The sequence below is a fragment of the Natrix helvetica genome, assembly GCF_964273705.1.
Source record: "Natrix helvetica genome assembly, chromosome: 4".
Classification (NCBI taxonomy): domain Eukaryota; kingdom Metazoa; phylum Chordata; class Lepidosauria; order Squamata; family Natricidae; genus Natrix; species Natrix helvetica.
The window spans coordinates 141,115,429-141,259,607 of record NC_138550.1 but is presented as its reverse complement, the minus strand read 5'-3'; the positions used below and the strand labels follow the sequence as shown (position 1 = coordinate 141,259,607).

General features: G+C 38.3%; 3 protein-coding genes across 5 annotated transcripts; 2 read left to right on the top strand and 1 right to left on the bottom strand.

Moving 5' to 3' along the window:
- Positions 1-51,893: 51,893 nt before the first annotated feature.
- On the top strand, positions 51,894-105,158 carry CALB1 (calbindin 1). 2 transcript variants are annotated; one of them, XR_014175203.1, is made up of 12 exons: positions 51,894-52,063; positions 52,682-52,758; positions 63,461-63,535; positions 66,910-66,993; positions 67,099-67,155; positions 70,791-70,868; positions 72,369-72,424; positions 73,531-73,570; positions 73,660-73,713; positions 73,849-73,920; positions 75,863-76,920; positions 105,149-105,158. XR_014175203.1 is itself a non-coding variant. In XM_081950833.1 (11 exons), the coding sequence occupies exons 1-11, from the start codon at positions 51,982-51,984 to the stop codon at positions 75,974-75,976; spliced, it is 789 nt and encodes a 262-aa protein (XP_081806959.1). In that variant the 5' UTR covers positions 51,894-51,981; the 3' UTR covers positions 75,977-78,945. The 2 variants fall into 2 exon arrangements, 1 of the variants encoding a protein (XP_081806959.1); XM_081950833.1 differs by lacking the exon at positions 105,149-105,158 and having other exon boundaries at positions 75,863-78,945.
- Positions 81,206-99,281, bottom strand: DECR1 (2,4-dienoyl-CoA reductase 1). Of its 2 annotated transcripts, none has more exons than XM_081950330.1 (10): positions 99,115-99,281; positions 89,449-89,648; positions 88,497-88,554; positions 88,285-88,371; positions 85,697-85,844; positions 83,848-83,947; positions 83,225-83,297; positions 82,661-82,807; positions 82,185-82,247; positions 81,206-81,347 (listed from the first exon to the last, which is right to left on the bottom strand). In XM_081950330.1, the coding sequence occupies exons 1-10, from the start codon at positions 99,187-99,189 to the stop codon at positions 81,288-81,290; spliced, it is 1,011 nt and encodes a 336-aa protein (XP_081806456.1). In that variant the 5' UTR covers positions 99,190-99,281; the 3' UTR covers positions 81,206-81,287. The 2 variants fall into 2 exon arrangements, with proteins under 2 accessions (XP_081806456.1, XP_081806455.1); XM_081950329.1 differs by having other exon boundaries at positions 85,697-85,840; positions 88,281-88,371; positions 99,115-99,279.
- Positions 100,044-136,026, top strand: NBN (nibrin). The gene is made up of 16 exons (XM_081950832.1): positions 100,044-100,181; positions 102,699-102,832; positions 104,328-104,476; positions 105,802-105,961; positions 107,184-107,287; positions 113,189-113,306; positions 115,696-115,886; positions 116,903-117,000; positions 119,515-119,656; positions 121,456-121,710; positions 122,119-122,581; positions 124,795-124,863; positions 125,947-126,099; positions 128,286-128,399; positions 132,936-132,985; positions 135,014-136,026. Exons 1-16 carry the CDS (start codon positions 100,145-100,147, stop codon positions 135,039-135,041), a joined length of 2,265 nt encoding a protein of 754 aa, XP_081806958.1. The 5' UTR covers positions 100,044-100,144; the 3' UTR covers positions 135,042-136,026.
- The last annotated feature ends 8,153 nt before the right edge of the window (positions 136,027-144,179 follow it).

Sequence of the window (144,179 nt, the reverse complement as noted above, 5' to 3'; positions counted from 1 at the left end):
TGGGCAGTCTGGATTTTATTAAAAATCTTTGTCTTCCTTTGATTGTTACACTTGGCAACTGGGCTGTGTGGGCAGGGGTAGTCCCAACCCGTTCTTTCTCCAGTACACATTCAACAGGATAGATTCTGAGCTCATTTAGGAAATCTCCTATTTTGCTATAAACAATCTGGGTTTACCTCCTTGAAAGAAATGGAAAGGGTAGCTTGAAAAATGGAAAATTAATGTATAACGTGAATACAGGCACAAAATAGGAGGAACAACTGAAAGAATGTCAGCTATATATTAAAACTGTCCAATTGTCCATGTGAGTTTAATGCATTTTTGTTCTCCATAAAAATAAGTAGTACCGCATTTACTGCAAAAGTAGAGTACAGGTACTCCCCAACTTATGACCAGTCGCTAGCAATCATTTGAAGTTATGACAGCCCCCACCTCCCAAGATACAACCTGGTTCTAAAAAATGGCCTATAGCACTTCACTTTACGATTGCTGTGTGTTCACTTTATGGGAAAGTTCCATTATAGTTGTAAGTCAAGGACTACTGCTATGCCACGCCACTAGTTATGGAGGAGCTGATTGGGGCACTAGATGCCAGGTCTCAACCAACTTGCAAAATTTCCACAAATGTAACAATTGGCTCTCACATCTCACAAGCCAGTGAGATGTGGCTCCAGTGCACAACTGGTTAGAAATAGTGATCTATCTGCAAATTTAGATCTGAAAAAAGAATCCAAAATGGGTCCTTTATTCATTTAAAGTCAAACCTTGCCGTAATTTCTCAAAGGGATTATCATATCCTGTGGTTCATAATACACACAATATAAATGCATTATTAGTATTTACATGAACTTTAATCTGTTCCAGTGGTTGCATATTTAGTTCTGTTAATTTATGGCTGCTTCTCATTTCTGAAACCAGAGAGACAAATGCCACAGTTAAAGTTGCTGCTACCTTCTTTTCTTCTCACATGAATTTTTTTTTTTAATGAAGCCCTTCAGGATGGAAAGATATATGTGCTTGCTGTATCTTTGAAGTGGAGAAAAGGTCAAAATTGGCTCTTAATCCCTTTCCTTCAGTCAGCATGTGTCAGATCTTCTTGAATTTCTGCAGCAAACAATCTCAGTTCAAACACTAAGCCAAACCAACTAGCAGGCAGGTGAGTTATACGCTGTGAAATAACTCCCATTATTCAGGCAAGCATTGCAGGATTGGTTTCATTCCCTGGATAAAGACCGATGCCACAGGAAGCATGGTTAGGAATTTGCCAAGGCCTATATCCCAAGAGGGCTCCTTGTTAAATCCCAGAATTTAACTCTTTGGATTCTTAATTTTTCTCACTCTGGCTACTTGCTCACTTCCAACCCTCATTTGTCCCCTGCACAGCTGACCTCAAAATGCTTGGAGCACTAAATAAGCCACTCCAGCTGATAAACAGAGAGCCGTTATGAGAACAAGGAAAAAGAAATTTACTGTATGTTATTTTTTTCCTTTTCTCCTTATGGGTAGATTATGCCTAGAGCAAGAGGATAAGTAAATGATCAGCCATTATAATGGCATGGAGGTGGATCAATTAAGCTATTCATATCAAAATATACCTATTCGCCCAAATTTTGGAACTATCTTTACATTCTAGGTAAAGGTAAAGGTTTCCCTTGCACATATGTGCTAGTCGTTCCTGACTCTAGACGGGAGTGCTCATCTCCGTTTCAAAGTCAAAAAGCCAGCGCTCTCCGAAGACATCTCCGTGGTCATGTGGCCAGCATGACTAAACGCCGAAGGCATACAGAACACTGTTACCTTCCCACCAAAGGTGATTCCTATTTTTCTATTTGCATTTTTTACGTGCTTTCGAACTGCTAGGTTGGCAGAAGCTGGGACAAGTAACGGGAGCTCACTCCATTACACTGTGCTAGGGATTCGAACCATCAAACTGTCGACCTTTCCGATTGACAAGCTTAGCATCTTAGCCACTGAGCCACCACGGCCCTACATTCTAAGATAGGCATTTATTAGGACTTCACTGTCCAGAAGCTCCTATGATACTGATAATCCATTATTCTGAAAGAACAGACTGTAATCAGCAAATAGCATGTCCTTATCATTTCCATGATCTTTCCCAGAAGCAGAACTGGATTCCTGCAGATAGATTATAAAACAGGTAGTCCTCAATTTACAATCATTCATTTATCAACCGTTCAAAGTTGTGATGGCATGGAAAAAAGTGACTGATGACCAGTCCATGCACTTGTGACTCTTGCAGTGTCCCTGTAGTCAAGGGATCAAAATAAAATGAAAACAAAAGCATGAAGCAACCTGAAAAGCAACCTTTCCAGAACAGGGGAAAGTTCAGAAGGCAAGTGAATTATGCCACAGAGAGATAGATTTACTGTACATACTGTAGATAGATAGCGAGATACTTCTTAGGAACCCAGATGGCTGCCAAAAGCTTAATTCCGTAGTCAGTATGTGTTGCAATAAAATACATACATACATTCATGCATATTCCCTGTTAAATGGTTTAAATTCACAACTCTTTTGCATCTTGCATTAAACTGTAGTGTTCAAGTAGATGAACACTACAAGTAGATGATGTCCCAAATCCTTCTATACAATACAATACAATACAATACAATACAATACAATACAATACAATACAATACAATACAATACAATACAATAGCAGAGTTGGAAGGGAGCTTGGAGGTCTTCTAGTCCAACGCCCTGCCTAAGCAGGAAACCCTACACCTTAAGGGCTTCCAGTGTTGGAGCATTCACCACTTCTGGAGGCAAGCTGTTCCACTGATTAATTATTCTGTCAGGGAAGTTCTCCTTAGTTCTAAGTTGCTTCTCTCCTTGATTAGTTTCCACCCATTGCTTCTTGTTCTACCCTCAGGTGCCTTGGAGAATAGCTTGACTCCCTCTTCTTTGTGGCAACCCCTGAGATATTGCAACAGTGCTATCATGTCTCCCCTAGTCCTTCTTTCTCTTAAGCTAGACATACCTAGTTCCTGCAACCGTTCTTCATATGTTTTAGTCTCCAGTCCCCTAATCATCTTTGTTGCTCTTCTCTGCACTCTTTCTAGAGTCTCCACATCTTTTCTACATCATGGTGACAAAAACTGAATGCATTATTCCAAGTGTGGCCTTACTGATTCTAATTCCATAAATCTATTATTCTATTTTATTACAACCAGAGATGGTATTCTGCTGCATCAGACCGGTTCGCCTGAACCAGTAGTGGAAATCGTGGGTGGACCTGTCCATCTGCCCTAGCTGTATTGTGTCCTATTAAGGGACGTTTTTAGAGCAAAGTGCATGCGCAGAAGGCTGGGCGCTTGTGTGGTTGGGGTGCAGGCGAGCAAAGCAAGTATGCACATGCACACACATACATTTGTGAACCAAGGGAGTTAAGTGAAAACCATCCCTGATTACAACATTTACTCCTACTGTTAAAAGAACACACACACTTACCCTCTTCCAAGAATTTAAACTTTATTAATGTTACAATGTTCTTTTCAATCAAAGATAACATCTTTCTATCAATACTTCTGAAAGCTTGGCAAAAAACATACGAGCCTCCTTACTTTTTCACTTTGCCTTATAATAAGTAGAACCTGTGGGCAGGGATAAGAACAGGGCCTTCTGGAAGTGGGCTTTTAAGAGGTAAAGGACTTTGAGATTCCTCTGAGCTATTTTATGAAAACACGTTTTTGAGTCTAAAAGTTTGCTTTTATAATTAGAAGTTAGATAGCATAGTCCAAGGTAGAGTAGTATTTGATCCTTGAATTTTAGTTTAAAATTTTACTCACACTTTTATCAGACCTCGGTTTCCCTACTGGAAGAGTACCGTGATGGACAGCATTTATAATTACATAATATCTACAAAAGACAAAGAACTCTCTAAAACAGCGATGGCAAACCTTTTTTGGCTCGTGTGCCACAAGTGGGGGGAGCGCAGGGGGGTTGTGTGCGGGTGTGCCACACCCATAATGCAACACGCGACCCTCCCAGTGCGCATGCGTACACAATGCATGACCCCCCCCATTTTATATGCTTTTTTCGCCCTCCCCAGGCTCCAGAGGCTTTATAGGAACCTGGGGAGGGTGAAAAGAGCCTCCCCGCCCCCCGGAAGCCCCCCGGAGGCTTCAGGGACCGTCTGGAGGCTTCCCCTGAAGCCTTCGGAATGCTTAAAACAACCCTCCGAGCAAACCGGAAGTGACTTCCAGTTTGCTCGGAGGGTCGTTTTAAGTGCTCCGAAGGCGTCAGGGAAGCCTCCGGACGGTCCCTGAAGCCTTCGGAACGCTTAAAATGACCCTCCAAGCAACCCGGAAGTCACTTCCGGTTTGCTGGGAGGGTGGTTTTAAGCGTTCCGAAGGCTTCAGGGAAGCCTCCAGATGGTCCCTGAAGCCTCCAGAGGGCCTCCGGGGGGGGGGGGCAGGGGAGGCTCTTTTCACCCTCCCCAGGCACCTATAAAGCCTCTGGAGCCTGGGGAGGACGAAAAATGGCTTTTAAAAAGGTGAAATCAGCTGGCCAGCGCGCATGCGCGCTGGCCAGCTGACAGGGCAACGCCTTGCGTGCCCTGACAAATGGCTCCACGTGCCACTTGTGGCATGCGTGCCATAGGTTCGCCATCACTGCTCTAAAAGATAGTGGCCTACCTACTAGATTTAATCATGGGGTGGGTGGGTGGAGGGCAGAGGTGAATTCCTACTGGTTCGGCCCAGTTCAGCTGAGTAGGTAGTAACTCGGTCGGTTATGCATCCGAACTGGTTCTATCAGCAATGCTGTAGGCGCCACCATCTTGTTTTTTACTTCTGAGCATGCACGCATAGCGCACATCAAGTGAGCGCACCTGAAGCACATTCCTCAGTGAACCGGCAGTAATAGAAGCTAGAACCCATCCCTGGTGGAGGGAAGAGATAGAGTCAGGGTGAGAGGATATTAAATGTTGACAACTCAACTGCTTTAATGCTTGCCTTTATTCTTCCTTTTGTGAAGTTTCCAGCTGTGACTGCAAAAAGTCTTGTTGCTGAAGGGATCCAATTCTGAACAATTCACAGTTTGTGGCTGCAAAGTCCAAGCTGACTGCAGAGAATTCTCTGCAGAACTATTGTGCTTTAGGTATCTTTGAGAAGGGGCTGATTCAGGATTGCCCTTAAAGGTCTTGGGTTTCAAACTGAGCGAGGACAGTGCATGCAACGTAGCCAAAGTTACTAAAATAGATAAAAATCACCTTTAAATATCACCACACTTCATCAGACCAAATGATTGTGCTCAGGGAGCTGGGCATTGGGGGATTTAAAAAAAAAACCAATTACTTCTCCCCCTAAAATTAATCCAAATGAAAAACTAAAATTTAACAGCTGTTCCTGGTGATAAAAGGCAACCCTTGGCTCCATATATGAGACTTTGAAGAAATGATTTCATAAAGTGATTGTACACCTGATGATTTCCAGGGGCAGGGTTAATTTAGAACCAGAAAAGATTTTGGCAGTCTGTGACACAATAATGAAACCGGCTGATGTATAATGGTACCTAGGAATACTTTCAGAAAGCTTCCAGGCCCATTCCCAATCTTGAGCTGGGTTTCAGTTATTCCAACTCCAATATTGTTTTTTTATTTTTTATATTAATCTATCGTCCATCCATCCATCCATCCATCCATCCATCCATCCATCCATCCATCCATCCATCTATCTATCTATCTATCTATCTATCTATCTATCTATCTATCTATCTATCTATCTATCTATCAAATTGCTTTGCTGTCCATCTCTGGGTGGTTTACAGAGTTAAAAGCAATTAACAATATGAATATATACAATATATATATATATATATATATATATATATATATATATATATATATATATATATATATATATATATATATATATATATATATATATATATATATATATATATATATATATATATATATATATATATATATATATATATATATATATATATATATATATATATATATATATTTGTTTTCGTAGATTTTCACGGGTGTAGGTATGCTGGTTTTGTTGTATTCGGGTCTTTTCCCGTGTAAGATTGAGTTTGTCTTTGCAACGTTTCGGCAGGATCTCACCTGCCATCTTCAAGCTTGGGCTTAAAATGGGAACGGAGCTGCTGTCTTTCTGTAAATCTTGGTGGGAGGGGATGGGGTGCTGGCTTTGTTTCAGTAAGTGGAGTGATTGGTTGTGTGGTTGTATCATGATTGGTAGATTGGTGCTGATTGGTGCTGGCTGTGTGTGCATTGTTGTTTGGTATTGTAATGGCCTGGATGGTGGGTGGTGTTCATTTGTTGACTAGGGCTGGTTTCCAGATGTCTGGTAGGCCGGAGGTATCATCATGTTTATTCATGTTGTGGGGGTGTTTCTCTATTTTGATGGCTTCCATAATTATTCTCTTGTTGAGATGTTCTGTTTTGGAGATTAACCTGGCTCCTTCAAAACTGATTTCATGTCCTGTAGCTTTAAGGTGCTGGAAAAGGGAGGAATTTTTTTCTTTTTTTCTTACTGCATTCTTGTGTTCTGTGATGCGTGCATTTATTCTCCTGTTTGTTTGTCCTATATATGTTGCCGGGCAGATTTTGCATGGTATTTTGTAGACTCCTTGGTTTTCTAGCTGGATTTTGTCTTTGGGGTTTCTTAAGATGTTGGCTATTTTTTGGTCAGAGGTAAAGGCTGTCTTGATATTGTGCTTATGGAGAATTTTGCTGATTTTATCTGTGGTGCCTTTGATGTAAGGGAGGAGGGCTATGCCATTGTCTCGTTCTGTGTCTTGGTTTTTGGGGGAGTCTCCTTTTGGATTAGGGTGGTGATTGTTTTTCTTTGGAATCCGTTGGAGATTAATACATTTGTGAATTTGTGTAATTCAGTTTTCAGGTGGTCTTTGTCGGCTAGGCGTTTGGTTCTGGAGATGAGGGTCTTGGCTACAGAGTTGATCTGTGCAGGGTGGTGATGAGATTGTGCATTTAAGTAGCGGTTGGTGTGTGTTTTTTTCTGTGGTGTGTCCAAGGGAGCCATTGGGTTTTTTGTAGATTAGGACATCCAGAAAGGGAAGTTGGTTGTTTCTACTAGGGCTGGTTTCCAGATGTCTGGAATAATTATGGAAGCTATCAAAATAGAGAAACAGCCCCACAACATGAATAAACGTGATGATACCTCCCGCCTACCAGACATCTGGAAACCAGCCGTAATCAACAAACGAGCCCCACCCACCACCCAGGCTGTTACAACACGAAACAACAATAGACACATAGCCAGCACCAATCAGCACCAATCTACCAATCATGATACAACCACACAACCAATCATTCCACTTACTGAACAAAGCCAGCACTTCACCCCCCCCCCCAGATTTCTAGAAAGACGGCAGCTCCGATCACACTTTAAGCCCAAAACCCAGCCTGAAGATGGCGAGTGAGACCTCGTTGAAACATTGCCAAGACAATCTCAATCTTACACGAGAAAAGACTCGAATGCAACAAGACCAGTTATAGTTAGTTACAGTTACAGTTACAGTTACAGTTATAGTTATAGCTTTTAAAAGGGGGTGGGAATGAATAAGGTGTTCCGGAGGTGAGGTGGAATCTGAGTAACTGAATAACAGAGTTGGAAGAGACCTTGGAGATGTTCTAATCCAACCCTCTGCTCAGGCAGGAAACCTCATACAATTTCAGACAAATGGCTGTCCAATCTCTTCTTAAAAACATCCAGTGTTGGAGCACCCATAATTTGAGAGGCAAGTTGTTCCATTGATTAATTTTCTGAACTGTGAAGAAATTTCTCCTTGGTTCTAGATTGGTTCTCTCCTCAATTAGTTACCATCCATTGCTTCTTGTCCTGTCTTCAGGTGCTTTGGAGAATAGGTTGACCCTATTGCCCCTCAGTATAACCAAACAACAGAGTTGGAAGAGACCTTGGGAGTTGTTCTAGTCCAACCTCTTGCTCAAGCAGGAGACCATTTTAGACAAATGGCTGCTCCGTGTCTTCTTAAAAGCCTCCAGTGATGGAGCACCCACAACTTCTGAAGTCAAGCTGTTCCACTGGTTAATTGTTTTCACTATCAGGAAACTTCTCCTGAAAATCTGCTAATAGTCCATCAACTATCTCCAGCTCCTATTGGAGCCCCAAGCCAAGTGGCAAAGCCAGGTTTTCAGGCCCTAATGGAAGATCAGGAGGGTGGGAACAGATTTCACCCCACAGAACAAGATGTTCCAAAAGGATAGGAGCCACAACAGAGAATACTCTTCTCCTGGACCCCAACCAGCCAAAATTCCTTGACTGACAGGATCTACAGCATGCCTCCTCTGCTGGTGTGGGTGGGACAGCATTCTTTTCATTCTGGAAATCCAGTTTAAGACACTTTTTGTTTCAAAAATAGTTAAAACCTTATCTGTTCACAGTTATGAAGCATTCAAACTGGAGGGACTTATTCAGGGAGTTGCCAAGAGTTGCCAAGAGAGCAGAATTGCCTGACTCAAAAGTGTCATACAATAATATCTATAAATTAATGGAAATGCCCTCACATTGATAAATCATATCACCGTCACAATTCTTACTTTCACAAAAAAGCTAGAATATGAAAGATAGGATGTGATTTTTCCAGTCATTCTTATAAATGTGTCAGTTTTTGTGTGGAATACCTTTATGTTACTTTGATGAACTGATATCATTGTTACCTCTTACCTGCCCAAACATGACAATTATCAGATATGTAGGCACGTATGACCAATATTCTGCCACAGGTTTAGTTACAGTGCAAAATTTTCATCAAACATCTCCAAAGATTTAAATATGAAATTGAAATATATCTGATTCAAAATAATCAAAAAAAATTCTATCGGCTGATTGGTAATATAATAGAAAGTGAATTAATTACATCCAAGTAATTTATTTAAAAAAATTAAATCTGTGATCCTTCAGATGAATATTCTGGTGTATTTTTGCTGAACGGTGTCTTGATAAAAAATTAGTAAGTGCTTTCCTCAAGTATGTCCACTTGGGGTTAGTGATAAAATGTTCTGAGAAATTGAAATATTTCTTCACTGGATTGCGGATGGAATCAGTGTGGTTCCTACTCCTGTATCATTGTGGTATTGTCAGTTCTTGCTGCTTAGTAGCTATTTGAGGCTAGGTGTCTAACAGCAAATGTGGGCCAACATTTAATTTGATTTGATTTCTAGACCGCCCCCTCTCCCCGAAGGGACTCGGGGCGGTGTACAGGTACCAAATTAAAAACCTTACAAATAATCATAAATATACTTAAAATCGAATTAAGCTTTAAACCCTGTACAAATTTATAAAAATTAAAAACTTAGCCTAAGACCAAAATTTTAAAAATGAGGTGGGAGAGCTGGAATTAGGCCAAGCCGGCTAGATTAAATAGGTGGGTTTTGAGCTTCTTACGGAAGGAGCGGAGGTCCGTGGTTGTTCTAATATCAGGGGGAAGGTCATTCCAGAGGGTCGGGCCCATCACAGAGAAGGCCCTTCCCCTGGGCGTCACCCGCTGGCACAGCCTAGTGGACGGCACCCGGAGGAGTCCCTCTCTGTGTGAGCGAATCGGCTGAAGGGATGTGTGGGACAGGATACAATCCCGCAAATAATTAGGCCCTGTGCCATGGAGCGCTTTAAAGATGATAATCAACACCTTGAAACGCACCCGAAAAGCTACAGGTAGCCAGTGCAGTCCGCGCAGGAGAGGTGTTACGTGGGAGTATCTAGCGACTCCCGAGACTACCCGCGCGGCCGCATTCTGAACCAACTGCAGTCTTCGGGTGCATCTTAAGGGGAGCCCCATGTAGAGAGTGTTACAGTTATTGTGAATAAACTGCAGATTATTGATGCCATATTTGATGCTCACATACTGTGGTGATGTGTGAACACCCATGACTGTGCCATTGACTCGATGTGTTTTTCAACATTAAAGTAATTGTGGATAAGTACTTTAATCAGAGGGTCCTAATGTGCTGTAACTGTGGGTTGCTATTGGTACAAATTTTCAGGAGATTACAGATAGTCTGCAGATTTGAAGAAGTCTCTATGAAACTTGGAGAGTTGGTGACATATGAGTGAGAAAAACAGTCACATAAAACATGGTTCTATCTCATTGTTGATGAAGATCTGAACATTGGATGTCTCACTGGAATCATTAGGTAAGAGTTTTTAATATAACTGTTCAAAGATAATTTAAAAATCTGAATAATGTAGATTATTCAGATGTTTCAACCAAAACCGATGCACCTTCCCCTAGTGCTGACCAATTCTTGATCATCCTTTCTCCATCCTTTCTGCTTTTATTACAAGTTCTTTCAGCTCAGCTTTTTTTTTTTTTTGCATTCTTAGACATTTCCTTTTTGCAAACTTCATGTTTATTGTATTTCTTTGGGATGTCCCATAGCTGCAGACAGAACTGCAACATTTTTTTGTTTGTCAAGCATTGACACTGCAGTCTCTCCATTGATGGATTAGTAGAAACATTTCTGATTCTATGGAAATTGAAGATCCTGCCTATAGTATGCAATTTGAGCTATCTGCTGATCTTCTTGGCTATAGCTGTTATTTGCTGCTTAATTATTTACAGTACTTTCTTGGTCTTCCTTTTTTTCTAGGTGATATTACTTAATCAGGTATTCATTGGTCTTCTCGTTGTCCAGCTTCTTTTCTTTCATCTGTTCCAGGTTCCTTGCATCTGACCTTAGCAGGCTGATCTTATTTTCCAGGCTGATCTTCCATTTTGGTGGCATGCTGTTTGACTTTTTTTCTCTTCTTTTTAGATTTTTCATCCAAGCCTTGCAGTCATGCTGTACATTAATTGGCTTGTTTCTTGCACTGAGCTGGTGGTTATATTTGATATTACAATATTGGCATCTTTTAATATGTATGCTAGCTGTTTCTTTAAGGCAAGCTTCAATGCAAGCAACCTTATTCTGAGTTTTTTTTGTGCTGTTCTAATACTTAATTCCTCCCCCTCCCCTCCCCCTTCCCCCTTAACAAGTATTCCAAAATCAAGTGAATGTTTGCAGCTTGATGCTATATTCGGAAGTGTGCTTATTGCCCTTTACAATGACAAACTATCATGAGGGGGTGGGTGAGTGGCATAGGACAACCTGCTTATGGTACAGAGTGCTTTCTGTTTTGTGTTAGGTCATGTTCATCATGGTAGTTGTTGGTTAAAATGTTCTTAACATGAGCTCAAAAATCAAATGTACCTACTGGATTAAAAGAAGTTACCCATCTGTGATATCTTTTGTCCATAGTCCTTATAGATCTCCAAATTTACTAATATATTTATTACGCTAAGTTATAAACTTATATTTAGCTAGTAGGGCACCCTAACAAGATTTACTTAAGAGCATTTACTTATTTCTGATTCTTTTGTGGTGAAGGTCCTTTGTGGTGAGGGTCTCCTCCATGTCTTCTCACCAAGTTATGCAATTCCCTTCTTTGATGGGCTTGACTGCAGGAAGATCATTTTAGCATCAGTCTTTCTGTTTCCCAAGGTTTTTAAATTGGGATATTATTGCATTTTAATTGCACTTTAATTTATTTTATTTTAGTCTATAAATGACCTCCTTTCAGTTGCCTGGCTTATTTTGCATTTTTTGCATATGTTTTTATTCAGCCTGTATTTTTCAGAGAGTTTTCTTGTAAACCTTCAAGAGAGCTTCAGCTATTGGGCAGTTTTCAACAATTTAATGAAACAAATAAACAACATGGCTGTGTATACCATTTTGAAGAAAACAAATATAAAAATGCAATAAAAATATTCCTGGGGTGCATCCAATATTTTAACATTTGCACTGTTTCTGCAATTAAATACTAGAACCCAAAATTTGGCAGTTGTTACTTCTCCTCTTCCCCTCCTCCTGCTTTATTTTTTTATTTTTTTTGGCTGTTGTTAAATCTAAAGTAGAAGATTATGTCATTCAGCAAATGAATAGCCATGTCTCCTCACGATGTGTAAAGCACACAGTGGAAAAAGAAAAAAGGCTGAGTAAAGAATACTTGTCACTTATCTCAGAGACAATGTGTGTGTTTTGGCCCTTGAGTAGTTTGCTCTTTAACATGATAGTATAAAGTGTCTGGGCAGGGCTATTAAAGCTAATCATTTCCTAGTGTCCCTGCTAAAGTCAGCAGGATTCTCTCTGCTGTTTGTGGTTTTATGGGGCTGAGAAGCCATAAACACTGCTACAGGTTTCAGCTCTGTAACCATTTAGCATAATAGCCGTAAGACAGGAGAAAGCAGGGATGACTCATGTCCAGGACACTCATGCTATGAAGGGCTCTGCTCTTTGCTCCCAGACTCCACAAGACCCGCCTACTTGCCATGAACATACTCTGGCTTTGTGTGTAAGGAAAGCTGCTAGATTTGCGCTCCCTGTATTGGTGGATGGTTTTGCAAAAACCTGTGAAAACCACAGCCCCATGCAGGCATTTCTACGCACATGCTTTCTGATGGAGGAACTCTCTCAGTGTGTTTAACCAAAGAGATTAACATAATCTGGAGCAGATGATGGGGGTAAATGCATGATGGCATCTCATTGAAAGTATACATCTGGATCTCCTCCCCATGTCATCTCCTTTTGGGTACAGGCAAAAAGTGTGCCTTGAATGAACTAGGATTTGTCCTGTCAGGAGAAAATGGGAATGCCCTTGATATTTTTTTTGTCCAAAGCTCTTGCTTTCTTTGTTAAATACAAATCTGTACAAATTTACATTCTTATTAAAAAAAATTCTACTAATTGGATTCTAGTTGTCTTCTAAAGTTGTCTGTGTATATTCAGACGTGATGTCTCAGTGGCTAAGATGCTAAGCTTGTCGATCAGAAAGGTTGGCAGTTCGGCAATTCGAATCCCTAGTGCCTCATAACGGAGTAAGCTCCTGTTACTTGTCCCAGCTTCTGCCAACCTAGCAGTTCGAAAGCACGTAAAAAACGCAAGTAGAAAAATAGGGACCACCTTGGTGGGAAGGTAACAGCGTTTTGTGCGCCTTCGGCATTTAGTTATGCCAGCTACATGACCGTCTTCTGAGACATCTTCGGACAGCGCTGGGTCTTCGGCTTTGAAACGGAGATAGGCACTGCTGCCTAGAGTTGGAATGACTAGCACATATGTGCAAGGGCCCTTTTTGGGAGAGGGGCGGTCTAAAAATCTAAGAAATAAATAAATAAATAAGGGGAACCTGAACCTTTACCTTTACCTTATTCCAAATAGAGGTAGTCCTTGACTTACAACGGTTCATTTAGTGACTGTTCAAAGTTACAATGGCACTGAAGAAAGTGAATTATGTCCATTTTTCGCATTTACCACCATTGCAGTATCCCCATGATCATGTGATAAAAATTCAGACGCTTGGCAACTGGTTCATACTTATGACCATTGCAGTGTCCCAGGGTCATATGGTCCACCTTTTGCAACCTTTTGACAAGCAAAATCAATGGGGAAGCCAGATTTATTTCTCAACCAGATTATTAACTTAGTTGCAGTGATTCACTTAGCAACTGTGGCAATAAATGTCGTAAAAAGGGGCAAAACTCACTTAACAATTTCTCACTTAATAACAGAAATGTTGGACTTAATTGTGATTGTAAATCGAGGACTACCTGTATGTAATTTAATCTCAGGAGAAATACAGATATTGTTTTCTGTATAATAACAAACTCGCATAGTCTTTATTTGAAAGTACATACTATGGTCACAAGGGCACATTTCTTGAATTGCTTTTGGACTTTAATTTCAATAGAGTAAATGAGTATAAATGTTTGCAATTCCTTTTCCTTCCCCCCTTTGCCAACAAAATTAAACTTGTTATCTGGGACAAAAACATGTAGAAGCGCAAACGTCAGAAGCTGTATCTTCTGTAAGAGAATGAAAAAAGTTAAGTCTTACAGGAATAACATGAAAAGTATTGTTTCGGTTACAATTGTTTCTAAAAACTAGGGTACTTGTTCTAAATACATGCTGATAGAAAATAAACTATTTGCAAGGCAGGTAGGCAGATGAGAGAAAGAGAAAGAATCTGTGTAGTATGTGTGTGGGAGATTAAAACCAGTCTCATCTTCCACCTGGCATTCATTATGTTAAGAAAATTTGAGGAAATAATTTTTTACAATTATATTTATTGGGACTACAAGCCCCCAAATTTCCAATCAACATAATCAATTTGCATTATATATTTACACTCCAGACCTGTCCTATTGCCTTAAATGTGGATACACAACTATGGATAAAACAGAACAGCCTGAAACTAAATCTTACATTATGGAGCTTGGTAAATATCGCCTGAGGTAACGGCACAGAGACGAGTTGAATGCAACAACCTTTATTAACACAAACTGACAACGAACAAACATTTGTAGTCTGACAGCTCTTTTATAAGCGAGCTGTCAGAACGTTAACCAATAGGAAGCCTGTCTTGCTCCCACCAGACTGCAGCCGCGCCGGAGCCAATAGACATGCATGTCCCGTTTGATTGACACTTGTGGTCAGAGGCGCCACATCCTACTGCTTAGGATGTTCTACCCTCCCTATTTTGTCTGGATGGAATTATTTTGCCTTTGAAGGAGCAGGTCTGTGAGTTGGGAGTCTTCCTGGATTTTCAACTGCTTCTAAACCAACAGGTGGAAGCTGTGCCCATGACAGCCTTTACCCAGCTGCAGCTAGTACACCAGTTGCAGCCTTTCTTGCATCTAGAGTACAATAGCTCATGCCCTTACATGGCCCATTTAGACTCCTGCAACGTGCTTTCATGAGACTACCTTTAAAGCTGATGCAAAATAGCTTGGGTACTGAGGGAAGTTGTGAACATATTACACCTGTTTATGGACCTTGAACTCTGGGGAGGAAAGGAGCATTTTTCCTACTTTATTCCAGCTCCATGGAGGCTACTTGTAGGCATCCCTATCGACCTACAAGAACATAACCAAACTTGTTGCTAGCATTATCATTCTCTTGCAACACTACTTAAGGATGGACCTCACTCATTACTGAAACTCCCTTCTGCATCCCTCCTCTATGCCTGAAAACTGTCAACCAGACTAGTTCTGGAGACAGGTCTATGATTTTAGAAGATCCTACACTTTTTTGAGGAACAGCCCAGATGACATAGCATAGTACTAGAGCGCCTCCATGCAAATGACCCTCAGATGGCTTGACATGTGATGAAACATGCCATTCTAGTGACCCACTATATTCCCCTCTTCTGTTCCACTCCACATAAAAGGCAAACATGGTGGGAAGGAAACAAAGTGAGGAGAATTCACAAATTGCTTTTCTTAACCTGTTAACTGCATTCAAATTGTAATGTGAGCGCCAGGCACCAGCCTCATTACTTCAACTGATTATGGCTCAGGAATCAGCAATCTTTATTCCCAAAAGTTATATCAAGGACGAGCCACTTTAACATGGTTCTCTGGGAGTGCTTATAAATTGGCTCAGAATCAACCAGTACATTTCTACAAATTAAAATAGCCTTTATTTGACAAGGGATGTCAAACTTGGTTTCATTGAGGGCCACATCAAGGTTTTGATGGATTTTTTGGGGGGGGGCGCTGATTGGATGTGGCCAAGGCGGGCGTGGCCAGATTGACATACTGCAGCCCACACGCAGCCCTCCAGCCCTCCTGAACTCAGTTTTCACTGGCAGAGGCCGGTCCTTCACTGTTTCCAGGACAGCCCCATGGGTCAGATCTAAGCACCCTGTAGGCTGGATCCGGCCAATGGGTCTTCAGTTTGACACCCCTGGTATAGAGTTTTCTGCTTGAGCAGGGGATTGGATTAGAAGTCCTCCAAGGTCCCTTCCAACACTGTTATTCACCTTTCCCATGAAATGATATTCACTCTCTCAAAATATAAGAATTACTTTTGCTATTTTATTTTAACTGATTTGATTTACTGCCTCAAATAAACACTACCTATACAGCTTCTCGTTTAATGACCACACTTTGAATGAAGAGCCTTTCATCTCTGGTAAGCCAGGACAACGCCTCATCTCCACCTTAAAAAAGTCCCTGGACTCTTCTCTTTAAATGGCACTTGAGACAAGTGGTTTAATTGATGCTAATCTGGGAGGAAATTCAGCTGAGCAGAATGAACATTTCTAAGCATTTTCCTAACATTGTACCACTGAGGTGTGAAGGTGGCTTTGGGGGGGGGGGACAATGTGGCTTTGGGACATGGCATGGGAACTGTCCAACATGAAGTGTTAACAGAAGCATTCACAGGTCCTTGTAATAATAAACAAACAAACAGAAGTAATCAAAGTTAGCATTTTCATCTGGAGTTGCTCCTGTTGTTATTTTCCTCCCTAACTCCCACCAAAGTCACCAGGGCATTTCTTGACATTAAGTGGAAATTAGCAATCTTATTACAATTTATGACAAAAGATAGGCGTCCTTGGATTGTGCTAAGATGACCCCACTTAACTTCATCATAAGTACTTGTGATAATTACATCAGTATTAAATGCAAAAACGTGAAACATTTTTTGAATTTAGTGCATAGTAGATAATCTCCCCGCCTCCCCCCATTCTGAGCCCACATCCAGAGACTTTCAAAACTGACAATTCACACACCAATTTTAAATAATGCACTTTCATTTCTCGACCATTTCTCCTGCAGTCGACAAGGCATGAGTTGAAATTTGCTCTTACTTAGAGGGAGAATTGGCTGCTGAATATAAATTGGAATATCAACTGCCTATCCTGAATAAATACTTCGCCAATTAAAATAATTGCCCTTAGTTACATCTTCAAAAGCAACAACTATGTATCAAAGCTGGAACAGTTTGAGCAAACTCTGGTGAGAAAAAAAAAAGTATAGAAACATGTTTAGATGTTTGGATGGGCAGATACACATTCCCAGGTTGAATGATTGGAAAGTCAAATTGTGCTAAAAATAGGTACAGAGCACTCATTTTGAAAAGTGAAATTTCACTACTTAGGAAATACTGTATTATTGCAGCTGTTCATCTTTTCTGTTCCAGATAATATATTCAGTTTACAAATTCTATAACAGAGCATGATACTGGCATCTTTGCCAGGCTCCCTTCTCTAAGATTAATTATTTAATATTCTATCATCATCATCAACATCATCAAGATGGCATGTTACAAGGCTTCAGTTGGTAGCATCACTGTATTTACTAGAGTGCTCTAATCCCATGGATATTCTTTAATTAAAATGGTTAATGGCTGCTATCCAGCAGTGCAGCTGTATGAAAGCATATCTACCTATGAAGAAAAAATGAAAATAATAAGCTGCGAAGATATCAAAATAGAATGAATTATAGAAGCAATATTTTGCAATTAGTCACACCCACCAGAACAATTGTTTTGTGAAAAACAACCCGGACTCTGTGACAGACATTTTGTGAGAATGCCACTAATAAACTGTCAAAATTCCAAATATGGCCATCATCCCAAAGAGAACTTGAAGATATTCCTACTTGATCAGATTTAAGTCCATCTAGCCAGTATTCTGTCTGACACAGTAACCTACCAGATTCATGTAAGAAGTCCACAAATAGGAATTTGAAGCAGCAATGTTTCTGTGCACCTAGTATATAATTACAAACTGCTTTGGTGCCTGGAGGCAGCACCTAGCCATCAAGACTAGTAAGCACTGATAGAACAGTCCTCCAGGAATTGGTCTAGTCCATTTTGAAGTCACGTAAGATAGAAGACAACAACACAACTTGTAACAGCATATTTCAGATTGTTTACACACTAAATAAATTAGCATTCCTTCTTGTATTACTAATCAGCCAGTACTTCTGTATTATGAGAAATGAATTTTTAAAACTCCTCTGTTCACCCTTAATTTAGCATGCATAATGCTCCTTATATGTATTTTTTCTTTTAGCTAAACAGCCTCAACCACTGAATCCTGTCCTCATACAGAAAGTATTCCATGTACCCAGCCATCTTGGTTACCTTTTGTCCATGTTTTCCAGGTTCACAATATCTCTCTTGAGATATGGAAGCCAGAATGGTGTAGAATATTCTAGACCACACCATAAAATTGTAAAGTGGAGTTATAATAAGAGCTGTCTTATGGTATATTTGTTTTTTAATGATCCTTATCTTCTTTATGGTTACTGTACACTATGCAGATGATTTCTTTGAACTATCTACACTAGAAGCTCTTCCTTGATTGGCAGTTAAAGTGACTACCTGTCATTACCATTTTATAAGCTATGGATTCCTAGTTCCAATGTGCAACTTTTTATACTTCCTGAAGAGGTTGTCAGCACCTGCTATGTTCACAAGGAATAAGTTCTGTACACTACATTCTATCTACTAAAAATTAGTCCTATCATTAGACAATATGAGATGATTCCTCAGGCAGTTAATTTTTGGTTGTTATGGAAAGCATCAAATTATTGGTTATTTATTATTGGTTATTTATATTGTAGTGATGTCAATTTATGAGTTTATGCAGGGGTGGGATTCAGTTGGTTCAGATTGGTTCAAGTGAACCGGTAGCTCGGATGATCAGCTGAGAGAGAACTGGTTCTCTCCAAGGATCAGGTGGGCCCGCCCACTTGCCCTTGTGCTTTATTTACCTATATCATCTCAGCTGATTAGTGAGGCAGAGCAGATTGCCATGCCTCAGCTGTGTTACTCCCCAAGCACCAACGTTGAAGGTAAGTTTTGGTAAAACGATGCACATGCATGCCTGAAACACGCGATCATCGAACCGGTTGTTAAACTGGCAAGATCCCACGACTGAGTTTATGACATATCAAAATAACTTGGCTCCCGAAAATAACTTCCCCTCGCAGCAGCCAATGTACTTGCCTGCAGAGAGCCTCATTTCCTACTTTGTCTCTGGCAGTAAAATACCTTGAGCTGGCCTGCATCAAATTGATCAATATGACAATAATGTGTCGGATTACCAGATAAGAGATAATAGAGAAAACTTTACAATTCCATATCTATGTTGTTGTGCCCTGTTAGCTTCCAGCAGAGCTAGCTGCAGAGGAAGAAGAGGAAGAGGGGGAGGGGGAGACTGGGCCAGCTTTCGGTGCCTTTGGAAGGCTCTGATGAGGAAGCAGAAGCAGAGACAAAGGCAGAGCTGGGGCCTTCCATCCTCCCTTAGGTGGGGAGGCAGCTGTCTTTGGGGCCTGAGTGAGTGAGAGGAGGAACAGATGGGGCTCATCCCAGATGCGTATATGCACAGAGAGGACAAGAGAGGAGAGCAAAGGAAAACAATAAGCCGGCTCTCAAGGAATAACAAACGTGGATGCCAGCCAGCCCCACCCTGGCTGGGAAATAAACACGAGGGGTGTGGGAGTGGCTGGTTGTCTCAGACAATCATTCCCTTTTAGAATATAGTAAACAATTCTGATTTCTTGGCCAGGTCTGTTGTGACTAATTAAGTTTGATTTTTGTTTATCCATGTGAATAAAAGACTGTTTCTACCCTATTTGAAAAGGGATTTGTTTTTACTTGCAAGTAAGTGGCTTATCATTGATAGGCTAAGGCTGGGTCAAAACATGTATAGGAAGACGTCCTATGTATTCTTTAGATTAATGCCTCAAATCAGAAAAGGTATTTCCATCAGGCCTCTACCTTCAGTTATATTCCCAGGACAAGGTTGCTGTAGAATAAAAATCAGAATATATCCAGAAACTCTCTCCCAAATATGAAAGCTTGATAATGCAGCTAATGATACACATCACTTGGATAAGGATTTGCAAATGGCATGCAACTTGTCAGCTATTTTTTTTCTCCTTGAATCTATTAGTTAAAAGTCAAGTTGATTACCCTTCAGGATTAAAATTAAATTATTAGCTAGCCAATCTATCCATGATACTTTATATGTTTCAATAAGTGGCATACTTAACTCTTTGGAGCTGAAGAATTCTTACAAGTATGCAGCAGAAGGAGCTTCAAATTTTCTTCCCCAACGTATTTCTTCAATTATGTTCCCATAGACAAAACTTTGACTCATAAAGGGGTAAGGAATATTTACACAACTTTAAAATCAACACAAGAATGTTTGATTAATCTGCTCTTCATTAATTTGCAGGGAAATCAGAACATCAGACCCAGCTGCGTTTTCTTGAATTGAGAGTTGTGACAACATTTAATTATCCTCTTACAAATGCTCCTTGTTTGTTTATATTTACCCACCTACTTCAGACCAAACATGATAATTGCTGTACATATGTGCAGTCCTTGGAGAATGTGCAACTTGATGAAAAGAGCCTGCCAGGCTAAAGCCAAGATTAATAGTTTTTGGATGGAAGTTGAAAGTTTGACCAACTTCACAATATAAAACAACCATCTGACTTTATGGATGCCACTCTATTTTAATAGAGATGCAGAAAGTTGGAATTGGCCCCATCTTCACAAGCAATGTAGAATGTTCAGAATGAAATCAAAGATAGATATAACTGAGTCTTGATGACTAAGAGTCACTGAAACCCCTGAAGAATTCAGACTGTAGAATGTGTGCTGACTAATTTTTAAAAGAGGAATTTATTATTTTAAATCTCACGTCCATTTGATTTACTTCTCAACACTTCTGGATAATTAATTAGTTTATATTATAAACTATTATAATAGTTTATGACATCTAGAATTTAATAATAAAATTTTTTAGAAATTTCTCCGGCAGTAGAAAATTCTTTTGATTCACCTCTAACGAGAATTCCTGCTTTGCTTTCTCTCACTTGAAGTATTAACAGTTCATTTATCACGAGCTAGAACCAGCTTTTTCTATAGTTTATGACAGCTGTCCCAAATTTGAAGTTCATTGGATTTGTGGACTACAGTTCCGAGAATTTCTAGAGGGTAGAAGCAAGTTGAGAGTAGTGATCCAGTACATCTAAAAGGAAACAGATTGGGAAAGGCTGCTTTATGTACTATGGACAAATACATACAAACAGTACATACACATCTATATTTAATTATACATACATACCTACACACACACACGCGCACACACACACACAGTATATGTGTATGTATGTATCAGATTGGATATAAATAATTTAGTTTTTTGAATCAAATTGTTAAATAAATGTTGAACTGCATCGGGGAAAAACTCTTTCTAAAGATGTATGTTTGCAAAAGATGATTCAATCATCAGCTTGATTTATAAGCTAATTCAATCTGTCTGAACCAATTATATGCTTAAGAAAGTCAACTAATTTTGGAGATTCCCGCACCCTCCTTTTGAATCAAATGTACTAGTAACTATCATCAAGCTATTACAGCAAAAGCAAAAAAGAGACTCGTGGCTCCTTAAATATACACAAAAAATATTCCTCAAGTGGATAAACTTGGTAGAACTTGATAGCTCTGAATTTTTTCCACTAAGGCAGGGGTGTCAAACTCAAGGCTGATGGGTTGGATTCAGCCCATGGTGTACTTAGACCTTTCCTGCGGGACCACCCTGGAAACAGCGGACTGGTCCGCAGTGCCTCTGAAGAAAAAAGGAGAATGAAGAGGGAAGGAAAAAGAGGGAGGGAGGGAGAGAGGAAGGAAAGAAGGAGACAATGGATCCCCCAGCCCTGCCCAGGCCACCACAGGTGCCCCCAACACAAGTGATGTCAAGCTGGCCATGCCCCTGGCCACACACACCCTGCCCCCCAAGGTCAAACACAACCATATGCGTCCCTCAAAGAATTGGAATTTGACACCCTTGTTCTAAGGAGTCTATTACAAAAGTATCCCTGTATTTCACACATATTTCATCGTATAATAAATGCAAAGTCAGTTCGTTATTTACTTCTTTGTATGCGCCTATAAATGAGTTTATATGTGTGATATGCTCAAAGATAAACTTATTTGATGTAGGTTCCAGTTAATTCATAAGAACTATGAAACTATTCCTATGGATTATAAATATTCATATTACACAGGTTATATGGATCACACAATCCTACTAAAACTGAGCATTTTAGAGTACAGCAATAGTGATAATGTTGTCAGTCTAATACTTAAGTTCTCTCAGAGCTCAAAATATAAAATACAAAATGACACAATATACAAATATCTATCTTTTGTATATACAGCATATGATACAGGTAAAGAATTTGCTGTTGGGGTTCTGGTAGTATTTAGAAAGAAAGAGACCTCACGTGTTCACTTTTACATTTTGAGCTCATATTCTAGGCAGATTCATTCTGCATCCAACCTGTTCTGGATCTGTTCTGCTGTTTCCATTGTTCGACTGCAAAACTTGTTTTACTTCTGAATACAATGAAGCCAGGAAAGTTCTGAACAACCAAGGTGAAATTTAATCATTCAGAAACATCCAGATGCCACTGAATTAAAAGAAAAATGTTTCATCAGTTGCACTTAAAGTTTGTGACATTAATAAGCCCATACCCATGCTTTATGCAAACTTTACTTCTGAGACTAATTAAGAATGAGCTATGTGCACACACAGGCACTCAAATTATTCTGTTCAGAGCTGCTATACCTGCTATGAGACCAACATGGCTCTGCGATGTCTTAAGAGAGAAGGAAGCTTATGAGTTTATGAGGAAGACCGAAATTGGTGGATTGAGTCGGTAGCTTATATGTAAAATGCAATTCTAGCATCCCATACACAGCCATTTCATGGAGCAGGCAGCAACAGTTTCTCATGTGATGTAGCTCAGAAACATGCACAAATGAAGAGTTTCCATAGCAATGCCCTGCAGAGTGTGGCACTAAGCTCCATATGCCAATCATGTTTATTACTGGCAAGCCAAATGTTGTAAACGCAGGGCTCTTGCACAAATGGCAGAAATAATGTTTTGATATATTATCCTACTGAGGCTACGTCCTAAATTGCAGGTGAAATAATATAAAACCAGAGGATACTATACTGCTACCACTGTGAATACCTGCAACAAGTAAATAAAAATGGATGAATTTTGTACCGGTCTACATATGCACCCTCACACATAGCATGCACAGATGCATACATTTGCTTAAGGCAGCTCAATGATGTGCTTTAGTTATCATCTAATCCAGTGGTGGGATTCAAATAATTTAACAACCGGTTCTTTGTCCTAATGACCAGCTGGGTAGGCAGGGCTCGGTGATCATGTGACTGGGAGGGCATGGCGAACTCAATGTCACTCATGTCGATGGGCGCTTTGCCTTAGCTGCTATAATGTAATAAAGGTTAATCAGGGAGGAAGTTTCTGTAAGCAGGGCAATAAAGATGAGGCTAGGAACAACACCAGAATGTTTCCTTCCTGCCTTCCTTACAGGATTAGCCCTGTAAAGTGGGGAAAAACAAAGGGAGATTTCTTCCAACAACCGTTTCTCCCGAATAGGTGCGAACTGGCTGAATCCCACCACTGATCTAATCTTTCACAGCTAGGCAGCTTTATTGTAGACACTACTTCTCCAGGACCATAGCAGTAAAATTGGGTTACTCCCATGGTATGGTTAGAGATTCTACTGAGCATTTTAACAAAATAAAATAATACAAAAGGGCTGCTTCCCAATATAAAGTAAATGTAAAGGTTCCCCTCGCACATATATGCTAGTCGTTTCCGACTCTAGGGGGCGGTGCTCATCTCTGTTTCAAAGCTGAAGAGCCAGTGCTGTCCGAAGACGTCTCCGTGGTCATACTCTTATATGCTTCCCAATATACCAAGAGGGAAAATTTGGTTAAGAAATATTAAGAAATTTGCACTTTTCCCCTTCTTTACTCCCAATTATTTTTGGGGGGCAGTGCCAGGATGCATGGATTACCATGTTGGAATAAAAACATTGGATGAGTCCATAAATATTGCCATAATATGATTTGTTGGATTTTTTAACATTATATATATGAATCAACCATTGTGGGTTTGTAAACTGTGGCTCTTGGCTTGGTGTGATGCAGAACTAGGCCACAATGCCTTTCCCCATAAATTAGGATTAACAGAAGTATGAATTAAGGTAGCGGTGAGAACTGTTTTAGTTACTAGAAGGCACATCCATCTGTACAATCTAGAAGGATCTCTGAAGGCTGCTAAATTCAAAATGGAACTAGAGACCATATTTGCCTCATGGCTTGCAAGTTGCCCATCTCTTCAAAAGTGTGGTATCCAAACTGCTTTTAACCAAACCTTCCACTTAGTCCAAGGACAAAAAAGTCAAACAAAGCAGCAATCTAATACATTCAAGCTATCTATCTGAAAAATACTACCCTGTTTTCCCCAAAGTAAGACCTCCCTGGATAATAAGCCCAATCAGGCTTTTGAGCACATGCACTAAAATAAGCCCTCCCTCGAAAATAAGCCCTCCCCAAAAATATTGCAACACAGCAGCAGCCATGAGGTGACCACACTCACTGCCTCCTGCACCTCAAAAATAATAAGACCTCTCCGAAAATAAGGCTGAGAGCTTATTTCGCTTTTGTCCCTGTCTTATTTTTGGGGTAACACGGGACAATTAACTTATTTAATGTATTTTATTTTATATCTTGTTTATTATAAGGACAAGATCCTTACATATATTCCGAGGAAAGCCTATGTCTCTTTTGTAACATATATCATATTATAATGAGGAGTATCTCTTTTTAAGATCCTGTGAAGGAGAAAAGTTTATCCACAGTGAATTTTAAAACTGTGTCACATGGAAACTGATCCTTCAAGATCCTTATCAGCAAATGATGGGATATTTTTCCATTGTACGTCATAAGGATAAAAGCAGTCTAAAGTCTCAAGTTACCCATTGGCATAGGATAAAACCTATAAAGTTTAGGAAAGAGTTTATTGGGTCATAAAAAAATAAACAAAACTGCTGTTCCCTGCTAGTTAGAGCAGCAAAATTCTTTTAAATGAAAACTGATAGACAGGTTAAAATATACCTAATGTACTTTAGTTCTTTTAACATAAGCATTACTTGCTATCAGGCACTTGTGCATTATGTTTCATCAACATTCACATTATATATATTAAAAAGCATTTCAACTAAATTCAGTTTGCTTTAACTCTGGAAGGTACATAAGTTAATTTTATTTAATTTTAATTAAACATTAATGTAAGTGAAATAGTAAAACATTTTGAAGCTACATATTTATTCTCATGCTTCACTCACAAGAACAGTTATGGTTCAACTCAGAAAGATTAAAGTTCTCCCAAACATGCTAATAGTTGGTCTATAAAGACTGAATCAGGTGAGAAATGTAATTGGACCTGTGTTATCAGTGGTGGGATTCAAACATTTTACTACCGGTTTGCTGGCTTGGTGGACATGGCTTGGTGTGTGTGGCAGGGGAAGGATACGGTAAAATCCCCATTCCCTCCCCAACCCGCTAACCTGCTTTCCAGCTCTGTTCTCCTGTGCAGGGCAACAGAAGAAGACCCAGCCGATCAGCTGGCACTTGGGAGGCAGCAAATAGATGGGGCGGAGTCATCCAGAGGTGGCATTTTCCGGTTCTCCGAACTACTCAAAATTTCCGCTACCGGTTCAGTAGAACCGGTAAGAACTGGCTGAATACCACCTCTGAGTGTTACCATATGCATACATTCTTGATCACAAAGGCATCAAAATAACAAAATGTACATCGTGACATCTCATTGCAAACTCCACCCTTTCATACCTACATGAGAATGTCACATGTAAGGTGAAATGTTTGTGTTGCCTCCATTTCATTACTTCCTCCATCCCATGGCTACAAACTTTCCACACCCATTGGTTGATTGTTCTCACTGCCAGAACCTCCCCCCTTCCCCAGTGAGGTCAACCTACTTCGTAGAAGGTTTGATGCTGGTTACTAAAATGACTAAGAAAGTAAAGAGTCCTGGTCCCCCTGAACTTTCAGACTCCAGCTGCAGAGATAGAACAGCCAAAGATACAGGCACCCAAAACAGTGCAGAAAAATTCCATCTTCCTGTGGTTTTGTGGTCTCCATTTTAAAACAAAATGGGGCCTCAGCAAACACCAATCACACTGCCACCCAGTAGAGGTGAATTCTGAGCGTGTAGCTGCCCTATCCATGGAGCGCCTGGCATGGATCCTCGAGAAAACGAGGCCCTGCGACAGCATGCCGACAGGCTCTTGGATGACAAAGAGATCACTTTTCACCCTCCTTACCCCCCACTTCCCAGGCCGTTCACAGGAAGCCATCAGAAAGCACTTCCATCTAATGCAGGGATGAGCAACCCATGGCTCTGGAGTCACATGTAGCTCTTTCATCCCTCTACTGTGGCTCCCTGTTGCCCCTACAATTTTGAAAGGAGCCTCCAGTAAGGGGGGAGGAGCATGGCACACCAGGAGGCAAAGGGAGGGCTTTCCAGTCGGCTCCACAATTGATAGTGCTTTCAGTTAGGACAGCACTATCAGTTAAGAAAACATATGCCGCACTAGGAGGAGGCTGTATGGTGTGGGTACTGGACTTCCAGTTGGCTCCAAAATTGAATGGGGGGATTCTGGTTAGGACCTTTGTGGCTCTTTGTGTGTTTAAGGTTGCCGATCCCTGACCTAATCAAATGGGTTCCACCAACACCCTTAAAGGACAATCTGAATTCCATTCATCAGAATTTATAAGAATGTCACAACTGGGGTAAAACTAGGCTCATAAACTAAATTTGACCCATAGCCAGAAATGATGAGATTGTTACCATGAATCAATAACCCAGGCTCTGGTGCAGACCTAAGGAAGATAAGGCATGATCCAGAGGGCATCCATGGACTATATTAACTATTCTATTACAACCTGCAATTCAATATTCATTTGATAATTTAGCTGCAGACCTAAAGCAATATTCAGCCTTGCCAGTGAATTATGATTGGCTCTCAGAATAAAATTAATTCTCCCTGTATTGACAGGGGAGAATTAATTTTGCCTTACAAAGGAAAGAGACAAGGTGTAGCAGTATGGATCACCACCAGTGCTCTCTGTGACAATTAGGTTTTTGCTTTAAGAGTTCAGAATTATAATGAGAGCGGGTGTTTTTTTTTTGTTCCTTCTGTTCAATCGTGTCCATTTCTTGGAGTCTGTCTAGACAAGTTCCTGCAGTTTTCTTGGCAAAATTTTCAGAAGTGGTTTGTCATTGCCTGTTTCCTGGGGCTGAGAGAAAGTGACTGACCCAAGGTCATCCAGCTAGGATGCACCTAAGGCAGGACTAGAATTCACAGTCTCGCAGTGTCTATCTTGGTGCTTTAAACAACTATATCTAACTGGCTGTCTATAATGAAAATAAGCATGTATACATTTTGTACATTTAATACGAGCTGTCAGCTGTGATAATATGTTATACCACAATGATTTACAGTGAAACAGATTCACTTACAAAACATCGCTAAGAGGGCAACAGGTTGAAATTTTGCTTGATGGGGATAACCCTAATCATAATAGGAATGCATATTTAGATTTCATGCTTGGTTAATTTGTAGGCAGCGAAGAGCAATTGGTGTTAACCAGCCTGCTGGTAGATTGCCTACAGTGCTACTAACTTGTTAATCAAGAGTTAAAAATAGATCACAGTAAGTGAAGTGAACTCTATCTGATCTGGCTAACTAGATCCATTTCTTTTTGCTTTTAATACAAAATAGCACAGAAAGCTGCAGATGGTCTCAGTTTGATTAAACAGGAATAATTTCATGCAGATATGGAAAGAAAGATAGAAAACACAGAACACATGTATTTTACTTATTTATACTTCTCTCCTGCTCCAGGCCAATAGAATTATACCTGAAACTGATTCTGGAGATAATCCTGCCTGTCCCAAACTTTTTCAGATCAAATAATTTATCAGTTCAAATTAAAAATAAAAATCTCAGAACCTTGATCAAGAGGCTGTCTTCAAATGAACTTTTAAAAAATTATTTAATGATAATATTCTCCAATGGAACTCATCCGGCTCTTGCGAAACACTAGGTTTTTATGGAATACAATTTAAAAACTCATGACCTAGATTACAGATGGTGATTTTTTTTCAATGTACAAGTTATAAATGGTCATGATTTTTTAATTTTTTTACTCCTGCATGATTTCTATTTTCATGCTTTGCAGAGGTGAAACCCTACACATATTTATAAATTGTAACTCAGGAATCATTGATACAGTGGTGGGTTTCTGCCGGTTCGCACCGGCTCAGGAGAACCAGATGGTGAAAGTTACCGATCCGGTGAGAGGAGGTTCGACCTGTGGACCCGGAAGTAACTTCCGGAATGCCTGCCCCGGCCCTGTTGCTTGCTCGCTCCCCCCTGCCCATCTCCCAAAGTTCTTTCCCCAGCGTGCGACAGCTTTCTACTGGATTCCCCTGTGTCTTGCCGCCTCCGATCTCCCAGGGTTCTTTCCCCAGTGTGCAATAGCTTTCTACTGGATTCCCTTCTGTCTTGCTGCCTCTGATCTCCCAGGGTTCTTTCCCCAGCATGTGATAGCTTTCTACTGGATTCCCCTCTGTCTTGCTTCCTCCAATCTCCCAAGGTTCTTTCCGCAGCGTGCAATAGCTTTCTACTGGATACCTCTCTGCCCTGCCTTCTCCAATCTCCCTAATTTCGGCCCTTAATCCTCCAGTTGTCTAGTTTTGGGAGGTTTTTCCCCTTTCTCCCCTCCCCCCTTCATAGGAGTCCCCAAAAATTTGCCAGATGGCTTGGGGATGGTGGTGTGGTCATGTGACTGAGTGTGCATGAGTGATGTCAAGTTGGCCATACCCGCCTGGTCACATGGCTGCCAAGACACACCCACAAAATAGGCCACACCCACAGAATAGGTTCTAAAAAATTTGAAACCCACCACTGCATTGATGTCATTGTAATCAGGAACTACATGGAAATATTCGATAGAAGACCAGAGGTGTAATGGTCGAGAACCAGTAGTGGTAATTTTGAGTAGTTTGGAGAACCGGCAAATAGACTGGCCCCACAGCTGTCTCCCAGCCTCCCAGCTGATCTTCTTTTGTTGCTCTGAACAGGAGAACGGAGCTGGAAAGCAGGTTAATGGGGTGGGGAAGGAATGGGGATTTTGCAGTATCCTTCCACTGGCACGCCCACCAAGCCACACCCACAGAACTGGTAGTAAAAAAAAATTGAATCCCACCACTGGAGAAGACTATTAAGTGTATAAATATTTACTGTTTCCTCTTATATTGGCTTGATTATAAACCAGTTTAAGAAAATCCTGTGGAAAGTGAGACGTTTTAGCAACAGTTTGCAAGGTTTTCAGTCTGTCCAGAAGGCTTCAGTATCCTTTCAGAGAACAACCTCCTTGGTTCTGTGGACTCCCACTTTTTATTCTATTTTTATGGAAAGTGATAAAATACAACATCAGTGGATTTAAATATGCATACAAGCATGCACGTAAGGAAAAGTGAAAATCTCAGGGAAAGAAAAATAGTATTTTTTTTAAAAAAACGGTCAAGTTTCAAAAGAACAATACTTATTTGCAAAGGAAGTGTTATTGGGACATTGGGAATCATACCAAAAAGTCTTGGACAGTACTTATAAAACGTGAACATTAATAAAATATCCATTTGTTGATTACAAAACTGCTTGGATTTACATATATACTACACCAACACTTTATGACAACCTAGGGCCGTGATGGTGAACCAATGGCATATGTGCCGTAGGTGGCACACATGGAGCCATATTTGCTGGCACAGGTGCCCTCAGCTAATTTTCGGCCTTCCAGAGGGCTGAAGGAAGCTGTTTTCACCCTCCCCGGGCTTCAGGGAAGCCTCCAGATCCTGGGGAGGGTGAAAACTCTCCTCCCTCATGAGGGAGCACACGTGCATGTGCAGGTGGAGGGGTCATGCACACATGTGCAGGTGGGCAGGCATGTGTGCCCGTGCGATAGCGCGCGCACACACAAATCTTTAGAAAAAGGTTAGCCATCATTGACCCAGTAGGCCTTGGGAGGAACCTGTTGCGCATGAAAGCCGACACCAACTAAAAAACTGGCAACTGGGATTTCATATTGCTGTATATAATAATAATAATAATAACTTGATAGGTGGATAGAAATTCCATATCTAGACTAAATATCTGGTTGACTGCAACAACAACAATCCAGATGCCAAAGAGACAAAAGTGGCCTACCAAAAAGGCAAAATGAAGAATGGAAATGAGACATGGTAAGGCAAAGTATTACAGGGCTGGTATATTTTTTCAAAAAATAGCAAGCAAAGCAGGTAAGGACAGGGCTTGGCAACGGTTAAGAGCAGAAAAGTTGATAAATAAACAGAGGGACTAATTTTGACTGCACAAAACCCAGCCTTAAGAACAAATGTATACAGAACCAGAACTGGAAAAGCCGTAGCAGACAGCAAATGCAAGAAATTCCATTTGCCTCCAAGCATGAAGTGGTAAGTAATAGAAAATGAAGAAACTAAAGTGCCCTGTACTTTGGAATTCAAGCAGGCAAGCAGTTGTCAGACTTAACAATTGTTGATAAGAAAGACAAAATAATCTGGATAGTGGATGTTGCAGTACCTAGAGACAACAGAAGAGAAGAGAAAGAACTGAAGAAAATCACAAAGCACAAAGACCTGCAAATCGAAGTAGAACGCTTGTGGCAAAAGAAAACAAAGGTAGTACCAATAGTAATAGGCACCTTTGGTACAATCATGAAACGTCTGGGGCAGAGGTGGTATTCAGCAGGTTCTGACCAGTTCTTGAGAACCGGTAGTGGAAATTTTGAGTAGTTTGGAGCATCTTTGATTGACCCTGCCTCCCTCTATTCTCTCCCTCCCGAATCCCAGCTGATCAGGAGGCAATGGGGATTTTGCAGTAACCTTCCTCTGGAGTGGGGTGGGAATGGAGATTTTATAGTATCCTTCCCCTGCCACGCCCACCAAGCCACACCACGCCCACAGAACTGGTTGTAAAAAAATTGAATCCCACCACTTGGAGCACCATTTGAACACTACCGTTGGTTGGCACTGACAAAATCCCCATCAGTTAATTGCGAAATGCAGCTTTACCTGGAACAACTTTGCTCCAGTGATGATTTCAAACAACAACATCGACTTTTCCCAGGAAGGATTGGATAGGTGGATAAAGATGTCAAATATATTCTAAACATCTGGCTGACTGTGCAACGAAGCAGAATGATAATAATAATGTACTTTGGAAGTGGAGCAGAAAAATGTATCCTGAGATCTGGGGTTTCGTAGTGACAGGGGGATTAAAAGAGGGTCACACCATCTGTTTCTATTCTGCAGAAATGGTTGCCTGCCTGTTCTACTGATGGGACAACACTGCAGTGAAGATAAGCTCTAAGAAAAGTCTAGTTGGAAGTTCATTACCTGGGAAATGATATAAAATAGCAGATCATTTCTGTTTATATCTCATGCTTAGTATTACCGCTTGTTTTATAACACCTATTGGGATGGCAGTTTCGTACACTTTCTAATATTTTTCCTAATGCTAATTACTGTTTATTTTATTGATGTTAGGATCTTCTAATTAATTTAAGTTGTAATCCACCCAGATAACTGTTTATTGGGTGGATTAAAACTACAATAAATAAATAAATCGTAGAGTCATTCGAGTACATCTTCATTTAATTAAAACTTAATACATGAATCAAAGTCGATAACTTGTGAATATCAGCTGCTGGAGTATCAACAACAAATTAAGTTTCTGTAGAAGAGTTCCTGTAGTTTTTTAAGAGTGGAACAGAACTATTTGTTAATTATAGCACTGATCCCCTTTCTGACATGATGGATTGGCAGCGGGGACAGGGGATGGTTTGGGGTGACCACAGAGGTGGACTTCAAAAATTTCAGCAATCTGTTCTCATCCTGGTTGCTGGGTGGGCATGGCCATGGTGAGTGTTGCCTAGTCAGCCTCCTGCACCATGGGGGGCATTTTCACACTCCCCAGGCTCCAGAGGCTTTCCTTAAGCCTCTGGAGGGCGAAAACTGCTTCCCCCAGGCTCCAGAGGGCAGAATCTAGGAACTTCCAGGAGGCTCGTTTTCCCCCACCTCTCTGAGTCTCCGTGCAGGCCCTGCACTTACCTCACATCCAAAATGGGCCATGTGGAGACTCCTGCGAGAGGTAGGGTGTCTGGGGCCAGCCAGGGGTGGGATTTGGAGATTTTTCAAGCCAACCATAATGTTAGCTATGGGTTCTCCCAATCCTGGGCGAACCCCTAGGAGCCTATCCCTGGGTGACCAGCAGTGCATGCATGAGCATGCACAACTCCATTTGTGCAATTGGGGGGCACATGCGGTGTTTCCGACTGGGCCACGGCCCAATAATGGGTTACAGCCTGTGGGTTGGGGACCCCTGATTTATAGATTGTATTTTTGTAGTTATTTTCAACTATAGGCTGGATGATTATCTAAATGTCTACAGAGATTATGTAGCTGAGGCTACATTATAATGATTCTTTCATGTCGCTGAAAGAATAGCTGAGAAGCCTTCCAGAACTGTGATCGTTTTACAGGTAGCCCTTGATTTGCAATAGTTCTTTTAGTGACCATTCAAAATTAAAATAGCACTGAAAAAAGCGGCTTATGCTCATTTTTAACACTTACACTGTTGCAACATTCCCCTGGTCACATGATCAAAATTCAGATTGTTGGCAACTGACTCATTTATGACGGTTGCAGTGTCCCAGGGTCATGTGATCACCTTTTGCAACCTTCTGACAAGCAAAGTCAATGGGGAAGCCAGACTCACTTAATAACTGTGATATTAACTGTCAAGCCGGCCTCCCTCAGTAACCAAGAAAGAAACCACTTAACTCCATTTTGCAGAATTAAGAGTACTTTTACTGGTTATGAAAAGATAGCAGCTAAGCAAAGCAAGATCTGAAGCAAAAGCGCGTGAAATCATACATATCAATATGTGATCAACCCCCTCCCCCTGGTAACCCTCATCCCACTGTCCAATCTGTAAATCCCTTAGGTGTCATGTGAGTTCCATCTTCAAGGAGCATCATCAGGTAGGTATGCGGAGGGTTGGCCTTGACCGACACCAAGCGCTAATCTCCAGCATGTGCAGTAACAGTGAGACCAAAACTCCCACTTTATAATCTTTCCTGTACTAAAGCTTCCCCTCCCAAATACCACCCCACCTCCCCGTTTCAATGGCAGCCAAAAGCAAACAGAGAAACAGAGGCTGACACTAACATTGCAGTGATTCACTTCACATAAATTTGGGGGTCAGTTATGGTTGTGAGACAAGGACTTTCTGAATTTGTTTGGATTCCTAGCATTGAAAATAAAACAACATTTGTTGTTCCATTTTCTTAGAAACTTTCTCTATAATTTTGAATGTTGTTCCAGAAGTCTGGAAACTGTTTCCAGCCTCTGGAGGATCTCCGGGGCTCGGGGGAAGCAAATTTTGCCCTCCCAGAGGCTCAAAGAAAGCCTGGGAAAGGCAAAAAATCCCTCCCCCCGGCTGTGGTGCAGGAGGCTGACTAGGGCAGTGAACTCATTGCTGGAACTTTTGAAGCCCACCCCTGTGTATTTAGATAGAACCATGCTAGAAATATTCCCAGCCATAACTCAAAATACTGTACCAATAAGTGCAGGGCAATTAATTCTGAGCCATGATGAGTGTGAGGACTTTAAATGCTGCACTCTATCTACCCTGATAATAATGAATAATAAAGATAACTTTCTTTATGACTCCTGAATATTGAGTCTAAGATACTACAGCAGGATACAGATAATAACTAGCCACTGTAATGTTGAAAAAAAAAACCTAGATTCTTTTGTTTTAACATGTTTACATTTTCTGTGCCAATAATGTTTGTACTGGATGCATCTTGATATTTGCCTGCAAAGAGTTCATTTCTGCCATTCATTTCCTCCCCCCATTTCATGTACATATTGGGATGGGGGACTTCATTTATTTACTGCAAGAAACACACTGAACTTTGGAAATCAGCACCAGCAAAGCATGAAAAGATTAACCAGTTCAGATTAGAAAAATGAAATCAATATGTTGTAATATTTACGGTGCTGTTGTACAGCTATATCTATGAAGAAATAACTTCTTTGGAATAAAATTGTCCTTTTTCCTGGTATAATGTAATAATGTAAACAACCACTGCATGAGACTACCAGAAAAGCAAATCTTTTTATATGATAAATGCAATAGAATATAAGTAACCTTTTTGTGGGGGGAAAAATCAATTAGTTGCATTCAAGTCCTATCTATTTGTCTTAATAATGGTAAATAGAATCACAATCAGGTTAATAGTAGAATCATTATTTGCTGTTGATGTCATATCCTGGTGCCTTGAGGCTGTGAGGGTCTGGATGGAGAACAACATGCTTCTCCTGAACCTGGCAAGACTGATTGACTTTGGTTTTTAGGATGTCCCAAATCTGGGGCTTTACCATCTTTGGTACTGGTTGGAGTGGCACTGCCCCAAACAGACCTATTGCACAACTTGAGGGTCTTCCTGGAGTAAACAGCTCCTGCTTAAGGAGTAGAATGGCCACGAGGGCCTTTGCATAACTTTGTATTGTGCAATAGTTGAATCCGCTCCTGGATTGGGAGGCTTTACTTACAGTCACTCACGCCAAGATCATCTCCCCGATGGACTACAATGCACTCTACATGGGGCTGCCCTTGAAGAACATCTAGACATTCCAGCTGGTACAAAATACAGTGGCCTAGGCAATAATCTGTACCTCTTGAAGAGCACATGTAACATTTCTGTTCCAGGACCTGCATTGGTTACCATTTGCTTCCATGTCTAATTCGAGATGCTAGTTTAAAGCACTGCATGGCATGGAGCCAGGTGATCTTCCAATTACACCTGTTTAACCCACCAGGCCTTGGAAGATAGGCATGTTGCAGGTCTCAACCACTCTGACACGACCCAGGAGACAACACTTTTTTATTGCAGCACTTTAGAACATTATTCCCCCCCCCCCACCTGAGATGAGGTTATTCCAAGCCTTATTATCTTCTAGAAAGCTCTCAAAACATGGTGTTTTTTTAAAATCAGGTCTGGGGATCACCTGATAGCAAGGAGCTGTACAGTGGTTGCATTGTGCTTAACATTCTAATTTTGCCCACCTTGTCATCTTGGTTTTAATAATTAATTTAACTGGTTTTATAATAGGTGTAAATTTTGGTTTTGTGATATGCCACCCATAAGCACCTTATCTGAGATGGGTGGTTGATTTGATTAAATAAATAAATACTTTATATCAAGTCATGTTTTTCTTATCCGCAAGTTACTAAATTAATCAGTTGATTAGTTTGTAGAATATACTAAGCCATTAACTATGTTTTACAAGCCCCAATATCTTGATTCACATAATTTAAAACTAAATAGCAACATAATAATTTAACAGAATGTGCAAACCCAGCCTGGATGAAACATCTTTTTGTGGCAGCTGATCCAGAGTAGCCTATTAATATTTTATGCAAAAATTAGCATCGTCAACGGATCACAAAACAAAGAAATGTGTCATTAATAATGCTGTAAGATTTGGGAAGAGATCAAACAGCACGATAAGTTATCTTTCAGTTGTGTGATTCTGTGGGGGTAGTACTAGAGGTTAGATTGCAAATGATAAATCTTAATTTCACACAAGATGTATCAATACATCATCCAAAATGATAATGGCCAGAAAGTATTTTACAAAGAAAAAGACATTTTAGAGAACAAGCCAAATCTTTCTCTCCATTTCCCTCTTTTGGAATCACCATGTTATGTTTATAACAGTGTTTTTCACATTTGGCCACTTTAAGATGTGTGAACTTCAACTCTTAGACATAAATTGAATCATTATGAAGGATACAAAATCTATGTAGATCTAACTGCTTCATACAGATTACTTCAGATGATTGTCTGACTGTTCATTGAATCAAGTTTTCACCTTATTTGTAATGCGAATATAATAAGTGGAATGCACAGGTATAGTATAGGTGATACCTTGCTCAGTAGTAGTAACTGTGAAAGGGATCTTGGAGTCCTAGTGGACAATCATTTAAATATGAGCCAGCAGTGTGCAGCAGCTGCCAAAAAAGCCAACACAGTTCTAGGCTGCATCAACAGAGGGATAGAATCAAGATCACGTGAAGTGTTAATACCACTTTATAATGCCTTGGTAAGGCCACACTTGGAATACTGCATTCAGTTCTGGTCGCCACGATGTAAAAAAGATGTGGAGACTCTAGAAAGAGTGCAGAGAAGAGCAACTAAGATGATTAGGGGGCTGGAGACTAAAACATATGAACAACGGTTGCAGGAACTGGGTATGTTTAGCTTAAGAGAAAGAAGGACTAGGGGAAACATGATAGCATTGTTCCAATATCTCAGAGGTTGCCACAAAGAGGAGGGAGTCAAACAATTCTTCAAAGCACCTGAGGGTAGAACAAGAAGCAATGGGTGGAAACTAATCAAGGAGAGAAGCAACTTAGAACTGAGGAGAAACTTCCTGACAGTTAGAACAATTAATCAGTGGAACAGCTTGCCTCCAGAAGTTGTGAATGCCCCAACACTGGAAGTCTTTAAGAAGATGTTGGATAGCTATTTGTCTGAAACGGTATAGGGTTTCCTGCCTAGGCAGGGGGTTGGACTAGAAGACCTCCAAGGTCCCTTCCAACTCTACTATTGTATTGTATTATTATTGTATTGTATTGTAAGTAATGCTCAGCCTACAGAAAATTGCTGATCTTTGGAGCAAAGGAGTATGCACTGCATAACAGAAGTAATAATGTCTCATATTGAAGAGTCTGCATCATTTGTAGCAAACTCAGATTCTTTGCTTGCAGAGATTGTTGGTACTGATGATCACATAACAGCAGTAGCAGAGAATATCAGTTCCCTGGGTTTCTTCCATCAGCACTTTGTGGTAGCAGCTAATCAGATGGTGGATGGAAGAGAGCAAATAAAGTCCAGTGAGAATAGATCAAGATGCCCAGACCTAGCCCATAAATATGAATAAGCAGGTCTTCTGCTTCTCTGACATGAGTCGTCCCCCCCCACCCCCAAATGCCCTGTGAAATGAAATAGTTACTCTCTCTTTTAAAAACAAAGCTATCTGTAGGATTGGGAGACAAGAGTAGGAAATTATGAAACTTGGTCTTTAATAACCAACTCATATTGAGAGAAATTGAACATCTTTCTCTCTGTGTTGATACCGGTACAATTTTTTTTTTTTGTAGGAGACCATACAGTTGAAAATACATCTAAAATAGAATTCTGCAATAACATAATTCTAAGGCAGTGCACAATTGATAAAAAGGAGTAAAACCTAAGACCAACAAATTGCTGCTTTCCAGAAATATTAGATTGAAATTTCCATCATATCCTGGCTGATTGGCTGAAGGCATCTCCTTAGTTACCATCAGGATAATGTCAGGAGGGAGCTGAAGATCTTGATCCATGTCAAAGCACAGACTTTCATGTACCTGGACCAGAGTGGCACAGAGGGATTTAAAACAAGCCTTGCAGGGGATTTATGCTTTGAAATGGAGTATCAGCTTTTGCAACCATTTCAAATCCGGGAAGATGAAGCATTCTTTAAAGTATTTATATGTTTTCTGTTCTAATATTCCAAGACGACCGAAAATGAAATTTAAAACTAAACACATCAGAACACAAGAAACAAATGATAGATACCACATGATGCCATTAACACAGAGTTAAAAACGTCTATTCTATTCTTTGAAAACAGAGCATTCAGCCAATGAGCTTTAAAATACCAGCATCTAAAACACCAAATATCGGGGCGGCGGAGGGGAGCCTGAACGTGATGCCTGAAAATTCAATTTCCTTAAGTTATTAACTGAGCAACTATTTTCTGAACTGATTGAAGTGTTTGAAAATCTTCAAAAGCAATGTCATATAGCAGATGGTATTAATCTAATCTGTAGGATAGCAAGGCAGATATCAAAGTGACCAAATCATTTCTGCCTAACAAGAAGGGTATATTCAGCCGTGGTACCTTTCCAGAAATATACAGGTAGTCCTCGACTTACGATCACGATTGAGCCCAAAGTGAGACATTTGTTAAGTGAGTTTTGCCCCATTTTATGACCTTTCTTGCCACAATTGTTAAGTGAATCATTGCAGTTGTTCAGTTGGTAACACAGTTGTTAAGTGAATCTGGCTTCCCCATTGACTTTGCTTGTTAGAACGTCGGAAAAACTGATGACGTAACTCTGGGACACTGCAATCGTCATAAATATGAACCAGTTGCCAAGGTTCTGAAAGTTGATCACGTAACCAAGGGGATGTTGCAACAGTTGTAAGTGTGAAAAAGGGTCATAAGTCCTTTTTTTCAGTGCCATTGTAACGAAATGAACTGATGTAAGTCGAGGACTATCTCTACTTTGGATTTTGAGTCAAAAGAAAAAAGATGATTGGATTTAGGGAACTCATCATGTTCTTCTTATCGTCACTTCGGATGCAAATTGGTTTCTTGCTCTCAAGTTAAATCACTGGTGCTTTCACCTTGATTGTTAGGAATAGGGAAAAAGAAGATGATTAAATTTCACCCACCATTTGCAAGACATTAGGAGCCATGGTGGCACAGTGCTTAGAATGCAGTATTGTAGGCTAATTCAGCTCACTGCCAGGAGTTCGATCCTGACCAGCTCAAGGTTGACTTAGCCTTCCATCTTTCTGAGGTCAGTAAAATGAGGATCCAGATTGTTGGGGGCAATATGCTAATCCTGTAAACCGATTAGAGAGGGCTGTAAAGCACTATGAAGTGGTATATAAGTTTAAGTGCTATTGCTATTGCTACTATTGAAGAGACAACGATTGCCTTTTGAGGGCTTTCAGGCCTTAAGAAGTATTGCTCCAGGACAATTTACAGAAATTTGAGAATCAAGAATTCAGGTCAAGGTTGTGGAAACATCTTCGCCAGCCAGCCCCTGAACCTATAACTATGTCAATGCCTCGAAGCTGAGTTTTCCAAATATAGTTTTAAACATCCAAATAAAAAAGTACCTTATCCCTGTAAATCTTTGCCCCACCGACTGCTTAAATGCCTGAGGACTTTATAAAGGGTGCTTTAAAGCAGTCATATAAGTTTCCATCTCTACAAGTCATCCAGTTTTGTTGAGAATTAGCACTTTGTCTAACAAGAGACTTTTATTATACCAGCACTTACGACATTGTGCTGAATAAGAGTTAGGTTCAGCAAGTGTTGTAAAACGAACCTATTCACCCATGGAGTCTGTTTGCTATAGTTATTGGTTTTTCCATATTATGCTTTATTCAGACTTTAGTCAGGTAATTATGCTGTTTTTATGTCACACACAGGTTGACCTGTAATAAAAGTATTTGGCTGAGGTAATCCACTTTTTCCATTATTCTACTGAAGGTGGGGAATATCTATTAAAACATCTCACCATACTCTATAATTCTGTTTGAATGTATGACTTCTCAGTCAATAATTATGCAGTAATAAAGTAGATTCTTACAATGTAGAGATTGTCCTGGACTGTACTGGCAGGAGTACAAAAAAAAGAGGATAAAATTCAATAGGTTACAACTGTTATAATGGAAACATATTTATAAGGTAATAAATTTTATTTTATTACTCTGTAGGCAAGAGTCTTACGTTATTGATAAATTGTATTCCTGGGAAGTGATAATAATTAGTATTAGCAAAGACAATTCAATACGTATTTCCTAAGTCTAGTTCTGATCAGTCCGGTACCTAGAATTCTCTGTGTAGGCTACACATTCTTCTCTGCAGTTAAGTCTCACCGTGATCAATGGGTTTTATGCTTTGGTAAGTGAGCTTAGAAGTGGTGGCTCAGTGGATAAGATGCTAAGCTTGTGGATCAGAAAGGTTGACAGTTCGGCAGTTCAAATCTCTAGCGCCATGTAACAGAGTGAGCTCCCATTACTTGTCCCAGCTTCTGCCACCCTAGCAGTTTGAAAGCATGTAAAAACGCAAGTAGAAAAATAGAGACCACCTTTGGTGGGAAGATAACAGCATTCTGTTTGCCTTCGGTGTTTAGTCATGCCGGCCACATGACCATGGAGACCTCTTCAGACAGCGCTGGCTCTTCGGCTTTGAAACAGAGATGAGCACTGCCTTCTAGAGTTGGGAACAACTAGCACATATGTGCGAGGGGAACCTGTGCCTTTATCTTTTAAGTGAGTTTAGTAGTTTCACTATGATATGGATATGCATATGTTCCATTGCCATATAAAAATCAACAGTTTCCAGGGGTTAGCATATACCACGGGTGTCAAACCCGTATCATGACATATAGTGACTTTTTTGCCTTTGCGGAGCTAGGGCGGGCATGGCCTACATGTGACATATCTGGCCTGCAAGCTGCCAGTATGACATGCCTAGCATATACCACAGCTTAATTTTCTTAGAATCTGGAGCTGTATGTCTATTTCTTCAAACACGCAGGTTTTATATAAGGGAGGCCCAGATTGACACTTGAGGGGCTGCTATAAACTGTTGAAAAGAATTTCAGAAAGGAGTTTCTGAATTTCAGCCAACCTCCAATACCTCATGGTGTGTGTGTGTGTGTGTGTGTGTAATCATGGTTAGATATTTGTGTATTACTCACTCAAATGCTATTGATTCCTGAGCAGCTTTGGCTTTAGCTTTTGGTAGACGCTCCCCTGGTTACAAATATGTTATTCTTAAACTGGTCTTAGGTTGCATATCTCTGTTTGGAGCTCTGAACATCCCTCACCTGCAAATGAAGCTCATTTACAGTAGATGTTTTACAATGAAAGAATGGGGGACACCCTTATATAATAGGATATGTTAGAAGATGTTTGTAAAAGGGTGAGGAAGCAGATTGGCGCATCTGCATTTTGAAATTTTCTTTCACACTGAGTACGTTAATCTAATATAGCTGTTCAGTAGAATTAACTGTGCCCCTTCAGGTTTGTGCTGTCTGAAAAATAACATTAAGACAATCAATACACCCTAGAAGTCTTTATTTGTTTATTAATTTATAGGACTCATAAATCACCTTTCTGCCCTATCCCCCGGATAAGGAACGCTCCAATGTCCACATATACAAAACAATTATAACTCATTATGGTAGGTAGGATTCAGATTTTTGAAACCTTGGCAGATTTTCACCTGCAGAATACTATTCCTAATTTTGTCCTGTGATTCTGCATTCAGAAAAGGTGCTTTAAACTTCAGGTATAATTATGTATGTACTGATACTTAGTCTGTTAGCAAATATACCTTCAGTTCAGTTTGGCCTCTGAACACAGGGAAATTACTCCTTAGTTCTAGGTTGCATCTCTCCTTGATTAGTTTGCATCTGATACTTCTTATCAACCCTTTCTTCAGCCCCTCAAATATTGGAAGATTGCTATCATGCCATCCCTAGTCTGTCTCTTTTTTAGACTAGACCTATTCAGTTTCTGCAACTGTCCATCATATGTACATGTATTAGCCTCCAGCCTTCTAATTATCTTTGTTGCCCAGCAAGCCGCTCTGAGCACTGTAGTCCAAGTAAATCTGAACGCTGCCTCCCCACCTAGCAGTTCAAAAGCATGCAAATGCAAGTAGATAAATAGGTACCACTTTGACGGGAAGGTAACAGTTCCATGTTCCGTGCACCTTGACATATATTCATACATGATCACGGAAATGTCTTCAGACAACTCTGGCTCCCTCAACTAAGAAACAGAGATAAGCACCTCCCCATAGAGATGTACACAACTGGATTATTGTTACCTTTACTTTTAGGTTGGACTATACTGGCATACTGTATAGTAAATCATTCGGCTTGCTTCCTTTATACGTCTTGTTAACCAAAACATATACAAGTAGTCCTCGACTTACAACAGTTGTTCAGTGACCATTTGAAGTTACAATGGCACTGAATCCCCAAGGTCATGTGATTTATAGACAGATGTTTGACAACTGGTTCATATTTATGATGGTTGCAGTGTCCCAGGCTCACGGGATCAACTTTTCTGACCTTCTGACAAGCAAAGTCAATGGGAAAGCCCAGTTCACTTAACAACCATGTTACTAATTTAACAACTGCAGTGATTCACTTAACAACTTTGACAAGCAAAGACATAAAATGGGGCAAAACTCACTTAACAAATTTCTCAGTGACATAAATGTTGGGCTCAGTTGTGGACGTGAGTTGAGGACTACCTGTAAATATGCTTACGCAGAAAAACATTGCTCAAATAAAAGGAAACTTGAATCAGAAATAATGAATAGCTTATTTTTCTTTATGCATTCCACATAGAAATGTTGGCTGTATTCATGAATCAAAGGAACCTTGAAGTTAACCACGGAGGAAATAAAAATGCAGATTCCAAATGCATCTATTATTTCTGCCTTCAGTAGATTAGTGTCAGGGCAGAGTTGTCTGAAAAGAAGAGCTTGTATGGAGCACTTTGATGGATTTTTGCCTGAGTTGGGACTGGCATTTTGGGATTCTTAATATTTGCAAAAGCATTTTATAGTTATGCTTGCCAGATCTCTACTGTACTAAAGCAGAATGATCAACATTCCTTCTTCTTCTTTCCCCTTTCTTATATATAACTGATAATATATAATCTGAATTTATGGAAACAATCTGTGTGTCAATTTTCTAGTACATGAGGTTAAAAAGGAAAGTGACTGCAGAGACTGAATTTATAAAGCCAGGTGAAATATATGTCCATCTAGAGCAGTTTTCTTGCTGGGGAATTCTAGGAGTTAAAGTCCACACATCTTAATGGAGCAAAGTTTGAGAAACATTGCTCTAGAGCAGGAGTGTCCAAACTTGGGAACTTTAAGACTTCTGGACTTCAACTCCCAGAATTCCCCAGCCAGCGGCTGGCTGCGGAATTCTGTGAGTTGAAGTCCACAAGTCTTAAAGTCCACAAGTTTGGACACCCCTGCTCTAGAGATTGCTGAACTATATTTCCCAGACATTCCAATTGCTATAATCACTGATAAGGAATGCTGGGAAATGGAGTTCAGTAATAGCATGAACCCCACAGGAGTACCTTATTTGATGAAGGTTTTTTTCTCTGTTTTCAAATCATAGGCTGATATGACAGACATATATCCTCCATGACACTCCTGAGATAAAATTAGGCTAAATAATTCTGTATGCCCCCTAGTCATCCAGCAACGCTGATGGCTCGCCATGTTTTGTAGTTTGGGTCTCTAAAATCTGTGCTTCGTATATTTTAAACCTAATGCCGCACACTCTTCATTTTATTTTAACAACAGAACAAACTCAAAGATGGAACGGAAAGATAATACAATTTCCCCAGAAGGGATCTGTCTGAACTGTTACTGTTGTCTTAAAAGGAAATGCATTGTTCCAACTGCAATGCAAAACTAACAAGAGACCTGCAGAATCATGGAAGTGGGTTAATCGAGCCCCTATCTTGTTTCACAGAGGGCCATTTAGCTGCTTTTTGGAAAGTTCACTTGTAGGGCACTGTGCTCTCCAGCAACTGAGATTGCAGGGCTTTTATTCCTGGATACAACAATAGTCATCCTTTCATATCCAACATCTTAAACAAAAAGCATTTTAATCCAAGTTAGGACAAGAAATAGCAACTGTGTAAAAAGAGAACTGTGCATATTGAGGATCCAGACTTTTGACACAGGCTGGACTTGACATCTGTTACTGCTGTAAGATGTTTTTTTTTCCTAGATAAACATTCATATCCCATTTACAACGAAAGAATAGATGTGCATGCTAATATTGGAAAAGAAATGAAAATAAGTACCAGGTCAGTCAATAGCTTTATATCAGGTAGACATATTCCTGATATACTTCAAGTCCAGTCTGCCCTACTCTCTATCCCCAGAAGAAAAAGCCAGTTGCCTGGCAACCACAGGGTAGATTCCTGTTCATTTATTAGAAACTTTATTGTAAACATCAGATGCTTTCTCCCCAAAAATACAAAACACAATCTTTTTATCAAAAATTTATTGTAGCTCCCCTTCATTTGATATTCCCCAAATGGGTTCGACCAAAGAGTAAAGTTAATGATGTCCTGTTGATTTCTGGGACAAATTATATGCATATGATTTTCTTAGCAACAATAGAAGAGAATTGTTATTGTCTTCTAAAATGTTTTTAGGATATTTCTTGTGTAGCTTATAGCCCATACAACCCCTGATCAAACTGAACCATGTTTCGCTTTTTGAGATCAGTCATGATCAGCCAAGATCTGCTATGGCTACTACTTCCATAAATTTTGACCATGGATTATACAAGTTGTAATTCAACATTTCAGGAAGACATCACATTTAACAAGGATAATTTGGGAACATTGGTATGTTGCATTTAGTGATGTTAACGGAGTGTGTGCTAATTGAATTGAAAAACAGAAAAATGTAAATAGTTGTAATGTATAATACACTTCTCCACTGAAAACAATCACAGTGTTATATAAATTTTGCATATACACATGCTAGTATGGGCTGAAATTATTTCAAGAAAACCAACTTTTTCCCAAAATCAGATGATGATATTTCTCTATGCATTTCTAAACTTCTTATTTCAAGATTTATTGGAAAACTTGTACCACAAGTAATTTATTTATTCCAGAGAGTTTATTCTGGAAGATTTATTCCCAATGGTAGCTTTGAAACCAAACCAAGTTCTACAGATGTTTTATGTACATGTTCAACTTCAATTTCTTTTTTAAAAACCTAGAATAAAATCAATAAAGCTATTCAAAGAAAATTTCAAGCTTTGATGAAAATTAGGGCCTTTCTCCTCATTCCCTTGAAATTTACTACCCAATTTAAAGAGATAAAAAATACCTGAATAACTTCTGAAATATTTTCTATAATGAATTCTATGCCTCCCTATGTATATTTATATGATCCCTATACTAAGAAATTGGAACCAATGATATATATTTATTTTAAATAAAGATAACCTGCTATTTTAATGTTGCATAATATGTTTCCCTACAGAGGTTAAGGGTACAATTCACTGCACATGGAAATTTGCCTCTAGTATATGGAAAAAAGAATATAGAATAACCCATAACTGAACCATTACTATTTCTGCAAAAATTTGGTGTATGTTAATTGTTTTCTAAAAATAGATTGACTGCTTTCTGATAATCCTTGCTCTCAGGGACTCGTGTTTTTCTCATGTTTTTAGATGCCAAAAGAGATAATTTTTTACATGAATTCTAATTGCTTTTTCCATTGTGAAAGGTAGGTATGATTACTTAGAAATATCTATATCTTTATCCATATCTATATACTGTATATATTAAATTGCTGAGTTTAATTAGTTATTTGCTAAACCTGGCAAAATGACAGACATCTCAAAATAAGGAAATTCCATTTGTTAGTAAAATGTTTAAGGAATGATTTTCACTCTTCAAAGGTTTCCTTTGCAGGAAAGGTAATTAAATTTATATAAACCTTGCTGAATGCTCCAAACTAAGAGGGGGCATTTTTCTACCCCATGTTTAAAAAGTCCAGTTTCTAATAGCATGGGCAATGGCAGAGGGAGAAGGATCCGTGATCTAGAACTTCTAAAGGATTTCAGAGTGCCAAGCCTCGCCCTGAGTTTACATTAATAATGAAATTCTAAAGCTTATTATGTGTTGTGCAAAGATATACCTGTCACCTGCTCTCCTTATCTTATTAGTACTTATTTTTGTTGGATGATACCTTGTCCCAAGTTGTAAAATTATCTAATGTAAGCCTATGCAGACATTAGATAATAGCCCTAATGTTGCCTTTCTATCAGCTTCACTGCGTATTTATAAACCACCAGCAGACTGTGAAAAATATGACAGAATTTGTGGTTTCATTTTATTTGCTATTGATTTATCAATTATGATTTTATAGATATCCAGTCTTTAATGTTTTAGTCTTTGCTACTGAAATATTATTATTATTATTATTTGCCTGGGGAATTTTATTTTGAAGGGTAGAGTGAAGTGTGGATACAATTTAAAAAATGCCCCACAACTGACCTCAAAGTATGATAAATTGGTTGCACAATTAATTTATAGAAACAAAGTAGCATAACAGGGTTTTCCAATCTGTATTGAATAATAGCTGTTTTTTGGCTCTATGTGCAAAGTTTTCAATATTGATGTGTTTTGTTAAAAACAAAAGAATATGAAAGTTCATTCCTATGAACATAGAAGCATCAGCTGTGAATTATTAGGATGAGATATTCATGGGCATCTCCATGTGAGAACTTCGTTTGACTGACTCTTTCTGATAATATTATATTATTTTGCCTTTGTAAAATAAAGAGATATAACTACTGTTATAACTAAGATTTGTGGGAAGGCAGCTTGCATATTTCTTTGTTTTTTTTAATTTGAGGATGGACAGGGTTGAAGTGTGGCGTGCTATTGTTGAAATTTTGTCTTATTGGTCAACTGGAAGGACTAAAGATTGCTGACTATGAAGAACTATGTTCTTAATGCTTTGAGATTGGCAGGAGTAAAAACCATAATGGATCATTGCCAGTTATTTTGGAGAGACTGGGAAATAGAAGTCATAGTAATAGGAAGTGCCACTGATACTAATGGAACTACCATTGCCCATGTATATGCATTAAACTCTCTATAGCCAGCTTTCCCTCAAAGTGGAACATAGCTGCGAAATCCAAAAATGAGTTGGAATTGGAAGTAGTTTAATGGATGGCACAAACATGAAGGATATCTATGTGAAGACAATAGGAAATATAATGTTATAGATTATTTCTGCCCACTGCCATTGTTCTAAAGCAGTGATGACAAACTTTTTAGACACTGAATGCCCAAACTGCGAGCATGCATGCCTAAACTAAAAGGTGTGTGCATGCATGAACGCATGCATGCATGGACATGCATGAATGTGCAAATGCATGGACATGCACGCATGCACAGCAGAGACCCAAAGACCAGCTGGCCAGTGGGGGACACAGCTTCCCAACACTTGTAGTGCTGCAAGAGATAAGATCTTTTTCTTTTGTGAGCTTCTGTTCTGTCATTTGCAGAGAAACAAAAGCTCATGAAAGAAATGCTACAGAGATCTAACCTCGGGCAATGGCGCATGTGCCAGCAGAGAGGGCTCTGTGTGCCACCTCTGGCATACATGCCATAGGTTCGCCATCACAGTTCTAAAGTGTTCATGCTCCTTCTCTCAATCCATCACATTTTTTGAGGGATTTTTGAAGAACACTTCTATCAAGTGCTTGCAAATTTCTCGTGGATAGTTTGGATACCTGAATGTTCAGTGGTCATAATGAAAGTGGAACCATTCTCCATGGAAACATGACTATAGATTAGCTTAGTCCATGGAAACAGATAACACTGAGCTTTTGCTATTTGTAGAAGATAATTATTTCTCTGTCTGGTACTTTGCTCTCTGTCTTGCTAGCTAGGAAAATGAATGAAAGATTGTTACTGAAAAGTGGAATAAAGAAACTCAAGAAGGTACACTGCTCAATTAAAGATCATACACAAAGAAATCTACCACCCCTGTGCTATTTATTCTAGATTCAATGATGAAGAATAATTGCTCTATCCACATTCCACATTTATGATTCTTAATGAAACTTAAAGTAACACAATGCAACTATAATTTTTCCTATAAAATAGTAATGGTGTAATAATGGTGAAATAATAACCAATGGTACTGGTTTATGTTTCTGTTTGTCCTCTATTGCCCATAAATCTTTAATACCTAATGTAATTTATTTTGGGAAAGTAGTACATAGGAAAATGTTTAACCATGTCTTAATCCTGTTCCATACCGGAGCTTACATTTTGCTCCTTTTCCTCACTCTGTATGCATCAATTGTGTTTAAGCATTAAGGTTTACTTTGTTCTCTGAATCTTTGAAACCAATAGTTTGGGGTCTGCTCAGTATGGGGTCTGCCCATGTATGTTTGGATTTATCTTTCATATTTGCTTAATGTGCTTACTCCTAAAATACAGTGCAAGTTAAATTTGCAGCCTTCCAAACATTATGATTTCTCTCTAAGGATATTAAAAGTTATTTCAATGGAGATTTGGAACTCAATTATTTCTCCCATGTAAATTCCTGGTTCCTTTATGTCCATGAGCAAAATTAGTTTCAATCGACCAACATGCCCAGGTTCATCTCTTTATATGGCTCTATAAGGAACATAAACTTGATTTCTTTACTCATCAATCAGAGTGTGCCCTGCATGGAAGAGTTCAAGAGTTGTGGTTCCCACAATATAAGAGAACTAGTACAGATTCATTTTCATATGCATGAATGCAGACATTCACCTTTCCTGCATCATTATCCTTGATGTATGCCAGTGAGACTTGGACTGTATACAGGAGGCATGCTAGGCAATTGAACCACTTCCACATGACCTGCCTCCGTAGAATTCTGAAGATCCAGTGGCAGGATAAGGTGCCAGACACAGAATTCCTCTCTAGAGCAGGTCTGCCATCAGTTCACACCCTGCGGATGAAAGCCCAGACATGCTGGGCAGGCCATGTTGCAAAGACGCCAGACCATCGCATCCCCAAACATTTCCTCTATGGTGAGCTGTCTCAAGGAAAGCGATTGCATGGTGGGGTGGGGTGGGGGACAAATGAAGCAATACAAAGACACATTGAACAATACAAAGAGACATTAGGGGACTGGAGACTAAAACATATGAAGAACGGTTGCAGGAACTGGTTATGTTTAGCTTAAGAGAAAGAAGGACTAGGGGAGACATGATAGCAGTGTTCCACTATCTCAGGGGTTGCCACAAAGAAGAAGGAGTCAAACTATTCTCCAAGGCACCTGAGGGTAGAACAAGAAGCAATGGGTGGAAACTAATCAAGGAGAACTGAGGATAAATTTCCTGACAGTTAGAACAATTAATCAGTGGAACAGCTTGCCTCCAGAAGTTGTGAATGCCCCAACACTGGAAGTCTTTAAGAAGATGTTGGATAGCCATTTGTCTGAAATGGTATAGGGTTTCCTGCCTAGGCAGGGGGTTGGACTAGAAGACCTCCAAGGTCCCTTCCAACTCTATTATTGTATTGTATTGTATTGAAAGCCTCCTTTAAGTCCCTGGAAATTGACACCACCTCCTGGGAAACCCTGGGACAAGATTGTTCAACATGACACACGCTGATCCACCAAGGCTGCCAGACATCTGAGGACAGAAGAACAACTATAGCACAAGATAAGCGAGCACTCCGCAAAGCCAGAGCTGCAAATGCTCCAACAATGGTGCCCACACATGTCTGCCCAACATGTGGCAGAACATTTCATGCCCATATAGGTCTTACCAGCCACCTGCGGACACATCGTGGAGAGCCCACAACTATTAGATGTCAAGGTCCTCTTCAAACATGATGGACAAACATCATCATCATACAGTTTGATTTTCATAGTTGCAACACTTCTGTTTTAATTTATTACACAGGACATTCCATAAATGAATATGTATATTTTTGTAGAAAATATCCAATTGTTTTAAACTGTTAATGCTGAACTGTTAATACAAATTTAATTCAGGGATTATTAATATTCTCTGCAATGCTGTTTTAATATACTATTATTTTCCATTTCTTTCTGTACTTTCACAATAGAAATAAAAGTTTTTAAAAAATAAACAAAAGCCTAAATCCATTAGCATTTACCAATAAACATTGGACTCCACAGGTTAATTGACTATAATTTGGGCTGATTAATGTAACAATTAAACTAATAGTTCTACTGCAGATCAATCAAGTACATAAAATGTAAAATTGCATTTTGTTCACCCATGAAAAGAAAAAACACACACTAAAATCCGTGAATTCTGTAGGAAACACTATCACAGTTCGTTATTGCCTATAAAAAAATATCTCATTCTGGAAAAGGTTCACTGTTCAGTATAGGTATAATTAAGAATAATTGATCTGAACTCATCCAGCTTTCTCTGAATAAAGGATCAGAGAGACCAATGGAAGACAATGCATGCCCTCTGTTCAACATACACTGCCGGCAGCTACTACCAATATCAACAAAGGAAGATGACAATGGAAACTGATTCAACCTTGAATTTCTACTAAGATTGCTGCTACAAGATGAAAGTTTGCACTGGGCTGAGAAGTTTAACTTACTTGACAGATATAAAAGGTCATCATACTGAAAATGTCCTCATAATACAGTACCATCTCTTAGCCTTCTAACTTTCTCTCTTTTAGGCACATTGATTGGTCTCAGAAAGCCTTCTGACAAACACAATTTCATTATCCATCGAGAGTACTTCTCTCTTAGGCATTGCTGGCACAACTGACAACTAACTCCCTGCCATTTCTGTGCCTCTGTGGGAACCAAGATGCCTTTTAATCAGCAAAATATGTTGCAAAGTTCCTTAAGGCGTCTATGGATTTAAACACTTTTGACCATCATTTTTCTTTGCTTTTTCTTAATCAAGTGTCAGAAATTCCCCTGGGAATGTTTCTATGTTGGGAAAAGTTTTGGGCTGTATGAAAATATCTATTTAATAGCACTCTGCATGGCTGGGATGATTGTTATATGTAAAACAAGCAAATCTACTACTTGATGGGTTTCAAAGATTATGACTCAGAATGATTTCCAATCACTTCTTTTAACCATACGTGGCAAATGTTGTGAATACATATGTAATAGCCTTAAATTCCTATGGTTCATAAATTATTTGAGACTGCACAAATATCTTCATGCTATTGATTCTGAATTCATCACTGTGGAATAATTATGCCTTCTTGCTTTCTCACAATGAATTGGTGTTTTACAAGTAATGATTTGGGAGGACAAGATCAGAAAGAGGGTTTGTTTGTTTTTAAAGAGCTACAGTATAAGTAATCCTTATTAACCATTTGTTTAGTGTCCATTTGAAGTTTGAACTGTACTGGAAAAAAATGATTTGTGATCTGTCCTCCCATTTCTTCTGACTGTCACAGCATCAGCAAACTCTTGAGATGTTGATTCAGGTGCTTGGCAACCATCATGCATTTATGATGGTCACAGCATCCTGCAGTTATGTGATCACCATTTGCAACAAGCAAAATCAATGGGGAAGCTGGAAGGATATGAACAAGGCCAGCAAGGACACTGTGATGGCCAAGGATAAGGGCAGCTGAAATCCAACTCATTTGGATAACACCTGATTGGGGAGAAGATAAATGACGTAACTCATAGAGAGAACTATATCAACAGTTATTATCTGGTGGGAATTTTACATTCTTGGCTCACTGGAGCTGGAATAACCAAGGTTTATATTTTCTTATTGCCAGACAAACACATTGTCACGTGTTTCATTCGGTTTACAGGAAGAGAATTTGCTTTAGATTGTATTTCAAAGAAACAGAAAATTTTGGGGGGAAAATCCCCAAAAGGTAGAGTACTTTGTGTGGCCAACCCGTGCATGTATGATATTAGAAATTAAATACTGAGGAATAATGTCCTGAAGGAACTTCTCTCAGAGTCTTTTTCAGTTATAATGCTGTTATCCCCTTTAGTGGGAAATTCTGCAATCAAGACAATTTGCTAGAGAAATTATTTTACTCTTGGTGGAAAATACTCAGATAAATTGCCTGCTGAATTCCTCTATCCGCTCAATTCCTCTTCCCCTGCCTGGGTGGCAAACTTTAACAGGCCTTTTATTCCTGTTATTCCAGAAGTCCCGGATCAATGGGTGCATTTAAATACATCCCAACCTGGCCCACAGATGTGGAGATCACATTCTCTCATATCTGCACCAAGTTGAAGAAATGTTGGGCCACATGGACCTTTGGATTGTTTTCATTTATTTAAGGTGGAAAATGTGGTCCTGTAGGAGAGGAAGGTGGGAAGTTTCCGGAATTGGAAGGTCTTCATTACTTTTTAAAATAGCATTAAAGATGTAAAAGGTTGAGCCCTTTGGATTCGGTGGGGAGGGGAATTGGCTTTATGGAGACCATCCCGTTTTGCAAGAGAGGAAGATCAATGGGGGGGGGAGGAGAGAGAGGGGAGGAGGGAGGGAGGGAGCGCTCCAAGGGCGGAGCTCGGAGGCAAAGAAGTGAATAAATAGGGAGTCCTCGGCTGAGAACGAGGAGAACTTCTCCGGGCAGAGAGCCGGTCAGCACCGCGGACAGAGGCACCCAGCAACCGCGCCATTGACCTCCCTGCTTCGCTTGCGCCCGCCGGTTGCCCAAGACTCGCGCCATGACCGCGGAGGCTTACCTGCAAGAGGCGACGGTGTCGGCAAGCCAGTTTTTCGCGATCTGGCGCCATTACGACGCTGATGGTGATTGATTACAGCATTGTTCCATTCTCCTAACCCCGTCAGGCTCGGAACTAAAGGGGAAGGGAGGGAGGGGGGGAAAGAAGGAAGGAAGGGGGTTGAGAATGCTCAACTGTAAGACTAGGCGAGGGACTCGGCGTCCTCCTCCTCCTCCTCCTCCTCCCCCTTGCTCTACTGTAAGCAGGAAACTTTGTGGAGCGCAAAGTTACAACTTTTACCTCTTTACCTCTGAAACGAGGGGGACGTTTGAGAAAACCGACGTTCTCGGAAGGACGAGGGCGGACCAGCCTCCGAGCGGCCGGTCGCTCTGGTGGCGTTGGGACTTCTAGCTATTTACCCTCCGTTCGGCAGCTGAAAGCCTCTAAAAGTCCGAAGCGCCTCCCGTAAAACACACGGTCGCGTAATCTAGAAGGAAACGGGGCATCCTTCTCAGGGAGGCTGAAACCAAGACTGGCAACCCTTATAAGTATTGCCCGAAGTCTGGTTGCATACAGTGGGATTTTTGATCTAAGCATAGGATTGCTCTGTTAATTTGCAAGTATGGTTATATGCCGGCAGGGGGAAAAGAGAGACACCACTTAAGAGCTTTAACCATTGTGTTTCTCTCTCTTGGTGTTACAGGCAATGGATACATGGATGGAAACGAACTGCAGGGTTTTATCCAAGAACTGCAGCAGGCACGACAGAAAGCTGGCTTGGTAGGTTAAGATGGGCATTTTTCTTCTTCTTTTGTAAATATAATAAGAATAGGAAAATGCCCAGAGTAGCTGGGAGTTAGGTGGCATATAAATTTAACAACAACAACAACAACAATAATCTCCAGTAACCATGCTCCAGTAATGGAGGTCAATAAGACTATTTACATGTTTGGTTGTGCACATATCATCTTAAATGCAAATGGATAAAACTGGAGAAATGGAAAAGTTGTGGCTGGAAAACATGGAATCCAGATAAAAAGCAAAATCTTGTGAATCATCCCTCAACTAGATCATTACAACTCTGGGTTGATATTAAACAGCTTACTGCATTTGAAAACGAAGTCAAAAAGACTTTATTCCAGTCGTTGCCAATAAAAATACAATCAATGAAATGATTGCTATCTCCTAACAGCAAAAACTATTAACAACCTTACACGTATTTTTCCAACTTTTAGAGAAATAAGTTTATCTGTGTTATTTAACATAAATGCAGATAAAAGCTATCAGAGTGCCTTGCAATCTGAATAAAACAGCTGTGATCAACTTTTTGTGAAGGTCCCTGTAGAACTGGCAATACAAAAGAACATGGGCTGTGGTTTCTATAGCACCCATATCACAGGGGCACTATTGGGTTTCATATGGGGTTTTCCTATACTTCTCTCGCAGGATAGCTGTGGGGAAAATATTAAATGGAGCTAAGGATAAAACTCTCCTAAATTGGGGTGCTGTGATATGATATAAATATGAAACTGGTTTAGACTAATATTTGAATTTCCAGTTATGTTGTGAGGAAAAAGCAGCAACTTCTATATTTGACCTTCTATATCCTTTGCCTTAGTATTGATCTGGCTTGATTTAACTTTCGGATGACATCACTAGAGAACTATAAAGGCTCACCCAAAGGTGCTTTTTTCAGGAAGCAACTGGACTTTCTTGTTTTTTCTTTTGAAGACGTTTCATTTCTCATCCAAGAAGCTTCTTCAGCTCTCACAGGGTAGTGGGGAATGGAAGGATTTATATTCCTTGCAGATAGCTGGTCATTTGCATCTTTTTAGGGGGTTGTTGAAGCACTTGGAGGTTTATCTTAGTTTCCTTTGGATTGCTATTTCTCAGAAATATATGTAATTGTCAATGTTAAATGGGCCAGTATGCTAGAATGGTGAAGTATTTTCAATCAGTAGTAAGATGTTTATCCAGATATTAGTTTTGAATTTGCTTCCTGTTGAAGTACTGCATTTGGAACACGGCGAGTCACCTGGAAGCTTAGAAATTCTATTTGAATCTTTCCTAAGATGATCATACTGTTCTATGGTCTTAATTGAGCCCCATATAACAATTGCTCTTGGGCTTTAGCTTCAAAAAAACTTAATTGCAGCAGAAATAAACTGTGATCCTCTGGAAAAGTAATATGTTTATGTAATTAGTGCAGATCTCTGTGCATTGTGGAAACATAATCCAGGTGTTCATTTCTGCTACCTGAGGCTTGAAAAGTTATTCCTAGATATCTAAAAATCTTAACCTGTTCAATGGACTGCCCACCTAAATTCCAGCTTCTCTATTTTGGGCGTTTAGAGAAAGTAAGGATCTTGGTCTTAGCATAATTTATTATTAGTTCCTCTTCAGTGCAGTGATGATAAGTGATCCAAGAGCTCTTTTAAGGCCAGTGGAGGTTAATAACAGGATTATTGCCTCATTGGCATACAGAAGTAAACTGATATGTCTTTGGGCTATTTAGGGGGATGGAAGGCAGGGCTACTTAGGTGAAGAATTAACGAGTTTACATAATAGTTGAATAAATCTGGAAACAATACACAGTACAGTCTACCTCCCTTCCTTACAGGTATTTCTTTGTGACATGTCCTGGACTACTGCACCTAATCATCAGTCTTAATCAGTTTTCTCATGCATTTTGATGAGCAGCAGGAGTAGACATTTGTCATTTGTGGTCTTTTTAAATTTATGCCAATTAAATTAATTTATGCCTTAATTTATGACAGTTAATTAATCTATGCCAATTAATTTAATTTAATTCTAGATATTGTGTCAAAAACTGATCTGAAATTGATAAATGCAGCATAAAAGAATTGTACTGAATTGTATTAGGTATCGCAGTACCAACTCTTTGATCGTCTTGTTCTAAACCCAGCCTAAAGATATCTAAAGGATATCTAAAGATATCCTTAGATTCAAGCCCGTCAATTAGTTTTGCCTCCTGCAGATATTTGGCATACATTTTGCTAATCTGTCTTAGCAAACTGATTGGGCGGTAGTTAGCTGGATCATCCCTTTTGCCCTTCTTGGTATGCTAATAGTCAAGCCCCAATCCTTTGGTATCATGGCTGAATGACCTTCTGCTGTGAAAAGTGAAGCTAGCACTGAGATCCAACATTTCAAAAAAAAAAAATATTATCATACATTATAAATTTTGAATATGGGGCTTTTACCTAGTTTATACTGTTGAGTTATATTTCTGATCTCTGAACATATGACAGGCTCAATGGGGAAGAAATTACACCCAAGTCGTCAGGGAATTCTCTGTTTGCCCACGTAGGGCCACAAAACGGTATGCAATGAAGAGCTACTAGCATTATTGGGAAAGGATGGAATTACTATTACCTAAAAGATGGCAGGATTTTTTGCACTGATAACCACAATCAAGAGTTACCAAATAACCCCATTGCATCCCCCCCCTTTTTTTTATAGATTAACTGTACTATTTTTTTAAATTCACTAGGTCAGAAACTGAACAAAATTTCAATTTTGTTTGTTTCAAAATAATTTTAGGGGACAATTTAGAGAATTGCAAGCTTCACATGACATGTTCTTGAATCATGCCTAACTATAATAGGTTGGGGGGCAGTTAATAATGATTGAAATAATTTGTTAGGCTATTGAAACTAGCCAGAACTATTACAATTATCTTGCTATCCACTATGGCTGAGTACAGATTTGGTTGGCCCCTTCAAAGTTGGTGATTGTTGCTGCATCCTGAGAGGTCCATTTATCATGAATAGAGCAAAGGTCATGGGCCACAGTTGCAATATGGTAAAAGTGTAAAAACAACCTTTCAAAAATTTTCAGGTGCAAAGTAACAAAGTTAGGTAGATAGGGAATTAAGATCTGGGAGATCCTAGCATAGATTAATAGGAAGTATTGCTATTAGACAGGTGGGTAAACTTCACTGGATAATCATCACTGGTGGTCCCATTTAATACTACCAGTTAGTTTTGTAAAAGTTTAAACAATACAAAATCCTTTACCATCATTGAATACAGTACATCCTTAGATTGGCAAGTAAAATAGATGTTATTACAGGAAACAATGACTGACAATGGAGTTTAGCAAAGAGTGATTTATTGTTTGCTCCAGTTCTTGAGTTAAAGTCACCACTAATATTAAATATGCTACTGGGAAGGCAACCCTTAAATCTCCCACATAGGTATATATTTTATTCCTTGTTTCATATGTAATCATATTTGCAGGGGTGGAATATACTCATTAATCACGAGGAGTTGGCTCTTCCTGAATTGCAGGAGAGCTGCCAATGCATACCAGTCTCATAGTTGCAAACTAGTTATTTGAGCTTGTAATGAGGCAGATGTTAGAATGCCTAAGCCCCCACAAAGCCTTCCATGTCCTATGTTAGGCACAGCTTCCAATGTAATTGTCTTAAGCCCTTTCACTAGCACTTTAGCAACACAAAATGTTTCCTGGAAAAAAATTATGTCATAGCTAGAGATATATGCCGGAAAAGATGGGTCTCTACTCTGGATTTCCATTCTATGATGTTCCAGGAAATAAAAGACAAGGAAGAAAATATTGGTTGAATGGCATTCAGTTGGGCTGGGCAAAGTTATTGCTGTAGCCCAGATGTGTCAAACTCAAGGCCCGGGGGCAAACCCTGGAAACCGTGAAGGGCTGGACTCCAGTGCCTCTGCCAGTGAAAACAGAGCTCATGGGGGCCATGCACAGCCCTTCCAAGCTCCTTTTTGCTGTCAGAGGGTTTCAGGAGTCCATCGCAGCCAAAAACAGAGCTCGGGAACCTGTTTTTTGCTGACAGAGAGCTCGAGCCACCACAGATGCCCTCAACATGAGTGATGTCACACTGGCCATGCCCAGCCTGTGGGAGGAGGCAAAATTGAGCAAAAAATCACCAGTTTTTTTGTTCATTTCTGCCTTCCCCAGACCCCAGGAGCTCTCTGAAAGCCTCGTACAAGCTATGCACGGCCATTTTGGTGAAGAGGGTGGAGTTTCAGGAGGCAAAAATTGCTGTATTCAGTGGATAAGATGCACCCAGATTTTCATCCTCTTTTTTGAGGAAAAACGATGTGTCTTATACTCCGAAAAATATGGTATATCAGACATCCAGGTGTCCTTTAATGAGGCTGAGATGGAATCCTTAAGTGCAGATCTGCAAACTCAGTTTTTTGTGGGGCTATGTGGGCAGCTCTTGGTGGTAAGTTGGGGTTCTTCAATAACACAAGCTAGTTGTTTGTCTGATTGCCTGTCTTTGATGAACGTTGAAGACAAGCTCATATTAATAGCCCTTTTGAACCTTCTGCATGGGGCACGGAAACCAAATCAATGGGGCAGTTGTCTTGTGACAGTGGATTAAGTTTGTATAAGGTCCTCTAACTTCTTTACTAAGTCCTCCTGTTTGCAACCTGGCAAGGTTCCAAAGATTTCATTTTTTTCCGCTTCCAGCAGATCATCTTAAATTTGTCCTTTTCTCTCTGCCTGAAGTTGCTTATCTAAATAAGCTTCTCCTAAGAAGAGTTTGTTATCTTCGCAACTGGGGCAGCAGCCTCCATTCCTGATTTCTCAAAATTAAAGTATAGTAGTATCTTGATGTAATCTCTGAATGAGTGGGGAGATATGTGCCTCAAAAAATGCACAGTGGAAATATGAGAAAAGTGGTCAGTATGGACTTAATTTTGAAAAGCATATTTGGGATTATAGATTGCTTGAATGTCACCAAAATTAGTGTACAGTTCATCTTGCTAGGCAGCCATTTTGCCCAAGTCAATTGCACAGTAATGACATAGAAGTAGCTGACTTAGGGAATAATGTATTGCTTTCTTGAACCTCACCATCTACTGCTGAGTCTATTAAAGCTGATTTGTAAGTAAATCTGATTAGTTTGCAACACATGGTTGCTTTGATCTTGATTTTCAGCCCTTCTGTGCCTCAAAGTTTGGAGGGCAGATTTATTAGGAGTTTGTTCCCTTTTCTCCATCACTATAAAGATTGTGTTTCGGGTTACAGTAGCTTGAGCATTTTTGGATCACGGTTTCCTATTTCAACAAGGTGAGTTATTGTGGAAGGATTGAGTAAATGCATCAAGGGAGTCTTTCAGGAAGTCCACGTTCAATTTTGTTTCTGTTAAATAGTCAAAAATTAGTAATGCAGTCCATGCAATCCATGAGCTTTGCTTAGATGCAAGTTCTGTAGTCTCATTTTTGAAAATCTCTTCCTGGAAGTTTTTTTTTTTTTAATAGGAGATGTTGCAGTTGACCATGCAGCTGCCTCAGGAGACTGTTATATCTAAAAGTGCCTAGGGAATTTGGTTCCTCGGTGTTAGAAGTCTGCACTATCATCTTGTATCTTATTAAGTCCCAATTCATATCTGTTCGAGGGATGTCCAGGAGTTTAGTTATAATGCTGATGTAGGTGCTGTCATTACTTACATTTTTGTTTTCAGACACCTGCTTTTTAAATTCCATTATGTCATCTGTTTTGTTGCTTAGATGATTTGAGAAATATCTGTATGATAGAATTCATTCTTTGTCATTTCTTCCTCCTTCCCATGCGTTAATCTCTTGGCGGTAATGTGTACAGAGTTCTTCTCAGCTAGTTGTTTGGAGATTAGTCAAATACAGCTAAGCACTGGAACCAGTAATTTAAAAAGTGGATTAGTCTGATAATATAAGATAAAAATAGAAAATTACCGTGCACTCTGATCGCTAGAGCTTTCACTTCACCATCTTGGTTCTTCCTCTATTGAAATGTTTACTTGCCCTGTGCTTTTTTTTAAAAAAATGTGGATAAAGGAATTTCTTTTAGAGTAAGGATACAACCTTACTATATAGGCTGCAATATGTTTCTGCCGCTTTGTGGCCAAGAAACAGATCTGCACACAATATACACAGACACACAGATTCAAAAATGCACACTCTCACACACTTGCATCTCTACTGAATGGTGAACAGTTGGAATAATTAGGAATCCACGTGTCTAACATAGATGTTGGAAAATGCTTTATTGAAAGAAAAATAAAATAGAAATAAATTGATGTGTGACTTGATATGTTTAAAAGTGGTTGACATTGTTGACACTCGTAGCATATAATACATAGTTTTCTGAATATTACTGAGAATTATTTTTCACTGGTTTGGGAGCCACATTTATCTGCAACAGCTGTCCTCATACTGAAGCATCCTAGAGTTGATTTAGGACTAGAATTTGTAGGATGAATATCTTAGCTGGGATTTTTTTTATTTTGTTTGTTTGTTCACTAGCATAATCTAGTTAGATGATGTTAATTTAAGGAAGGTGGCTTATTGAGAATTTGCTTTCTGTTGAAGTTTATATCTAATTAATAAGTATTTAGTAAAATTATCACAGTATGAACATAGCTTGGTACTAACATTTAATCATTAACTAGATGCACAGCTACATTTAGTCGCAGAGTCAATTTCATTCATTCCACAGTTAATTGCCCTGAGTTCTGGATGTCTTTGTCCCATTTCAGATTTGCTTTAATTATAAGGAGAATGGAAAAAATCTCCCTTCACCTCTCCTTTTTGTTTGACTTTCCAATATAAGATTTACATAAAAAACAAGTCACTATAACCCCAAGTTCTCACGGTTGCATTGATAAATAATTATAAGTGATTTTACTATTTTTACACCTTCCAATAGTTTCTTTTCAGAATCTATGAGAACCCTGTGTCATTATTCTGCATTTCATATTGAAACCATTATGCTTTAGTTGTAAAGAATATAGATTGTTGATGAAAAGTTAATATTTGCATTATTTCTATTTATTTTGCTGCCTTGTGTGTTTCTGCATAGGACTATAAACAGTTTACACATAAGAAGCACAATAAAAAGAGTGGCATAATATGGTAACATACACCAAACAGTATAAAATAATAATAATAGATTTAACAATTGTTAGTAAGAAAAACCCAAAAAAATCTGGATATAGGACATTGAAGAACCTGAAGACAGCAGAATAGAAGAGAATGAACTGGAGAAAATCACAAAATAAAAGATGTGCAACTAGGAATAAAATAACTATGGCAAAAGAAAGCAAAGATTGTACCAATCATAATAGGTGCCTTGTTGGATATGATGCCAAAAGAACTGAAGCATCACGTGACACCATGGGCATTGACAAAATCCCCATCAATCAATTGCAAAAGGTAGCTATTTGAAACAACTTACATCCTGTGACAATACCATTAAACATCATTTGCATATCCCAGTTGGCCATATGCCTAACCCTTAGAAGGACAAATCCAGACTAAACATCTGATTGTAAGATCAAGTATAATATGGTAATAATAATGTTAGAAGTGAAGGCATCATTTCACTGAAAAAGATCATAAAGTCCAAATAATGCTATCAAGGTAATTAACACTTTGCAGCTCCAGTCATTAGATACCAGTGCCGTGCAGTCAGGGGAGGCAGGGGAGGCAGAGCCTCACCACTCTCATCATGAAAATAAAAAAAAATACTCTGGGAAGCCGCGAAAGTGGCTGGGAGAGGCGTGCGACTTGATTTAGCCTCCCTGGACATTGCAGCAGCAGCCCCAAGTGAGCCGATCTCGCCATTTTTTGTATCGGGTGAGCCTGGGATCCTTGCAAGGGGAATGGGACCACATGTGCAGGAAGCTCCTCAACGCCAGCCTCAGATCAGCGCAGCCGCGGTCCCCTTAATGTTGGCTCAGGAAGGAGGGGAATGGGACCATGTGTGCAGGGGAAGGGGACCACGGCTCCCACTGATCTGAGGCTGGCGCTGAGGAGCCTCCTGCACATGTAATCCCATTCCCCTTGCAAGGATCCGGGCTCGCCCGATGCAAAAAATGCCTAGGTAACATCATCAGTGCTAGAAGGGAGGGGGGGAGGAGAAAGAAGAAGTTTCTCTTCTCAGAAATGTCTTCTCAGTGGAGCTGTGGCAGCCTGCCTGTCCCTTTCTGACATTTCTGAGAAGAGAAACTTCTCCGGTCGGGCTGTGCCCATGCGATCGGAGCAACCACGTGGTTTGATGACATCACCAGCCTCACCAGTCATAAACCTCACTGCATGTCACTGTTAGATACACAACTGGAATAGGGGTATGGCCTCAAGCAAAGCTAAAAGTTCCTGGATAGGAAGCCCAGAAAGATAATGACATTGAATCATGTCTATCATCCAAGCATCAATATTGACAGGCTCTACTTACCAACTAGCATAGGAGGGCATCAATGTTGCAAGTACCCCAGACAGTTAAAGAAGAATCTCTGAAAGATTATGAATAAGATGCACTGAAACTGGTACACCATAAAGGCTTAATGGATATCAGAGAAACCAAACTGTCCTACAAGAAAAACCAAATGAAGAATAGAAGAGAGAGATGGCAAGACAAAGTATTTCATGGCCAGAACATTTAAAAAAACAACAACCAGCAGGCAAGGCAGATAACAAGACATGGCACTGGCTATGTAGTAGAAGTAGTACAAGTATGGCAAAAGAAAGCAAAGATAGTACCAACAGTAATGGGCACCTTAGATGCACTCCCAAAACATCTGGAGCCCCACTTGAACATTAACAGCATTGACAAATTAGTCAATTGCAAAAGGCAGCTTTAATTGAAACAGATTTCATTGTAAAGTGATACTCTTAATACCATCGTGCAACAACATCTGGTTATCTGCATTCATATATTTTCAGTATTCACTACTGTGTAGCTGAATTCTCTTTGTCTGAGAATTGTCAGCATTCACATGCAACATAAGGTGCTCATTGGTAATAACGTATACTGTAACTACATGTCAGATCCAAACATAGTTACGCCTAGAGCAAACTCACTAAAAATCATAGGGAACACTAACTAGCTTAATGGAGCATAGCTTAATACAGATTCACCCCAAGGCAGAAAATGAGCTTTTACAGTGTACCAGCCAAACTGAGTGCCGATTAAACCTTCCCACTGACCCCATTCTGAACAGAAAGGAAATAAATGTTTTCCCAAGAAACTGGACAATCACTTCTGATTATGTTCTGCTGTGCTGATGGTTTCATGGCTTTCTTGTGCCAGTCTTTAGTCATATGCATGATTAGTTTATGTTTTTAAAAAAAGAGTTATTTGGCAGTGGGCTGACCCTCTCTGCCTGGATTACTATGTTGCTATGTGCATTTAAAAGTACATCTGAATGGATATTGTGACCCATCTTCTGCATACACCTGGTTGAGTACATATGACTGAAGGAGTAGATCATCAGTATAGGTGGTACCTTGCTCAACAGTAGTAACTGTGAAAGGGATCTTGGAGTCCTAGTGGACAACCATTTAAATATGATCCAGCAGTGTGCAGCAGCTGCCAAAAAAGCCAACACAGTTCTAGGCTGCATCAACAGAGGGATAGAATCAAGATCACGTGAAGTGTTAATACCACTTTATAATGCCTTGGTAAGGTCACACTTGGAATACTGCATTCAGTTTTGATCACCACGATGTAGAAAAGATGTGGAGACTCTAGAAAGAGTAAAGAGAAGAGCAACAAAGATGATTAGGGGACTGGAGACTAAAACATATGAAGAACGGTTGCAGGAACTGGGTATGTCGAGTTTAGTAGAAAGAAGGACTAGGGGAGACATGATAGCAGTGTTCCAATATCTCAGGGGTTGCCACAAAGAAGAGGGAGTCAAACTATTGTCCAAGGCACCTGAGGGCAGAACAAGAAGCAATGGGTGGAAACTAATCAAGGAGAGAAGCAACTTAGAACAGGAGAAATTTCCTGGCAGTTAGAACAATTAATCAGTGGAACAGCTTGCCTCCAGAAGTTGTGAATGCCCCAATACTGGAAGTCTTTAAGAAGATGTTGGATAGCCATTTGTCTGAAATGGTATAGGGTTTCCTGCCTAGGCAGGGGGTTGGACTAGAAGACCTCCAAGTTCCTTTCCAACTCTGCTATTGCATTATTGTATTATTGTATCATTTTTCTTGAACACAGTGTAAAGAGTATATCTCCCTTTATGGAACACTTGTCACATACTTTGTCAAGAGGCAAAAATAGTTCTTTAAAAGGGAACATGTGAAAATATCAGAAATACAGAGTAGTGATTAATATTCACTATAGCTAGATAGAACAAGAATCCTGATTTTAACTCATAGATTTCTTTGTGTATTTAAATCTTAATCTGAAATTTAATCAAAATCAAACAGAAATTTTTCACTTTATAAATTAATTTTTCAGCCATTCATAAACTTAATTCTTTTTTTTATACCCAGGCATCTCTTAATGTTAATATCTTAATGAATTAGGTTATACCTTTTCTTGTTTAACGAGGTTGGCCTCTGTCTACTCTGCATTGCAATAATTCATTGCTTTGGAATTTGGGCAAAATTTCTGGATGAATTGTGATCTTGCTACGTTTTTGTCTTTACCTAATAATAATAATAATAATAATAATAATCAACATACTCTATATTTACAGGGCTTAACCCCAGAAATGAAAACTTTTGTAGACCATTTTTCAAAGACTTCTGATGGAAAAATAGGAATTGTAGAGGTAAGATTGCTTCTTATTCTGCCTTAATTTACATGCTGTGTAGTCATAACTGTGCAGAGACACAAAATATGATATTTATTTATATTTCATATTTCTAAACCACCCATCTCCCTGAAAGAGGGTAGTACTGTACAATATAATATGACCAATAAATAATGTATGACAATTAACATTAGAAATTAAAATTTTAATTAGGGTTAAAATTTTCAAAATTATAGAATAATGCAATTAAACATCAAAAGGAGGGGAGGAATCCTAAAATGGCCACTTAGCATTGGATTATTACAGGCAGGGAGAAGCTATCAAAGGATGAGCTAGCCCCATGGTTGTTGAAGGCCAAGAGATTGGGGGACTTGCCTCACCTCCGGGAACAAGAGGTTCCACAAAGCAGGAGGCAGCGGCATAGAAGTCTCTGCTCCTACACCAGGGGTCGGCAACCTGCGGCTCTGAAGCTGCATTTGGCTCTTTCAACCTTCTGCTGCGGCTCCCTGTCACCAGTTGGCTCCACAATTTATAAGGTTTCGGTTAGGACAGGTAGAGAAAAAGGACGCTACGCTAGGAGGAGACTCTATGGTGGGGGAATCAGACTTCTGGTCAGCTCCAGAATTGAAGAGGGGGCTTCCAGTTAGGACCTTTGGGGCTCTTTGAATGTTTAAGGTTGGTGACTCCTGTCCTAGACCCTACCAGTCAAAGTTCTTTGATTGACATGATCAGTAGCATATCTTCCATGCCTGATCAAGTGAGACTGGCTCTTGAGATTGAACAAAGCCAGTTCGGGAGGTAACCTGGTCTTGTGCCATGTAGGGATTTACAGGTGATAACCAACACCTTGAATTGGACCTGGAAACAAATGGGACCCAGGGCAGTTTGTGGAGTAAGGGTGTTATATGTGACATGCATATACTGTAATACATGTATATTTTACAGTGGTTTCTAATAATAAGGTACAAGATTATACAGCCATCTTTTGTATTGTGGCCCGGTCAGATTATAGTTCTCTAGCCTGAAGAAAGGAAGGAGTACCATTTACAGTATATCATCTATTTTTCTCCCATGTGGATGTTATCATTCTGAAGTGAACTCATTTGTTACTTGCATGTCATCTTGAGATGATTTTATAAAATAGTAGTGAGGTGGCGGTAGATTGAAGTTGTCCTGATATATATTCAATCAATACCTCTGAGCAAACTGTGATCTCTTAGTTGTGCTGTCTCTACTTACCATTCATGCAACTTAGCAAGGGCATTACTAATATTTCATCATAAACTAAAAGGATATATTGATACCATCTACTCCTTTTCAAAGCAAATATTAGTGCAACTGAAGCTTTTATCATATCTTGATCAACCTAAATTTAAATCTGTGCTCCTCAATAAAGTATAACAGCTTGCTTTGGGATTTGCTTTGTTCAAGCAAACACAAAAAATGTGTCCCTTAAAGAAATCCAGAGGAGAATATTTAAGAAGATTAGAATTATTTTCTGATAAACCATAGAAAGTTGCAAAATCATTTTTGCTAGACGTGTATCCAGGTTGCAGCAATGATCATGACATTCAATATTCTCAAGACCATAAGATGGTTTGAAACAAACCATCTTACAGAGTTTGTGTCCCTTCTTAGGGATCTGTTTCAGATGGTGCAGTTTCATCTTTTGGTCATTGCTGCACGACAAAGTAAGGGATCTACAGTCCTTCATCAGATGTTGCACCACAGAAACTGTTGGCATAGTAGTTCGATTGTTGGGAATTGGAGTCTTAAAACATCTGATGGAAAAATAAGCTTCTGGATCCTGCCATACAATAGTAACCAAGAGCTGACCAAGTATTCTGTAACATTTCTGGAAATCAACTCCTGAAAATAATCCAGATTCACTATGGGAGGCATTTTCCAGTCACTCTCAAAAAAGACATTTGTTACAGAAAATATTCACAATGTTAAAATAGTGTCACTGGATGATTTGATCTTGACTTGAAGCCAACAGTTCTCAAGGCAGGGATTGTAACTGCTTGATTTCAAGGCCACCAAGAATCATGTCAAGAATCTGTTACTTCACGGGAAGTGCAGGAGGAAGAAGGGAATTGAAGCCACAGTATGTAAAAGAGTCATTTGCACATTCTTGCTGCCATACTGTTTCATGATAAATCTACAATGCAATATTTCTCTAACCTAATTGACTTTGAGTCTTCTACCAGATGTAGCATAGCAGTTGACCTAAATCATAAAATATCAAAAGATTGGTGATCTCCTGCTAAGTCCTGGAGATGGGCAAAGATTTTTAAGATGCCAAGATGTGCATTAGCAGAATGTTCGTTCCTTCTGTTCCTTTCTTCTCATTATATCTTATGTTAGTGTAATTTTCCCCCCAGGAAGGACTATTATTTTTGTCCACTGAGGTCAGTGGCTTAGGACCTCCAATATTGGAGAAAGCTCAAAATATTAACATTACTCTTCAAATTTCATTTTGACTTTGTTTTCTATATTGAATTGAGATAATTGATCGTTTTGAAATTAGAACACTTTCTTGGATAGTAGTAGAAGAAAATAAGCCAAAGGCAAATACTCCTCTGAAAAGATCTTGAATGCACTACTTCTTTCTTCTCAGACACCTGTTACTGATTTTTCTAGATGATCTTCACTTCATCCATCCTTTCTTCATTTTCCCACTTTTTCCCACTGTTAAAAAGTCAATTTCTTGTTTCTTCCTCCCACTGTTTTTTTTTAATGAAACTGTACTTCACTCCTCAAATGGTATATTCTAAAGGAAATTGTGGAATATAATGTAGAACCTATCATTCTTCCTTCCTTCTTTATCTGAAGCTTATTGAAATTTGAAAATATTAGTGGAAACTTTTAAAAACAAAATTTATCTGTGTAGTTGGAAGATCCTTTTCTTATCTCCAAATCCATATTAAAAGTTATTTTGCTTCTCTTAACAATGAAACATCCTTACTACTTTAAGATTTGTGATAATCAGGCATTTGAAAATTGGAGAAATTTAGTAAGGCGGAATACTGATTTAAATGTCTTATAGAAATGTGCAGATTGGATCAACAAGCTGAAGATTCCTGGCTAGCTTACATATCACTGCTAGCCACTTATACAATGTAAAAGCTAAATACACATATTGCAACAAACTAAAACAAAATCAATCACATTAGGACTCCTAACATTTTATACTTCCAGTTTAGTGATGTGATAGTTCAGTGTACTGGATACAGAATCAATTATTCATGGATTGTTCCTGTTATTTATAAGCTACTAAACAGTTGTGCGAAAATGTTTCTTATTTCCTTATTGAAACATAGTGCAGTAATTTATACTTAATTCTACTTAGAAGAATAATTCTAAATCAAAGTTAATTTTTTTCCCTCCAGCTTGCTCAGGTACTGCCAACAGAAGAAAACTTCCTATTATTCTTTAGATGCCAGCAGCTGAAATCTAGTGAAGATTTCATGCAGGTAATCCACATACATTTTGTCTTGTGAAAAATTGCATTGACAAGGTGTAAAACTTTACATATGGATGTATGCAATTTTTTTCAGTTGCTATTTTCTTAATTCCAGACATGGCGAAAGTATGATAGTGACCATAGTGGATATATTGATGCTGAAGAGCTTAAGGTAAGGACATCTCTATAATCATTTCTTAAATATTTGGAGCATTCTACATCAAAAGAATTTGCAGAAAGCAGTTGTGAAAAAAAGTCTTTAAAAGTAGAGGCAGTACAGCAGAGCTGTACCAATCTAAGAATTTATTTTACGGTGGTATTTCTGTCCTAAGTATATGATACCAGTAGCATTTAAAAATTATAATTCCAAAGTGGAAAACCTACAGAATGCAACTATCAATTGCTTTAATGTTTGCTAACATAACCTCTCTGAAACCAGCTTTGCAACACATAAATGCCTACAGACTATTGTTTCTGGATTGTACCATTGTTCTGACGGGATTGCAGGAATAAACATTGTCTGGGAAAACAGAAAGCTAAAGATCCGAGAGATAGGCCCTAGCTTAAAGTTCTTTAAAAATATTTCTTTCTCTGTGAAGGTAAGGTTTTCATCTATGCAGTTACATCTTCCAAGAGCATGAAGCAGTACAGCCTAGGAATTGATTTATTTTTACTAAAGGTATTTTGCCCTTCAGCCAAATCTAAAGCAACAAATATATAATAAAATATTGATAAAGATATAAAATTAACAAATAAAACCAGATATAACTACATACAGCATAGAACTTCTTAATGTCCTAAGCAGGTAATGCCAAGAAATAGAGACAGTTTTTTATTATGTCAACTGGCATAAACCTCTTCAACAATGGATTACTATTGTACTAAGAAGGCCTACCGCAAAATTGTTTTTCTGAGCATAGACAAACAAGTATCATCCGATAACATCAGTTCCAGCAATAGTATATTATGGATCCCGTCTGCTAGGGAGCTGCACTTGGCAAGACCCAGTGAGGCCAGCTCCATCTCTGTTGATTTATGGAAGTCCCTCAAAACCAGGTTATGCTAGTAGGATATCACAGGGGATGAGTGAGGTACTGAGGAGATTCCATTAATAGTTAACATCTGCTGCCCTCAATTTAACTGTATATTTTTCTGGTTATTTTTAAATATACCGTTTCCCTGAAAATAAGACCCCCCTGGATAATAAGCCCAATCAGATTTTTGAACGCATGTGCTAAAATAAGCCGTCCCTGAAAATATTGCAACATAACAGCAGCCATGAGGTGGCCACGCTCGCCACCTCCTGCACCTCAGAAATAACAAGACCTCCCCAGAAATAAGGCCAAGTGCTAATTTTTGGGGGGGGGGGTAAAAGAAAACAAGACCCTGTCTTATTTTGGGGGATATACTTTTATGCTACCTCAAGTCAAAAAAAAAAAACCCAAATTTTTGTGAGATGGGCAGCTGTATAAATTTGATGAATGAATAAATAGGGTATTGACAGCTGATTGAAGAAGTGGACAGATTATGTTTTGAAACACTGCCAGAGCTGATCTAAGGAAATACACACAGATTATAAGCCCTCTCTGATTTTAAGACCTTTCATAGTTTTCTCAGATAGAATAATCAAAATATTATGGGCTTCTGCTTAGGTAGAATATGATTAGCCTAGAATAGCCCAGCTGAATTTCCTACACATTTCCCCACTTGTGCCGATTCCTATTAAAAGCAAAAATAATACCAAGAAATTTAGAATAAGCATATGTGGGTTTTTTTTTGTGATAGACATTCATAATTCCCCAGCTCTCAAAACTTCCAGCTTAATAAAGAATTTTATCATGTCACAAAAGTAGGGCAACTGGCTGCCCATCTGGGAAACAAAGTTTTCTTGCAAGGTCAGGAAAGCAACTTCGGCTCTGCTAACTAATTATGGAACCTGCATTTAAAAGAACAGGCACTGCCAGAACTGACTGATCAGGAATGGCAAGCCTGTAGCCTTAGGGTCACGCATACTCTGTGATCTAATTTGCAATTACTTTTGGAAGGGCCAAGGGTTTTCCTAAGGGCTTGATGCCCCTTTCCCAGAGCCTGTGGCTTGGAAGAAGCCAGTAGAGAAAATCAGGAGCATTTGATGAGAAATGACCTTATCCAAATTAGTTCTGACCTCACCTACTGCTTGTCTCAGGCATGCCCAGCATACAGCCACCCAAAGGGAATCCCGTTCTTACATAAAGCTCTATGCAGGATATGAAACTCATTCAATTGATGACATTTACAACTCAAAGAAGCACTGTGTTTAAGAAACAAAATTCAAACTTCAAGTTGGGGACTAGTTGATGGGGAAGTGCTAAAGCAGTATTACTTAGTCATATGGGTCATGTACCCCCTTTCCCTAACGTTTGACTTCTGTCCTTATAAAAATAATAATAAGGCAAGCTGTTTGTATTCTTACCTCCAACCATCTTCAAGTAGGGACTGTAGACTAAAACATATGAAGAACGGTTGCAGGAACTGGGTATGTTTAGCTTAAGAGAAAGAAGGACTAGGGGAGACATGATAGCAGTGTTCCAATATCTCAGGGGTTGCCACAAAGAAGAGGGAGTCAAGCTATTCTCCAAGGCACCTGAGGACAGAACAAGAAGCAATGGGTGGAAACTAATCAAGGAGAGAAGCAACTTAGAACTGAGGAGAAATTTCCTGACAGTGATAACAATTAATCAGTGGAACAGCTTGCCTCCAGAAGTTGTGAATGCCCCAACACTGGAAGTCTTTAAGAAGATGTTGGATAGCTATTTGTCTGAAACTGTATAAGGTTTCCTGCCTAGGTAGGGGGTTGGACTAGAAGACCTCCAAGGTCCCTTCCAACTCTACTATTGTATTGTATTGTATTGCATTGTATTGTAGCCCTGAATCACAAAATAACCAACATTCATGAAGTCACTCACAGGCCAACCAGTGAGTCAGAGGAATGAGGTTGAGCTCCCAACTATGTGACACTAATAACATGAACTGGAATAGAAGCTTTCCTTATGCCTACTAGCTGGATGGAGAATTATTCTGCAATATAATGCTAGTAATTAGATTTGCATTATGGAATCATGCAGGCTAATCGACTTGATCATCCCCATTGAGAAGACTAGGCACCTGGAATGTAGGAGACATATTAAGTTTCCAATTGGCATGAGTGTTACTGACTATACTTCTGTCCTTGGCATTTCAAAGATGTAGAGGACAATCCATGATTGCTTAGAAAGAAGATCTGTTAAGGTCAATGATTCTTACCCCCAAGAATGTATGAATTAGGATTATAGCCTTTATATTTTAATTTTAAAAAGGGATGCAGTGGCTCAGTGGCTAAGAAGCTGAGCTTGTCAATCAGAAAGGTTGGCAGTTTGGCAATTTGAATCCCTAGTGCCGCACAACAGAGTGAATTCCTGTTACTTGTCCCAGCTTCTGCCAACCTAGCAGTTCAAAAGCATGTAAAAATGCAAGTAGAAAAATAGGAACCACCTTTGGAGGGAAGGTAACAGCGTTCCATGCACCTTTGGCGTTTAGCCATGCCAGCCATATGACCACAGATATGTCTTTGAACAGTGTTGGCTCTTCAGCTTTGAAACGGAGATGAGCACCACTCCCTAGAGTCGGGAACGACTAACACATATGTGCAAGGGGAACCTTTACCTTATTATAATAAAAAAGTGAAGAAAAATATTAGTTGTCTATTCATAATTAACTAGAAGAAAAATATTTTATTCCGCACGTAGGTCAGGCAAAGTATTGCTTTTTGATATATTAATTTCATTTCAGAACTTTTTGAAAGATTTACTGCAGAAAGCAAATAAACAGATTGATGATTCAAAACTATCAGAATACACAGATATTATGGTAAGAACTGCTGTTTTTTTGTTGGAATTAATTGCCCTACCCCATTTTAAGATACCTATACAGGACCGAAAATAATGTCTCAAACTCTATTTACTCTGTTACCTCACCCTTTGAGTTACAATTTAGTTAGCTCCATAGGCTTTATAAACAATGGGCAATTTAAAAAAAAGTTTGAAATTATAACTGAAGAAATCCAGCAGGCTCATTTATAATGCAGGTCCATTTTGTGCGTATAAGAACAGTCTGCTATCATCTTCGTGCATTTGCGTTGCATGGATTTCATTTGCAGAATTGTCTACAATGACCATCCCAGCGGAGAAATTTGGGAGTTGAAGACATCATGTTAGGAAAGTCTGCTCTCAAAATCCTTTGGAGATAATCAATTGAAACTCAAGAGAGTTTTGGGAGTGCCATGTACTACGTATATATAACATAGTTTCAGCTACATTAATGTTGTAGTGAACTGCCATGGCCTTCGGAAAATTTTGGCATAATCAGCCTCAGAAGGCGGATTTGAAAAGGTGGGGTGGGATAAATAATAAATTTAGTTTCCACCATTTTAAGTCTAACATTTGTACAGCATTTATATTAATTTTGATCCAACTTTCCTTTGTGAGCCTACACTTAAAGTGGCTTAGAATTCTTAATCAGTACAAAAAATGTCTTAGAAAATCAGTCTAAAAGACTGCACCGTCAGGTGTTTTTCTATGTAAAGAATGACTTTGGAACTGATGGCTTCTAAAAGAGAACATTATGACAACTAGCAATTCTCCCTGCATACCTTTCTACACTTTCTTGGAGATCTCCCAAGCTTTCAGCAATGAATCCTAATTGCAGAACTCAACGCCAGGATTTAGGATCCAACCTGATTAAAGCAAAATGTGAATGCAGATATAAAAGCTGCTGAAGAATATGATGTAATAAAAGTACACATCATTAAAAGTCCAAACATTTGAAGAGGTGACAATGACTTCATGGGAGGCTACTAGGTTTCCTCGAGATAAGCATATACTGTATTTTTCGGACTATAAGATGCACCGGTGTATAAGATGCACCAATATTTCAAAGACGTAAGTAAGAAAAAACAGTTTTTGCCTTCCCTCAGCCCCCAGCAGCACTTTGCAGGATTCAGAAGGGCTGGGGCAAGACAAAAACGCCTCCATTTTTGCCTTGCCCCAGCCCTAATGAATTCTGCAGAGGGCGGCTGGATGCTGAGGGAAGACAAAAAAACTTTCGTTTTTGCAAAAAATGGCTCATTTTTTCACAAAAATGGGATGCGGTGGGCAGGCTTTGGGAGGCCAAAAATGGTTGTATTCTGTGTATAAGATGCACCAACATTTCCACTTTTTTAGTGTGTGTGGGGGGGAGGTGCATCTGATACTCTGAAAAATATGGTATTTCCCAAACATGAGAGGACTGTGCTTTTAGTCAAACTTTTCTCCTTCTGGTTGATTTTTTTTAAAAAGAAACTTATTATAGACTATAACTTAATCTTTTCAGCTCAAGATGTTTGATGAAAACAATGATGGAAAGCTGGAACTGACAGAAATGGCCCGGTAAGAATATTTGGAGGAAAAATGGTAGAAAATATCATTGAGCCACAGTGGCACAGTGGTTAGAGTGTAGTACTGCAGGCTACTTTCTGCAGATCACCGGCTGCAAGCAGTTCAGCAGATTGAATTTCACCAGGCACAAGGTTGACTCATCCTTCTGAGGTTGATAAAATGAGGAGCCAGATTGTGGGGGCAATAGGCGGACTCTGTAAACCACTGAGAGATGGCTGTAAAGCACTGTGAAGTGGTATATAAGCCTAAGTGCTATTGCTTATTGATTGGTTGTGGAACATGACACAATGGGGGTGGGTAAAAGGAATGCTGGTAATTAGTACAAAGTGCTATACAAAGTGTACAAAGTGCTATACAGTAGATTGTTATGGAGTGGTTCCTACAAGGAGAAACTTAGCAGTCCATCCTTGGGTGGAAAAGGTCAAGCAATTGTTCCAATGTCTACATGCACTGTTTTTTGACATTGGGAAGAAGGAAACGAGGGCTTCCAAGAAACAACAGCACTTCTAGGCCCAGCTCTATTTGTTTATTTGTATCCCTTTATTATTATTACAAATAACTTAAGGCAGTGAACATATCCAACACACATTCCTCCTCCTATTGTCCCTACAACAACATAGGAGGTGAATTAGGCAGTGTGTGACTGGCCCAAGGTCACCCATTTACCTAATTCCATGCTTCAAATAAATACACTTTTTTTTTTAAAAAAACCCTGTCTTCTCAAAGGGTCTGTCTACAAAACACAGGAAGTTTCAGCTCATTTGACTTTCTCAGCATCTGTTAATCTTTAAAGGGAGTGAAATGTATGCGTGCAAAGTGTTTTGAAGCCAAAGTATTTTGACCTAGAAACAGTTTCAATTTGAATTGCTCAGTTTTGAGTTCAACCAGCTGTTCACTAAAGAAGTGGTGTGAGCTGGAAATAATTTCCAGTGGAAAACACCTGCAATGAAACGTTAATGTTTTCAACTTGAAATAACCCTAACAAACTGTTGTTTCAAGCTCAAAGCATTCCAAAATTGAAATGATTTGCTTCCTTCTGTTCTCTGCTTCTTTATTCACTATGGAATTGTTCTAAATTCCTCTTGTTTTCTCCCAAGGTTATTGCCAGTACAGGAAAACTTTCTCCTTAAATTTCAGGTATGCCTATTTAAAAGTGTTCTGTATATTCATATACTGAAATCTTGATTAATTTCTGTTCTAATATTTGTCCTTCTTTTGAATATTAGGGTATTAAAATGTGTGGAAAGGAATTTAATAAAGTTTTCGATACATTTGATTCAGTAAGTAGATTTTTTTTTTTAAAATGAAGTCTGTGAATCAAAGTTTTTAATGTATTTCTAAGCTGCAACCAGTCAATGAAAGCAGCAGGAATGAATAATAGAAAAATTCAAGTGTTTTTTTCTTTTTCTTTTCAGGATGGAAATGGCTACATAGATGAACAGGAATTAGATGCTTTGCTAAAAGATCTCTGTGAAAAGAATAAAAAGGTAATTCTAAGATTTCCATTTAAATTGTACTTAATGAGCCTTTTTCTCTTCCCAAGTCTGGCCAGTTCAAGAAGTTCTTTTGAAATGCCCTATATTTAGAATTCTGAATACAAAAGGAATGAAATTGTATATGTAATACCAGGCACCAGAGTTTACTCCTACATTAATCTATTCGCATCACTGGTTTAGTAAAACGGCCACCACTTCTCTTAGATGTATCCCCAGGCTGAAAGTATAGTAGGTGTCTTCCTTCTTTGAACTGAATACCTATTAACAATAAATTTGAAAAGGACCACAGAATGCTCTGTCTTATCAAAGACAAAAATAGCTGCTCTTTTCTCAAACCCCTTTCCACTATTTTCTTTCAAGCAGCCCTCAGGGAACAGCAATTAACCATATTCCCTTAGAGGACCATAAATGTCAAACAAGAAATCCATATCTAGCAACACCCCTGGTAGTTAATTCATAGTAAAATGGTTGGGAACATGCACTTAGTGACAAAAGAATGGAAACACAGTTGTCGGTATGGTACAATGTCACTCCCGGGGCAGCATTCACATAGGTTGCTAAGGTGAGGGTTAGCATCCCATAGTCAACAGCCTATATGTGGCTTCCCAAACCAAAATTCTGCAGTGAAATAATGGGTTTTGCTTTTGCTCTTTGCTCCCACAAAAGTATTTTCTTTTGCACATTTTGCAAAAAATAAATTTGAAAATGTGTGTGTGAAGTCTTATTAACACAAATGTTTTGATTTGATTGTCCCAGCCCAACAATTCAATCATTGGCACCACATGACTGGTTGTGTGCACTGTGACCCAAGAGGCAAATAAAAGAAATTAAACAAATGCATAAATTAATAATACTCACCTGCCCAAGGACTATTATGCTAAGCAGTAGGGCTTTTTAGCTATTAACTTTTTTTTTTTACAACCTACAGTTGATTGCTTAATAGAGGTAGTCCTCAACTTATGGCCACAATTGAGCCCAAAATTTGTTGTTGTGAGAAATTTGTTAAGTGGGTTTTGACCCATCTTACGACTCTTCTCGCCACGTGTATTAAGTGAATCACTGCAGTTGTTAAATAAGTAATTACTTAGGTGAATTTGACTTTGCTTCTGAGGTCGCAAAAGGAGATCACATGACTCCGGGACACTGCAACCGTCATAAATGTGACTCAGTTGTCAAGCATCCGAATGTAAATCACATGACCATGGGGATGCTGCAATGATCATGAGTTTGAAAAATGGCCCTAGGTCATTTTTTTCCCGTGCTGTTGTAACTTTGAACGGTCACTAAATGAACTGACAGGGCGTGTCAAATTTTTCGACTTTCAAACATTAGGGCTGCTCAAAAGTCATGACATGCCTTGGGGACAGTAAAGATATTTTGGTTACTTTAATATAGTTTATATGCGCCTGGTAAGTAACTACATAAATATCATAACTTTTAAACGTTTTGTTTGTTTCATTTGAAAGTTGAGGACTATGTGCCTATTGCACTAAAGCAAGGTTTATAATCTGCAATAGCTGAATTCGTAACAACTGCAAAACCAAACATTTTTCGCTTGTTTTTGCCCTCCCCAGCCCCCAGGAACAGTTTGCAAGCCTCCCAAACCTTCTGCGCGTCCATTTTTGCAAAGGGGGTGGGGTTTCGGGAGGCCAAAAATGCTGTATTCAGTGTATAAGACGCAGCCAGATTTTCACCCTCTTTTTTTGAGGGAAAAAGGTGCATCTTATACTCTGGAAAATACAGTAATGTTTCTCACACTGGCAAACATTTCTAAACTGACTACTTTCAAATGGCTTGGAATTAACAACGGCTCCTCTTCCCAACTACGTCAGTGTAAATGTGAGAAATGCAATCCAACACTACTGGAGGATGTCAAGTTGAGAGGAATGTTATCTAGTGGCTTTAAAATACATTTTCTTTTTTTAAAAAACAGGAATTAGATATCAATAACCTTGCAACCTACAAGAAGAACATTATGGCCTTGTCCGACGGAGGAAAACTTTATAGGACAGAACTTGCTCTCATCCTCTGCGCTGGGGAAAATTAAGAGACCGTCTCTCATTTCCACTCCAACTAGTAATATATTGTATCTTAAAAAAACAAAACAAAATTAACTGTGCATTATAAGAGAGTAGGCTTTATTTCTTTTATACTTTGTAAATTTAAAATTGCATATAGATAATTAGCCAGGTTATGTGGCACATTCTTTTCAGCTTGTTTCTACTATGTTCGTAATGTACAGCTTTTGTAACTAAAGAGGATGTCTTAAATTACCCTGGGCCAGTCTGTCAATGCATTTACCAATAAACATGGCTTTGTTTCGGTGAGACATGGAAGAAAGTTTTAAGAGCACCAGCTGAGATTGGTATTGGCTAGGTCTCCATGAAGCAAATCGGTTTTTGACAATGTCAGAAAGAAACACACATTCAAAATCAGTTTAGGATGATGGGGGATTTCTTCTTTTTCCTTTTCCTTCCTTTTTTTGGTAAAAGAACGTAGCACACGGATAAGAGGGAGGGTGCTGGGATCCACCAGAATCATTTGGTGGTGTCATCTTCTAGAAAGTGATGGTCAGCCTTTTTGTCAAGTGTACTATAAGCCAATCAGTCCAAAAAAACTAGTCACCTCTTTCTAGGAGATATCCCATATCTAAATATGCCAGAAACCACTGAGAAATGTTTTAAGAATTTCATTTTTAGCAAACCAGTTTCAGTCGAGAAAAGATCTGGGCATAGACACATCAGCAGTGCTTTCGTTTAGTTTGATCAAGTCAACTTCCAATATGTTATAAATGTCTTGCTCTCCAGCTTCCTTAAATTCACTACTAAGGTCAAACAGAGGCTCTGGGTGTGAAGGTGCTGAACTTGCCTGGTAAGAACAACATTGTATTTTTACTGGACAAATGGCACGTTTTTAATCAGTTAAAAATCAATACACAAATTTGCCTATTTTACTTTCAATCTTTAGCATTTGTAAATGCTGTTACATCATGTCAGTCCATTTTTCGAAAGCTATTTCGACATTTCACATAATACAACTCTTGCAAACTGATGTTTTTACATCATTCTATGTAATCTATAATTACATTTCATATGCTAATATACTGGTACACAATTTGTTTGATATTCTGTTCTATCACAGATAATAAAGATTCCACAATCACATGGATCAAGCCACAACCCAACTAATTTTCCAAGTCTAGGAAATTCTCCAATTTCCACAAGAAATAGTCAATTTATCTCCTAATTTTTATAAGCGGTTGAGGTATATTCAGTGCAAATAAAATTGCTTTATCATCCATGTACTGTACCTAACCTACAAATGACACAAGGAGCACAGAAAACATGTGTCTGACTCTATACATATCTACATCACAAATTCCATTTAATTATTTTGGGTAGGATTGTGTCATTTAGTTGTAACAATCCAATAAAAGTACACTGTACTACCTGTTTATCGCAAAAGGAAGCTATAGAGACTGACTCTCAATCATATCAATTCAAATGTCATTATATAAAACATTTTAAATATTGTTTATCAAATCTTCATACATTCATTTATTTTAATGGATTTTGGGAAACTGTATATTAACTGGGCTGAAATTTAATTCTTTGCATCCAATCTACATAACTTGCAAACAAATGTGATAATATCCCCAAGTCTGAATTAGTGTTGATTTAACTTGTAATGCATCTACTTTATTACTGTATGTTTTCTTGATCATTCAATTCCTTTTAAATATATTTTCAAAGACAGTTACTTAATATAAGGCTGCAATTTTTTCCTACCAGTACTATATGACTAGAAGGTACATTTCATTGATACAAATGAGATCCAATTAGCAAGTGCTTGTATGTTTTTTTTAAATTTATACTACCATTATGAGTGTTTCTTATCAGAAAGATTACTGCTTCAAGGTTATTGCTTAATCAGGTCAGAAAGTTCTTGTCTTAATTCTACTTCAAGCATTAACCATTTAAATAATGGTAACTTGTATGAGCTGTTGCATGTTCAAAGGATTTGCATACTATTTCAGCAGTAGGCAGCTTCATATGGTTATGGGGCTGTTTATTAGCATTTAGGAATACTATGAAGAGATAAAGCTACAATCATTTAGCTAACTGGAAATTATATCAGACAACAGTAAGTCACTTGATATATAATTATGGCTTTTGAAAAAGCTCATCTTACAGGATATTCCTTTTATTTACCACGGTATTTATTCATACAGGATCAATACTCCTATTGATCAAAATATCAATCTTAATTGACTCAAATGTTACTCAAATGAACCTATAATTAAGCATCTAAATATACATGCCCTAATTTTTGTTAATAGTGTGGCTACAAAGCCCACTGGCATTTAATAAGAGCAGCTGCTGTGAATCTTCAGAAATTAGGTCAATGAATATTAATTACCAATTAATCTTAGTATATTTTATTATAAATTAAAGCATAAGGATATATGTATATTTTGCTGGATGTTCCCTCCCAACTCTTTACATGAAAGAAAAAAAAATCTTATTCTATGAATGTGATCAGCTCAAAGTGGAGTTGAAAACGTAAAGGTAACAGTCATACATTGTATACCATGATATTTGCTATCATCATTTCTCTAGTCTTTTTCAATTGCATCACTCTTCTTGGGTGTCAAATGAACACATTATCATAGTCATAAAAGGAAATAAATTATGTTGTCAAGAATGATTCCAACACCATTATTTTTCATTTATGTCGTCATCCAAGGAAAACACTAGCTTAGTGATGGAAAGCATTTTCAAGCAAATTTTCAAGAGCTATGTCAGGATTCCAGGTATACAACCATAGCAAATAGAACTCTGAGGCAGGTTAATTCCTCAAAGAATAGTTTTATTAGATATATCACATTGGCACAGGCTGGTGAAAACCGACTCTGAATGTTCCCATGGTTTTCATTTAATTAAAAACCGAAGTTTTCTTCCTTCCCCAAACAATAAAGTCATATGGTCCAATCAAAGTGTCGCATGGTTGCCTGGTAATTTTACTCCTCCTCTCTCTGACCACCTGTGGGAATGTCCTTGGTTCCCAGGAAAAAGTATTTTGTTTTGGCTACAAACCCCAGCTGTCTCTATTCCCCCTCCCTATCCCTCAGCTCCAGTGTGGCAACACTGAAGCCTCAAAATGGCCTCAGTCAAGTCAGCTTCAGGGTTGACAATCTATATAGGGCATTAGCAGGTAAGGCTGAGAAAGATTCCTTACTGAAACCTGGAGACCTGTTTAGAATAAAGAGTATACATCGGTGGTCTTTAAACATTTTTATGTTTATTTCTGGCCATGAAGACTAGAACTGAGGGAAGCTGCCATATAACAACACAAGAAAGGCCACGTTTTTCTCTTATTTAGACAGTTCCAAGCTAGACAAAACAAGTCTGCTCTGAGGATGGATTTTCATATATATTTATTTGGATTACAGAATTAATCTATTTCTGGCTTTATGCAGTACAGCTTTATTAAATCATTACACACACACACACACACACACACACACACACAATCAAGTGGATTAGCACAAATTAATAAACTAGCAATTCAAATAAAGTTAGAGCATGTGAAAAGGCCACCCCAACTGACCTTAAGAATGTGGTCCAAATTTATGCAGTGCATAATAGTTTCAGATTTCTTCTACAGATTATTTAATTTACTTTATACAATATGGTGTCAATTATTGAGAACTGAATCTTGTCCCACCTGCCTAACCATATTCTGTTCTTAGAAGTCTGTGACAAAATTAGAATTCAGCAGTTGTGCATTAAGCAGACACCAACAAACACATCAGATTTCAGGGCCATCCAGTTTATCTCCAATGTTCTCAATGCCAAATTGGAATGAAAGGAACTGTCACTCCCTATAACCCCCAAAAGGTGATAATATTAAATGTTTCTGCCAACATTTGCATTTTTTTTCAGTTCAAGGATGCATTCCAATAATTGTCAGCATCAAAGAATCAAGATGGAATGTGAATTGAATTCATTTCATTCATTTAATTCACATGAAGGACCATGTGATACAAACTCAAATATTTTCAGGCTTTTATAACTAGAATATTGTGTTATGGTTCCCTCTAGTGGACACTGCTCCTTACAATATTGTCAAGGTAAGATATGAAGTTTTAATTTCTATACTAAATGTAGGAGCATTCAGATTTAATCCCTGCCTCTTCTTCAATTCCTTTATTATATGGCAAGACTGCAGCATGATGCTTCCTACAGCCCAAGCAAACGTATCTTTATTTTTCTTCATCGTAGAAAGTATGTTTTAAAAATGTTTTCTTACCAATGCTGTAGCTGCAATAATTTTATATGTTATCATTGTAATTCAAATGCAATTCCTTCAGAATTATGGACACCTGCCTGATTTTTACTTAATATGAATGTAGACGGAAAAGATAGTATCCTATCTCACAAGCCTAATATTAAATGGTAATATATGTACAGAGGCAACTCCCATTCTTAAGATTCTAGACAATTCAAACAAGTGAAAAATCCACTTGTTACTCAAGATAGACTACTGACCATAAACAATAATACAGTCTTCAACTTATGACTGTTCATTTAACAATGTTTCAAAGTTACAATGGCTTTGGAAGTGAGTAATGACCAAAGGTGGTATTCAGCCAGTTACCGGTTCGAGCTAACCGGTAGCGGCAGCTGCTGGAGGCTCCGCCCACCTGCCCCAATGTAATGCGCGATCTTCTGCACATGCGCAGAAGATGGTGTGTATGAGCGTGCTCACATTTGCGAACCGCTAGCGAAGGTAAATGAAACCCAACACTGGTGATGACCTGTATTCAAACTTACCACTCCTGCAATCACATGATCGCAATACAGGCACTTGCCAACCATCTTCTATTTATGACGGGTTGCAGCATCCTGTGGTCTTGTGACCAAGATTTGCGACGTTTTTTGATTATTTCTGGGGAAAAAAACAAAAAAAACCCCAAACCTTTGGGGAAGCTGGGTTCGCTTAACAGCATGATTGGCTTAATGACTGAAGTGATTAGTTTAATGCCTATCTAAAAATTGTCATAAAATCTGGTCCAACTTTACTTACAACCTCAGCAATTTATAATAGAAATTGTGGACATAATTGTGGTTGTCGAGGACTTTTCGTAAAGAAAAAGAAACTATTAATGTATTAACATTTAATAATTTGTATATGTCTATTAAAATATTGCCCACAAAGAATGCAACATTGGAGTTTGTGAACGTAAAATGGATACACATGGACATACAGATAATTATCAGCAGCGGTGCATTTTATTGCTAGAATACAGAAAATTTTAGAAAGAAGCTATATAAAAAGTCACATAAAAATGCAAATTATGAGCCTTTTGTTTTTCGTATCATTTGTTCCATGATATTCCACTGGTCATTGGTGACCTAACATAGAAAAGAAATACTTTAGTTGAGATGCTGATTTTTTTAACTATCATCATGTAGTATGTCGATATAATGGGTACGACCAAACCAGGGATAATGCTCTTCAATTGCACTCAGAGCAGAACAGATCCTCAAAGTTTTCCAAGTGAAATCAATGGGACTTAAAGCTTAGTACTCAAATCAAAAGTATATAGTAATACATTAAAATGTTAAGAGGAAAAATAATTCTTAAAAGTGGTGGATAGAGGTGGCAATAGCCTCATGAGGCCTGGACATTTTTAACCAAGCATCAAAACTGACATTGGGAGAAAAATAGGGTGGATAAAAATGGATTTTTTAAAAAATGGATTTTTAAAATTTAAAATAGATTTTTAAATTTAAAATGGATTTTTAAAATTTAAATCATTTTTTAAAAATCAAATTTATTTTAACAAAATGCTTTTGGAGTAAAAATCTATCTAAAGGTAGTTTTCTATTTAAGATACATTAATAATTTAATTTATTCAGCATGGAGCTTAGTTATGTAGCATGAGGCTGTATATTCTGTAATATTGGGACTGTCAGTGAGTCAACAGAGGAGCTACTCCGGGGCAGTCACGCTTTAAAAATTATGATTTAAATCGAGTTGATTTAAATCAAGCCTTTTTACTAGTAATTTAAATTGTGATTTAAATCTACTTGATTTTAATCAAATCCACCCTGGAGGTAGAGGAGGAAAAAGACAAATATGATGGGAAGTATAACAGAATGGAAGGCAGGATTAACTGATTACAACACCCAATAGGAGTTTTCCATTTTGCATCCTTTTGTTACAAAGTTTTCCTTGTAAATTATTACCTTACGTAATTCATTGAATTCTCCAGCCATGGACACGTATTCACCACCATCCATTCTAATGACCTGTAAGATTGATGCAGAGGTTGTTCCATTAAGAAATTCAAATTATCAATTGAATTAGTTTACTTCAGTGGAACTTTTGTACAAGAAAAATACCTTTAAAGCAGGGGTGTCCAAACTTGGGAACTTTAAGACTTGTGGACTTCAACTCCCAGAAATCCCCAGCCAGCTTTAAAGGTATACAATTTCTGTGATTTACTGAACTGTACTAAATTTGCCCATAAAGCATTCTTTCCACTAGGCCGTAAGTAGTTTCTAAAAAGTTAAAGAGTGATTCATAAAGCATTCACATCAAGCCCACAGAGTTCCGTAAAAATACTGGAATTAAAACGCCTTCGAGGAATCAGGTGGCGCTTGGGTGTAATTACACTTTTCTAACAGCAGCAGTGAGCTTCATGCACCCAGGATCAACTTACTGCTCCGTTAACCCAATTCGCATAATCGCTACAGAGGTAGGTGGCAAGATTGGCGATCTCTTCCACAGTTCCCAGGCGACCACAAGGAATTCTCTGGATCATTTCTTTCTCAAAGATCCCTGTGGGGTCCAGGCGGCTGAAGGCTCCCTGGGGGGGGGGGGAGGCAGGGAAAAAATGATCGTTGTAAAAAAAGGATTTGTGGCTTGCAAAGAAAGGCAAAAAAGAACAGCAAAAGAAAAAAAAACTGATCACAAGGAAGCACTGCTCCACAGTATTCCCATTTCTAAAAGGTCAGTCAGAATTACAGGAACTTACAACACAGCTGTAACTCCGGATAGTTGTAAATTGGGTCATTTATCTGACTGATCCAATTTTACGACTTTTTTGGTGGTATTTTTTGTGGTCTTTGTGGTTAAGCAAATTCACAATCATTAAGCAAATCATTGGCTTGCTATGGACGCAGTTTTGCCACAAAGTGGAATTAAATCCATACCCAATCCTGTGTGGGGGAGTGCTTCTGGTCACTGCAAAGAACTGTTAATTTCTTAATGGGTAATATTGTACCTTTGTCCTTATCGGACCTGGTTGAATCACATTGAATCTCATGCCGTATCTACCCCACTCAGCTGCAAGAGACCTAGAAATTAGCAGAGATTAATTAAATATTCTGCATCCAGAGATTAATATAACTGCTAAATGTAAGGCTGCTAATGAGCACAGACTGTAGTTCTACAGTGAAAAGTATAGACCCGCGATGGCGAACCTATGGCATGCGTGCCCAAAGTGGCACACGAAGCCATGTCACCCGGCACACGTGGTCTTGCCCGTTTGCCTTCTAGGTTTCTGGTGCGCATGGCTGCATGACAATCAGCTGAACTTCGTGCGTGCAGCAGTGCCAAAAAACATCCTGTGCATGCACGCCTGCCAGCTGATTGTTGGACGCATGCGCGCTAAAACCTGGAAGTTTGGCTTCTCTGGAGCGCAGCCCCGATGAGTGTGTGTGCGCACATGCAATGTTTACACGTAACCTTTTTGGCACTTGGTCCCAAAAAGGTTCCCCATCACTGGTATAGACAGATCCAGAACAAAGGTTTACAGGAGAAGCAGAGGAAAACAGCTAAATTTACCTCTCAAGGAGAGAATGAAAGGTATCAAGAAAAAGTAATGCATTTTTAAGTAGTACTCACTTGCACAGGGCATCTACACCTGCTTTGGCAGAAGCACTTGGTACTACAAACCCAGACCCACTTTCTGCGTAGACTGTTGTGATGGCCAGAAATGCTGCCCCTGAAAAATTCAGGAAAATAAATGTGCGCTGTTAAGTTATAACTTTGACCTGACAGTTGACCGAGCTTTTCTTATATTTCTTGTAGAAACCAGGCTATATCAGTCAAGACTAGCATTTACATCTAAACCTTTATGGACATGTAACAGGGGTGAAATGCAACCGGTTCAGACCGGTTCGCCCGAACTGGTAGTAAAAAATGCTACTGGTTCGCCTGAACCGTTAGCATTTTTTACATTCTGATGATCAGCTGTGCCACACGATTAGAAATCACGTGGCAGAGCTGATTGCTGCACAGCTGATCGTTGAAGCTACCGGTTTGCACAAACCGGTAGCATTTTATATCTTCTGATGATCAGCTGTGCAACAATCAGCTGTGCAAACTAGTAGCTGACTTCAGAGCACTTCACCCCTGAGATGTATCTGTATCTATTCATACAGATGCACACAATGCAGTAATTTCAGTTTTCTGTTTGTAGATTTTAAAAGCATCCATTTCAAAAAGAATAAGAAAGAATGCAATTTTAAACAAGAAATTCATACCCATATTTACAGCACTATTTTGGCAACAAAATCACAAATAGTACAATAATTGTAAAAAATATTATTTGTACTAATAATTGTAAAAAATATTATTTGTACTATTTGTGATTTGCAAATAAGTCACCATCCATTAGACAAATGGATTATTATATTTTATTTATTTACTTTGCAAAGGCTGCAGTTTTGTTGACCAAATGTTAATAAAGTAGAAACAGATCATATATTTGACCAAATGTACTTAAAGCAATAAGTATATATACTTCATGTTGAACATATTACTGGAAATATAATGTTAAAGAGAAAATAGCAATAATACTTAGACAATATAGCAATAGCAATAGTACTTAGACTTATATACAGCTTCATAGTGCTTTTACAGCCTTCTCTAAGCGGTTTTACAGAGTCAGCATATTGCCCCCAACAATCTGGGTCCTCATTTTACCAACCGCGGAAGGATGGAAGGCTGTGTCAACCTTGAGCCGGTGAGATTTGAACTGCCGAACTGCAGGTAGACGGCAGGCAGTAGAAGTAGCCTGCAGTACTGCATTATAATAACTGTGCCACTGTGGCTCAGTATTTATGTATTTAACTATATGACATATAATTAAATTGCAGATAATATTTAGCATAATTAATAATGATCTTATTTTTTAAAAAAAATGTGCTTTACAAATTGTAGCAGTTGCAAAATAATCTTTAGGCAGCCATATAAAAGTGATGCAGATATTTCCTATGTTTTGTTTGGCATATGTAGTGTCAAGCGAGACAAAGCCAAGATGTTTTGTAGGAGTCAGATAATGATAAAAGTGGTAGTTATTTTCAATAATCATATTGCAAGGGTTATGTGAAAAGTGGCTAACATTCCATAAAATGCATACATAGTTTGCATAATTTATATCTGCAAGCAAAATTTACTGTATGTGTAATGTATAGCAATGGCAAGAGCTGAAGTGTTAGACAGGCTAACAGAAGCTCTTCCTTTGGTTCCCGATGACTATAAAGTAGCTGTTTTCTTTTCCTCCAGAAGGTGGACAGGTAGAAAAAAATTGCCTAATCTTCCCAAAAGGGTTTGCTATTAAGCATGAGGCCTATTTTCAGAATAATGAACTATACTAAAAACCGAAATTTCCAAACATCTGCAAGGAAATAAACAGAGATGTCACTTTCATTCACTGACAAAAAAGTTATATTTATCAATTTGAGTTTACCTTTCTGGGCTTTAATCAATTCTTTTCCAATTTGCAAAGTTACAAAAGCAGTACCATTCAAAACAATGTCAGTGATAGCCTTCCATGCATTTGGAGAAAGACGTTCAGAAGGAGAAACAAAATTTCCAGCGGCATTATTTATTACTACCTAAAACAAAGAAAAATACATTAGATCTGTATTAAATTTGGTACACTGTTTACTGGAGATAACAAATAAGCACCTACCAATTTCTACATAAACAGAAGACTAGCAGTCAAAACTTGTCATGTCAAATAATACTTCTGGCTTTAAAAGCTTTGTATGTGACTACTTCAATATAGTCATGTGAAAAAATATGTCACAGGGGTATACAGGATATCCTGTTTCCCTGAAAATAAGACCTTTACGGATAATAAGCCCAATTGAGCTTTTGAGCGCATACGCTAAAATAAACTCTCCCCTGAAAATAAGCTCTTCCTGAAAATATTACAACACAGCAGCAGCCATGAGGTGACCATGCTCACTGCCTCCTGCACCTCAAAAATAATAAGACCTCCCCGAAAAAAGGCCAAGCACTTATTTTTTTGGGGGGGGGGTCAAAAGAAAATAAGACCCTGTCTTATTTTCAGGGAAACACGGTATTACCCCGACAGAAATAACTTCAAATAGGTATTTCCAGAGGTAGGCTTCATATGATTTAACAACCGGTTCGCCTAGTGAACCGGAAATGTGAGAGCGCTTACGTGTGGCATCACTCATATGGAGATTTCATGCTTCTCCGGCAGCCGCAGTGAATAGAGTGGGAAATCAGCTGGGCTGCGAGGGCATGGTGAGCGAGCCAGAGAGTGAAATATATAGGATGGGATAGCATCAGGGAGGGCCCAGCTGGTGGTCCGAACTACTGGTTTGCCCAAACTGATCCAAACTGGTAGCAGCCCACCACTGGTTATTTCTTAGAACTGTCTACTAGACTCTGACATTAGCAGGAATTGTTTCCCACTTCTCAATGGGGATGTTTTTCAGTTGTGAGATTTTGAGTGTTTACTTGCAATTATTTGACATCTTCTAAAATCCTAATTTCTCCTTTCAATTTGGTGTGGTACCACTCTCATCAACAACCAAGAAAAAAATCAAACTAAATGTCTGAAGTTTAAATAATAGTGTCCTCCCAGATCCTGTCTAATGATGTTCTAATCCTGTGGCCCTGACCTGATGGACCTAATTTTGGGGAATTGAGATAGTGATGAATATAGGAAGTTACTTATGTTTTTCCACATAAAAATTTACATTGAGGTTTACTTAAAATTACACAATGGACTATAAAATGCAAATGTGCTTGGTATTTGTTATATCTATCACTACTGTTGTATATTGAAATAGGTTAATAAAAAAAATGGTGTGCACTTTTCTCATGACTCTGTCTAAATTTGCTAACTGGCATGTAAAACTATGCTAATAATAAAATAATCCATGCAAGTCAACCACTATTGCTTATTCCAGTCTTTCTCAACCTTGATATGATGGGATATGCAGCTGGAGAAGGAGTGAAAGGGAATGCTGGCAATAACACCATGGATTCCCAGTTTGTTTGTTTGTTTATGCATACTTACATGAATAAAATGTTATATTTTTTAAAAGCCTTGACATATATGGCTGTATATCAGAGGGTAATAAAGCTGATATGTTATGATATAATGCAATCTATTAAGAATGGATCACAAAGCTGTCCAAAATTCTTTCTAATATGTAAGCTCTAACCTGTCAAAATGAGATCAAGAAATATTAGATAATTTAGCAGAAATGAAATCAATCAAAATTAGTTTTTGTCATTAGACCATGGTTTTCAACTACATACCCTGACATGTCACTCCAAGATCATAAATTTCATTCCAGAAATTAAACCTTGATATAAACAAACCACACTAGGACTTTGCCCAATATGGAAAATGCTATACATTAGAAGGTATGCTCACAGTACAAGTAATCTACAAATCTTCTTGATTAGTTTTCTGACAAATTATTTTTCATGAGTGTCACTGCGTTAATTGTTTGCTAGCCGAACTGATGAGTTACTGCGCAGGTCATAGGCTCTTATCAGCAATGATTTACTGCGCATGCTTCTTAACACGTTTTATATACATCACAAATTCCAGAGACTTCTTTACTTTTGATCTTCTGTTCGTCTGCCAAGAAGGTGTACGATAATTGCTTTTGCCAAAATGTAACAATTAGATTTGTTTATTTTCTTATGTTCATATTAAAAGTTTGTTTTCATTAGAACTTGTTATTGGATCTTACTTTCGTTTTTTCTGAAGATATGCTGTTTGGAAAGCCGTCGATTCTAGACCTCGTTAGCTCAGGGTGAAATTTCCCCTGACAATGAGATTCTGATTTGCTGACATTATGTTATATTATGGCTATTCCACTAGATGGGGCTTTATGGTATTATCAATTAGTATACAAATATGATACTTAATATTATTGAAATTACAATAAAGGGCAATCTATCTTGCCTTTTGTTTGATTATTTTACTTATATGACATTATTTTTTGTTACATCATACACTATTTTTCCAGGAATAAATAATCAAACTTTTTAATTACTTACATCAGGATGCCCAGCCACTTCAATTAATCGACTGACTGCATTGGTAACAGACTCTGGATCTTTCACATCACACTGAATTGCATGAACCTGGTAATAAAATAAAATAATAACATAACCATCAGCAGCAAAAAAAGGTTTAAAGAAATTTAAAATATAGCTTTGCATACTAGGTTCAGATATAGTGGACAGATATTAATAATAATTTTAAATACCTTATTTCCAGTTTTAGAAGATATTTCTTCTGCTGTTTCATTCAATACATCAAGTTTCCTGCAAATAGTTTTGTGAGTTCTTATTGTTTACATAACAATAAACATTCCATATTTATGACCCTATAATCCCTTAATTTGGGATATATTTGGAGTACCGGATAGAGCTATGAGTTTACTGGCTAGATGTCTTATCTGATGCCATGCAGTGTGTTATAGTGTATATAGTGTTATATACTTTAGAAAATAGAGTTACAGATTCTTCATATTGTTCCTTATATAATGGTTAAAAGGTAAGGTGAAAGTTCCCCTCACACATATGTGCTAGTCGTTTCTGACTCTAGGGGGTGGTGCTCATCTCTCTTTCAAGGCCAAAGAGCTAGCACTGTCCAAAGACATCTCCGTGGTCATATGACTAGCATGACTAAATGCCGAAGGCGCATGGAACACTGTAACCTTCCCACCAAAGTGGTCCCTATTTTTCTACTTGCATTTTTACATGCTTTCGAACTACTAGGTTGGCAGAAGCTGGGACAATTAATGGGAGCTCACTCTGTTATGTGGCACTAAGGATTCGACCCGCCGAACTGCTGACCTTTCTGACTGACAAGCTCAGCGTCTTAGCCACTGAGCCACCGCATCCCACAATATAATGGTTACTCTGTGCTAATTCATACCAGATTCATGCACCAAAGGGACTCAGAGTCTTAGGGTCTATGGGAGACTACCTTAGGTTCTCTGAGAATTTATGGATTTCCCCAGAAAATGAAAAGGCAAACATGCTCTTAGGAATTTCTCTGCTCTTATAGTAAAAATCTATCTCTGTTGTGCCTCGTCCAGTATACAACATTAAACAAAACAAACAGGAGTTTATCCAGCAAGGAACAATTTATCATTCAAGTAGGATGAATGGGAAGTAAAGAGAACATGGAGATGTAATAAGTTTTGTTTTTACCGGCTTGCTATAACACATTCTGCTCCCAGATTAGACAGCGCATTAGTTATTCCTTTTCCAATGCCAGTACCACCGCCTGTGATAAAGGCCACTTTCCCATGAAAAGCATCTGGTGGCAGCATCACTTTCTGAAGTGGTGAAAAGAAGGTGCCTTGACCACTCTTCGTTTGATATAGTACATTTGTTCCACAGGTAAAATGCTGAAAAAAGAAAAAAAGAAGAATCATTTTAACCTAGAAGTATTTTTCAACTGTAGATATCGTACCAAGGCAACTGCTACTGTCAATAATAAGTGATAATGTCTATAAATGTTTTCAAGCATTCTGCTTTACATGTCTTGATGTACATGTCTTGATGTAGCCATGATACTTATAAAAACATTTAATGTAAAGCAGGGGTGAAATTCGACAGGACAAATCGGTAGGGACGATTTGAATCGGTTCGCTGAACCCGGTAAAAATCACCTCTGGTTGGTCCCGCTCAGGCCTGCCCGCTCGCCCCTTCTGGCTGCTCGTTACCTGCTCATTACTTTAAGGCATGATTTGCTTAATTTAGTAAATAAATCAGTATTGGTTTACGAAAGAGTATAGTGCTTTATAAGATAAAACTGGATCCACACAATAACTAAACTAATATTGCTCAGCAATTTAAAATTTCAGCTCATAATTGATCCAATGCTCCTGAAATCAATAAAATGTCCCAAAACAATCTCCTTTCATTGTTTGCTGCTTAGATGATATCATTCTGACAATGTGAACTGCCCTGAAATCTTATACTCCAGGGAAAGTTCATATGGTCTGCAGAAGGACAAGGATGTTCTGCAGAAGATTCCACTCCTAAATTGGTGATCCTTAATCCGAATGTTTGTTTAAATATTCCACATATTTCTGGAAAATGCTTTGTACCACTACCATTATAACAAAACCACAATGTAGGCTCTGATATTAAAACCCTGTTCCTATTTTAATGAGATATTGCTTCTAGAATTGAATGGTCTTATAGTTCTTTTATAGATGGCATATAGGAACTATATGGCAATAGCAATAGCATTTAGACTTATATACCACTTCACAGTGCTTTACAGCCCTCTCCAAGCAATTTACAGAGTCAGCATATTGCCCCCAACAATCTGGGTCCTCATTTTACCGACCTTGGAAGGATGGAAGGCTGAGTCAACCTTGAGCCTTGTGAGATTCGAACTGTCAAATTGCAGTCAGACAGCAGTCAGCAGAAGTAGCCTGCAGTACTGCATTTTAACCACTTCACCACCATGGCTCATATGCTTCAGAACTATAATTCTCTAAGAATTATATATAATGGGGATAAAATGAAGAAAGGCATTTGTCCTGCCATGAAATTTTGGGAGGAAGCTGAGAATAGCTCTTTTACCAGAACTTGTTTTTATTTCATGTTCTTCAGTTACCATATAGCATTAATACAGTTAATAATCGCTATTTCTACCAAATAATAAATGCTGGCCTTCAATCATCAATTCATTTATTTTTTCCCTTAATTTTGAAATAAATATTAAATATTTTTTTCATTCTCTTAGTTCCAGATTTAATCACACCAAAATTGGTCATCACCAGTTCAACTTCAATTAATTTCAATGTATGTTATGTTTCATTGAATCAAATCGTTGCTATTAAAATGGCTAAAGGCCAAATTATTATTTAACACATACACGCAGTTCCAAATCTAATTTTTAAGAGGTTTTAAAGATCTTTAAACAATATTATGAATCTAGATATTTATGCAGGGCAGCTATTTAGCTCTGAAGTGGAAATGATGCTTCATCGTTCTTTAAAGAAGCTGTGCCTTTTTTTTTGAGCTCACAGTGTTGCTTTGCAATTCAGGTTCCTTTGTGAGGAGAAAATGGCAGGATCTTCAGACAGTTAGAACAGTTTCCTATCTCCAAAGAAGCCTCTTGGTCGTTTATAACTAAAGGAGTAGGAGGCCCAGAGCATAGGACCCTAAAATTTACTATGTATATCTACCTAAGTAGGGAAGGGATATACACAGTCATTTTGTACCTTCTGTTCAAAGATATCAACAAAGATGTCAGCATGAATAAGGTTAAAATAATAGTACAGATTTCTGGAACATTAATGGTTATTAATTGCTGGGTAGCACCATTAACTGTAGAATCAGATAATTTAGTCAAGCTACCGCTATGTTTGCCAAAAGTCCATGAAACAGATTTAATCATCTGCCATTTGCATGAATTCTTTTAATTCTGTTCATTTAACATATAGATGTTAAATGAACAGAATTAAAAGAATTATATCCTTTATTTTGTTGAAAGAGTAAACCAAGATTATTGGACAAATAAAGTGAACTATATTATGAAAGTAACTGGAGAGACCAGCACTCAAGTTGTACTGTGATGCCTCACTTGACAATTCTGTTTTATACATCCACACATAAACTCATATTTTTCTGCAGCTGTTATAGACTTTCGGGTTCCAAAACACAACATAATCATTATCAGAGATATAAATGCTTACACATCATGGACATCAGCTTCAGGTTATATTGCCACACCATCAGAACTGCACACTACCCTTAATTTTGACCGAGAATGGATGGGAAAGACACAACTCAAAAACATTTTACTGACTACTGAAAAATAGTCCCTATTTAAAAAGTAGGCTGTGGTATATAAACCCACTACAATAAATTTTATTCCCTATAGTTCAATTTGCACAATTACATATCTACCTTGATCATCAGCAAACAATAAATGTGGTAGTAATTGGGGTTTATATAAAAATTATCCTATTGATTTTCTTCTTACAATTGGTAGAGATATATTACAAACCCTAAAGTTTTGTTTACAAGGTACTTTTTATCAGTCTCGTGAATATGAGTTTCTTGCAAATATATCATGTCTTGATTTAATTTTTTCAGATACTAAAATAGCTTTTTCCTTTTTTTGTGGGGTGTTTGTCTCATTAACATTTCATGTTAAAATCTTACAATCCATGCATTATGAAGAAGTTTCAGGAACTCCAGCTATGGCTCCCATCTCCACAGCTTGACCTTGGTCAGCTTCAAACTTGTTATCTTTTTCTTTAAGAACCAATTGTCATGCTAATAGATTCTTATCTTTTGAGAAATTGTGCAGTTCTGATCTGTATCTTTCCAAAAAATCCTATTTGGGTACTGAATTTAGTCTAACATTAATTCTTAAAGGTAAAAATAACCAAATGAAAAGGGAAGGTTACCTTGTTTTAAAAGAACTATCAGGAAGAAGTATTCTTTGCATTACCTTGTAATTGGAACTTCTTCTTAGATAGTTTTAATTCTGTTATTAGTAACTTGAACTTATTCAAATTATTAACTCTTTCTTTGGAGGTATTGTATAACATAAAAATATTATTTAAGAAAACCCTTTACAAAGTGTGGCGTTAAAAGCAAAGCCATCCTTTGGAACAAAGGCTGGATGAAAAAGATTGATAACCTGTCTCCTCTGACTGAGCTTATCAAAAAGTAATCGTCCACTGGAGTTTCCCTCCCTGGTTAATCACAACCATCCAAGGAGCTTCCGGGATGATTTCAAGTTGCTTAATTTACTTTCCCTTCCTTTCAAATCCAGGACTGTGCTGCTACAGAAGCTTCTAGCAGCAAAAACAACCATTGTCAGGGTAAAAGAAAGCCCAGCTGATCAGTACTGAAAAGTATTTTGGGATTAGAATGGGATAATAATCCTACATTTGGATAGATCTAATGATTAAAGAATTAAAGAAACACAAAGGAAGCTGCTTCAGACTTTTTTTTTGACCTCACTAATATTTTATATTTGACTGATGCATTGAGATGTAAAAATAGACTGGTATAAGATTACACTTTCTTTTCAGAGAGACATAAATCTTTTTCTAGAATTAATATGAAATGGAGTACAAAACATTTGCTCTACAAAACTACTATAGTTAATATTCTTCCAAAATCTTTTTCTGATCATGCCTCAGCTTAAATTTGGACCCCCGTCTTTTAAATGGAGATTAAATGAGTCTAGTTTTGTAAAGACCACAGTTTGTTAAAGATTGTAAACAAGTACTCCAAGATTATTTTAATAATAATATGGACAAGGGAACTAACTTGACAACAGTTTGGGATGATTGTAAAGCCGGGATAACAAGGGTATTTCATACAGTATAATACATTAAGAAGAAAATGGATGGAAAAATCCAAAATGTGTTAGGTGAAATTAAACTGAAGGGGAAAAAAACTTCAAAAATCAAAAGATCTTAACATTTTTAACCAATTAAAACTATTGCAGTAAAAATTTCTTTGTTGACTGCTTCAGATATTGAAATATACAAAAACAAACCGTTGTTTTTTTTTCAAATAAACCAGGGAGATGGCTGGTGCATAAATTAAGAAACCATACAGAAAAGAAGATGATAATTAAGCTTCAGGAAGGGAATAAAACTTACATTGACAGCAAAAATATTCAAAGACTCTTTCAGAACTATTATAATAATTTATGTAAGAAACATGAAGTAAAGTAAGAAACATGAAGTATTGATGATTACATTTTGACTCAAAATCTTACTAAACTATTGGAAAATTACAAGCAAATTTTAAGCAGTCCAATAACAACCTTTGAAATAACAGAAGCAATTAACAGAGCTAACTTAGGTAAAGTGCTGAGATTGGATGGTTTATCAAGTGGATTCTATAAAACGTTTGAAGACTAATTACCATATTTTTCAGAGTATAAGATACGCCTTTCTCCCCATGAAAGTGGGTGAAAATTTAGGTGCATCTTATAGGCAGAATATGGTTGCTTTTGACCTCCCTAACCCTCCGCACATCATGTTTTTGCCTTCCCAGGTTCCCAGAAGCACTCTGCAGTTCTCCGCACATCCCGTTTGGCTGCCAAGCCCTGCGCGTGTCGTGTTTTCACCCTCCCCGCCCCCAAAAGCACTCTGCAGGGCAAAAATGGGGCCATTTTCACCAAAAATGGGGCTCCGCAGCCCTCCGAGGAGCGCATTTTTCCCTCCCCAGCCACCAGAAGCACTCTGGAGGCCAAAAAAGGCCCATTTGTGGTGAAAATGGGACATGCGGAGCACTACAGTGTGCCTCTGGGGGCCTGGGAGGGCAAAAATGCATAGCACAGAGGGCTTGGAAGCCCAAAAATGGGGCATGCGGAACACTGCAGAATGCTTCTGGGGGCCTTGGAGGTCAAAAATGCAACGCACGGAGGGCTTGGGAGCCCAAAAAAAGTGTCCATTTTTGGCAAAAACGAGACATGCAGATGCCCAAAATTATTTTTTTCTTATTTTCCTCCTGTAAATTTAGGTATGTTTATAGTCCTAAAAATACGGTACTTCTTCCAATGAAGGATTTAATGAACTCTATTCTAAGGAAATTTTATGTATGATTCATGGAAAAATGCCTACATTTCTTTTATACCTAAGGATAGACTTCTGTGAACAAGTACAGACCAATTCCTCTTCTTAACTATGACTATAAACTGTTTACATCCATTACCTCAAAAAGTTTTTAGATTACATAGATGAAGCCCAAGTGTAGTTTTTTTACCCAGAAGCCAATTAAAAGACAATGTGAGAGTAATCTTCCTTTAACTGAACATTTACAACATCATAGTGACTAACAGGTTGCCTGTTTTAATCTTCTAATCTAATCTTATTAGATGCAGAAAAACCTTTTGATAATTTGAATTGGAACTTTATGTTTAAAGTAGTCAAAAAGATGGATTTTGGATTGGGCTTTTTACAGGGATTGAAGTCCACTTATAAACTCAATTAAGCATGGATTATGGTGAATGGAGATTTGACAAAACCATGTGAAATCCGGAAAGAACAAGGCAGGGGTATCTTTTATCCCCCTTATTATTTATCCTGGTACTGGAACTGCTAAATAGGGACATTAGATAAGATGACAGAGTAAAAGGATTACAAAGTAAATCACATAAGTATAAACTTTGTGCTTTTGCTGATGACTTGGTTTTGATTTTACAAGACCTGTTAGAGAACATTGAATATGTTTATGAAGAAGATTAAAATATTTGGAGAAATGGCAGGTTTAAAAATAAATAAATAAGGTGACAGTATTGACTAAGAATATGAATGTGGAAGAGCAGAGGAAATGTAATTTAAAATTGGATTAAAGTTATGAAACAGGTAAAGTATTTGGGGGGGGGACTCTCATTAATGAAAATTCTAATTCAAATTACATATCCAGATCTACTGATATTTAAAGAAGATAAAAACAAGAGAGCAATTACTAAGTGAAGGATTTATTGTTGATTGGTGTAATTATTATATAATCTTTGAAAGATTAAATTAGATAAAAACTTGTATTTGCAGGAATTAAATCTGAACTGGATAGCCGCTTATGTTTTGGAGATCACCACCTAATTGTTAAAATGTATAAAATGCTATTTAAGAGAAATCTGGAAGTTGAATTTGTTAAAGATTGTATGGTAAAATGGGAGAAAAACTTTGGCTACAATATAATGCTAGACCGATGCGAGAATATATGAATGAATGGTTTAAAATTTACTTTGAATTACAGTTTAAAGAAAATGTTTATAAGATGATGTACCTTTGGTGTTTGCGCCCATATAGACTGAGCTCAAATGTATAGAGATATTTTCAACAAGTTTTGGAAATGAAACCAAAATCTAGATACATTCTATTATATGTGATAGTCTTGGAAGTATGCTAAATCATACTAGATAAACATAATATTGATAATGCAAAAAAATATTTAAAATACAAATATTAATGAAACCGGAAGCTTTTTTCTTCGATATTATGAGTGAATGAATTGAAAAACAGTTTGGAACATTATTTCTTTACAAGAAGACACTGACTGTTGAAGAGTGGGATTGACTGAATTAGCAGAAATGGCAAAATTAACTGTTCTGATTAGAGACAACAGATTAGACAAATTTATAAGAGACTGGAAGCTGTTTATGGATTTTCTACAGGTTAAATACAATGACAGATGGTTAACAGAGGGATTTGAAGATTAGTTTTAACTTTGGGGTAACCTGTTGACTATTGATGTTGGGTCAATTTGATTATTAGATAAATAGATTTTCATATCAGGGATATTTGTTCATGTAATATAGTATTTTTTGTTAAATACAATGGAAACATTTATAACTATTTGTAGTTTTGTATGAAGGGAAGACAATATATTAATATTTTTATATATCTTTCACCATTCAGCTGGGGTGGATTTTTTCTTATGTTTAATGTAGATGTATTTTATATTTGGGCTATTTTTCTTTTTTTGCACACAAGGTGTCTTCTTTTTGTTGCCAGTACCGGGTGTTTGTTAGTTTGTTTCTTTTTTTCCTTTTCTTTGTTTTTATTTTATATTTGGTGATAAAAAAATACCTTTTTTTAAAAAAAAAATAGCTTCTGATTAAAAATAAGTATAATAGCAAATTCTATTCTGTTTAAGTGTTAATTTGGAAGTGAATAAGGAAAAAATTCAAAAATTTTCAGTATTAAAAGAAAAGGCTGGCATAGGCATCACATGTATAAGAAATTGGATATTTGAGCAAACTGCAATTTGAACATTGTACATGTTTGCCCAACTGTGCTGCTCTTCCTGAAATCATGAAATTGAAAAAAAATGGTTAAAGGTAGGTTAAAACTATCATTGATGTTAAGAGAGGATGATGGTGCGTGAATTAGTATATTCTTACAAATAAATTATAGTTCATCTAAAAATTAGGCAAATCATCCATGTGTTAAATAACCACACTATACACAGGAGCTTCAGGTTATTAGCAAGCTGCTTCTTTTGGTTGGGAAATAGCATGACTCATAATTTGAGCTGCATTTAGGACAAAGTTCACAGTAAAACATCTCCACAGAATATTTCCCCCTCTTTCTATTAAGTCATTCATAAACGTAACACATGTATTGCTATTTGATTTATTAGAACTCCTGTAATCAAAAGGAATTTGATAGTAGTACCATACCTGTATTTATTGATTACTGTACAACTTAAGTGCAACATAAGCATGAATAGTAGAATGACAAAACAGATTATAAAGTTGCACATTAAAAAAAACCTGTATGAGAAATGGAGTCAATTGGGGAAGGGGGATTCTAGACTGCTATGGAGATAACCAGTGGCGTAGCGTGGGTTGTCAGCACCCGGGGCAAGGTAAGTAATTTGCGCCCCCTAAAGCGAGGGCGGCCCGACTGCAGCTGCCCCTGGGTCGGCATCAGTCAAGTGAGGCTCTCCATGCTGGCCTCCTGCCTTCCTCCCGAGGAGGAGCTCGAAGGGCAGCGGGAAAAGGCTCGACTGAAGGGAAGCAGGTGGGCAGACAGAGCGCAGCGCAGCGCCGCTCTCCTTCGGCTCCGCCTGGAGCGCCCCGGGAAGCCGGCGCCTTCCCGAAGCCCCCGGTGCGCCTCCCACCCCCGCGGCACCTGTTTCCCTTCAGTCGAGCCTTTTCCCGCTGCCCTTCGAGCTCCTCCTCGGGAGGAAAGAGACGGCCACAGTCCGGCAAAGGGCGGCGCAGGGCGAGTCAGGGCGCCCCCCCAGATGTTGCGCCCGGTGCGGCCGGCCCCCCCTGCACCCCCCACGCTACGCCACTGGAGATAACAAGAACACTTTGCTCTCTAGGTTAAAAGTTATCAGCAAGTTTTAAAAAATGGTAAAAGTTACAAAAGTTTTAACTGTGATAGAAAAGAGAGATGAATCCCAGCAGGAGCTAACTTGAGCAACAGCAGTTAATAGTTTTCAACTGGTACCCAGCTAAAGTTTAAACCTTTCAATAATCCACCAAACGCTAAGAATTTGTTATTAGTAAGAAACATTACTAAAAGCTTAAGCATTGGCCTTACACGAGAATGATTCAGTGCTTCACTCAAACTTAATTCTGTGCACAACTCGACCACAGCATTTTAGGCAATCTATAGTAAAGAAAAGTCTGCCTTCCAACATGAGGCAAGACTCCTATTTATACTCCTATTCATATATATAATATATACACACACATACACACATACAACATAGGATGTAATATACTAAATTAAGATAAAGCCATAATAAAATCACTATAGTATGGAACCATAGAATTGCAATGGGATAGATATTATAATGGGGTACATATGGACCACATAACCCATATATAGTTGGGGTATGGAGTATAGACTACACCTATAAACGTTGGGTAACTTTCTGTCTTAACAGAGTGGCTAAAAGTCTATATACAGGTCGACCGAACTGGATATTGCATCCCCAGAGTCAAAAACTGGAGGAAGCTATTAGACAACAATTCTTTTAAGAACTCACTGACAAAAAAGGACTATTATATACACAGAAGACTTATAGAAGTTGCGTACTGAACGCTTCCTTGAAAGCCAGGAGTGAGTTAGTAGTAAATCGTTAAACCCAAAAGATAACTACTTAATGGTAATAGTTTCGGGGGGGGGGGTTACTCATTACTAGTGAATAGCAGGAGTTTTTTTTGGAGGGGGGGGGCAAACCTAACTTCTTCATTATGAAGAAGAAACGGCGTTATCCTTCGCTGCTCTTCTCCGCCCTGCACTTCCAGGGGTCTCTTTTTGGGGGGCAAAATGAACGCTCACTAGATAGGGCAATTGTAAAATCGCCGCCTCCCTGAAGAGAGAGCTGAAGGAGAAGAAGAGGTTTTGAGCTTCTCACCCGCACAGCCGCCGAATAAAGCCGCGGAGCAAATAAAGTCTGCGAGCCGCACCGAGCGAACACCCCCATCGCCATCTTTCCCTCTCCAGTGGAAACGCTTCGGAAACGCCTCCCACCACTCCGCCGTCTAACAAACCGCGGGGATGAGACAAAGGGGCGGGGCTTGGCAGGAAGCCCCACCCTCCCCCGCCCATCCTTTGCGGAGAACAGCAAGCCACGCCCTCCCCGAAAGGCGAACTTGCTCCTTTAGAACTTAATACTTCGCTTAACTTTTAGTTAAGTGCAGTTTTTATCGTCACGTCGAGCGCAATTTTGCAAACTTCATGCGCCGATTCGCCTTATCACTGAGATAAAGGCCGGTTTACAATTGTTAAAGTATTTAAAAAACAAAAAAACGAATACAAAAAGCCCACACCGGAATAAATTAACCACAAAATAAATGAACATAAAAATAATAAACATAAAATACAGAATAAGAGTTGGAAGGGACTTTGGAGGTCTTCTACTCCAACCCACTGCTTAGGCAGGAAACCCTACACCACTTCAGAAAAATGGTTCTTCTTAAAAACATCCAGTGTTGGAGGATTCGCAAGTTATGGAGGCAAGTTGTTCCACTGATTAATTGTTCTAATTGGCTGGAAATTTCTCCTTAGTTCTAAGTTGTTTCTCTACAACAACAACAACCAGAATTCTAGGAGTTCTGTAAGTCCACAAATCTTAAAGTTGCCAAATTTGGGGACCTCTGCTACAAAGGAACATCGTTGTAGAAGTTTACTTTTTCATTGATTTGCCTTTCTTCCCGGGAAATCCCCTTTTTTAACCAATGACGAGTCACATTCCTGGCACAGGAAGAAACATTTTCCTCTCTCTGCCCGTAGATGGCGCTGATCGCTCTTTCTGGGTTTTTCCAACCAAGAGGTGAGCCGCGCGCAGGCGCACTCTTCTTTTCTGCCTCCTGGGCTGAGGACCGGGGCGGCCTTTCCTTGACGCGGGCGAGCGGCACCCTCGATTCTTCTCTAGGGTTAGTAAAATGTGGAAACTGTGCCCGGCCGACGAGACCGGAGGAGGTAAGCAAAAACTGAAGCGGATTGGGAGGTGGGAGGAGGTAGGGCTGCAACACTCCGGATCATCTTCGCGTGGCAGGACAAGAGAAAGAGCGGTGAGTGCTTTTGGGATCATTTAATGGTCAGACTTTTGCGGGTCAGGTGATCGTATGAGTCTAGAGAAGGGAGAGGGCGTGTTTTCATATGTGAACTTCCTCCGGCGACCCTGCTGCTTTTCCTGCTGTCAAATTATTCTCCAAGCAACAGAGGGCAGGACAAGAAACAGTGGTTGGAAACTAATCAAAAAGAGAAGCAGCCTGGAATTAAGGAGAAACTTATTAACAGTGAGGACAATTAACAGCTGACCTCCAGAAATCGTGGGTGATGCATCACTGGATGTTTTTAAGGAGAGTCTAGGAAGTCACCTATCTGAAATGGTATAGGTTCTCCTGCTTGAGCAGGGGGCTGGACTAAAAGACCTCCAAGGTCCTTTCCAGATCATTCACTCACTCACTCACTCGTAATTGGATGTCTGAATAGGGTTTACTTTAGTGTAGTTCATTGTACAAGATATCTTAGCCTTATCAACTTTATGCTTGTAGCAGTGTTTTTCAACGTTGTCATCTTTAATATGGATGGACTTCAACTCCCAGAATATTTTTGCCAGCTTTGCTTTGCCTTGCTGGCTGGGGAATTCTGGGAGCTGAGGTCCATCTCTCTTAAAATTATCACAGTTGAGAAACACTGCTATGGACATCAACTCCTAGAAGTCCCTAACCAGGATGCAACATGCATGCAACATTCTACTTAGATGAATTTAGCAAGTTGGGTGGATGAAGAAACTGAAGTAGCGAGTTGAAGTTCAGATTCGTGCACCTAAAGTCAGCAAATCAAATTTATTTTGAAATACACTTTAATGGAGTGCACCCTCCTGGGCTTGGAGTATATGAGAAAGGAGTATATGTGTGGATGTGCTCCAGTGCTTACTTTCGCGAAATAATGCAAAACTTTAAAAATGATCTAGATCTAATGGTGACTCAAAAGTGGAGAGTATGATATAGAGATAGAGGGCCTTACATTGTTGGAGTAGTTAGCCAGGAAAGAAATTTCAATTTAAGTTGTGACATATTGGATTATGATCCCCCAGTGAAATAACTGTAAGTATTTATATGGCAGTGCAAAGTAAACTTTCAATGATTGCCACTTTGAAAATAGGGACAGAGAATTTGGGGCACATGAAATGTGTCCCCACTGATAGTACTACTAGATTTGTCTTTTATGCATTGTTTAACATTGAATATGACCATTTTCTAAAGTCTGTCCAGTAATCCATTAGTTTTAAGAGAAATAGGCTGAGCTTGCAAATGGTTGATAATTTGTGGCTCACCCAGCTGGGCAGCAGCACCTAAATAAGGGGTAGCAAACTCGCCCACCACCAGTTTAGCAAATGGGAAAAAAGTTGCGATACATCAATGGATGACACCGTGACACCACAAGTTTGATATCCCTGACCTAAATGCTTGGCCAGGAGGCTGCAGCTATCAATGGGGGCTTTAGTTTTAGCAACTATATAGGTCTTCAGTGACAGTGATGGTTTTAGGAGACCTTCCAAACAATAGCTCTCTTCTTTCTGAAAAAATACAGCCCTATTTTTCAAACTCATAAATAAAATTTATCCTGACAATTATTTTCAATCTTTTTTCCTCTGCCATCTTTGAAAGAACAAACACCCACCAGTGGCATTATTCTAGTTTAACAAGCTTATAGGTGAATTAGTCTTTTGTATACGGAACCATTTTGCTCTTCTCTTTGTATAAGTGGGGAAAGAAAATAGAAAATTACAGTTAAGCTCTGTACTGTAAGTAAAGCCAAGCTTGACTCCTGATAACTTTATAGGCAAGCCCTTGTTTTGGGAAATAATATGGAAGTGGTTTTTCACTAATGTCTGGGATTGGTGGGGGAGATTTCCCACTTTATCTTTCAACCAAGGGATAACTTACTGGTCTCCCATCCAAGTATCAATTAAATACTTGCCTTTTTTTGAGATCAATCAAGTTCATTTAGGTGCTGCTGCCTAGCTGGGCGATCCAGTGAATGCTACCTGGCAGCTGCTTGCAGGGATACCTTCTATATTTACACCTGTGTTATGGAATGTTTCTCCCCTCTGAGATGTTTCCTACACTGCCTTTATGTCCATCATTTTTTAAATGACTATGTTACATTTGTTGTTATGTTTTAAAATATATTTAATGAGGTGCAGTTTATTATTGTATACTTCAAAATGGCTAGCCATAGTAGAAAATAAGAAACATTATATAAAATGATTAGATACACCAGTTTCAAAAATTGAACCTTTCATTACAATCTTGTTCCATGAGATATCCAACTATAGTTTATAAATATATGCATATTCTATTACACTCTAAAATTTTAAATTATTTAGTTTCAGTCTTTTAGTAATTTCGCACTATACATTCTGAACAATGAATGTTTTTGTTGTTTATGGCCATTCTTAAAGCTAACATTTTTCTTTAATTTCAGGACCGTTGTATCGGCTTCTAGTTGGTGTTGAGTATGTTGTTGGACGAAAGAATTGTGGAATTTTAATTCAAAATGATCCATCAATCAGCCGAAGTCATGCAGTTCTTTCAGTTAATCATCCCCAAGTGAATCTTGTAAGTATCACATTCCTAAATTTTCTGCAAACTCTCCTGGGCAATTATCCACTATATAAAAGCATGTTTTTTAAAAAATTTAACATTTGTTGACTTAGTACAAATAATATCAAACGCATCCTGATGGCATTATAGAAAATACACAAATTATGTAATTTGGATCTGAAACCACTGACAAAAATTATATCATTTATGTCATTTAGGTAACAATATGTCCTTTAGACAACAATATTCTGATAGCTTGTTGCAGATGAATATGATTCATTATACCTCTTCAGTCAAGCTGCATTGCTTAGAAAAGTTTTTTGCTGCAGCATCTTCATATAAAACTCTTAACTGGACATTTACTTTGGCTTTATGATTAGAAGTATTTTTCAATCAATTATAGCCTCTTATTACTTCTGAACTGGTTGGTCCAAACAAATGGCCATTTCAAGCCATTACTTAATATCCTGGTTCGTTTGGCAAATACAGGTAGCTGTCAACTTAACAACAGTTTTTTTAATGACAGTTCAAGGTTCAACCAAATGATTTTGACAGTTTTTCATACGTATGACCAGTGGTGGGTTGTAGGCAGTAGGCCCCGGTACGAGTGTACAGGAGCCTGCCCGGAGCACCAGGTACCATTCCGCTACAGTGCTCCGGAGGGCCCACCCTCCCGCCCGCCTGTGCTCCTTACCTGTCTTTAAACCCTTTGGCACTTAGGCGCATGCACATGGCACGTACAGTGCCTGCAAGATGCTCTGCCAAGCAGCTGGAGCGTCGCAGAGGCTTGCAGAGGCGTTGCTGGTCGGTAAGCTGCATGCGCGCATGTTCATGTGGAGGACGCCGGTGGAGGAGTTCATGTGGAGGATGCCGGGCCCCATTGCAACCGTAGTGGTTGCAACGGGATCCGGAACCCACTACTGCGTACGACCATTGCAGCATTCTCGTGGTTATGTGGTCAAAATTCAGATGCTTCATATTTATGACAGTTGCAGTGTCTGGGGGTCATGTGATTGGCTGTTGTGACTTTCTGACAAGCAAAGTCAATGGGGAAGTTAAATTCACTTAACAATCATCTTACTAATTTGACAACCGCAATGATTCACTTAACTGTAACATGAATGGTCATAAAATGGGGCCAAACTCACTTAACAAATGTGGGTTTGTTAGGAACATAAATTTTGGGCTCAGTTATGGTCATCAGTTAAGGACTACCGGTATCCTAACTATACTTAAGCACTCAATTTAAGCAATACAGACTGCCTGCAGTTTTGTTGGCAAGGTGGCAGAGTTTGAAGTCATTATCCCAGTTTTTAGCCTGATGCCTTTAATCTCTACACCAAACTGGCTCTTGTATGAAAACCAGTAAAAACAAACCACATTAATGTGTAGTTTTATGTTTTAATGATGTTATGGGTTTTTTAAAAAACAGGAGGGGGTATAGCTAGTATAATGAATAGGCTTGCTATCTTTGAAACCTTAAATACTATGAGCTTTCTTGTATTTTCAGAGTCAATTTTCATCAATTCCTGAATTAACTTTAAAAGACACTTCAAAATATGGTACGTTTGTTAATGGAGAAAATCTACAAAAGGGAAATACCGTAACATTAAATACTGGTGACAGAATCACTTTTGGAGTCTCTGAAAGCAAATACAGGTATGATAGATTTGTTCTAACCTTGAAACAGTTAAGGGGAAATATGAGTTTGCTGTGTATTTCACACAGGATAGATTATTGTTATGGATGAATTAAATGTATAACACAAAATGATGTTCATAACTATGAAGCTTATAGAGGACTGAAATTTGTTGATAAAAACAAACAGTATTCCTATTCTTTCAAGTGAAGTATAAAGTGGTAACCCTACATAGGTTAACTCACAGTACAAGCATATCTATAGATTTAGTAGATCTTATTGCCAAATAAGTGTTAGAACTGTAGTACGAAATGAGTCTCAGTGGCGACCAGAGTTCAAACTGGGATACACACATTATATTGGTCACTGTTGAGGATGACATGGAGAGACCAGTGTGGGGAGATTGCAGCCTGTTGATCCTTCTTGATCTCTCAACAGATTTCAATACTATTGATCCTAGTAGCCTTCTGGAGTGTCTCCAATGGATTGGAGTGGTTGGCACTGTCTGATAGTGATTTTCCTACTTTCTGAAGATGTGACTTCACTTGTATTGAGGGAGGAGAAATCTGCCCTGAAGCATCTCTCTTCAATCTACTTCTTTTTAATGTTAAGGGAGATCATTTGCCAGCACAAAGTTGGATTTCAAGCTATACTTCAGAGCCCAACAGCTAATGTACTGCACCACTGCTTAGAGAATGTCAGGGTTTGATTGAGAAGGGGCGTATTACAACTGAATCCTTCAGAGGTAGAGTGACTTTAGGTTCGTGGACTTAAAAGTTCCGTGTTTGACTCTGAATGGTTTCTATTCCCTTATTCAGAAATGGTCAACAATTTAGGAGTTCTCCTAGAATCACAGTTGGAATCACTGCTTTAAAAGGTGTGACTAAGATGGTATTTGCAGCTATGTATTGCTTGCCAATTGCACCATTCTTGGAAGGGGAGACAGTTCTTCTCACAGTTGCTTACACCCTAGTCAATTCCTGTTTTAATCATTGTGACTTGTACATGTGACTGCCCCGAAAAGCATTCAGAAACTACAGTTATATAGCATGTATCAGCCTAGGCTGTGATGGATGAATCTTGATATTTTTAGCTTAACTCCACGGCTTTGAGAGCTGCATTGGTTGTCACTTGACTTCAGTGTTCTATTTAAGCTATTGAGTGACACCTTTAAGACCATACCTGACTCTGGATCTGGACCACCTTCTCCTTGTTTCATCTTCTTATCCAACCACATCAAACAGGGTCAACTTCATTAGGTCCCAGCACTGCCACTACTGTGCTAATAGATGGCGAGCTGTTTGGCATTATTTATAATCAAATTCTGTTTTGTTGTATTTTGCAGAGTTGAATATGAACCACTGGTAGTGTGTTCTTCATGCTTAGATGTTTCGCAGAAAAATATTTTAAATAAAAATATTCTTCAGTTGGGTGGCCATGTAGTAAATGAGTGGAACGAAGAATGTACTCATCTTGTTATGGTTCTAGTCAAAGTTACTGTGAAGGTGAGTGATACGCAACTAAATGGAGGCATCCCTGCAATGGGCATTGAAAGAGTAGATGGGGGAAATGTTTTATTTGCACTCTTACACAAGATTTTTTAGGAAGTAAATCCCATATGTCGATCTGTGCATAGGAATGTAGGCTTGGATGCCTAATAATGCAATTGTTTGTTTATTTATGAAATTTATTTGCCACCCATGTCACACCCAACAAATCTGTGTGGCTATATATATATTTAGCAGCTGGCTAGTAATACAGCAAGGAAAAGAAAAGAAATGTAATATTTATGGTACAGCTGTCATTCTTCCTTGTTTAATAAATTATTTCTCTGGGTGAATAATAGTAGGATGTATTGACATTTCAATGTCAAAAATATAATTAACTTAATATAAACCATTTCAATGAAGAAATTGTAGAGATCAGTTTATATTTGATCAGCGAAGAGAAATACACAGGTTATAAGGAGATGAGTGATTCATATGTATGTAGAAGTTGAAGAACTGATTGGGATGAGATAGTTAACAGAGTTGCTTGCATATAAATTTCGGGGAGGGGGGGTTGTCAGCGTTCTCAACTAATTAATTTCAACTAATAAATTTTAATCAACTAGGGACATAGCCCAAGAACTATGTATATTCTAATTCAAATCATATTTGTTTGCATGAAAATATTTTCCAGATTTTGGGGGAAAATTTCCAGTTCAATTTTTTCCAGAAAACTCACATATGTAATAGTGATAACTGAAAATATAGGTAGCCCTTGTTTAAGCAACAGCCTAGTTTAGCAGCTGTTTGAAGTTATGACATTGATGCAAAAAGACTGTAAAGCAAAGGAACTTTGAACTAAGATAAGCCTAGTGATAATTGCTCTTTGCAACACTTTGTTTAAAGCCTGAATTGCCAGTGTCAACTGTAGTTGCTAAACAAAGACTACTTATATTGATGGGAATCCTTTTGTAGTAGAATTTGCTCCTAAATATTGTAAAATTAAGATACTGACTGGGGGAAATAGTAAAACACTGCAAATTGTTGTACAGTGATTATAGAATTTTATTATAGGACTTCTGTTCCTTTTGTAAGGGAATCTCAATTTGGAATATAATCAATGAATAAGCTTAGAAGCAGAATGGTTTGTACTAGGCTGAGGAACCCGGATGAAGATCAGAGAGGCTGCATGTTCTGTACCACTATGAATTATTATTATAATTTCCCACTTTTGTTGTAGACAATATGTGCACTGATTTGTGGTCGACCAATTATGAAGCCGGAATATTTCGATGAATTAATCAAAGCCATTCAAGCAAAGCAAAAGTTACCACTGCCTGAAAGGTAATAAGTTCTAAGGTGCATCCTCATTTTTTAAAAAGTTTTTAATGTTCCATCTTATAATACTCTACCAGTTAACATTTGCTGATATTACATTCGCTTTCCAAACTACTGAAGTATGCCTTGATTAAATGTAATTATCCAAGGTACATTAATCATGTGCTATATATTAATAGTGCAGTAAAATTTTCTATTATCAGGTTATAATATTAAAAACAAATGTTAATTTGTTTTATGTTTGGCATCTTTTTTGACACTGTATGCAGATTTATTTAATGTATCAGAAATTCATTTTATGTGAAATGCTACTTCTATTATTTTTTCATAAGAAAATAGCTTACATTCTCCTATTATTTACGTATGGCCTTGTGCTACTAAATGGCATTCTTTCTGCAATCCAGTATATATCTAGGCAGGGAACAATAAAATATAAAAATACTAATTCAAACAATAGGCGTATCAATAATGAGACAATGCTATCCAGTTCCATGTGTATTCTAGTATCTTTTAAGGATTATAAATCCAAAATGCCCAGCTTCTTATATCAATGAAACTCCTGGATTTGATAAATTGGGAGACAAGCAAGAAGGACGGTAAAAATCCTCTTGATTTTTAGGCAGCTTTTAATACCATTGATAATTATATATTTCTAGACCAGGAGCGTCAAACTTGGTTTCACTGAGGGCCGCATCAGGGTTGTGTTTGATCTTAGGGGGCCAGGTTGGAAGGGCCAGGGTGGGTGTGGCCAGTTCAAAGTCACTCCTGTTGAGGGTGCCTGTGGTGGCCTGAGTGCTTCTGCCAGCAAAAGCAGGCTTTTGAGTTCCATTTTCAGCTGCCATGGCCTCCTGCAAACCTCTGCCAGAGAAAACGGAGCACATCAGAGGGTTGCAGGAGGCCGGGGCAGCCGAAAACGGAGCTCAAAAGCCTGCTTTTGCTGGCAGAAGCACCACGAGCCGGTCCTTTGCTTTTTCCAGGGCAGCCCCATGGACCAGATCTAAGTACCCCGTGTGCCAGATCTCGCCCACGGACCTTGAGTTTGACACCCCTGTTCTAGACTATCCTTAAATTTGAAGTAGACAACATGAGGATAGGGTGATTTTACTCCTGTACTTCATTTTCATTTCAGAAAATACTTTTGTAAATTGAGGATTGTCCGGTTGTCTGGCATATATATATATACATATATGTTTTCTGAGGTTTTCGCGGGTGTTTGTATGTACATCTTTGGTTGTTCGGGTTTTCTCCCGCGTAGAATTGGTAGTATCTTCACGACGTTTCGATGAAATCTCATTCATCATCTTCAGGCTGGTGCTTCCGGCCTGCTGCTTCCAGGAGCAATGAAAACCCGAACAACCAAAGATGTACATATACATATACATATACATATACATATACATATACATATACATATACATATACATATACATATACATATACATATACATATACATATACATATACATATATATATATATATATATATATATATATATACACGCACGCACACACACATACATACATACATACATAAATATATACATATATATCCTGCAGAGTTTTATTCTAACTTTAAAGAAACAGATTTTTTAAAAACATCCCCAAAGCAGACCCCATCAATCAAAAAAGTTAAACTCTACTCTCAATTTAGAAGCTAGGTATATCCCTTGATGAATGTCTTCTTTTAATTGAAAGTGTGACATCATTGAGAGCAATATACAGAGCTATGGATACATAACTATAATCTATTATTGTCTGTAAGCATCACAAAATCCTTAGCATGTAAAGTGTAAACATATCTCCAGGGGGGGGGGGCAATAAAAATAATTCTTGAGTTGCCTGGATTGTATTTTAGTGTATTCATGCCTACCTGCCCTATTACAGATTTCAGGATGTTACTAAGCCATTATACTCTGTTCCAATAGAAAAAAAAAGCTGAATATCATCTATTTATTAATAGCAGCTCTTTCTACAACTCCCAGTCAGTACTTCATGGAAACAGAAATATTCCACTTTACATTGTATGCTATAATTGTCCACTGAGAAAGCAACAGAACCTGCAAAACAATGTGATTTATATTCTTGAACATTGTGAGAAATCAAAAGACTTAGCTTGTACCACCACCCTCTTTCTGGGTGAAGGTTATTGAACGAAGGATACACAATGTTTTGAGGATTAAATATTATGCTTTCCTACTGCAATCTCTTTGGAAGTGTTCTAAAAAAAAGGTTGTTCTACTAATAATTGAAATGGTCTGATTTGAAAAAGGACTGTTACAGTATAAACTACTTATTACAGTTAAAACTATGTTTCAAAGTTGGGTCAATTAAACAGAATTGTCCATTCGGATGAGCGAATGCTTCCAGTGAGGTTGGAGTGGCTGATGATGGGTTCATGGGATTTAAAGGTTACAACATTTGACTTTGCAAACTTCCACTTATCAGGCAGCCTCAGATGACAGCATCTGGCTGATCTTGTCTGGTCTTAAAAGCTAAGTAGGATTAACCCTGGTTAGACTGGTGTTGAAGATAAGCAGATAATATCAGGCTAGACTGGAAAATTGAAGAATGTCCTGGAAAAATGCAATAGCAAAACATTTTTGCCTTGCTGCCAAGTGAACAACATGGTTACATATCCATGTAATAATTGGGAGTCTACGTTCTAGAGGACATCTTTAACTTTTTCACAGAAATATGGTCACAATTGTTTCTGTCTTGAGAATCTTTACAGGACTTCCATTAAAATAGTCATTACCTATACCTATATTCTCCCATTTTCTTTTCTTTATAAGGACAATTACATAATTAAAACATTTTTCCTGGCCCTTCCATAAACCACAGTGGAAACATATATTTTCTTTGTCATTTGCACTTATTTCTTCTTACAGGCTGGATACAACTCAGCTTAATATAGATTTCAATTTGCAGTGTGTATGTTACATTTATGATACGGGGCTATGTGCACTTTGGGGCGGCACCCAGGTATTTTCAATTATTGTAGAATATCATTGGCTTAATTTCATCAAGTTGCTCTAGAGATCTCTACAGTAATATCTTCAAGACAGTGTCAAGCTTTCTTGGAGATAGGTATACTAACAAAGATTTTAAATAATACTTTATAATATTTTTTGTGCAGTAAATAATATTGTCTAAAATATGAATATATGTGTATCCAATTTCAATGTATATAATATCTTATCAGCAGAAAAACTCCTATGAATTTAAATGTTACAGTTTGGTCACATTTGATCATTACCGTATTTATCGGCGTATAACACGCACTTTCCCCCCCGAAAAATAGGGGGCAAATGATGTATGCGTGTTATATGCCGATATAATGTTAAGAAGCCATGTTTTTACAGTTTAATACAGCCCTTTAACAGCCCTCCCTGCTCTATGTAAATGCGGCCCGCCCACGGCAAGCAGAAGACCTTTCAAATTTCTCTCCCCCCACCTCCTTTTCGCGCTTTTCCTTTCCCTTTTCCTCCTTCAAGCTCCGTGCTCACTGGAGGAAAAGGGGAGGGGGGGGATTTCCGAGTTCCAAAAGCAGAAGACCTTTCAAATTTCTCTCCCCCCACCTCCTTTTCACGCTTTTCCTTTCCCTTTTCCTCCTTCAAGCTCCGTGCTCGCTGGAGGAAAAGGGGAGTGGGGGGGGGATTTCCGAGTTCCAAAAGCAGAAGACCTTTCAAATTTCTCTCCCCCCAACTCCTTTTCGCGCTTTTCCTTTCCCTTTTCCTCCTTCAAGCTCCGTGCTCACTGGAGGAAAAGGGGAGGGGGGATTTCCGAGTTCCAAAAGCAGAAGACCTTTCAAATTTCTCTCCCCCCACCTCCTTTTCACGCTTTTCCTTTCCCTTTTCCTCCTTCAAGCTCCGTGCTCGCTGGAGGAAAAGGGGAGTGGGGGGGTATTTCTGAGTTCCAAAAGCAGAAGACCTTTCAAATTTCTCTCCCACCACACACAGGAAAAGCAGACAAGCAGGAGAGAGAAGAAAGAAGGCAGGAAGGCAGAAGGAAGGGAAGGATGGAACTGGAAGGGAGGCAGGAAGGAAGGGAAGGAGGGGAGGAGGGAGTAAGGATAGACAAGCAAGAGGGAAAGAGGAAAGAAAGCAGGAGGGCAGAAGGGAGGTGGAAGGAAGGAAAGAAAAGCAGACACGCTGGAGGGAAAGAGGAAAGAAGGCAAGCAGGCAGGAAGGAGGCAGAAGGAAGGAGGGAAGGATGGAACTGGAAGGGAGGCAGGGAAGGAGGGAGGGAGAAAGGAAGGATAGGAGGATAGGGAAAGAGGAAAGAAGGCAGGCAGGCAGAAGGGAGGGAGGTGCAAGGAAGGAAGGAAGCATAGATAAGCAGGAGGGAAGGAAGGCAGGCAGGCAGGAGGAAGGAGGAAGGAGGGAACTGTAAGGGAGGCAGGAAGGAAGGGAAGGAGGAAGGGAGGGTGGAAGGAAGGATATACAAGTAAGAGGGAAAGAGGAAAGAAAGCATCTGAATGTACTAAACACGAGTCTTCAGGGAAAAGATGCTTCAAAGTTCTTTATTTGAAATTTAAATTTTTTTCCTGAAATTTCCCTCTGAAAATGAAGGTGCGTGTTATACGCCTGTGCGTGTTATACGCCGATAAATACGGTAAATCTGAAATTTATATCACTACAGAGGACCCATATTTGAACACTTTAATTAAATTTCAACATCACATATCTTTTTTAGATCCGCCAACTTTTCCTTTGATAAATGGTATACTGTGGGTACATCATGTAATCCCTCCTAGTATAATGATGAAGATGTTGACTTCTCGTTCACCATTAGCCACAGAAAAACCTTGGGTGGTTTTTGAGACAATCACTCTCCCGGTCTTACCTATCTCAGAGTGTTTTAACTGTGGAGAAAAATTGAGCTCCTGAAGAAAGATGGGATACAAAGTCGTCCTCATGTCATGACTGTAGTTGAGCTCGGAATTACGATCTTATGATGTACCAATGGTTAAATAGGTCACCACATAACTTTGCCTCATTTTTACGACCTTTTTAATGACGTAAAAGCCACCTAGAGTCACTTAGTGGTAAGATGGGTGGCATACAAATTTAATAAATAATAAATAACCAAATACCATGGTTGTTATGCAAACCCGTTGTCTGCAATGGATATTCTGTCAGAATATGAGAGTTCATGACTTGGCAGAGACATGGTAACAAGGTCAGCCAATGAATAGGCATTGCAACTAAGTCAGCCAGTGGAAACTGAAACAGTATTTGGTGTGTGAGCAACAAGTGTGATTTAGCTCTGAGTGCTGTGCTGAGAATTGAAACTGAAACTGTTCTCTCCTCTGCCTTCGTTTGTACCTACTTAAAATTTCTCATTTTTACCACATTGGAAAACCTGCTTTTGGTATTGTATAATTATTTCATGTGTTATATATAAAGAGAAGTTAATGAATCCTGCTGAATCAATTACCTGTGTGTGCTTTCTGATTGTGATTGCTGCAACAAACTCTGACATATTATTTGCTGGAAACTGGAAATAATCTGAGGATTACTTCAAATCTGGGTGATAAGTAGTCCTGGGAAGATTTGATGTTACTAGGAGTGGTTGCTAAATAATAGGTCATAAAGCAAGGACTACTGTGAATCTAATAAACACTTTTAGATACAAAGATACTTGATGGGGAGTAATAATCTTTGTGTTCCTCGAAGGCTTGCTTTAAGAACGTGCCCAAAACAAAGGATGATGCCAAATAGAATCTCAATCTGGGATGTAATACATCCCTCTGAGATGGTGAGAAGAGAATGTGTTCAAAGTTTTTATATTATAACACTTCTAAATGTTGAGGAAAGGTTGAGGAAAAAGCTACTTTGTTTTTAAAGAAAGGCTTTCTTTATAAATAAATTATGTTTTTTTAATAACAATTCCCTCTGTTTTTAGATTTTTTCCACGAGTTGGTGAACCAAGTATTGAGAGTGAAAATATAGATCTGACCAAGTGTCCTAGAAGAAGAACTATTTTCAGAGGAAAACTTTTTATGTTTCTAACAGCAAAGCAGGTAAATGGCTCACTATTCAAAGCCCTGTCTAGGCCAAGGGGCTAAGTGCGGTTGGAATTGATTTGTATATGGATGAAAGATCACCAGAAATTCAATAATACTGTCATTTTCAGTGAGAAAAAAAAATAATGTCAGAGGAGGTACTTGCAATGTGAAAAATCGCAAGAAAACAAGTTGATGGTTTAGTATTAATCAAAACTTGATAAAGAATTAAAGTTATCCTTATGACAGAAGTTCTGTTTATAATATAGATTATGGATGCCCAACCTTGTAACTTTAAGACATGTGGACTTCAAATCCTAGTTATGCTGGCTGGGGAATTCTGGGATTGAAATCCACAGGTCTTAAAGTGCCAAGTGTTGGGTTAAAAATAACATTGCCCCTCCCTAATACGAGGACCGAGGAGCAAACATTTTTAGGGATCTGTTAAGGGATCTATCCCTTAATGTTCTTGCCCATGTGGAAAAAAATCAGGTAAGACCTCTAGTTAAAAAAATGATGGCTCCCCTCCTATGAATGATGAGTGGGACTAAATTTTAGTGTAGGTTGAATGATTGTGGTAGAGTACATACGTGATTATCCCCAAAGACCCTTCACACAGACCAAATAGCTGAGGTGTCATGTAGATTCCCCTCGCTGATTCATGTAGATTCTCCTAGCTGATGTTTGAGTTTTGAAGAGATGGAACCAGCTTCTTATTTCAATAGATCTCATGAATATGATCAAAAATTAAGTTAGTAACTTTGACCAAAGCATATAATATTAAAATTTGATAGAAATCTAGGTTTAGTTTATGGTCATTATAAAGACAGGTAACAAATCAATTCTCTAGTAGATAATTGCATATATGTACTACAATATGTATGATCTAAGAGGAAAGGTATTTAAATTTCTTAGAATTCTATCTTTGAGTTTCAATCAGATATTGGCTTTGGTTTATTTAAAGTTAGCTATTGAGTTTCACTCATTAATCAAAGGCAAAAGAACATGCAGTTTTTAAGGGTCCAATAACAAATCGCTTGAAAGAAAAAAAAGATTCGGGACTTGTTTTTATGCTTATGACTTTGAGCACTTTTATGCTCTGCATATGTATATTTTCTCTTATGTTACCTACACATACTATTTTATGTACTATACAGCACTCAATTATTAGGGTGTATTAGCTGTCTACCGTGTTTTCCCGAAAGTTCAATTGTCCTGAAACTAAAGCCTTGCCACATTTTTCGGGTGGGCAAAAATATAAGCCCCTGCCCCGAAAATAAGCCCCCTGTACAACCCCTCCCCCCCTCCGGCAAGGCAGAGCACTGCTCACCGGCCTAGCGGTATCCTGTCCGGCTTCCAAACTCCGGAATTCGGCTTCCGATTCTTCCAGCAGCGGCCACTCTAGGAGTGTTTTCTATGGTTATTAAAAAGTTTTGCTCGGAGCTCGGTGGCGGCCGCAAAGACAGCTGGCCCAGGGCATGGTGAGGTTGGGAGCCATGAGAGCTGGGGGCGGAGCAGGCGCTCGCGCAACCCCCCTCTCCAGCCACTTAGAGCTCCATGCACTGACCTAGGGGGTATCCCGAATGTGCCAAGCCGCAGGAGCTGGGGGACGGGCAGAGCGCCACATGGCTTGGTGCCTTAGGGATACTCCCTAGGTCAGTAATGGTGCTCTGCTCAGCTGGAGGGGGGGTTTGCTGGATGGCTGCTCGTGAGCATGGTCACCTCATGGCTGCTTTGCCCCTGAAGCTGTGCCCGGCTCTTTGGGAGCCCGCTCGCAAGGGAACAGCCACCCGGCAACTCCAAAACAATAATCCCTCCCCCTCTAATAAGCCCAAGGCCATATTTCGTGTGTCCAAAAAATATAAGACCCTGTTGTATTTTCGGGAAAACATGGTAGGTAGCAATTTTAAGAAGGTATCGTAGACAGAACAAAAGAATATAGCACAACTGTGCCCAAAATTTCTGGTGCTAAATGAGACAGTTATTAAGTGAGATTTGTTCCATTTTACAACCTTTCGTGTTAAATGAATCACAGCTGTTATGTTAGTATTAAATGATTATTAAGTGAATCTAGCTTCCCCATTGACTTTGCTTGTCAGAAGGTTGCAAACAGTGATCACATGACTGGGGGACACAGCAACAGTCATATATATGAACCAATTGCCAAGCATCCAAATTTTGATCATGTAAACTTAGGTCTGCTACAATAGTTGTAAGTGTGAAAAACAGATGCAAGTCACTGATTGTTTACTAGATGAATGGTTGTAAATTGAGCACGTAACTGTACTTAACATTTTTATTGCAACTTAGAGAACCTCTTTCTATTGTTCTAATATTTAATTTTTTAATGACTCTATCTATCGCACATTAATACCAGCTTAGTTATTTAAATTTAATTTCATTCTAGCATGCAAAATTGAGTTCAGCAATTAAGCTTGGAGGAGGAGAAGCAAGACTGTTGACTGACAAAACAGAAGATGCTGCTGTTTTAGTAACATCTAACACTTGTGTGATTGAAGTAGGATCTACAAACTCCCAACCATCACTTTCTACCTTGGACAAAAAATGGAATGATAATATCACAGCTGCCTTGCAAAGGTGTGGCTTACTGTTTATAATTTAAACAGAAAATTGCTGAGCCATCAACATTTTGTGATATGGTGCAAAATTAAAAACATAAAGGAAGTATTCATCGTACACCATAGTTTATTAACTTGTGCAAGAAAGTACTATTTGAATTTGATTAAGAGTTTTTTTTTTCATTTCATCGCACAATTTGCTCCACGTATTCTAGATTAGCTTTTATTGTATTTGGTACGAATTGTGAAAGTTTTTGCTATGTAACCCACTATCAGTTGTACGGTGAAATGTATTTTTACAGAATAAAATTTAGAAATATTTTAAAATAAACTTTGAAGATGACGGATAGGCTTGACGTTGTAAGGTTCCATATAACATATTAAGGTTCCTGTAGCCTCCTGTAGCCTGAAAATATGTGTTCATTTGCTATCAAGGCTTTGGATATAATTGTCCAATTATAAGTAACCCCCACCCACCCCAATTGGTTGATTAAAAGAAAGATCCATGGTGGCGCAGTGGTTAGAATGCAGTACTGAAGGGTTAAGTCATTGCTCATTCCAGGAGTTCAATTCTGAACGGCTCAAGGTTGACTCAGCCTTCCATCCTTCCGAGGTCAGTAAAATGAGGACTCAGATGGTTGGAGGCAATATGCTGACTCTGTAAACTGCTTAGAGACGGCAGTGGAGCAGTATATTAATCAATTACAGGAAATAATTTTTAATTTTTTTATGAGAGCCCTTAAGTTTTAAAAACTGGCACAGTTGTGAATTGTAGACTTAAAACTACACATTAAAAAATGAACCCATCCCCTGTATTTCAAGAAAGCATTTAGCAGCCTACATGAATGTTTTGTTGCTACTCTGAAAGATCTAGCAGCCTACATGAATGTTTTGTTGCTACTCTGAAAGATCTAGCAGCCTACATGAATGTTTTGTTGCTACTCTGAATTTTGGGTGAAAGTCTGTTTTTAAATGATTTTCTGGATATTTTTAGATGAATGATACTTTTTTGATAGCACATTTTATTTCTGTTAGGAAGAACTACAGAACAATCTCAGAGGCAGAAATCGGTTTAGCAGTCATTTTTGCATCTACGGAAAAATACTGCAATCCTCAAATTTCACCCAGTGGAGGTAACAAAAATACTTTTTTCCACTTTGTTTTATCTTTCTTTATTAGTGTTTTGTTTAAGAAATTGATATTTAGTCAATAACACTAGGGTGGATGTTTACCTGTTTTACTAAATTGCAGCTTGGTTTTATTTTTAAATAATGTACCATACAAAAATAATTTTCCTCTTCCCCCCTCCCCAAATATTACTGTATTTCTCTCTTCTAATTTTTTTTCCATGAATTTACTCAACAAACTATGCCTAAGCAAACCATGCTTAGCCTAATTTATAAAAACAATCCTTGTGAACCCAATCTTTTCGTGCATTTGCATTTTATTTCTAGAATGTAACCAGACAGTCCTTTTTTCTGTGTTTATGCATTGTGTAACCCCTTCCAAATACTTATGAGAGCAGCACAACTAAAATTCACTACATATAGCAAAAAGTGAGTTTTGAATTATCAAATCCCATCAGCATTGACTAACCTCAGAGAGAATTTCTGAAATAATTTCTAATTTCCTTCCCTATAGATTTGATCTTTTGGATACACCTTTTTCTTAAGTGTTAGATGAAACTCGAACTTTTTTCAAAGACTCAGGGTGCCAAGCAACAATAACAATCTCATCAATCCATTAAGTCATTTGAACAAAAAAGAGAAAAAATCATATATAACATCCTTTTTATACAGTAAAAGTAATTATTTGCTTTTTCTCGTTTTTGATAAAATATTCAGAAGAGGGAAAATGTTAAAAGTTGATATTACAAAGAATATTTTAATGAATAGTTTCCTAATAATACCGTGTTTCCCCGAAAATACGCCAGGAGCTTATATTTTTTTGACCCACGAAATATGGCCTTGGGCTTATTAAAGGGGAGGGCTTATTATTTTTGGGTTGCCGGGCGGCTGCTCCCTTGTGACTGGGTTCCCGAAGAGCTGGGCACAGCCTCAGGGTCGAATGGCTGTGTTGCGCTGTCGCAGCAGCAACGCAGCAGCCATGAGGTGACCAAGCTTATGAGCAGCCGCCCGGCAACCCCCCTTTCCAGCCGTGTATAGTGCCGCTGACCGACCTAGCAGTACCCGGAAGGCACCAAGCAATGCGAACGCCTGTTCGCCGCCCTCCGCCTCCCGCGGCTCGGTGCCTTCGGAATGCCCCTAGGTGAGTGAATGGGGCTCTGCATGGCTGGAGAGGGGAGTTGCGCAGCGGCTTTTCTGCTCCCCGCTCGCGCGAAGGGCATCTGCGCTGCTGGCGCCGTCCGTCGCTTGGTTTTTTTTTTCAAAGTACGGAGGATGGATGCCACAACACAGCCATTCGACCCTGAGGCTGTGCCCGGCTCTTCGGGAGCCCACTCGCAAGAGAGCAGCTGCCCAGCAACCCCCCCTCTTCAGCTGGGCACAGCGCCGCTGACTGACCTAGCGGTACCCCGAAAGCACCAAGCAACACAAGCACCTTTGCCCCCACCTCATTCCCGTGGCTTGGTGCCTTCGGTATACCGCTAGGTCGGCGAGCGGTGCTCTGCCTGGTCGGAGGGGGGGGATTGTCCAGAGGGTTTATTTTCGAGGGTGGGCTTATATTTTTGCGCACACGAAAAATGTCGCAAGGGTTTAGTTTCAGGACAGGTTGTATTTTCGGGGAAACACGGTAGATGTTGATGAATAAAGCCTGTTAGCCCAAGATTTAATTCCAGTTCAGATATATTTATATAGCAGCAGCCACTCCTTTTATTCACGTTATCATACCGGTAATTCTGTAAGTTTCATTAGATATCTTGAGTATCTAATCAAAGATAATTCAAGTGTTTGAATGCAGACCTTCGTGTGGAATGCTAGCAAATATTACTGTCATTGTAAATTCGCATTCTGAAGTTTATAATTTTCCTCTTTCTTTTTCCAAAATATGTTTGTCTTTCTCTTTTCTAATTTTTTTTCACGAAAAAAAATGCAGAATAAGTATGTGCCTTTTGATTTTGCAGCACTAAGCAGTGCCCATCTTTTTAAACACCTTTTAGTCCATTGCAAATGATCGCATTTACTGTGAGCCCATTATTTGCCTGTGTTTAAGGTAATAAAACAATGGGCTACATCACACCTGCATTATCTGAATACCTCCTGGTATTACTATTAACTGGTACGTTGTACTGATGCAGATATGAAGCTTGCTATGATTTACAGTAATAGTAGTGGACTTTATTATTGATGTTTTGATTTATGTTGGGAGCTGCCATGAGGTTGTGGGTTGCAAATACGTACCATAATTTGTTAGATTTATAATCTGCTTTTCCTTCAGGAACTCGAGGCAGTATTAAGACTAAGATACACTATATATAGAACAAAAACCTCATTGGGAGTAGGAATAACATGTTTAATATTTTTTACTTAGTAACATGTAGACATTCTGTATTCTGTAGAGCAAATATGAGTGTAAATTGTAACATAATACTGTATATAAAAATAAGCATAAAACATTAGAATTACATGAATTTAATTAGCATAACTGATGAAATGGTTGTTCATTTTACCTTCATATCTAAATTGCAGATATAAAAACTGCTGCCCTAGCATCCCAACTGAGTCAGTCTCAGAGTGTAGCAGTGGAGGAAACAACAATGCCTTCCAACCAAGAGGACATCAGTTCATTTGTAGCTGACACAGAAATGGATGAAGTGATGGACACATTATTGTAAATTATCATTCTGAATTTTTTTAGTTGCTTCCAAAACTATAATTTCTTACCTCTTCAGTAATTGTGGGCATCTTTTTTTTTTTAAACAAAATTTTATTGGTTTTTAAAAAAATAAACAAGGAAAGGGGTAGTGGAATAGGTTACAAATTTTGGCAGTTACAATATGCCGGAGGTGGTCCCTCCCCCCGTGCTCATACTTTTCATTTATTAATACATTAGATTATTACAAGTTAATAGTACTTTGTCAGCATATAAACTTTTATCTTCAAATAATTTCAATCATTTTACATCAAACAGATTTTCTTGTTCATTTTTGTGATCTGAGTTTTCTCGATGTTGCCCCTTCTCCCCCCGCCAGCAGAGCTCCGGCCCCTCCCGTGTCCTGTGTGTCTGGTGTAGTATCATCAGGTTTATCTAGGAGGGCTTTATTTTTTTCCATAAAGGCCTGAGCCTCTGTGGTTGTGTTGATTCGGACTCTTGTGTCCTCCCAGAATATTAGCATACCTTCAGGCATCAGCCATCTAAACCATACCCCTTTCTGGTATAATTTCTTCGCTAGTAGCAAATAGTTTTTTCTTTTCTCTCTCACTTTCTTGGGGATCTGTTTCAGAATGGCTATTTCTCTATCCTGGTATTTTAGTGCTTGCCCCCTTTGTGAACTCAGAATCTCATCTCTTGTAGACTTTCTAAGGAATTTAATGTGTACCTCCCTTGGAACGTTATGTGTTCTAGCATATGCTGAGTTTACTCTATAAACCAGGTCCATGTCCCACCCCATCTGTTGTTTGTCTTTTTTGATATATTCAGCCAAAAGGTTTGTCATAATGTCCCTTAAATCTTCATCATCCGCCTCAATCACATTTTGAAACCTAAGGAAAAAGGACATTCTTTCAAATTCCAAGAAATTGTGGGCATCTTATATTGTGTGTGATTTAGTGTAGTGTAGAAACTTCTGTGAATGGACTAGATTGGATTGGATTGGATTGGATTGGATTGGATTGGAATGGAATGGAATAGAATAGAATAGTTGGAAGGGACCTTGAAGGTCTTCTAGTCCAACCCCGTCCTCAGACAGGAAACCCTATACCATTTCAGATAAATGGTTGTCGAATCTCTTTTTAAAAACTTCCAGTGTTGGAGCATTCACAACTTCTGGAGGCAATTTCAAATGATTGTTTTAACAATTTAAGTTGCTGTTAAGGAGAATCCGGTTGTGTGGTTCATTCAACCCAGAATAACTTGGCTGAGATGGGCAGTTATAGAAAATGAGTAAATAAATAGTCAATTGTGGATGGACATCTAAGTATACAATGTATACTATGCTATATATGCATAGGAATTGGTTGTTGAAGTTAGTTATTTGCAGCAAATAAGATCTTTTTTATAAATAAAATAGCAACCTATACTTGGAATGGAATATTAATTGGATTATATTTAAATATATGTATTTTATTCTGTATTTTTATATACCCTTTACAGGCAATTAAACTAAAAGTTTAATTGTTTTGAATATCACATCATCTTTGAAATAGCATGCAAGCATACAGTCTTAAATAATAGCCTTTTCCTCATATTAGATAATAGGAAAACATTAAAATCATTGAGGGTGAGTAAAGAGGCAAATAGGGATAAGACTTCAAAATACCCGGCAGTTTTGTATTGTGTTAACATTTTCTTAGATATTAAAACAATTTAGAATTCTTCAGTTATTTCCAGGACTCTGTGGATTGTAGCTCAAGGTGTGTGCTTACCTCAGTTTTGATTAATATTTTTTTCTGATCTGTTTGTTTTTACAGTATGGAATTATCACAAGAGGAAAGAAAGCCTGTAATCCAGTCACAGGATATAATGACTGTTAGGGAGACTCCAGAAGGAACAGGTAGTGTAAACCGAGACAGAATCCTGCCCCAGCTAAAGAAGACACACGGAGCTGACTTTGCCAGTGTAGCATGTTTATCTTCTGGAATTTCAAGTCATAGCAGGAACAGAGCGGAAGATTCACAACAACTCAATTCGATTAAAAATTACTTTCAGACCACTGTTAAAAAAAGGTACATTAATTCTTTTTCTCACAATGGATTCTTAAGGGTTAAAAAAAAGTTCTCTTTCTTAATCTTTATTTTTATGTTAGTTAACTTAGTTCCTAAGATCTTAAAGGGAGCTGTTATTTGATATTTATTCCAATATTGGTTATTACAGAGTGATCGGGGCTTGGTAGAATTTAGAGTTGGTCTTGCTTGTAAAGCAGGATTAAATGTAAACACCTCCTTGTTGAAATATCCATAGGCCCTCTAACTCAGTGTTTCCCAACCTTGGCAACTTGAAGATGTCCAGACATCTTCAAGTTGCCAAGGTTGGGAAACACTGCTCTAACTGTACCTGTTCAATTATCTATTGTTGACTAGAAAGATATTTTAAACTAAGGTCAATTTCTCAGTCTCTCTCTCTTTTATTTTAAGAGAAAGGAACGAGGAATTAGAAACACCATTATCAAAACATGCAAAGATGGAAAAGAAGTCATCACAGGTTTCCCATCAAACGCCATCTGTACCTTTTTTGCTACGGGAAAATAATGTGGATTCCCAAAAAGGACAGCGTGCAGCATCACAAGGAGTAAGTGACTCAAGCTTGGACTCAAGAAAATCTTCAATAGTGGAAAATAACAAGTTAAAGCAAACAGGAATGAAAAGTATCCCTCTTGAAATGCCTGCGTCAAAGAAGAGAAAGAAAATAGAGGATCCTGTGGAAGAAGATGAAGCTTCTTTAGAACTTGTATTTGCAAGCCAAGAGTTGGATCCAGAAGAGAATATAGGAGATCAGGATGTGAAAAACGCTCAGAATGCAAAGAAGAAAGTGAAAGTGGATCTTAATGAAACCACTTTAAGAAACAAAGAAACAAAAATAGAAGCCACTAGGTTTTTGGTAAGATCTGCTTTTCCTCATGGGATCTATTCATATATTAATTCCTTCAAGTTGCAGATATTTTACTATATTCATCAGTTAGCATTTAAATAATTTCCTTTCATATATCTATTCTTGCATGTAATACCTTAATTTTGTTCCGCAATGTAATGTAACTAGCAATTACATATTTGCATTCCAGGGAAGCACACAAACGCACATACACAAAATATCAGCTTGTGGTCAAATAAATCTTAAGCATCTTAAATCACAGTAGTACACTCGGGTGCAATAATTCAAGCATTTTTTCCCCTGAATTCATGAACTTAAGTGTAGGCTGATTCATGATTTTCTGTCTTAAAATGCTTGTGGACTTTTTAAAAAATTGATTATTTAAAATAGGAAAGATTCTTATAATTATTTTTCAATGGAATAGTTCAAGATTGGGGAACTTCATGAGAAAGAAGAGGAAGTCAAACTATTCTCCAAAGCACCTGAGGGTAGGACAAGAAGCAGTGGGTGGGGACTAATCAAGGAGAGAAGCAACTTAGAACTAAGGAGAAATTTCCTGACAGTTAGAACAATTAATCAGTGGAACAGTTTGCCTCCAGAAGTTGTGAATGCTCCAACAATGGACGTTTTAAAGAAGGTGTTGGATAACCATTTGTCTGAAATGCAGGAGGTTGGACTAGAAGACATTCAAGGCCCCTTCCAACTCTGTTATTCTAAATTCTAGTGATTAGTGATGATCAAAATATGGGCAGCTTTAGAAAGGGTTTGAATGCATTCATGGACTATACTAATGGCATCAATGGTTATACTTGAATTGTTTCTACTACTAGCAACAGTGAATCCTGGGCTAGTAAAGGGAGGATGCCTAAATAAAAGCAAATACCTGGTTATTATATATATAGAGAGAGATATAGATAGATAGATAGATAGATAGATAGATAGATAGATAGATAGATAGATAGATAGATAGATAGATAGATAGATGATAGATAGATAGATAGATAGATAGATAGATAGATAGATAGATAGATGATAGATAGATAGATGATAGGTAGGTAGGTAGGTAGGTAGATGATAGATAGATAGATAGATAGATAGATAGATAGATAGATAGATAGATAGATAGATAGATAGATAGATAGATAAATAGATAAAGATAGATAGATAAATAAATAATAAATAATAAATAAATAAATGAATGAATAAATAAATAAATAATAAATAAATAAAAAATAATAAATAAATAAATAAATAAATAATAATTAATAAATAAATAAATAATAAATAAATAATAAATAAATAAATAAATAAATAATAAATAAATAAATAAATAAATAAATAAATAAATAAATAATTAATAAAGAGTTGGGGATATATCTGCCAGGCCTGAATAAGCCTGACTGTTCTCACGTTTATGATATAGTTGCAATTGCAGCAACTTTTAAGTCAAGTTGCTAATAAATGAAAGCTAACTTTTTTATAGTAACCTTTAAAAACCTCAAAGTATCTTGTTTGTAAAGTGAAGAAGGAGGAGAGAGAATGGTGGTTATACATGAGCTACGATACATGAAATAAATCCTCTTGGGGCTATAGGGTGATGACTCACATATTATAGAAGAGCTGGGAAAACCCAGGTTAAGTTACATCCATTGTTGATTTTAGCAGTTGGTTTTAACTCAGCCTACCCATAGGATTAGGTGTGGACAAAATGGAGGAGGGTGTACTATTTATACCTGCCGGGATCTTTTAATGGAAAAGTGGTATATAAACCTAAGTGATAATAATAGGACTAACACAGATTTTCTACAAATACAAACAAGTAGTTCTCGATTTACAATAGTTCGTTTAGTGACTGTTCGAAGTTACAATGGAAAAAAGTGATTTATGACCATTTTTCACACTTATGACCGTTGCAGCTTCCCCATGATCAAGTGATTTACATTTGGATATGACTGATTCATATTCATGACGGTTGCAGTGTCCTGGGGTCACGTGATCACCTTTTGTGACCTTCTAACAAGCTAAAGTCAGTGGGGAAGCCAGATTCACTTAACAACCATGTTGCTAATTTGACAACTGCGGTGATTCACTTAACAAATGTGGCAAGAAAAGTCGTAAAATGGGACAAAACTCACTTAACTATTTTCTCACTTAACAACATAAATTCAATTGTGGTCATAAGTCAAGGGCTATCTGTACAAATATATCTTTCCATTAAACAGGGGAAAAATGAGGAATCCCTTCCAGCAGAAACCCAGAAAGATGAAATCAAAGAAGAACCACCAGAATCTGTAAGAATTGACTTAGATCTAAGGATTATATTCATGTTAATCTCAAGCTACTTCACAGGGTTATGGTGAAAATAAAAGGGCACAGCTATGTATGGTGCCTTGACCTTTGGAGGAAGGTGGGATGTAAATACAAGAAATAAGTTTAGTAAAAGGTGAATATAGAAGGGAAAAATATTTTTAAATTAAAAAAGACTTAAACTGTTAAGCAAAACTTTTAAAATAACTGTTTCTTACCCAAAACAATATTGACGGTAGCATTAAGAAAATATGTCATGTGGTTTCTGCCTCTTTGACTCTTTCATGCTATTAATTACTAGCATTGATGATGTTTCCTAGTTTGGGTATTGAAACATCTGCAAGAAAAAAACCAAGCTCAGACACCACCAAAAACTTCATTTCATTTCATTTCAACCCTTAGCTACAAATATTCTCCTTTTTTGGCTCTTGCTATTATTTGTCAGGCTATCAAACAGTAATTATTCCATTTGCTATTATTTGTCAGGCTATCAAACAGTAATTATTCCATTTGAGAGTTCTGAGTATAAAAGGAGATCCATTTTATTTTATTTTTCATAGGGACTGTTAGGAGATTTTTTAAAAATGTCTATTACAAAGAAAATGTTGAGACTATTAGATCAGAGGTGACTAATCAAGAGCCTGAAGGGTTATATGTAGCTTCCCAAATCTGAAAGATTCCCTAATTTGTACCAACATTGATGGTTGGTTCCCTTTTTGCATGTAAAATATGTAATATTTTTACCTCCCAATTGTTCAAAAGATCAAGAATTGTCAGAGTGAATTTGTCACACAATGCTGATTTTTTTAAAAGGAAAAAAAACCTGTTTATATTTGATGAATTAGTTAATTAGGAAGTTTTCATAGCACATGATTCTTATATGAGTTCACATTGTTTGAATGTTTCATGATAAAATGGGTTTAATTACAAAATTTGGGGAAATATTGATTTGGGATATAAACCCCAGAATGGGAGGGCATACAGTATTTCTGGTAATTTCATTAATGATAGAGAAGTTTGATTAGACTACCTCTACTAATTGTTCTTCCTTTCTCTCCCTAAATTAGAATCCAGGCAAATGTGGAGATGTTTCAAGTTATCTCCCTAATAAACTTTTGCTAATGGAATTTAGATCATTGGTTGTTACTCAACCAAGGAAAATCAGTCCTCAAGCAAATTCAGACTACGGACATCTGACCAACTTTAAAAAATTTAAAAAGGTTTGTATATTGTAACAAGGGTGCCTTGTTCAGAATATTAATTTTTAAGAATGTTTGTTTAATCCTGTTTTATTCCTCTCTTGATTTTGCATGTGGACAATTAGTAATTTTTAAAAAGTATTTGCCTCCTTTTTATTTTCTGAATGTTGGCATATGCAAAAGTGTTTTGAGATATTGCTGTGGGTGCTGCTGACATATACAGGAGCTTTAGTGAACAAATAATATCAAAAATTGGTAATCCCTCAAACTTTTGCTTTCTTCATCAAGGTGAAGTTCTCACCATAACATTTGTAGAGGCCTTACTCAAAGAAATTTTAGGAGTTTTCTGTTTTAAAAAAGGCATTGCATTGCCTACAATGCAGGATAAGTTTTGGGACTCAGCGGATCTATTGTCAGAGACACAGTCCTGGGATGAAGAAAATTTGAAAGAATAATAAATCTTCATAGATGGTTTTGTCCAAATTACTCCAAAGGCACAGCATAAAGTCATCCCGGAAGTCATTAAAAAAAAAAAAATCAAAACCCTCCCGAAATTTTATTGTCTTGTTGCCTTGACTAAAATCTGTAATTCTACCACCAAAAAAAATTATAGGTAAAAATGGGATTCATAGGAGATTATCAGAGTGGAAATCACCGTTCACTAAGAAATTTCATTAAGAAAATTGCTGTCAGACTACATAATTTGTTTAAAAAGTATAACTTTTGAGTCACAGATTAATGCTGTTATATTTGGCAGAAATCTAATATTGCCTCCTACAAGAACCTAATACAGGTAGTCTTCAATTTAAAACCATTCATTTGGTAGATGTTCAAAGTTACCACACCACTGAAAAGATTGATTTATGATCATTTTTAACATGGCCATGGCAGATGGTCATTTGATCAAAATTCAGATGCTCGGCAACAGATTCATATTTATGACAATTGCAATGTCCCAGACTCATGTGATTAACTTTTGCAACCTGACAAGCAAAGTCAATGAGGAAGCCAGATTCAATTAACAACCATGATACTAATTTAGCAGCCACAGAGATTAACTGAACGACTGTATCACGAACTGTTGTAAAATGAGACAACATTCACTTAACAATTGTCTTGCTTAGCAACAGAAATTTTGGGCTCAATTATGGTTGTTAAATCAAGGACTACCTACACCCACGATGGCAAACCTATGGCAGGCAAGTCACGGGTGGCACACAGAGCCCTCTTTGAGGACATGCGAGCCGTCACCCAGCTCAGCTCCATCGTGCATGTGTGTGTCTCCTGCCGGCCAGCTGATTTTGGGGTCTCTGTTGTGCATGCATGGGCAAATGAAGATGTGCACACATGCGCAGGGGGCACGCACATGTGAGGGGGCAGGGGGGAGTGCACATGTGTGGGGGGTGTAGAGTCCCCCCCCATGGCCCACTTTTGGTCCCAGGAAGCTGCAGGGAGGAGTATAAGGCCAAAAATGGGACACGGGGGTCGTGTGCACATGCGTGGAGGGAGCACGGGAGGGGGTGTCACGCGAATGTGCAGGGGGCGGGACACAGGGGTGTCATGCACGCATTGCATTATGGGTGCGGGCACGCATTCCTATTGTTGTGCATGGGTGTGCGTGCTTTGGCATGTGATGACAAAAAGGGTAGCCACCACTGACCTCTACCATATTTCACGTTTAAAGGGTTTTTTTCTGATTTAAGAAGTGTTTGTGATATATGGGAAACGTGCCTTAGAAAACCTTTCTGACTCAGAACCTGGATGATTTACCATAGCAAAAGAAAGCTTTACATCAAAAGTTTTACTGGAGAGTATTAGGCTATCTGTCTATCAGCTGAAGCTGAAATGTAAGTGAGTAATTCAGCAAGATAGTGATCCCAAACTAACAGGTCTACTATTGTTTTGGAAAGTTAAGTCCAGGCCTAAATCTCATAGAAATTTGTGGTAGGGCCAGGAGTTGAGCAATTCATACTAGAAAACCTTGAAATATTGTTGCTTGAAATGATGCAGCATTGGGTTACGGTCCCAAATTCATAGGGCTGGTGGAGCGATTCATTTTTCATCCTGTCATATGTTGTATTGGATTACTTTGTTTAAGAAATAAATGAAGCAAGTTCCAAATGTGCATTTATGTTCTTCTGCTTTCAAACAATGGGCAGTAATTAATATTTCTGTTCACACGGATACACTTTTTTTTTCCTGGACAGATAGCTTATCCTGGGGCAGGGAGGCTTCCAAACATTATTGGAGGATCAGATCTGATAGCTCATCATGCTAGAAGAAACCCTGACATGGAAGATTGGTTGAGACAAGAAATGGAGGTAGGAAATACAAATATTTTTTTAAAAAATCTAATATAAACACCACTGACATTGTTAGTGCTTAAAATCTTTTGCGAAAAAGGTTGTTTAGCTTTTCTAAAAGGATACAACTTTGTAGCACATATTGATTTCTTACCTTGTTTTTTACCGTTTCCTGTATTCGAACTTTTCTCAGAGAGTTTAAGGTGTGTGTGTGTGGTGAGTGTGTGGTTTGTGTGTGTGTGTGTACCGTGTTTTCCCCCAAATAAGACAAGAGTCTTATTTTAGGGGAGGCTTATAAGCACTTGGCCTTATTTTTGGAGAGGTCTTATTCTTTTTGAGGTGCAGGAGCCAGCGAGCATGGCCACCACATGGCTGCTGCTGTGTTGCATTATTTTCAGGAAGGCTTATTTTCGGGGAAGGCTTATTTTAGCACATGCGCTCAAAAGCCTGATTGGGCTTATTATCCAGGGAGGTCTTATTTCAGGGGAAACAGGGTATATGTATGTATGTATGCACATATCTTGATATGTTGGCCACATGGGAAAGAAAAACTGGACAACTTCCTCACACATCTCAACAGCCTACACCCCAAAATACAATTCACTATGGAAATAGAAGCAAACAACCAACTTCCCTTTCAGGACGTCCTAATCTACAAAAAACCCCAATAGCTCCCTAGGACACACCATCTACCAGAAAAAAACACACACCAACCGCTACTTAAATGCACAATCCCATCACCACCCTGCACAGATCAACTCTGTAGCCAAGACCCTCATCTCCAGAACCAAACGCCTAGCCGACAAAGACCACCTGAAAACTGAATTACACACTCTCGCAAACGTATTAATCTCCAACGGATTCCAAAGAAAAACAATTACCAACCTAATCCAAAGGGAGACTCCCCCAAAAAACCAAGACACAGAACAGGACAACGGCATCGCCCTCCTCTTTTACATCAAAGGCACCACAGATAAAATCAGCAAAATTCTTCACAAACACAATATCAAGACAGCCTTCAACACTGACCAAAAAATAACCAACATCTTAAGAAATCCCAAAGACAAAATCCAGCTAGAAAACGAAGGAGTCTACGAAATACCATGCAAAATCTGCCCTGCAACATACATAGGACAAACAAACAGGAGAACAAATGCACGCATCGCAGAACACAAGAACGCAGTAAGAAAAAAAGAAAAAAACTTCCCCCCTTTTCCAGCACCTTAAAGCTATAGGACATGAAATTAATTTTGAAGGAACCAGGTTAATCTCCAAAACAGAACACTTCAACAAGAGAATAATTATGGAAGCTATCGAAATAGAGAAACACCCCCATAACATGAATAAGTGTGACGATACCTCCTGCCTACCAGACATCTGGAAACCAGCCCTAGTCAACAAACGAGCCCCACCCACCACCCAGGCTGTTACAACACAAAACAACAATAGACACACAGCAGCACCAATCAGCACCAATCTACCAATCATGATACAACCACACAACCAATCACTCCACTTACTGAAACAAAGCCAGCACTCCACATACCCCCACCAAGATTTATAGAAAGAGGGCAGCTCCAATCACACTTTAAGCCCAAAACCTAGCCTGAAGATAGTGAGTGAGACCTCGCTGAAACGTTGTCAAGACAATCTCAGTCTTACACGGGAAAAGACCCGAATACAACAAGACAAGACTGTGTAGGTATGCTGGGCTTGTTGTATTTGAACACCCGCCTGAGGATGGCGAGTGAGACCTCACCGAAACGTTGCCAAGACAATCTCAATCTTACACAGGAAAAGACCCGAATATAATTTTTATTTTCAGACAAACACAAACACACAACACATATAACATAAAAGCCTCTTCAACTATACACAGTGTGTCGATTGGTTACAAAATCTTCTGTGTCCTGTCCATAGTCATCACTTGAATTTTATCAAAATTCACATGTTGACAATCAAGATACCTTTGTATGGATTGTTATTATGCTTCCTCCTATTCTAAGTCATTCTATCATTTTAGCACTGATAACATTCTCTAATAATTTTCAATTCCATGTTTTTTCCCATTATTAGTATCATCAATCTAATATACATGTATACAAATTGTTATAATTATTATAATTATTATAATTATTACATTATTACATCCTTTCAACAGAAGGCATATTAAATTTAAAGTAAATTTATAGTATGATATTTTATTACATCATCCTGAAATCATCCAGGATGATGTAATAAAATGTCATACTACATCTTTATGTTCTATTCTATATAAAAATGTTTATCTTTTATACAAAGCTTTTCAACATCATCTCCATAATCCTCACTTACAGTATTGTATAAAATTTCATATTATCAATTTAGTATATATACATGCTTTGTTATCATTATTAATCATTTATTTCACTATAGCTATTATTATGTTGTACATAGCACTCAAAATTTAACTACATTTAACTAAAATTTATTGTGACATTTCATCATCCTGTATCCTTCCAGAGATAGTGTAGTCCAATATCTCTTGCCATTTGTAAAGTCTGTATTCTAAGTGTTTTCTTGATAAGTCTTATGTGGACTTCTCTTAAGAACTTGTTGTTCATTGCATGTCTTACAGGAATTCGAAACCCTCTATCTGCTCTTTTTATCAGTTTAACTTTTGTTATCATTAGTGCTTCTGCCGAGATTACTCTCGTTATTTCTGCCAAATTTTCTCTCCTTTCTTCATCTATTTTCTGACATCCGAAGTAAAGTTCCGGTTCATCGATTTCTCCTTTCCGTATTTCACACTTGTCATTTCCCTCCACTCTCAGTTTGCTGTCAGTGTCAACAATTTTCTTATCACTTTCATATGTCTCTGTTATTTTTTCAGCACTGTCCTCAAACTTCATCACTGTCCCTGTACTTTCTGTATTTTGATCTATAATTTCAAGTCTCTTTTCAATTCTCTCTGTAATTATTAAAACTTTTTGAATTTCTAAGAAAATTCTTTGCAAAGTTAGTGCCTTTTCTTCTTCACGTTGTGTCATTTTCCAGGTTATAAACACTGCCAAAACATCTGAGACTTTTAGGTCAAACAACTTCAGTGGAGTTTTTCAAATCAAAGCTTTCTCCTTCCTTCAAAGGAACACCTGTATCAACAAAACGCTTTCCACTGAGCCTTTCAGTAAACAAAGCTTATAGCTTTATCAGATATTGCCAAGCCTCTAGCTACTAGATGGCAGTGTTACCTCTTTTCCATCTGTTTCCGCCTCTCTCTGTAAACACCAATTTCCGAGAGAGGGGAAAAATGTGTAAAAATTACGTTCCGTCGAAGCCGTACGAGAGAAGAAGCTTTTAATCCATGAATACAAAAAATGGAAAAAGTATAGAAGAATGAAAAAAGAGAGACAGTCCAGTTTAAAAATAAGAGGCATTTGTAAAAAGTCCATCCACAGAAAACAAACAAAGTTAAGGTAGAAAAGATAACACGATAGTCTTAAACTAGGGTTAATTCACCGCTTATTTTCTTCTGTCTTCAATTTTATTTTAAATTCCAATCTTTTGGGTTTTCTCTTCTCTAATAATAAAACATTTTCTCACCATTTCGACACCACTCCTGTACTGCTTCTGTTTCAGAGGCTTGTCCCAACCTTCTGCAGCCATTTTGGCTGCTTCTCTTGTAGCTGGCAAAAAGAGCTTTCTCCTGGATCAATCAGGGGCTTTGCGATCCCCCTGAGATCAGCAGGACATGCTCTTCTCTATCACTGTACCTTCAGAACAGTTTAGGTCCAAAGGGATCAACCAGAAACAGATATCGACAGAAATCCTGGAGCCCCAAGATGTTGTGTCGTTGCGACATCAAGCCCCGCCCCTCCAGGAACTCAGAGACTAAATTAATTCTTGAGTGTGCCTGATCTAGGCACTCTCAGTACTGTTTGATACAATGTTCTCTGAGAAAATAGCAAATCTCAACTATATAAAAGATCCTTGAATATGATTGATGTTTATGTGCATGATTCTTAGAGATGTACTTGCTGTAATTAAGAATTCTTAGGAACCCATTTTATTTATTACATTTATATGCTCTCCATCTTGCTATCCAAAGCAACTCTGGGAAGCTTGCAATACAATAAAAATAATTATTTCTTAAATAAAACATAAGAACTATTAAAATTACAAGAACTAAAAAAGAAGAAGTAAAAAACACACTTTAAAAAAATCTATAGAATTTTGTTTTTATTAAACCCTTATTCTTTCTGAACACAACAGAACATTGAGTGAAATTATTAGAATCTTTGATGTACACAACATGCAAGGATGGCATGTTGGCATAGAAGTAATAGTATTATGAAAAATCAGAGGGAGATTATGTGATCCTTCCCTGCGCTCCTTCCCTTCCTCAACCTTAGGAAAGGCTTGATATTGCCTATGTTTGTAGTAGGAAGGAAATATTGTGAACAGAAATAGCATTGTGGTTGTACAGCATAGGATATTATTTATGAATGTCTCTATTTAAAATTTATAGTAAATTTTTTTGCTACTCGTTCTTTAAGAAACATTCTTTTTTTTTAGGAGCAGAATTGTCAAACAAGAGAGGAATCACTTGCAGATGATCTGTTCCGGTAAGAAACTTATTTTTAATAGTGGAGTCAGTGACACTTTTCTTCTGAGCAGTTTAGTGAAATGACACAATTCCTTTTTTTTTGTCCTGACGAACCAATAATGATCAGCGTTATATAAGTAAGTTTGCCTATGTAAATAAATATATGAAATGTGTAGCTGTTTCTTCAAACCAAAGATTTTTGGCCATGTATGCTTTATTCTTGATTATTATTTTTCCTTACTGATTTTCCCTTAATTTTGGGTACCATTTTTTTCTCCATTAAGTGAATTGGGGCTTTAAACCTCTATAACTATTCAAGTATGAGTAGAGAGTATAATTTCCTGTATGACAATTCATTGGCTAGCTAATTTGAATTCCATACTATTCCAGAGTATTAAAGCAGTCACCATAAATACCGTATTTTTCGGAGTATAAGACGCACCTTTTTCCCTCAAAAAAGAGGCTGAAAATCTGGGTGCATCTTATACACTGAATACAGCATTTTTTGCCTCCCTAGACCCTGCCCCCTTCACCAAACTAGCTGTTCATAGACTTTAGGAGCCTTGCAGAGAGCTCCTGGGGGCTGGGCGAAATGAGCGAAAAACGGGCCTTTTTGTGCCCAATTCCCCCCCCCCAACCCCTAGGAGCACTCTATAAGCCTCCTAAAGGCTATGCATGCCCCTTTTTTGATGAAAAACGGGCCCATTTTTGTGAAAAATTGGCCATTGTTTGCTTGTTTTGGGGAGGGGTGGCCACCCCCCAGAAGCACTCTACAATCCTTTTAAAGGCTATTCATACCCCTTTTTTAAAAAAATGGCCCCGTTTTTGCGAAAATGGTCCATTTTTGAGAGGTCTGCAAAGTGCAAAAACTTATTTAAAAAAATTGCCTCTACAAAACCTTGGTGCGTCTTATACTCCGAAAAATACAGTAGTTTTTTGTTTTCTTTGGAATTTTACATATTCCTGGACAATAGATGTAGATCTGTACTTTGGAAAGATAATGTTAAATTATGTTCGGTTTTATGTTGAAATTATGAAGGATATAATATATGAAACTTGTGAACTAAGTCCAACTGTCCTTGAGTACTGTTGACCCTTATCTAAATCTAAACAGTTAGAGCAGATTAGTCTCAACCATTTCTTGAAAAGATTCTTGTGCATAGGCTATAGCACTGTTGGGGAACCTTTTCGGTACCGAGTGCATGCACGCACAGGAGCGCCAAAAACCAGAAGAGCAGCTCCCCAGCATATGCACGCTGGTCACCTGGTCTTCTGGATTCTGGCAAGCATGTGTGCGCAAAGACTAGCTGGCCTGCGTGCATGCACATAATGGAAATCAGAAGCTGGGCCTCATGGCGTGCACATGCGTATCAAGGAACTGCTCTTCCAGTTTCTTGCACTCCCGCATGCGCAAAGACCAGCTGGTCGGTGCGCTGGCCCCCGGAAGACCAATGGACAACGGCTGGTGTGCCCGCAGAGATAGCTTTGTGTGCCATTTTTGTCACGTGTGACATAAGTTTGCCATCACAGGGTTACAGCAATTAATCAGTTTAATTGAACTTTCATGTATAGACCTGGTATTTTTGTTCTTTTGTGCCTGAGAGCACCCAATGTGACCAGCCTGCATGGTTTCATCATGTTGGTCAAACAAATATTTCAGGAGAAATATTGATAAACTTCCAATGCTTGTTTACTGCCATTCTTCTGCTTCTTTTTAATGATCTCAGATATTCCTCCAGTCCTCCTGTTTTGACCTTGTGAAAACTTTGTAAGATTAGTTAGGCCATACATTTATGGTAGGACTGAAGTCACCCAGGATCCTTTATGGCTTATATAGGGATTTTAATAAGTAACCTGTTTGACTGTAGTCAGATTTCCTCATTGCTACATTACTTTATCTCATTTAATATTTTAGTATGGTTTCTTATTACTTTATTCCTTCATAATTGTCTCATTTGTCAATTTAAGGTTCTATTTATTGAACACAACATAAATTTTAAAGATTTCTTAAGTAATCTGTATTTACATACTTTTTCTTAATTTACAGGTATGATCCGCGAATAAAAAGAAGATAATTGTATCTCTAATTGCTGGTTAGTAATAAACTGCAGAATCAAAGAGTTACTTTATAATCAAACACATATGCTGAAAATGTGACTTTTTAAAAAGAATTATTTCTGTTTATAAGAAACAGAACTTGAGACTTCTCCAATTAGTGATGGATCCAAAACAAGCCAATTTTCTTGTAGGCTTTGAAATATTAACCCAAAGGAAAATATTCAACATCCGGTCTGAGCTGGAGAGGAATTTTAAGCTTCCTGCATTTGCATAATTTTCAAGCCTCTTCCAACCTTGTTACTATTTACTGAAATTCTCTCACCTACATTTGTGCTGCATGTTGGGTACAAGGAATTGAGGGAAATGTAATTTTCCCAGCCTAGAAAACCCATTAAATAGCACTGACAACCTTGCTTTCAGTATTGCCGTTAAATACACAGTTGTAGCGTGTGATGAAAACTAGTGGATGAGGGAGAGTCCACACAGCTGTTCGTAGAGTAACTAGAAAGTTTAGTGAGAGAGGCATAGGAAGAGACAGATGGTTCTGAAAGTATTGCCATTCACCTATAGCAGTGATGGCGAATGTTTTCGGCACCGAGTGCCCAAACTGGAACCCGAAGACCAGCTGCCCGCCATGCATGCACACACCAGGAACTAGAAGAGCAGCTGGCGATGGTGTGCTGGCCCACTGAGAAGGCTCTGTGAGCCACCTCTGGCACGCGTGCCAAAGGTTCGCCGTCATGGACCTATAGGATCGTGGGTACAAGATACTGTATTGTGCTGATATTAGAGATTTCATCTAAACAATCTGGGAACAAATTTTGAAAATACCAAGCTTTTAGTAGCATTCCAACGTAGGAAAGTTATGGTTTTGGTTTTTGCTAACCAGGGATTTACTTGTTGTCAAATACTGAACTTAATATATTTTATGACTTTAGAATTCCATTTCAAGCCACATTTTAAGAACATTCTATGAAAGCCTTTTTTAAAAAAATAAATAAAGAAATGGAGATACCACATTTTTAAAAGGCAATTTTTAAGTTTGTGTTTAATTTATGCATTGCAACTATTTCTATTTATAAAAGATGTCCCTTTTAATAAGTCACACTTATTAAACATAAGTGTAAACCAGATGTTACAGTCTAGTCCCTGTAATATTTAACTCCTTTAAACAGTTCTAAGAAAAAAATCCTGATCAGGGAATTAGAAGTAGGATGTGCTTCAAATTCCTTTCACAATGGATTTTGGGGAGTTTCTACCTACTCAAATATGCTATAAAAAGGTCTTTTTAAGTATATTTTAAATTTAGGAGTCTTCACTGTCAAGTTGAATCACTCCAATATAGATTTGCACTACATATTATGCTACATACTATGGATAAATGAATATTTGTTGGTTTAGTTGAATTATTTTCAACTGGAGAATCATATCACAAAGCAGCCATTTGTGTAGCTAACCAATAAATGTTTTCTCTGAAGAAATGTGCCTTTTTCCAAAAGTGTCCTGTTTATGGTATATTGTTTTCTAATCTGAAGAAAAAAAAGAAATAATTTTCATATGTTGATTACTTCGCATTAACATATATCTTCTTCTAAATAGTAAAAACGAGTAAATGCTAAGCAAAGATTGAGAAAGTGTCCATTTCTTTTAATGCAACAATTCTTTGATTTGCAGAAAATTTAGCAACATGGTAAGGGTAGAATCAAACATTGAATGATTATATGTTATTTTAAAAAAATCACCAGCCTGAAGAAGTGTACTAATGAGCTAGCAGTGCAAAACATTAATCAATTTCCCATGTGGATATGAAGAACTTTCCTAAGCTGGTAGTAATAATTGGATTGATTTTCCAAACATTTTTCTTTCATACCCCCAATTATTTGAGATCATTCTCGTTTATCCATCACATTTTTCCAATCTCTGCAGTAACTTAACATTATTTATTTAACATGTTGAGAATATAATTTATTTATTTATTTATTTATTACTTGAACTTATTAGTCGCCCCCTCTCCCCACAGGGACTTGGGGCGACGTACAAAAGTATTATATAGCGTACAGAGGAGGTAAGAATAAATAAATAAGTTACAATACCTAAAAAAGTTAAAACCCCAGTGAAATTAACCCTTAAAAACTAAAATTACCAATTAAAAATGCCCTGGGCTGGAGAGGTTGTAGTATTATGCCAGGTCAGCTAGTCGAAACAGGTAGGTTTTCAGCTTCATACGGAAGGAGCGAAGGTCGGTTGTTGTCCTGATGTCTGGGGGGAGGTCATTCCAAAGGGTGGGGCCCACTACAGAGAAGGCCCTACTCCTGGGCGCTGCCCTCTGGCACTCTCTGGAGGACGGCACCCGGAGTAGTCCCTCTCTGTGTGAGTGGACGGGTCGCAGGGATGTATGGGGCAGGACGCGATCCCGCAGGTAACTAGGCCCTGTGCCATGGAGCGCTTTGAAGGTGGTAACCAGCACCTTGAAGCGCACCCGGTAGGCCACAGGAAGCCAGTGCAGCTCGCGCAGGATAGGTGTTATATGGGAGAACCTCGATCTCCCCATAATTACCCGCGCAGCTGCATTCTGGACCAACTGCAGTCTCCGGGTGCACCTCAAGGGGAGCCCCATGTAGAGAGCATTACAGTAGTCCAGGCGAGACGTCACCAGCGCGTGAGTGACTGTGCGCAAGGCCTCCCGGTCCAAAATTTAATTGTCTAAAACCTATGTATAGAAACCATGGACTTTTGAAACTGCTGGATACGTATGTTTTATTTCTTGAGAATCACATTTTTGCCGACTTCCCTTCATTCCAAGTTCCTCTTTATTGCTTTAAAATAACTGTGAGAAAGCGAGTGCTATATTATCCTGATACCCTATACTTGAGTCTGATAATAAACATCAATTAAAAGAAACCCCAATGCAGAAAAGTAAGGGCTGAAGCAGCTGTAATACAAATAGATAACTTGGAAAGTATTCAAAGAGAAGGCAAGTCCCAAATTGCTGTTTTCTTACGGAAGTGACGGAATTGACCCTATTTGGTCTTTCTGCTAGCTGCTACTTGCGGAAATGCAGATGGGTTGACTCTTCTGAGAGAGGCTAGGTCCTTTGAGTCAGTTTTCTAGCAGAGTTAATAGCCCTCTTTTGCTATAAAATATTGATGCAATAGGTTGCTGAATATCAAGTATTATTTTCTAATAGTTTTCCTTTCAAACATTATCTTTTTTTACAGCTATTTTTTATTTTTAATTTATCCTAACCACAATTTATCCTGAGTAAATGCTGGTGAAATTTTAATGATAATTTTTTAGGGGAGGAAAGCAAAGGACCACTGCGAATACTATAACTTCATTGTACTACATACAAATAACTTCCAGGCTTTTTGCATATATACAACAGCAGTTGAACTGTGTAATTCATAATGTAAATTCACAGATCAAAGTTGTAAGCAAACAAGAAAATGGAAAAGTTCATTTTCTAGTGAAAAGCAAAGTTTTTAAAATCTATTTTCTATTGAGTTTTTTATTGGAATTATTCATACAACACATGGAGGTATGAATTATGGCTTTTGGCTACTTGCACAGTATGCACAGTATGCTACAGCATGCTACAAACAAATAAAATTGCCTTAATGTGTTGTGAGATTGCTATATCTTCCTTTTAGCAAAAATCAACTAGAAAGGCAAATCCATACAACTGCTAGCATGTATATCTTTTCAAAATATTTTTATATCTTCTACAGCGCTCACTGGCTCATACTCTCACGCGCTCACCTCAATTACTGAAATAACTTTATGCTGCTTACAGGTTAGGATTGCTGTTTTCCTTGTCTAATGTGAAAGGCAGAGTTCAGGCAGAAAAGGCAGCACAGATCAGAGGCAAGATTGAAGTGGGTGTCCTCTGAGAAAGCTTCTGGAGAGAATGCCTCTTATCCTTCATTGCCTTCCCAAGCAGGAAAGTGTTGCTATGCTTAAATTTAAAGTAGCCATGGCAGTTTCAAGTAGAATTCGCTTAAAACAGGGATGGGCTGCTAGTGTTTTGCAGGGGTTCGGGAGAACCTCTAGCTAAGATTCTGTGCAGTTCGGAGACCCCCAAATCCCACTCCTGGCTGGCCCCACCTACCCCTCCCCTCCCAGGAGTCCTCATGCGGCCATTTTGGATGCAGATGAGTGCAGGGCGCACATGGAGACTCGGGAAGGGCGAAAAATGGACCTACCAGAAATTTGGGAAGTTTTCAGCCTCCAGAGCCTTAGGAAGCCGTTTTTGCCCTCCTGGAGGTTGGAGGAAAGCCTCTAGAGCCCGGAAAAACAAAAACTCTCCTTTCCCCCACCGTGGTGCAGGAGACTGACTAGGCTATGCCCATCATAGCCACACCCACACAGCAACCGGGCAGAGAATCCCTTGCTAAAAATTTTGAAGCCACCCCTGCTTAAATGTTTGGAATAAAGAATACTTTCAAACCTGATACATGGCTGAACTTGGCTATCAAGGTGCCTTCATTCTCTTAAATTTATATTGAAATGAAACCATATCCACAGGTGGGGTTTTTTTTATGACAAATGCCTCGAGCAAAGATTGAAATGCAACAAACATTATGGTTCTTTCCTCAGCAGGGAGACTGGAAATATTCCTGGAGATTTCGTCCTCTTAGACATATTCAAGAAAGACTTGTTTCTCTGTATAAATTGGTAAATTATTACATTAATCTCTGTCTCCAGGAATCAACCTATATTCATCCAAGACATTGAGCTTGTTCCTCCATTGAGACAGAGATCAAGGCATTCTTATACAGACACTTTTTAAACTTTGGGAGGACAAGGAAAGCTCATTGTCCATTGTGCAGATATCATTTAAGTTCTTTTTTTTATAAAAGTTTTTTTTATTTTCAAAACAAACACAACACATAAAATCTTCCTTCTTTACATACTGTAGAAAGTGTATCAGTTGTTTACAAAAGGCTTTCGTGCATCTCTTCCATAGTCATCAAGCATAATTCATATTAACTCAAGTATTTTAACTCAGATATTTATACATGGTACCGTCATCATACTTCCATTTTCATTTGACTATAATTGTTTAAACGTCCTTCATCATAAAGCATACTAAGATTTAATACATAACCACATACTGGCATTTCATTTACTATTTCTAAAATCCTCCAATGACGCTAAATCTTTATGTCCTATTCTAACTAAACATCCATAATATTTAATAACCAAGTTTTCTAATCCTTTCCAAATCCCTGTTTGCAATTTACATCTCATTTACTTATGTTGTACCCATACATACATATATATATATATATACGTTATTATCATTATCCCTCCTTTGTTTGACTATATCCTGCATCATATAATTTTCCCCCCTAATAATCAAGACTTTACTGAATCTAACTTAATTCTTTTTTATTAACCTTTATATATAATCCAAAAGGGTTTCTAATCTTCCTTTCATGGATACCATTCAATATTCATATCCAGTTATTACTTATCATAACAATACACGTTGATATCATTTAAGTTCTTGACAGCTCTGACCAGGAAGAAGAGCATGTTTTCACATAACCAGAATATCTAAAATTGCTACCTGCTTCGTACTTTCTAAAACTCTAGAAACCTTGAATATCATTCTCATTTCAAAACATAGGCAGGACTTAGGCAAAGTATAAGATAGATTTAATGATGGGTGTTGTCTTTCCAGATACTTGTAGTACAGTATCGACATTCAAAACTTCAGCATCAGAGGAATTGTACCCACCAATAAAAGAAAGGAGTTTTCTCAAGCAAATTGGAACTAGTGTTCAAATACATCATTTACACCCCGTTCTAAATTAGATTATTTTAAGAAATTATGTTGAAAGAAATATATGGGTAACATAACTGCTGCTAGAGGAAAGTAGCTAATCTTTCTACTGTTCTCAGGTCTGTGCAGTTTAATGATGTCATTTTCTCCAGGTATACTTGAATCTCTAGACACACATACTTTTATTATTGTAATTTAAATTAATGTATCAGGCATGCCTATAAGGAATTAACAGCAATTAGAATAAAGAACATTGCTTTGCAATTCCATATCTTTCCAAAAATACTTTATGCAATTAATTGCTTTTTTAAAAATCAATTTAATTTTCATTTATGTCAAATCACTGCATAAATTCTTGGCTCAGGTTTCAGTAAGTAAAAAACAAGTCTAGTTTCAGCATTTCTTCAAAATCTTTAAATTCGTATTGAATAATCAATAATAGCATAGTGAACTTCAGTTATGTAGGGATTGTATAGGGAAATGGCTTAAAAATGGGAAACAATGTAGTTCATAATCACATTCAAGACTGAAAACTTCCATTGTAGAAGATTAATGAAGCTCATGTGAGTTAGCTGTTTTAAGCTTCTTAAAGTGTTGCAAAGCAATTGATCATAATAATTAGATATTTTCCCACCCCCTCCTCCATATAAAGTTCATTCTCTTTATAACTTCATAAAGTCTTACTGTGCCTAAACATAAATGCACATTGGGCATGCCAGCCACAATGTAATAGCAACATTACACGCAAATGAGGGTTCATACATCATAGTAAGCTTAGCTGTAAGGTTGTTTTAAATGCAGACATGCTTACATATCCAGGCTCTACCTATCAGAATATTATGTTTGCAGTTTGATTAGCCCAGAAGGTTTAAATTGAGAGGCTGCCAACAATCCAAAACCATTTGTTTTCCTGGTTTCTGCAAAATATATTTCCATAGTCCCATCACATTTGGCTTTACTAACCAAGAAAGCCATGTTGCAAATGTTATCAGTCACTATATGCTTTTTTTTCTTCTATTATATACAACTTCACATGGCGTTCATACGTTCATTGTGGGGCATTTTGCAGATTCTTGCAAATTTAATGTGCTAGTAGTTTATCATCCTCCTCCCTTTACCTGGATTGCAGGTATTCCCATCTTGAGCCTTTATTGGGTGTTCGTTGTTCCATTGGGAGCAGAAAGGGTTGATTTCAAAAAATTTATTGGCATTGCTTCTACTTCATTCTTCTTTGCATAAATTGCTATTTCTGCACAATAAGGGATTTGGGGCAGTGGTTTGGCCTTAAAAAGTTTTAATGCTTGCAGAGATTGATTGTTCTTGACTTGTGTGAACGAAGTGCTTAATAGCACCTCTAGATCTAAGCGCTAACTTCACTACGTGATTCCATGCAGGTTCCAGGTGCCTTTAGAGTGGAAAAACACCCTAAGATGTTAAATGCAGTAATTTCCTCCAATTTCCAGAATAGGTGGATGGCTTCTAACAAAGACCAGGATTTTAGATTTTTCAAAATTAAGAAGCAGGCAATACCAAAATAATGCTGCTATTGCTCTTTTTAGCATTATGATAGTTTATGATCAGTAAAAAGTAGTATAGGGATTTTGTACCCTGGTAGTTTAGATACATAGAAACCTGGATTATGAAGAAAGTCCACCACTGAACTGAGGTGCAAATCCTACACACTCCTTTCTGAACACCTATTGTGTCAGAGAAGAACTGTTGGATATTGCACCTTGTTCTTAGGGTGGTGATGGAATATAATTTCTGTATCGGAAAGAGGAAATGCCTGTCAAAAGTTTGGCTTCTAATTTTTCCCCAAGGGGCATTCCTGGAAATTGAGTCAAAGGCATGTCTATGGAGATTCTCAGTCATCCAGGTCATGTTGTTCCAAAGAAGACCTGAAGAAGCTTGTTGGATGAGAAGCGCAACATCTTCAAGAAGAGTCAACGGCATGCTTAAAATCTAGAAAGGCCATGAAGAGGGTGGAGTGTATTTTTGTGCAAGGTAGTAGAGCACTAAAATGCAATCCAGGTAAGGAGGCTTAAATCACTGCCTGAAAATCCAGTTCTTTTCCATTGGCTGACCCTTCTAATTTTAACAGACAATTTTTCTTCTTCCTGAAAGCGACTGAAGAGCAGATATTAGCATTATAAGGCTTTCTATGATTCCTAATTTCTTTAGGATATGACCAAACCGAACAACTGCTCAAAGAATAAGGGATGTGAAGTTTCAGACTAAGTTAATAGTATGTTCTAACATTGCAGGTGTTGGATTGGATTAATAAGGGTATTTGGGAAACAGCAATCTCTTTCCAAAACCTAACTTCCTGAGCTGTGAATGGCATTTTTCAAAGCTATCAACAAAGACATCTTACCAAGGTAGATATTCCCAAACCCCATTAACTGAGCAAAACTACCCGTGACCATGTGGTGACAAGGCATCAAAATAATTTTGCATGCAATAGTATTATAAATTCTACAGGGAAATCAGATCTGCTTACATTCTGCTCCTGGTACATAGATTACCAGGAAGGCCAGAAAATTTCTAAACCCTTTATCAGTTCAGTAGCTGAATCATTTAATACATGCTACCTGTTTTAGGTATGTATGTGTGTGTGCGTTTGTGTTTGTGTGTGTATGTATGTACGTATGTATATGTACATACATACACTTCATAGATTACAATAACTTAGATTTACACATGCACATGCAATCAACACATCACTGTAGTAAAATACAGTATGTTACATATTTATCTGTTTTATCTTTGTTATCCTAGTATTTTATCAAATTTGGCTGATCATTTACCAAATAAACAGCATTGCTTTCTTTGATTTGCTAGTATATATGATTGTGAGAGGAGGGTTTATATATCTTTCAGATTTATGTAACTGCCCCTCTCTGAATGTGTCTCTGGGCAGTGTACAACAAAACAAAACAAAACAAATCAAGTCTTAAATAATCATTAAAAAATAAACCAATAAAAAGCAATTACATGTAAATAAAAATAAGACCATTGGAAAATGCTCCAAAATCTCACACAATACAGCCATTTCGCAGTTTCCGTTTCCATGAGATCCCAAAGCCTATTATAAATATAAGACCTAATATTGTAGTATTTGATTTTGATACTTTGGCTCTAAGTTTCTACTTAACACTATGACTTCCAATAGTACCAAACCCTATGGGGGAAAAACTCACAAATACTATGTTTCTTTTTACTGATGGAGAATCATAGAAAAATATGGATTTCTGCATTGTACCACTGAACTGCTTAATCTTAATGTTACTTATAAGATCCCAATTCCAGATTCTATTGCAACCGGTACGGTTGCAACGGGGCCCGGCGTCCTCCACATGAATGTGCA

Coding starts and splice junctions, on each gene's coding strand:
- CALB1 (XM_081950833.1), top strand. CDS start 51,982: ATGACCGCGGAGGCTTACCTGCAAGAGGCGACGGTGTCGGCAAGCCAG. Junction 52,064..52,681: donor GCGCCATTACGACGCTGATG/GTGATTGATTAC, acceptor TTGGTGTTACAG/GCAATGGATACATGGATGGA. Junction 70,869..72,368: donor CAGAATACACAGATATTATG/GTAAGAACTGCT, acceptor TAATCTTTTCAG/CTCAAGATGTTTGATGAAAA.
- DECR1 (XM_081950330.1), bottom strand. CDS start 99,189: ATGGCGATGGGGGTGTTCGCTCGGTGCGGCTCGCAGACTTTATTTGCT. Junction 83,298..83,847: donor GGTGTAGATGCCCTGTGCAA/GTGAGTACTACT, acceptor GCTAATTTCTAG/GTCTCTTGCAGCTGAGTGGG. Junction 82,808..83,224: donor CAGGTCCGATAAGGACAAAG/GTACAATATTAC, acceptor CCCCCCCCCCAG/GGAGCCTTCAGCCGCCTGGA.
- NBN (XM_081950832.1), top strand. CDS start 100,145: ATGTGGAAACTGTGCCCGGCCGACGAGACCGGAGGAG. Junction 117,001..119,514: donor TCAAATTTCACCCAGTGGAG/GTAACAAAAATA, acceptor TCTAAATTGCAG/ATATAAAAACTGCTGCCCTA. Junction 124,864..125,946: donor AAGAAGAACCACCAGAATCT/GTAAGAATTGAC, acceptor TCCCTAAATTAG/AATCCAGGCAAATGTGGAGA.